At 39.2% G+C, this 144,179-nt stretch overlaps 1 protein-coding gene across 2 annotated transcripts; it reads right to left on the bottom strand.

Moving 5' to 3' along the window:
- Nucleotides 1-23,681: 23,681 nt before the first annotated feature.
- Nucleotides 23,682-132,800, bottom strand: CPNE8 (copine 8). 2 transcript variants are annotated; one of them, XM_059816049.1, is made up of 21 exons: nt 132,661-132,746; nt 118,140-118,180; nt 110,649-110,695; nt 98,953-99,056; nt 94,236-94,275; nt 93,718-93,720; nt 92,571-92,647; nt 82,128-82,191; nt 77,887-77,990; nt 75,786-75,890; nt 69,654-69,695; nt 63,324-63,399; nt 56,543-56,596; nt 53,442-53,503; nt 43,151-43,197; nt 42,203-42,384; nt 40,093-40,220; nt 36,398-36,500; nt 32,871-32,928; nt 30,003-30,076; nt 23,682-23,985 (listed from the first exon to the last, which is right to left on the bottom strand). In XM_059816049.1, exons 1-21 carry the CDS (start codon nt 132,735-132,737, stop codon nt 23,797-23,799), a joined length of 1,677 nt encoding a protein of 558 aa, XP_059672032.1. In that variant the 5' UTR covers nt 132,738-132,746; the 3' UTR covers nt 23,682-23,796. The 2 variants fall into 2 exon arrangements, with proteins under 2 accessions (XP_059672032.1, XP_059672031.1); XM_059816048.1 differs by lacking the exon at nt 93,718-93,720 and having other exon boundaries at nt 132,661-132,800.
- Nucleotides 132,801-144,179: the final 11,379 nt, after the last annotated feature.

The raw sequence follows: 144,179 nt of genomic DNA, 5'->3' as shown, positions 1-144,179 counted from the left end.
GCCTGCAAAAAAAAGTTGAAGGTTAATGGGGTCCTCCCACCAAAAGAGCCCTGTGCTCGGTGTCATCAGGAGTCAATGGGGCCCAAAGGACCATTGCCCGCTCCTTTAATGGGACCATGTACCGTGGTGGGGAGGGGACAAGCAGAGATCACCCTGCCGGGGACAGCAGGGCTCCCAGGCTGCAGGCAAAGTCTCAACAGCACTTTGGGAACGGTGAGCTGCAAAGATATATTACATAGCCTGTAAGGCCTCTTTTCTGTTATCAGTTTTAATTTGCACAGTGGTTACATTGCGCTCTTTCACCGTATCACCCTGTTCTTCGGGGAGAAGGCTCAGAGAAGCACCTGATTTATCTTCCTTCTAGCACTTATTGCTTTGTGCCTACTGCTGCATCCCCTTCTTTGTCTTAGCTAAAGCATAATAGGTCCAACCTTCTTGGTCGCTTCACATGGCAGTCCCAAGATATTGCTAATGAGAACAAATTATATTTTGGCATTAAAGTTTTTGAGTTCCAGGGGGAGGCCTGAGGTACAATAATGTAGGAGACATGTACTATCAATTTGTGCAATGACATTAAAATGTGGCTCTAGTGACTGGAAGCTGATCCTGGATAAATTTAAGTTAGCAGGAAAATAAGGATTTTCAGGAGAGTAATTAATCAGTAAAATGGCTGGGTTGGGATGATGGAATATTCTGTGTCCATTGAAGATCAGGTGTCCCCTTCTGGAGGGGTGAAATACTTGAATTTCTTTTTTGGTCTTTAAATATACAGGAATTCTCCTTTACTGACATTTGTTTTTCAGCTTTGCATACTTTGGAAATTATTTCTTCTAGCTGAAACAGCAATTAGTACAGGGAAGTCCACAGGGAAGTACTATGATGTGGGCCATGCTAAGAGGAAGCTAGAGCTGGTACCTTGGGTTTCAACAACAGCAAGGGCTTTAGGGACTGTGTGATGTCTATAGACACACTTGGATCGGGTACCTGCTGTTGAAGGTCCATCTGCATGGCCAGATGCTAATGGACATGTGACCCTCTGTGCTGCCAGACTTTGGCAGCGCTGGCCCAGGGGCCAGCCTGGGGCAGAGAGGTAGCTAAGAGTCCTCGACTGTGACGGGTTTGTGCCCCACCTGCTCAAAGGATGCATGCTTACCTGCATCCCTGGAGAGCTCGCTTGGTGTTTGATGAGCTCATGCTGGAGAAGCAGGGAGGGACACAGGGAAATGAGCCCACCATGACAGTAGATGGGGACGACACAGCCCCAGCCTTGTGCCCTGCCCTCCCTGCAGTTTGAAGAAGACTACATGGAGCAGACTTGTCACTCTTGACAGGTTAGACAAACCTCTACTGGGAACGGCTGCAGCAAAAGCACAGGGTCACCACCCTGGTGGCCTCCAGTCCATTTTTTTCACAACTTTAAGTGCAATGGGATCTGACTGGCTCTTTCACTACCTCACATGTGTGCCACCAAGAGCCGTGCTGTTTATACAGGGACTGGATTGAGCCCACATTGACAGCATCCCTCCGTCCTGCTCCCCTCCTTCTCTCCAAGTCCCCAGTTTGTGCAGATTTTTACCCTCCTAACTGCAAGTACCCTAATTCAGCCACAAACCAATGCAGCTCAGGACCCGCACGCAAGCTTTGATTTGTTCAGTCAACTCCTGGTCCTGCTGGTCCCGCTCTGGCAGAGGCACGGGCTGCCACCACCGTACGTGTGCAAGCAAAGGCCAGTTGCTGATGGACCCCGTGTCTGCAGGAGGCAGATTCAGAGTGGAGAAGTGGGGTCTGGTATCACACTCTACCACATCCCCTGCATGTGCTCAAGCAGCAGCACTGTCCTTTTCCAGATTGGAGAGAAGACCTACTCCTAAACTCTCTTCTATGCTCTGTTTGCTTGGTAGTGTCTCTGGTGGGGAAGGTGCTTTGAGGAGAAGACACATGAACCTGTACCAGATCTGGCTGATGGACATTTATCATGCACTCCACCAAAGGACTCCTCCTCAAGCCAAAGGACCTGCTTTATGTGAAGCACAGACAGGAAAGCAGAACAGCAAATGGCTCCATTCACTGTCAGAGGGATCTGGACTGATGTTTGGAAAGCTCTGGCCCTGAGTTGAAAACAGGTATAACATCAGGTGTCAGGATTTCAGGAGGCCATGGCTGTACTTGGAAAGAGTGATGGAGCACCTCTTGTTCAAGCAAAGATATGTAATCGGTCTTCTGAAAAATACAGTGTACATCAGCCTTCACCCATTGAGGTTGTCCTAGTCGCCATTAGGAGAAGTTCTCTGACCTATGTAAAAGAGAGATGCAAATGATAAAGTTTCTTTTGCTTTAAAAACTACATTAACATCTCTTACAGCAACTCCTGACAGACAATACTACGGGAAAAGGCACTGTGCTCCAGACGGGTCATTGGCAAACATCTGCCAGGAGCCACTGTTGGTACAGTCATCTCCACAGCCGGGAGCTGGGGAAGGGCTCATGCAGCTGCACAGACATTGCTCCCCGTGGGAGCCAAGCAGGGCAATGCATCCTTTCAGTGTCTGATACCATTGGTGAAGAAAAGATAACTTTCAAGTCCTTCCTAGCTGTCAGCGAGATTAAACTTGGCTGGGCCCATGAGGTTCAGCAAATGAGCCAAGAACCAGCTGTCACCCAAAATATATGGTTATGGCCAAAACCAGCGCAATGAAGTGCGACATCTCACCTGAAACCTTTCCACTCCTGGCCGACTCGTGGCTCTCCAGACAGAGCTGTGAGCTCTTGCACCTCCAGCAAGTCATTGGAAATTCAACGTGGTTTATTACCATCCGTCTATTGTCTATTATGGTATTTAGAACCAAGGGGAAGGCCTATTCTTCTCTGACAGTAAATCTAAGCTACAGAACAGAATAAAAAGCTTGTTTTGACTTGTAATCTGAGTAAACCTGACAAGGAAGGAACAAAAAGGTGAAACAACAAAAGGCCATTTTTATAGCATTTTTTAAAAAAAGAAACAATAAAGCTGAAGTAAGGCAGCTGAAATGTTTGAAGTGCTGCTGCTAGAGCAGTTCCCTCTCTTAGTTTTTTTCCAAAGTCACTTTCTAAATAACTAATGCAACTATTACCTCTGTAACCATGTCAAAAACACTTGGCCCCTTGTTTGCAAGTATTCAGGATTTACAAGAAAAGAGGAGTAGTGTATCTGAAATTCAGTCTCAAAACAGTTAAAAATAATCTAGCTCACTCTAGGGATTTCAGGATTCCCAGTGAAACCCAATGAACAGGGCAGTAAGGTGCAACTGGCCCCAACATATCCACTGCATCTCATCTCCATCGCCTGTGTGTACAAGGACTTACACTTTTCAACATCTATACACCCCAGACTTGCTGTCTTGACACATTTTTCATCCCAATTAAAACTCCAAAACATACATGATACCATATGTGAATTTTGCCATACATGATGGAAAACATAATCCCGAATTTCTAACTGTGGCATTCACTGGATGAAATGCAGTTTTAGTATAGCAGGGAAGATAGGCATGAGATTTGAATCTGGTTTTTGAAGCCAGCAAGCTGGTCCCACTACAGTGCTCAAGTTACCCAGTGCTTAGCATATGCCCTATGACAGGGACTGCAAGAACCCGAGAGTCACCAGAGGTCCACGATCTCCAGGCGTGACATACAGATATAGGGACACACTGAAACCACTTGGCTTTCCCAGCTGCCAGCAAAGAGGCCTTCATCACTGGAGCGTCATGGCTTTCTGGCTCCACAGGCTCCATTGCCTCAAGATCATGTTTTTACAGAGGGCTTTATGTTGGAAGGGTCCCCTGGACAACAACTGGTCCAATCTCTTGCTCAAGTTACATCAGGTTTCTCGCGGTCATAGCCAGTTGAGTTGTGAATGTTTCCAAGAGGTGGGTTGACTGTTCAAAGGAGAAGATCTTCTCTCCTCTAGGCAAACCATGTAGGGTTTGAGTTGGCCTGGAGGATGGATCCTGATTTAGATGTTTGTGGTCAGGGTAGTGCTGATCTAAAGCTGGGCTCTGAGTCATGTCAGCAACACCTGTACTGCTCTGTACTGCCAACTCACTGCCACGCACAGCCTGGGAGCCTCTGAAGCCATCCAGATTGTTTCCTCTAGTTGAAATGCATTTAACCCACCTGACCAGCCCTAGAAAGGGAGATCCCTTCTCAAAACAATGCTTTTTTTACTGTGGATGAACAAGTAAGGGAGAGAGTAATCAAGACATGGCAGAGCTGTGAGCTGAAATAGGCTATGACAGCAAGATGAAACACAAGAGGGACATGTACAAGAAGTGAAGGCAACACGAACAGTGAAGGAAGAGGACACTCAGAGGACATATATTTTCTTTTAACAACTACTTCAGTAGCAACGGAAATTGTATGGACAAGACAGATTTCTTTCATACAGAAACCTCTTGCAGAGTCACCTGAACCATTCTTTGTCCTTGTCCCTCTGAATAGAAAGGGCTCTGCCTCCCCACACCAGGGAGACACGTGCCATGAAGGTGTAGACCCAAGTGGAAATGGCAGCAGTGCTTCCTCCAATGCTTCACAGAGGGTGAAGTGGAAACTCTGAGACACAAAGAGCAGCCACAGACATGTGAGGGATACGGTCACTGTCAGTAACATCTTCACAGCCATGCCCAGTGCCTAAGCTGTGCTCTGCCTTAGCATCGACCTGCTCACAGCGGGGATTGCCCCATTGCCCTTTTCTCCCAAACAGGGAGGTCAGCAGGAGACAGGCAGTGAGGTACGGTGCTCCCCTTGCTGCTCCCATCTCCTCTGAAGAGGAGCCCATGTGGCACGGGGGCCTCACTGAAACCTGGAGGAGACAATTACAAGTCCAAGTTTCAGAGCAGATGCTTCGCAGCCTCTATGAGTGAAAAATCAAACAGAGCAGACTAAAGAGATTACACTAATTAAGAGATGCAATATCCAGAGAAGAACAAGACAGTATTTTCTTTGGGGGACTTTAGCTGTTGCTCAGGTGAAAAATAAAGTTTTCCCAACTGATCTGTCCTGGCTAATGTCCTTGCAGATATGCTTTGGAATAAATTAAGCAAAGTCATTGACTTGGGTTTGTATCTGCTCGGTTATCCCACACCCTCCAAGGCTTTTCTTATTTAAGCTCAGTCATTAAAAGAATGAACAAAAAATACACTTAGTAATTGAAAGGAAAACTAATGCTGTTTCCTAGCGCTTGAAAACACAGGACACTGTCTTGCATTCAGCGAGGCGAGAGCTAAGCCTTGCCATGTAACTGTAGTTGTAGGAGGTTTTGTTCTGCACCCCTCCAGCCAGGAGGCTGCCATGGCTGAATTTGAAGAATTCATCACTGTCCAACGTGATTCATGGCATCACTGGCGCAGACCCTCAGTCCCGAGCCTCTTGGTGCTGCAATTGCTGACAGCTGTATCAGGACGGCGACTGCTGGTGCCAGTAACATCTGCCACCACTTGTGCTTCTTAAAAATGGAACAGCAGGACCCGAAAGCAGGGCAGGGATGGGAACCAGAGCTCAGAAATGAAACAACACTATCAGGAACAGGGCAAAGAGCTTGCTGGTGCATCCAAGCCTATTTAACACTTCTGGGTGAATGGCAATGCAGTGTGCTGCGAGCAGATAAATACTGCAGAGATCTTGGGTACATAAGGTTTAGTGCTTCTCTTCAGCGTGCTGGAAATCCCACTGCACTTGCTACAAACAAATGCTACACTAAGGGACAAATTAGCAGTGGAGGTCTCTTTTCTAACTGAAATCCAAATGAGTTTTAATGCTGCCACCTGAGCTCCTCTAAATATTGCAAAACCAGACTCAGCCCCAGCAAATCATCAGAGCAGAAGGATGTCGCTGCCAGCAGTCCCACCTCAGGGCTGTGAAGATATTGAGCTCTCCTTTCCCCTCTCCCGCTGCCCAAACCACTGGGCTACTGGCATAGGGGAACCCCCAGACCCCTGCCCACATCAGCTGCCCTGGCATTGCGAGGCTCCTCCAGGCTTGCTCCTGGGGGCATGGGGGTGCCTCCACTCCGTGGCACTGGAGACCTGTCCTCAGCCCGAGCCACCTGCCCCCAGCCCCCTCGCCCTCATGCAAACTGCTCTTTACAGAAATGATGTGCTTTCCCCTTTGGTCTCTGTTTTTCCTTCTGCAGACTCTTCCCAATTAGTGATAGTTTTCTGGCTACTTAGTAGATGAGTCCTTTGTTGATATATTAAAATTTTCTTCAGCCTGTTTGTTTGGTGTCCAAGTGTTTAAAAAGTGATTGTGCTTAAGGGTAGTCTGTATTTTTATTATCTACTTAATCAGATGAAAGGAGGCTCTTTTCTCTTTTTTTTATTTATTCTTAATTAAGAAAATGCCTACACTTGTTGCACAAGAGGAGTGCAGCCTTGTACCTCCTAGGCAGTAGCAAGCAATGCTGCCAGGGGAAATGTCTTGTACACAATCTTCCCTTCAGATCTGGTTATAAAAGATAAGTGGCACTGACATGATCAATGTGATAAACGCCAGCTGCTGACTTACTGACTCCTCTGCCAACCTTGGGCAACTGAAAATGCACTTATTAGAATAGCTTATCCCCATTTATTTTTATAGATAAATATATAAACTAATATATGTAATTAATACATGGAGGCTTCTTTTCTTTGAGGCTAGTATTGATTTCAGCAAAGCATAAATACGCTGAGAGAAAAAACCAAAATGTAAAATATATGGTTAATGGAAATTTAAAATCCCCTTGAACAGTTCTCTGCTCTTCCCAAGCCATCTGCTTCTTAGCTGGGTGTCTCCTGCCCTTGCAGCAGGAACACATCCCTGGCCAGACACCAGGCACCAGGAGAAGGACCCAATTTTACAGCAGCTTCCCCGTCACTGGTTTTAGGTCAGCAACAACTCATCAGTTTTCTCCCTTTAATATTCTCTTCACAGCTTTCTGTGGCATTGCTATTCCTTTTGGGAACTGGGGCTGTGCTCAATTCCTTTCCATGTTGCTACAAAGAACTAGATGCTAATACCTCCACAGGTTCCCCTCTCCCCTAAGGGAGCCCCCCTTAGCCACTTGCTCTCCCGCAGGCTGGGGTCACTGGGTGATGGCATCGCCAGTGTTGGCCTCTGCGGGATCCGGTGTCACCAGCGCTGTGGTGCCCACTGGTGACCGTGGTGGCGGGGCTGCACCACTCTCCTGCTGTGCTTGTTCCTCTATCTATCTCCCACATCCCTGCCACAGTGCCCACCGCCACCACCCTCTGACCATGCACCCACCCAGCCACCAGCCCACCACTGCTCCAGCAGCCAGTCCCACCCAATGCCTCTCTGCTGGCTGTGGGGCTGCCTTCTGATCTGGGAAAGAAGTGATGGCAGTATTTGGGTCCCTTTGGAGGTATGACTGTATTTGCAAGTTCCCTTGCCCGCCTCTAAGCCCGAGACAGATGCTCACGCGCACAGAAGTGCTAGCACCGCTGCTCAGTCCTGCTTCTTTCACTAGAGCCCACGACAACAGCTGAAACCCTCCGAGACCACCTTTTCTTACATCCCACCCAACACTTGACTTGAGAAGGGGTTTTTCATCAGCTTCACAGAGCACTATTACAGCGTTACTTCAAGTGCCAAGTGCTTCTATTGAATTTAAACCCTGGAGACTTCCTTGGAGTGGCTCCTCTGTGCAATCACTCCCAGATCCTCCAGTGACAATCAGATGTCAGTTGAGGCTTCAGGCAGAGACTCCTCTCACAGGCAGTGAACAACACTGCTGCAGCTTCTGAAATGCCTCGGAGCACCTCACCTGGGGTGTGCAGCTTTGAGGTCCTGTCACTTGGCATAGGCTACTTTCACTCTTCCCACCCCATATCTTGCTCCAGAATCACAGAAATCACTGTTCTTGCCTTGCGGGAAGAACCACCGCTTTTCTTCACCATGAGGCTCTTGAGCATCCAGCTGCTTGTTGTGAATGCAAGCGGTACTGCTACAGATGGACCTGAGGCTCTCTCGGCTCTGCTGAGGTCCTCTGCAGGAGAAGGACCAGTGGGGGTCCTGCTGCCAGCCCTGCCCAGGCAGGTTCCTCAGCTCGTTGCATCTTCTGGCTCCCTTCTTGGCCAGGGGAGACAGGTGGGGGCTAGTTAAGGGTGGGAGCAGCTTCAGTGGGCATGGGGCTCCTCGTCTCAGTGCTCAAGAGGGTTGAAGGGGGGCCAGCAAACTTTGCTGATGAGGAACACCTGCCCTTACTGTGGTGAGGAGTGGGTGAGGGTGTCCATGTGCTGCATGGCTCCCAGGGAGCATGGGTAGGGAGGGATGGAGGAGTGAAACTGGAAGACTGAAGGAAAAGGGAGGTTTTGCACCATGCTGGTGTGGATTCAAAAGGCCTTTGGGTGGCAGAGACAGTATAAATACAACACCGGTGGCAGCCAGCCATTGGTGTCACTGGAGGTGGCAGTGTGACTCCGTACCTGCACCCCCTTCCAGGTGAACGGGGGCAGTTTGTCTTTCATGTGGAAAAGCCAGTCTACAAGGTACACTGTTGGCTTTCATTTTTCAGGGGACGATGCACAGCAGTGCCTGCTGAGCCTTCTTGAAGATGCTGGTGCAGATGCAGCCTTCAATGGCAGTTTGACATGTCCCATCTGTTCAGTTTTGAGGCAGAGATTTGGGGCACCGTGAATCACCGTCCCTGCACTGTTCAAGCCCAGGGCTGCTCCCAGGTCTGTGAATGACCCAAAGAGCCTGCTGGTCCTCCACACACCACTGCACAGACCAGCCTGGGCATCGGTCTCCCTTCAGCCTGGCACGGCTGTCACGCTTGTGTTTCCAGGCTTGGGAGAAGAACTGAAGAAAATCCCACTGGCCAAGAGTCCTCTCAAGAGGATGGATTTTTCCTGCCCCAGTGCCATCACTGGCCCCAGACCCCGCTCTGGCAGCCCCATAGCTTGCCAGTGTTTCCCATGGCACAGTGCAGGTTCAGAGCACCATAAATCCCATCCGGACAGATGCAAACCAGTTTCTCTTCCTCCCTGTAAATGGCTGTTAGTAAAATTGATATTGTCTGTCTACCCCAGGCATATCCAGGAGCCCTCAGCTTCAGTCTTCCGGGAAGACACAGCCCGTGCTGAGTCCTGCTTGTCCTGGACATCAGACAGGGGGATACACCACCAGGACAAAGCACATTGGTGAGACTTCCAGTCGTGATCCCACCGAAGGTGGCTCAGCACAAGACAGTTTCCCATGGTTATCATTACTATATGAAGCCTCCTAATTGGAAGCACATATTTGGCTAATCCCTTTGTTTTTTGGTGGTTTGGGTTTTTTTCTCAGCTTCTCTGGGAGGGCAAATGACAGCCCTGGTGGTTTCTGACAGCAGGTAAGACTTACCTTGTTGAATCTCACCTATTTCCTATCTTCAATACTTGTGAAATTTGCTTCCCACCCTTTGACCCAGCAGGATGATGGGTTATTCTTGCTTCTCCTTCTGTTGCCTCCCACCAGAAGCTGTGAAAATGGTAATTTCCTTGCAAAAAAAAGTGATTTTCCAAAGACCATTGAGGTTCTGATTCTGCCTTCAGTTTATTCAGGTTTTGCTTGGGTTTAACTGAAGGTTTGTCAGCAGCTATGCAGGTGTAAATCAGAAATCGCTTCATGCCTGAGTCATTCAAGACCCCACCGCATCTCAACCCATCGGCAAGGGCTCCTGTTAGGCTGCTTCAGCACAGACCTTGCTCCTGGGAAGTAGAGCTGGGGTCTGGGGGGGGTGGGAGGTCAGAGACCACTCTCAGAAGGGGCTTTAAAACCAAAATCTGGGACATCACCACTTATGCCCCCTGTCTCCCGGGCTGTCCACACCCACTGAAGGAGCAAGACCTGCCCATCCCCCAGCTGGCGGGGCTCTCCTAGCTGCCCGGCCTGGAGGTCTTCGAATGTCGGCTTTCCTTCCTCTGCCAGATGAAAATAATGGAGGAAACAAATGTTTTCCCAAAAATAGCACGTCCCTTTGTGGCTTTGAACAGCCATGTGTCACTCACGCTCCTGCTGGGTCTGGTTTTAGGTACAGCTGGCTATTCTGGGTAAGGAGGGCTATTACTTCTTCCCAGAACACTGTCCATACGATGGACAGACTTTGTACATAATGACTCAATCTCTATAAAAAAAACAACAAACCCAGGAGAGGAGCTATTGAACCAAGCCATTGGGCTGGGTTGGAGGCAGCATGAGGCTGTGCCAGCCAGATGGGAGCCCAGGAGGGGGTTCCTGCTGGCCCCGCTCCCCTCGCTCGGAGCCTGCTGCGCCCCCGTGGGTTGAGTCGGAGAGCTGCGATGCACCAAGGGGTGGCTGTCACTATGATGTCCCCACACTCCAGCCCTGGGTGTGGGAGAAAGTGCCGGACAAGCTGTGAGGGTGGAGGGATGGAAACCACGGCAGAAGGAGGAAAGGGAGCAGAGGAAGGTGCCACTGCCCTGAGTCTCCACTGAAGCTCTGATTTGAGGTTAAACACAGCACTTCAAACAAGCAGGTGGGAGAGTTTTCAAAGCATGCAGAGACTTTTCCCTCGTCCTCCACTCCTGCAAGACCTGCCCGGGGAGAGCGGGCATGGGCAAGAGTCGGTGGGGAAGGCATAGCAGCGCATCCCCCAACCCCTGTGCTCTGGCTTCTAATGAAATTCATGCAAATTTGAGAAAACGATTGAGATGTCTGGAGCTTCCTCTCCCTGTCACTGGCTTATTTCTAATGGAAGCTGTAATGAGGTGCCTGGAGGACAGGATCATTTAGTTTTCTTTACAGTAATCGCAATTTAGATGCTCCATAATGTAATAAGAGCGAGAAGGGAACGGCAACTGGAACGGCTCGCCGGCTTGTCAGGCCTCATGAACTGCAACACAGTGGTCAGGCAGGCCCTATCCTGCCATGTTGGGAATACAGCTTTGCAGTCCTATCTTGCAATAAAAGCTGCCCGTTGCTGTCCTCGGCGGTAAAGCATGCCGACTGGAGGCACAGCCGCCCTGCAGCCGCTCACCTCTGTGCCACGGCCGCCCTGCGGCATCTCTCGTGGCGCACAGCAGCCCAGCACACAGTGAAAGCCAGCGGCTGCCGGAAGCAAAAGCACATATTTCAGCTCCTACCAACCAAGCCAGGCCTCTCCAAGGGCCCTTGATCACCTCAGTGTGTGCCCAGTGCTGCCTGAGCATCCCACAGGGCTGAAGTCAGAGTGCAGAGGCACATCTGCCCTTGGAAAGTCCTGGCTTGCATCACAGAGCACTGCCTTTGAGCTGGGAAATTTTACCTACAAACCATGAACACAGAGCCTGGTGCACCTGCTTGTATATTTTATACATAGACCTACCTGCAGCTATCTCTGTGAAACAAATAAAATCGCCCCCGTGCTGTGCTGACCAGTGAGCACTCATTCGGCTCCCTTTACATCTGGGCAGGGCTGGTGTTCATCAGCTGGGCAGGAGCTGCAGCTAACGTGCATATAACGTTATAGTGCAGAGCTCAGCCAAGCTGCACCCTTACTTACTCCTGCTCTGAAAAGCAAAAAGTCCCTTTTACTGATTAAAAGGTCAGAAAAGGGCCTGGCCCTTCCTTTCCCTGAGCAGCTGCTGGCACCACTAGCGCGGGACGACTCTGCTGTTTTGCCTTTTCCTCCTGAACCTGCAGGAAAAAGAGCAGCAGAAGAAGCGAGGAGAAACCAGCAACCCGCTGCCGCCTCTCACCAGGTGGTTTCCCATGGGTTTGCAGAGAGGAGCCAGGCTCAAGGAGAGCAGCCGAAGGCCACGTGCAGGTTCTCAGGGGCCACCAGTGCAGGGAGGTTTGGTGCCCACTGCCCCTCTCCCCAGCACAGAGCACTGGCTGCTCCAGGGATGTGCATGAGGGCTGGGCCTTGTTGCCTCCAGCCCCGCAGGAAGTAAATCAGCTCAGGCACCAACTCTGCTGCCAACTGCTCCTGGCAGGGTTTCGCATTCAACTGGTTTCACCTTCCCCTAACCCTCACACGTTTACAGTTTCATCAAAAAAGTGGGTTCAGTACCATTTGCCTCTGCCTTCAATTTCTCCAGCAGTAACTTTTATTTCTGTAGATGATGGAAAACTAAAGGACCATCACCAAGGATATCCTAAACTCATGCCCGTGACCACCTGCTGTCTCCGGGGGCTCCAAGTGTCCTCAGTGTAAATTCAGCAGCATCCCTTGCCACGCACTGGCCGCTCAGGGGCTGTGCAGAGCTGAGGAGCAGCTCTACCTCCTTATCGTTGAAGCCTGTGCCTCTCACAGCATCCCACCCTGCTAGTCTCAGCCATCTCCTAAAGATCCGGTTTATCATTTTGCGGAGTCATCTAGGAACCTCAGCTAGATGTGAAGCACAGCAGGAGCCAGGCTGCTTAGATGTATCAGCCTGTGTGTGTGAAGGAAGAAGCGTGTCCATCGAGGAGGACGTCCCATGCTGCGAGATGTCCTGGGGGGAGGATGGCAGGTGAAGAGGCCCCAGCCCGGGCAGGAGCAGCCATGGCCCTGGTAGCTCTGTGGTGGGTGGCTGTGGGGCTCTTGGCTGGGGTGTCAGCCCTGCCAGCGGCATCGCAAAGGGAGAATCTGCTCTCTGATGATACAAAAATCACAAAGCCTTTTTTTACTGTGTTTTCTTCAGCAGCTTTTTCAATTGCCATTCATATCCCTCTCCCATATCACCCCATCAGCTCGCCACTGTCTCTCAGCTGCCAGACACATTTAAGGTGCCTGCCAGGCTCCTGGCAGCAATCTCTTTCCATCCTTCAGTCCCTCCCGCGCTGCCTGTAGTCCAGCACTGCCGTGGAGGAGAGCCGGACTCATGGCCCGTGGTCCCCATTGCTGTCCCTAGAGCTGGGGCAAATGCTGCCACAGGGCCCCAGCTCTGATGTCCTGGGTGCAATGAAGGTGCACAGGTTTTGCATGTCACTGTGGTGGAGGATTGCAAGTCAACACCTTGTGCTGGGGTCCTTTCCTGTGTCCATGGTGGCTACTAATAATTTTATTTTAAAAAATATATATTACGCTTGTAGTCTTAAAGAAATTAGGCCTGCTGCTATGATTCTTCATTGTAAAACTGGACTTAAAAATGGGGCTGCGCCTCTCGGAGAGGTGGGTGGGGTATGGCACCTCAGCAGCCTTCACTGCCTGCACCACCCCGGCTCAGGGGCAGGGCAGCGGCAGCGCCACCCACCTCTAGCCACTGCCAAGGGCTGGGATTCCAGCCCTCATCTGCCCGCACTCCTGGAGGAATAAACTTTCCATTACCTTTTCCCTCACTCCATTTTCCCCCTTTACAAACCTAGACTACTACCTCATTCTCCGGTAATCACAGCTAGTCACTCTCATTTAGCTTCCACCCACAATACAAAAGCAAGCCCTAAGTGCAGTATTTAGCACCAGGGTGTGCTCCCTGGTGACGGTAGATATTTTCCCCTTGCTTCCCAAAGCTTTCTTGATTCACTGATGTCCCTGCTGCTCCAGGATGGCACTTTTCCATGAGAAAATGGTCCTAAATGGTTGGCTTTTACCTTATTTGCTGTGATGCTCATGTGAGTACCCTCAGAGCTGAGCACTGCCCTGCCCTTCAGAAGCAGAGCTAGGGGTGCGTGTGCTACAGAGGACACCGGCCGCAGAGCCCCGCCAGCGTGGGATGCCCGGGGCACGTGTACTGGGAGGGAAATGCTGTTCTTAAATTGCTTCTGGGCCACAACATGGTGGCTCTGCCAGATGCAGCGTTGTGCTGGCTGGGTGTCGGAGCTCATTTAGCACCTCATTGACTATCCCCGCCTGGGCTGCATCTGGCTCTGCAAACACCACCATCACTGCGGGGAGCCACTGGGCAAGGGTTGGAGAGCGGCTCCTGCGCCGTGCCCTTGATCCCATACAGCACTTCCGTGGCACCAAGGGTTCAACATCCATTTCATGTGGTTTCTTTCTATCAGTCCCAGTCAGCTGGTGCGAGGGGGTGTCTGCATGGATCCGCCCGCCTGGCGTGGGGTGAGGGTAAATGCCCATGCAGAGCTGGGGGGAAGGAGCTTTCCTCTGTGGAATGGGCTTGGGGGTGGAAGACAAGGGAGGAAAGGGAGGGAGTGGAAGGGAGCACCTGCCCACAAAGTACAGCAATACTTTAAATATCCTCTTTTCCCTATTTCAGTCTAACAGGTTTTAAATAAAGCAACATTTCAGCTAGTTTTGCCATTGTTAAAAAGAGTTTTTGGAAGTCTGGTACTACCTTGCAATGACAGGTAATAGACAGATCTATTGATAATGACAGTGCAGGCATGAACGAGCATTTAAAATCTCTCTGTACTGTGAAATACCTAACAGTGCTGGAAAAAACCCTTGCTAATACTGTGGGTGTGTGCTAAAACGTGTATTTCTTTTCTTGCTAATTCTTCCAGGGCAGTGGGAAATGTTGCAGTGCAGCTGACAGCATCTCTCAAGTAATGAAATGCTGCGATTCAATGGTTTTCCACACTCACAATGGCATCCCCTTCTTCCCATTTGTATTCCTCCAAGAGACTTACCAAGATGAGAAAAGCCACTTCAGAAGCAATTGCAGTGTGTCTGCAATTGACTTGTGGGTTTGGGGCTCTTTTTTAAAGGCTTTCTCTGCTGTAACACCTCTTATGCTGGAGGGAATTTAGCAAGGGGTAAATAGCTAATTTCATTAGCAGATGTAATTTCTCCATGGTGTGAATTCTACTGATTCAATCACAGACTAAAATGCTAAAAAGGAGTTTTATTCTAAGCTTTTGAAGAGTTACCAAAGTGGCATTTGCAGAGGAGATTTGTATAGGTCTGAGTTAGAGAAAGGTGACAAGTTTTGACGAGGACTAGATGGGAGAAAACGAGGATGACTCAGGTTTAAAACCAGTGGGGTTTCTTTTATCAAATACTTGTCATGGTTGCAACAAAAGAGTGTCTGCAACTCCAACTGGAGGAGCAAACCATTAGCTCAACGAAGGTCAGTGGGGGAGAGCATTATTAACCGACAGCTTGCATTGTAAAATGATTTCCCCTCCACACCAAGGAGGCATTTATCTCTGAACTTTTACATGATGAACATGCAAAGCACAGATTTAAGAGCATGTGATAATGTTAATCCAATTATAGCTCTAGCCCAATGTCCCTTAAATGCTTCTTCAATTCTTTTATCAAGAGACTTAATTCTCCTTTACGAGTGAGTGAATTAGAGATATGAGAAAAATACCAGTTCCTGTTACTGAAGAAACTGAGTGTTTCAGTATAGCCCGGTGTTATGAATCCCAAGAATCCAACAGCATATTCTGTGTCCCTCCCTGTAAAGGAAAATTTGCCTCCCTGTAGGGAAAATTTCTGGGTTTTTTTCTTTTTTTTTTTTTTTTGTTTACCAGCCCACGTGCTTAAAATGTGAGTTCTAGCTCCCAAGTTATTATGCATCCGTCATGGTAACACGTGTGATGTTCATTTTTTAAATGACAGGTAACGATAGCTGACTGAGTACATGGTATCATGATTGTAGAATTGACTGTACTTAATTATCAATGGGAATTGAGGGCCAGTGACATCAAGAGCTAAAGTATGCAGAGATTTTGGTGCCCAGTTTGCAATGCCGGTGACCTGGCTTTCCGGAGTACCCAGCACCGTGTTGTTGGCCACGCTGGACACAGAGATCCTTCTGGTTCCATTTCTTCAAGCTCATTTCTGAGACTCCTTGAACTCTCTGGTCTTCCCTGAACACATACTTTTGCATCCAGCTGGAAGTACTGATGACGGCAGCGAGCTGCCCATGCAGCTTGCCTTCTCCACTGCCCATGCTTGTGAGCCTCCATAAGCAGTCTGGTAGAGGGGAGATGTCTCATGCTGCAGGTGAATGAGAAAAATCATAGAATCATAGAATCATTTAGGTTGGAAAAAGCCTTTAAGATCATCAAGTCCAACTGTTAACCTAACACTGCCAAGTCCACCACTAAACCATGTCCCTAAGTGCCTCATCCACACCTCTTTTAAATACCTCCAGGGATGGTGACTCCACCATCTCCCCGGGCAGCCTGTTCCAATGCCTGATAACATTTTTTCACATTCAGTGAAGAAATTATTCCTAATATCCAATCTAAACCTCCCCTGGCACAACTTGAGGCCATTTCCTCTTGTCCTATCACTGGTCGCTTGGGAGAAGAGACCAACACTCACCTCTCTACAACCCCCTTTCAGGTAGTTGTAGAGGGTGATAAGGTTTCCCCTCAGCTTCCTCTTCTCCAGACTGAACAACCCCAGTTCCCTCAGCCGCTCCTCATAAGACTTGTGTTCCAGACCCCTCACCAGCTCCGTCGCCCTTCTCTGGACACGCTCCAGCACCTCAATGTCCTTCTTGTAGTGAGGGGCCGAAAACTGAACACAGGATTCGAGGTGTGGCCTCACCAGAGCTGAGTACAGGGGCACGATCACCTCCCTACTCCTGCTGGCCACAGTATTTCTGATACAAGCCAGGATGCCATTGGCCTTCTTGGCCACCTGGGCACACTGCTGGCTGTTGACCAACACCCCCAGGTCCTTTTCTGCAGGGCAGCTTTCCAGCCACTCTTTCCCCAGCCTGTAGTGTTGCATGGGGTTGTTGCGACCAAAGTGCAGGACCCGGCACTTGGCCTTTTTGAACCTCATACAATTGTCCTTGGCCCATCCATCCAGCCTGTCCAGATCCCTCTGCAGAGCCTTCCTACCCTTGAGCAGATCAACACTCCTGCCCAACTTGGTGTCGTCTGCAAACTTGCTGAGGATGCACTCGATTGCCCTGTCCAGATCATTGATAAAGATATTAAACAGAACTGGCCCCAATACTGAGCCCAGGGGAACACCACTTGTGACCAGCTGCCAATGGGATTTAACTCCATTCACCACAACCCTTTGGGCCCGGCCATCCAGCCAGTTTTTTACCCAGCGAAGAGTACACCAGTCCAAGCAATGGAACACTGGGGAATTAAATTCCTGGATTTTGCAAGCAGTAAGGTGATGGCCGCTCTTTCATAAACTCATTTCCTCTGGGAAACAAGCCAGATTTACTGCTGCTCCAACACCTCATCACAGTTATGCCTAGAAACCTCAGATGTGCAGAAAAGGACTGACATCTTGCTGCCCTCTTGTACCAACTCACTTGGCATGTCTTGCTCCTCTCCTGACGTTCACCATCCTGGTGCAACCATTGTGAGACTTTCCCCTCCTCGTACCCTTTGATCAGGGGCAGGTCATCTCACCTGTCCACTGAACAGAAATTTCCTAAGAGCCTCTCTCTTCACCAGCCCATTGAGTACATGACTTTGAAAACGGGTGACTGGAAGCATACACGTATTTCAGACAAAATCTCACCAGAGGCCTCCTCAGCCCTCCCAGTACCTACCCACCCACCCACTCCAGTCCTCCTCTCCCAATGTATTATCCTTGCCTCTGTCTTAATTAGGCTGCCTACATTTGCAGGACTGACAAATGGGGCTTCAGGAGGACATTTAACTATTTAATGTATTATTTCCCTGCCCGGAGGGAGGCCACACAACTAGGCCATCCCTAGCCACTGTCCAGCCTGTTCTGAACAATTTCTAAGACAAAGATGACGTAATTTCCCCTGAGATGCACTAGCAGGGGCCTCCAGTTAGTTAGGGAGGTTTGTCTATCAGCCCATATAAGCCTTCCTTGATGCCAAAGATGATAACATCACCCGTCATCTCTGACCTTTGAGAATAGCTCATTATAGCATCCCTTTGCACAGACACACAGTTAGCACGCTCCCTCTGGTCTTTTGCATACAAAACATACCCAAGTGCTTTAATTTTTTCCTCACAGGTTAAAAATCATCTGCTTTTTTTCTCTCCTGGACTCTTTCAAAATTGTCTGTGTCATCCTTAAAGTGTGGCCCCATGGTCCAGATGCAGTGCCAAGCCAAGGCTTCAGCATGGCTTAGCCTGGAGCAATGATTATCTCCCTCCCCATACGAAAACGACTGCTGTTAACATCTTCCAGGGTGATCTTTGCTTTTTATGCAGCAGTATCACAATTTGATTCATATTCTGTTTGGAGCCCAGCTGTAATCTGCAGATTATTAAGTCCAGAACTGCTGCTTATCCAGGTATTTTTCATTTTCATTTCATTTGTGCTTATTTATTTCCCTCCTGAATGCAGTATTTTCCACTTCTATTTCACAGCAGTTTATCTCACTGATTCCTGACCTTCCCTGCAATTAATCAAAACCATTTTTGAATTCTAATCAGGCCTCCCAGCCTGCAGCCCTGGTGAGCCGATACATTCGTTGGTTTTATAAATGTAGCCTCTAATCCCTTTGTTAATTGCATTAGTGACAATATTTGCCAGAAACAGCCATGAGAGACTCCTGCTGGGCTCCCCTCCTTTCCTCCAGGTTTGACAACCTATTGGTATTTTCCGTTGTTCCTTCCTGCTCACAGAAAGCAATCAATCAAGGCTGGGTGCTCACTCCTGTACTTTCGGGGGCTTTCTGCCAGTGCCAGTGAAGGTTTTTGATGATATTGTCAGGGGATTATTCACTCCCTTCTTCTCCACAGAGAAGTTCCCCAGTCTGCAGTACTCCTGTGCTCACTGAAACTAGCCAGTTCGCTTCCCCCTGAATTCCCGTTGGCTGGTGATTGCGTCCTGATGGCCCACTCAGTTGAAGACACAGTGTTCAGCACTAATCACTTTGCACATGCAGTCAATTGCTTTGATTTCATGATCAGCCTGAAGCAAACCAAACTACGTAACAGCATGTGGTGTGGGGACGCACAGGCCACCCTGTTACTATGACAATCATGTTCCTCTCCAGGCTGGGCAGAATTTTTGCTCCCTGGGGAACAGACCAATGCAGAAGTGATGGAATTTCTCAGTGCACAGCCACAGTCCGTCATGGCTTGAGAAGGCTCTCCCACCACCCGTGGCACACGCGGCAGTAGGAACCACGCTGCATGCTTGCGGGGCAGGTATCTCACAGCAGTCGTACACCTTCTGTAGCATGGAATACCTATAAGAACGCTCAGTCACTTCAATGCCTTTGATTGTTTGCAAAATAAAATAATCAAATAAGAATCCCAATGATGAAATTTATTATTGTCAATTGTTTTGCTGTAGGCACATGCTCAGAAATGTAGTACTCTATACCGTTCGTTTAGATGGCCAACTTGAAAATACCAGTCATCTACAGGCACTCGCACTCCAATGGCAATGAACATAAATGCACAATGCTGGCTTGAAATAAAGCCTGAAATCATACAATATCAATTCAGTGGCAAAGAAGCAATAATGCATCACGGAGTGCTGAAAAACATTGCCATAAAGCATTTTGAAAGAAAGTAAGAGCGCATTTCATACAAAAACCGTGAGCAGTATGAAACAACCACCTAATGATGTGAATGGACATGGTCAGTCCTTCCTGAAAATATTTCTGCCATGATGGCATCAACCTGCTCCCCCACATGCATTCACATCAGTAGGGCTTGTCCTGATTTCACGCAGTGACCCTTGCTGTGGTAGTTCACTGTGGTCATCAAAAAGAGTTAGAAACAACCTGCAGCAGGGAGGCCAACCCCACGGGAACCTCCCCTCATCATTTGCCCAATTTGTTCCAACAGTCCTCGCTGACCCAACAGTCCTCTGTGACTTTTTCCAGTTAACCCACATGGTATTTTAAGTCTCAAAAGTGGACCTGGTACACTAGCTGAGGTCTTATTATTTTGAGAACAATGAAAGGATTGTCTTAGGTGGCCTATATTCAAAACTTCTACTTAGACGCCTTCCTCTCACGTCTATTTTGTGATCCACTATAACCTCAGACACTGTTTTGCAGAACTGCTGCATAGCCAGAATCTACTGCAACTGTATAGTAGGATTTTGTTACTTAAGTACTCTTTACGTATTTGCTTCTCTTTCAGGTATTTTTTCTAACTCATAAAAATAATTTCAAGTTTGAATCCCATCTTTGGAAGTGATTAAACTGTTTCCAGTTGATATAATCCGCTAATTTAATAACCATCTTTTATATATTGCATCATCAATGGAAATGACTGAATAATACCAAAAGCAATTGCTATATTTTGCCAGCTTGATGATGATGATAGCATTTTTCTGAACAATTTAACCAGTTCTGTAGTATTTCATAACACTTCAAATGAGGCCGTTATCTCCTGGTTTGCTTTTAAAATGTCATATTAAAGTAGCTGTTTCTTTCTTTTATCCTGAAGCTCATTATATTGCTTTTCAAGAAAATTGTTTCAGAAGTGTGTACTATTAACAAATTTCTATTGGTAGATGTAAACCTTGGTCTAGATTTATTTTTTTTAATTGACTCTTTAATTCAATGATTATCCCTCTTCTGTGAAGCCTGAAGGAAAAAGACATTGAGCATTTCAATTTTCCCTCGATTTACTATTTGCTCATTCTTTTGCTAAACAATGGACTCAACTTTCCTTCCTTTTCTAGTATGGGTTTTACTAGGCTTTAGCAGTCATAATTTATTTTGTGTTTTTCTGTCCTTTTTCACACATATCTATACTATCTTTTACATTTATCCATAGCAACATAATCTACCTTTCTATTCTTGATTTTTCTGTTTAAAGAACTTCTGATACAGTCATAAGAGCCTCTTACTATGCTCCCTGGTTTCCCACTGCATTGGCATAATTTGTCATTATGTGTCCTTTTATTAGTTCTCGAAGATGATAATAATTTATCATTCTGATTGTTTCAGACATTTTATAAAGTATTCTGGAGTGAGTTTCATCTGTCCCTACTTAAGTGAAAATTTCCAGCTTTTCAAAATGTGTTTCTTCAGAGAATACTTGCTCTCCTGAACTCTGTTCCTCTGCTTCAGATACCTCCCTGGGGGACCACACTTAACAAACCTTTTTGTGTACAGAAGTGAGCTGATTTGAAGTCCACATAAATTCTATTGTCTAGGTTGCCATCTTTGCCTAAAAATTACAAAATTCTATTTTGTAACGAAGATCAAACCAGTTTCTTCTTCCAGATTACCAAACAATTCTTCACTAGTCAGAATCAAACCCAAAACAGTCAGTCTCAAATTACATCCTCCGTGAGACAGTTTCCTTCCTCATTTTTAAGAACATTTGTAGAGTTTGCACCATGCCATAGCATTTTCTGCATGTATTACGAAGAAAACATCTGTTCCAAGATGGATACCAAAGGAAGAGAGGTTTCATCAAGGCCAACAGTTTCCCTTTCGGGGCAACTCATTTGTCACCTAATATGTCACATTTTACCATTCTTAAACATAAATTCTCTCTGTTACTCTTCAGTCATAGAAAATTATCAAGTTTTGGTAGCAGTTAGCATTTCTTGGGAAGGAATAAGAGTTTTGTGTTCCATTATTCTTAAGAATAAATGCAGAAGTGAAAATGGCTGCATATGATATTTTGGAGAAATTCAAGTTCTGACTCTCATCTCTAATACGGGAATGACTGAGGCTACTATGTGAGTCTACATAATGATTCTCATGCATATTACAGAATCAAGATGTCAAGCATAGAGGGAATTTCACAAGTCTGGAGGAAGTCTCCTTTTCCCACTAGAATACTTAGTCCACTGATCACACCTATTTCTTTCCATTAAATATGTTAGATTTAGAATCCAATACCAAACAAAAGGAAAAACAACAGCGCAGAATAGAATAGGCTGGTACTTAGGCTGGATAGAAAAAATAATTTTGATTAAGTAATACCTATCTTCAAAAGTTCCTTCACTTGTTAAATGAATTGTTAAATTAGTTTTGAGACTGATCTTTGGATTATTAAAAGGTGCTGGTTAAATGAGAGCTAATAAATTACTCTAAACTGAATAAAAGATGTTTGTAGTTTTGGCCTTAGAAGGAAAACCTGTTAAATACATTGGCCACTGAGAACCAATACAGATGTCAGCATAAAGATTTGTCTAACCAAATGAAACAACAGAAATATAATAGTAATTCAGTTATTTCTAAAGTGCCAACACTGTAAGTACGAAAAATAAATGGAAGGAGAACACCACCACCATTCAGTAGATTTAAACTTATTCTTTATGATGTACTTTCATCAAAATTTGTAGTTGCCAGGTATCAAATTTCACTCATGCAACATCAATCCACCAAGAAAGACATATTTTGGTGAGAAAATTAAAGTCCATATTTATGTAAAAACTGTTTTGAAATAAAAATAAAACAAGATTTATTTTTACAAAAAAAACTTTTCTTTTTTTTTTTACTAACAGAATAATTACCCGGAAAAAGTTATTTCCCACATGAGATAGTTAAAGGAAGTTAAATATATTTAAAAATGGAAGATTCTGCATTTACATAGTTATATGCCATTAATATTGAAGATATGCTTTCTGGCAAAAAACTTCTCATGCTTAAAAAACGCACCTTAGTTTTATACTGTACATTACAACATACTGTAGTAAGAAACAGAAGTAGTAAACAGGTTATATGCAAAGAAAAAAGTTACATTACAAGACAGTTACAACTGTGACACGAAAAAAATAAAATGTTCAGTTTTAACAGTATTTGAAGGCAATTCACAATCATTTCAGGAGTTTTGTGAAATTTAAGGCCATTAGTTCTAAATAAAATGTATCTGACACAAACTCACAAAACCATGTATTCTGTAAAAACTGTACATGCAAAACCATTTTATAATTATATATGAACAGGCATATAATAAAATTTTTGGGTAGTTCCGTACACAAAATTTTGCACAAAGCAACACGGTTGTGCAATTTTTAAACCAGTTAGTTAACGTTATCATTCATGCACCCTGAATGGAAATGTGATTAAATGACAATATTAAACCCAAATATTAAGAGCCAGCATCCCTTTGAATGGGCAATCTAGACAAAAAAAGTTACATTTTTAAATGAAGTTTAAAATGGTCCATTATAAAACATCTGCTGTAATCACTCCAAAAGACTTTTCTGATGCAGAATTTCCAGTGCTTTAAGGAATGCATGATAAGATTTAATGAGCTCAGTGAGTCAACTATAATAGTCTGATAGTTCTGATTTGAGGTAATTTTCTTTTATTACTTACAGCAAGTAACTCTTCTAATTTGCTTCAGTAACTAGTTTAAAAACTGTAAACTTAGCCAAACTCAGAAATTGGAGAATCTCTGAAAAAATACACATACCTCCCCCTCAAAGTTTGGAGTTAGTCATAAGTCATATGCAATTATGTTATTCACATTTCAGGAGTTTATTCTCAAACTGTGAGATGAATGGAATACTGAGCACTGATTGAAGCAATTCAGGTATTGGAAAACACATAGATTTGTCCTTTTCTTAGCTTTCATTTGTATTTGTCTGGACAAACATTCAAAGAGATATTGCTTCTCTTGTTATCTTGTGACAAACTATTGCAAGCTAGAAGACATGTGAGTCAATATTCCAAACATTTATTCTTAAGAATAGTTATAAAAGTACTGAAATTTAAAAATAGTAACATGTAAACATTGATACAGAGTAATAGCATTCCTATACATTTATATACACACAGTATTCAGAGAGGACAATATCTTCTGAGTTGAAATTCTGACTTGTGCTTTCCCTTCCAATAAATAGATCAAAAAAGTAGGGGTTTTTGTTAAAAAAAAAAACCAAAACCAATAAAGACTCAAAGAGAACATCAACATTTTGCTCCTAGCATTTAAAAGCTTTCCAGTTGCTCATGCAACCATAGGAGAATTTTGGTATGTGAAGAGAATTTTTCTAGCTCCAAAAAGCTGCTGCTGCATCCAGAGACTCTTGACTTGTGATAAATGCTAACTTTTGATCAGTCATATCTGAGTCTGCAACACATGAATTGGGGGTGTATAGGGTGGTGGTGCAGGTGATGGCTTTATTCCTCTGACTCTCATATAGGACAGAAACTGCTCTGGGATCTCAGCTAAAACATCTTTAGCAAGTCTTGCCATGCTTAACACATGGTTTCCACTTCTGTCAATGTAATCTCGGAATGGCACAAACTACAAAACAAGAGAGACATTCACACAGGTCATTATGCAGACACAGAATACATCTTACAACATAAAAATAAGAAAGTTTTATCTAGGGAGTACACGAATATGCTATGCTACACATTTTATATATACATATACATATTTGGTGTTTTATATTATATATTTTATATATACACATTGTATGTCAACTTTTAAAAATCCATCTTCTAATAGAAACAGTGTCATGCTTTCACTTGGGTGAAGATCTTCCCATAACCCATGGCTAGCTCAGATTGCTAATTATGTGTTTCATTGATATATTTGGTTTATCTCTCAACCCTTTTCATACAAGCAGGTAATTCCATCTCAGAAAGCTATGCTTAGCTTACATTTCCTGCTTGTGGGGCTCTCCTACCAGACTGCCTCTGCTCTGGCAGTTTGTGAATAGAATTTTTGCCCTCTGAAGTGAACAAAACAGAAAGGATGACTTCATATTCTTGACCACTTTGCATTATACCTAGTAGAACTATGAACCACCTGAATGTTTTTTATATGATACTAAAAAATGCATAAAGAATCTAAGCAAAAAGGATTGGATTCAAAAAAGAACTTTATGTGATACCCAGATCTGGAACACCTAAAACGTAAGCTACCCAGCTCTGGCTTGGATTTCATAATAATTAATGAGATGCTTGTGCCACTGGTATAGAAAAAAAGAAATAATCTAGGCTCCTTGATTTTTATTCACAACAGACAGCATGCAGAGATGTAGTGGGTTAAGCTACCTAATAGGTTATGCCAAAGGGAAGGCTGATTTGAAATTCTGCTGCTTGCTCTGATTTTGGAGCCTATCTCAGGGCAAAAGCCGAGTGACTTTTCCAAATTGGTATTCAATGACCAAAGCTACTTCTGGTACTGATATGCTATGCTATGCTGGAATTCAAAGACTAATGATGCCTTTCCCCCCCCCTCACAACACAGGGAAGATTTAATTGTACTTCAGGATAAAACTAGAACTGATTGAGAAGTCAGACCCACAGATCTCTCATCTCCCAGCTGAACTCTAAAATCTGAAGACTCTTTTGCCCATTATACAAACGAGACAAATTTTGCTTTCTTGGATGCACAGCAAGCAAGGCTACAGATTAAATACCATTTTTCTAAAAAGCATTGATGTTTTCAAGATTTAGGGGAACACTGAATTACAGTGAGAGTTTAGCCTACATTATATTTCTGAGATCCTGAGAGTTTTCCAGAAAAGACAGAAATAAACAAAAGGAATCTGCTAAATATTTTAAACAAATAAAAAAACTCTTGGGGGAAAGAAATGACAAAAAACCAACCAAAAACAAAGACAACATTTCAGTAATAAAGAATTTGAACTTAATTAAATCACTTTTACAACAACTTTGGAAAGCACTTCTCACCCTGGACTTACAAAACCTATCTAGGCATCAATCTCCTACTAAAAGGTGTTTAGAATTCAAGACAGAGATGACTCTTTGCATAACTCTCCTGAAAAGGATCTCAAATTGCCAGAAAAAAGGCTTCAAGCCCAGGTATTTGAACTATGTTGAATTAGACTGAAACCTGTTATCAAGTTAAGCGTAAACAGCTACTGATTAGGGCACTTCCCCAGGAAGCAGTAGATCTGCAGTTTCTTAGAAGATGATGACTTAGTCACAGAATTGTTGAAGCTAGAAGTGACCTCTAGAGATCCTTTAGTCCAATCTTGCTGCTTAAGCAGAGCTAGCTAATGCAGGTTGCCATAGTCAACAAGACTACAAGAGTAGTCAGCAAGACTATTCAATGAGAGTAGGCTTTATTCCAAATAGGAGCATCCTTTACCTCTTAATTGTGTTGTGTCCAAGAACGTATCAGGTGTAAGGGCAGCAGAACAACAGGCAAAAAGGAACCTGATTTTAGGGTATTAAGCCAGGAAACAAGGTATCTGCAGTTCCATAATTAGCTGTCTTAACTATTTCTGTGTTTATTCATAACTCTTCAATACAAGAGACAAGCATATACTGTGACATTTACTAGTACCGACTCCTTAATTTCATAAAAAAAGCTCTAGCAGTTTTCAGAAGCCAGCCCAGCACTGCCCTGTTTCAAGTGGCTGTTCCTTCTTAATCTCCATCAACTTTTCTGTAAGAATACATCTGACTGTCCCCAGAAGCATGAAGTTAGAAGAGTAACAAAACAAAACAAGCATCTCTGTAGCCTGCTGGTTTACACATTCAGCTGCGAAGGGATAAGCTTGGTGTTCATTTCCCCCTCATGTGGTTATTCATTTTCTAATGGAATGTCAGACTTACGCAAAAAGCACGTGCAGCCTGAGTTAAAGAACAAAATGTGTCCCACCCCAAGAGATCACCTTACCCGTTAGTCTGCAGACATGAAAACTCAGACCATTGTTCTGCGGCAAAGGGAGGCTATTTCAACAGTGTAATTGTTGAAAAGCAATTATACAATATAGATGGCCTGAATTAGTTCTCCCTCCCCCCTCCTTATAGTATATAGATGTCGGAAGAGCTGGAGGAACTATGGACAGATAAGCATACATACAGATATACAAGAACAGCAGTCAATGACAGCAAGGCCTAGAGCTAACATGGCAAAGAAGTAGAGGTGGCAGAGGAACAGAATGAAAGGTGTAAGAGAAACCAAAGGGAAACTGATGGAATGTAAAGTGCTTTTTCTATAGTTTGAGAGTTTAATTTAAAAGGCTAATATACAAAATTTTCAAGAGAAACAATAGGTACATTACTATGAGCAAGTACTTTCCTAAAACTTCTTAAATAGAAAAAGGATGACAAAGGAGCAGAAATTAAATGAACTGAGGAAGAACTGCTACGCATGTAATACAGAGTCCCTACAATATATATGTATACTAGCGAGGAGGGAATCATGAAGGTCATGTCTTTACATGAATTGCAGCCAGTAGTAAATATAATAGATACAGTGACTCATTGTTAGCAGGCAAATTTTTCCTTTACTAATGTAATTAAAATATTTTACAATACTGACTTAAAATTAACAGTTAATTTCACTAGCTAATTCTAACTAACCTAATACACAGAAAAGATAAACTTTTTATATTTGAGTAGTTAATTTTATAAAAGCAAATCAGTTTTATCCTGCCAGATATAAAATAAAGGTCATACCAAACCTAAAGGGTTTGACATTATCCCTTTTTATTTATTTAGCTAGCCTACAATGTATTTGTTAGTATTTAGACAGAAAAAGAGCACAAAATAATACTGCCTTCAGGTAATTCAATATGGCTTGGGGCAAAGTTCTGATTGAAATATGTTAATAGTAAATAAATTTTTTATTACATTTCTGATATGCAATGAATTCTAAAGAAATACAAAAGGGTATTCATTGCATTTTGTTTTTTATTTCTCAACAGAAATTAGAATATTTCTAATGCAAAGCATTTTCACAAATGTTATACACAAGATTTGAAGAACTTGATCCATTTATGCTCTTTGAATGTAAAACCAGCAGCTTTTGGAGCCACTGTTGTTTGGAGAAATTATGTATAATTATGTTGTGTATATTTAAATGCATTTAAACATAACTGCAATGCATGCCAGAGATACCTGAATTAGCTTTAAAAAATCTGACACGGCACAGGGCTTTGCAGAAATACTAGCTTGGGGTCCAGAAACACTTCCAGCTCTGGAGGCAGATCTCCCCATATTGCTCCGTTGAACAGCACTGACATATACAGCATAACAGATTACAGACAGCTCCTCTCTAGCCCAATATGGACTAGCAAGGAACATTATAAAGGCTTTGACAAAATGAGAAACATTATTTCTTGCCTCCTGTTCAGCTGCCGGGCTTCTCCTCATCCCTACTTTTATAACTACCTTTTTGACAACACTGACTAAAGCCGCCAGCATGCCTTTCTCTTCTAAGAGTTTTGATATGTCACTCTCCCATCAGTTGTTTTCTCTGTATGTTGCAGAAATGAAAAAAGTATCTTTTTCAACTATTAGAAAAAGTAATTCAGGAATCTGTGACTTTTCTTTAATGTATATCCATACAGATTATGAGGGTAATTTAACTGCTGTCATCTTATTCTCATTTCTAATCCCCATTTAGGAAAAAAATAGAGAGGGTAGTAGTATTAATGTAGTATTATTGCACTGAGAAGCTTTAAGACTGGAAAAAGAGATCTGATCATCTAAATTTCCATATATTTATGTAGACTTGTTTATTTTGTATTCTAAACAAAAAGAAATCTAAAATCAGATGTCATATGCATGTTTTGAACATGTATTTGTAACATTAATCATTTTGAAAAGTTTCAGTTCCTGCATATATAAATGAAAACAAATATACACATTCCAAAGTTCAGCTGCAATCTGACCTTAATTATTATTAAAACATTATCACCTGCAAGACGAGCTATTCATATAGCTCAGTTTCTCTCTCTCTCTCTCTCTCTCTATATATATATATATATTCTACCAACCAACAATAATATAAAAATCCAACCTGGCTTGGAGAGAAATAAGTGAAAATAAGCAAGAGGAAAAGAAGTGAAGACTATGGATTTTGACAAATAGGAGGAATAAAGGGAGGAGAAGAAGAAATGGCAGATCTAAGGTAAGGTTTGAACCTAAGGAAGCCTGTCAGTGTTTAAGAGGCATTTGGACAATGTCCTTAATAACATGCTTTAACTTTTGGTCAGCCCTGAAGTGCTCAGGCAGTGGGACTAGATGATCATTGTAGGTCCCTTCCAACTGAAATATTCTATTTCATAAATGTATTCAGACACTTCCAGGAAAACATGCCTTCCATAAAAATTTAGTTTTAGACAGATATCATTCTTTCCACAGTCATCAGGTTGATCCAATTTTTCAGTAGTTTGCTGCTTTTCAAATGTCAACTTCTTTAATACTTTACTTTAACAAGCAGGGATTAGTGTGTTGAGCCATCAAATGTCTTTCTCTTTGTTTGGTTCCACTTTAGTATCCCATGAAAATAAAAAATGCATAGCTAGATAATTTTATTTGATCAAGAAAATAATTGTGAAATAAAGTCTGTCCAGGGGGGTAGGTAATCAGGAGGCAAGATGGTGTGCCTGGAGCATGGATGAAGTACATAGTTTGGACAACCTCTGGAGCTATAGAAATATGCAGCTCTGAGGGGAAGAGGGATTATGTTGGGTGTGTACGTGCGTGCAAAACTGCTATACCACCCTGGCAGTGGTTGCATAGGTTTGAATGACAGCTATTGGGCTGACTGAATGACTGTAGAGAGGAGAAACAGAACCAGAGGACTTGGGCAGAGGAATGGAGGTGTCTGTGGAACGCAGATAAGAGGGCTTGGTTCAGTCACATAAACAGACCATAGAATCATAGAATGGTTTGGGTTGGAAGGGACCTTTAAAGGTCACCTAATCCAATCCCCCAGCAATAAGCAGGGACATCTTCCACTAGATCAGGTTGCTCAGAGCCCCGTCCAACCTGACTTTGAATGTCTCCAGGGATGGGGCCTCAACAACCTTTCTGCGCAACCTGTTCCAGCTATCATCTGAGGTTCCTTAAAGCATGAGACATCTGCATGGTCGTATGTGGCAGACGCAACATAGGAACTGGGAGACACTCATGGTCTTCTGGACTGGCAGTTAGAGGCAAGGAAAGATACCCTAAGCATCTTAAATGCACTTGTTAGAAGTCGAAGTTTTGCTGACTTCCATGAAAGCCGCATTTTTTCTTTATGGAATCATAGTGAGATTGCAGTACAGAGACAACTAACTCTTCTGCCATGGCTGTATAACCCTAAGACTTTATATCAGTGTGCTGCCAGTTAGGGGTCATTTCCTAATGAATGCAGATCCACTACTATGTGTTGTATAAAGGCTTATAGGTATCACACAGAGTTTCTGAGCTTGTTATGAACACCCCAAGATAAAATATGCCAGTGCTAAGGTAAAATGAAAGGCAGGAATATAGATAGAAACAAGAATTCAAAACAAACAGGATTAGTAAAATCTAACTATTAGACTAAAACTTCTCTCCCACCTGCACAATGTCTCTTTCTGCAAACTTTCCTCTTGAAGAAATCCTCACTACATCACCATCCAGTTCTTCCATAGCTTAAAAAAAAAAAAAGAAACAAAATTAATTCCTCTAGGAGTTCAGCTACACAACAAAAACAATCTTACTGAGAAAAACTTTAGTCAATTTACATTTTAGGGCAACAGAACCAACAATTGTTATTTAGGTAACTCTTTAAGATCATTTGCGCCATAAAATACATTATGCTTTGTAGGTATTTTGCACTTTTTCATACTGACAATACATACTTTTTGCTTTTATTGTCATCTTTAGAACAAAACAGACCACGATAAGGTCCTTGTCCTTCCAGTTCTCAAACCAGCAAGTATATCTGTTTTGGTAAGACTATATTTATACTTTCACAGGTGGAGAAGAATTCATTTTCAGCAATTATTCTTACAGAAGATATCATAGGGTACAGCACAAAGTGGTAATAACTCACATGCATACTGGAAAAGTAATGACTGTTAATGCATAGGAATGAGGAATTCTTAAAAAAAAATAATTATTAAATTTATTTGATGACTCTTCTTGTATCTTTCTGAGCAGGATCCACGAAAACTCTAAAATTGTCCAGATACCCAGAAGCCATTCTAGTAGAAAGGCATAACTGCTCTCTGGTCAGTGTTGAAATGGATGGATTCAGGATCATGGATTATTGCGCAGCCATTGGATCTGCAATCCTACAATCCTTCTTTCAGTATACACTATGAAAAACAAAGCCCTGCATCACTGAGATTCTCAAGGGTTTACAAACTGGGCTGAGTTCACTGAAACCAGCATTTCAAAACCTAGTTCTTCCAATGCAAGAACTAGAAAGCATAAATGACGCTATCAGGAGCCAAGTTCAAGCCAAACAAAAGAGCAATGTTTGTTCAAAGAAAAAATTAGTAGGTCTGTAAAGCACATTGCCAGATGATGCTGTTGATGCAAAAAATGTACATGTGTTCAAACCAGGAGACTGAACAAGTATTTGAAGGAGAGATCCACTAAAAATTTCCAAAATAGATATAAAGCACATCCTGCTCAGGAAATTCAAATCTAAAAACAGTATTCAGGGAAGTATCATATTTACTTATTCTGTTCTTAACATTCTCTAGATAACCACCCACAGCCATGTCAGATACAGAATACTGGGCAAAATGCCCCCCTGATCTGACCTGTTACCTGTTATAGTCATCCTCACATCCTCAAGTAAAGTTCTGCCAAATGTATGTGCCATGTATCTGAGTGCCAGACTTTTAAAAACTCCTCTGGTAGCCCCCAGGGGCTGGGAGATCTACGGGGCAGTGATATCTGGAGAGGAGTAGCTTAGTCTCTCTACAGCAAAAAAGAGACTTGACTGGCGTTTGAATTGTAAGACAGTGTGCTTGGAACATATACCCTCCTACACACACACGTCTTCAGCATCCACATCAGACATGGAGTCTGTTGTTTCTTCCAGAAGGAATTTCTGCAGATGGAAAAGTTTTTCTCTGCCCTCTTGGGCACTGAGGGACTACAGATTTGGCACGCATCTAATAGGTGAATTTCACTGAGGCAGTATACTCAAGGAGTGTGGGTCCAAAGATGGGAACTGTATCCTGCAGTACAAACTGAATCCTGCCTTAAGAAAAGCGATAGGGATGACACTCCAAGAACTCTGCAAAGACAACCTCCAGAAGTAAAAAGAAGACAGAATCTACATGTCCTGACTGAGTTAAGGGGAGTATGGGCAAACCCAAGGACTGGACAAACAGGGAGAAAGGGAAAAGGAAAAGGAGGGGTGAGTGAACAGTAAGTAACGTACGACTAAAGTTGGAATTCTCAGGGCTAAAAATGAAGTTTGCAAATTTCCCTCATATACATTTATGACGATAAACTGTCTTTTCTCATTGTTTGTGGCATACAATCATCTGAAGTGTAAGCGTCCACCTGGACAATGTCTTCAAGGAATAAGATACTTAAAATTACCACTAATATGCCACTTGCGAAAAAGCATAAGAAAGTCAACCCCCAATTTTTTTGTGTGTTATTTTTTCCTCATTTTCATACTCTTAGAATATTTGCACAAGAATTAACATGTACAGTCATTAGTGACTACTGACTTTATACATCTGTGGTAGTACTAAGTATATTTTATGTACAAAAAAAGACATGCTGTCTAACCAGAAGTACTAGAATTAAAAAGAAAGGATGTAGAACTTTGAGGAATAGACATACAGGGAATGTCTACATTTCATAGCGCAGTAATATCCAAATAAAGGAAGCAGCTTAGTTATTGCAATAGAGAATGGTGTTCTGGAACATCACATGAAAGAATGTAAATAATCCTGATAATTTCCCTCCTGCTGTAATATTCTCTCAATGCTCCTACACAGTAAGGCTCACTCCTGTTATCTAGTGAAACCCAGTTTAACCCAGATCACCTCCTCAAATATATTTATTTTTCTCAGTATTTTAATACTGCAGTAAGAACAGATGGTGTGTATTTCCAGTCAACTGACACTTCATAAGGCAACCAAATATCCATGTTGAAGAAATTCAACATTACTTGAGTATACTTACTTTACTGTGAGGTTTTTTTTTTTTCCACTCATCTTCTGGAGCTCTGTAAATGCTGAGCCCCCATATGGTCTGTGACTTGATCAGAGAGCCTGAGGGGCTACACAGCTCCACATGGTAGCTTGCAATCATACTGAGTTATCAATCAATCCAGCTGGAAATGTCAACAATGCTTACTGCTTGTTCCATATTATGTTCTTTTAAAGAATCATATTTGTTTGAAAAGCCACATATTACTAAAAAGTAAACTAATACAAAAAATTCTAGGAAAAACACTAGAACACTTACCATCAAACTCTGCTGGTCCTACCCCCACTATAATTATTGACATTGGAAGCTTTGAAGCCTTCAAAAGAAGAAGAAAAAGAGGTTTAACGCATTACATAACCTCTGCCAATAATATGTGAGATCTGAGGACAATCTGAATAAAAAACATGCAGAAGTTATGTTTTAAAGAACAATTGTTTTTTTCCACCTAAAAAGTTGAGTGGTGTAAACTGGCTGCTTAAGTGGTACAAAACATCATAGATGAAGATAGAAAGCCAGATGATTATTTTAATTTATTTTTTCCTTCTAAAGTTTTTGAATCATACAGGATCATAATTAAACATAACAAACTATGTTAGGATTTAATACTAACATGACAACTAAGATGACAAATTTATCTTAGAAACTTTTGTAAACTGACAATAATTGCAAATATGTACCTAATGACAGTCTGACATTTATTTAAATGTACTTTGCTGTTTCTTGATACTACATAGCTGCTTGGAACTATGTGGCACTATTTTTTCCATAGATCTTGCGCCAATTTTTCTCAAGATAATAAATCAACTATTTGAGCAATATGTATCTTATATTTCTTCCATGAATTAGATTTTATTCAAGTCAGTCATTCATGCCACAAAGTAAACAAGATATTGAACTGGCTTATGGTAAGGTTTTTAATTTTACTTAATCTTTTTCATTGAATGAAACAAAGCAAAGATGATATCTGGCCTTCCCTGAATAAAATCTCTGGAAACCTTTAAAATTACGAAGACAGTATCATAAATATTGGATTCTCCTGCCCTGATAGTAGCACCAGATATCTGCTAATTTACAGAAATAATCTGAAACTGCCTCTGTTGAGGAGGGTAACAACTAAAAAAAAACCATCTACCAAATGTCAGGGTTGACAACTGTTCCTTATTGAGCTACTCTGATGAACTGTGAAATGTCTACAGTCGTTTTAAACAGGAGTATACACTGGCCAAAAATCATAGATGTACACTTTCTGCTAAATTAAACTCTTCTTCACTGAAGTCTGAAGTCAAGTGGTTTTAGAACATACTGTTGTATTTTTCTTTTGGAATATAAAAAGTGTTTTTCTCTCTCATTTAAAATATATTCTCATTTTAGATACATCATCACCATTTCCCATTCTTCATCTGTCATAATACTACATATAAAACCAACTTTCTTTACAAAGAATATTTGCAGTTAATTACTGTAAACATGCTATTTAAAACAATGAAAATACGCCATTCTAGAAATCACTATTTACTGTTCTACACCACTCTACATTACACACTATATACTATACATTGACTGCAAATTCATCACAAAGTGTTACTACATAGTCAACCTTCCAGGTAAAATTTTGCAGCAGAGTAAAAAAAATTTAATAATCCCTTGTTAGTTAAATACTAATATGCTACTGAAGATAACAGTAAAAGCCGTCTGGCCAGCATCCTGGGCAAACAGCTCTAGGCGGCCCTGCTCGAGCAGTGGGGTTGGACAAGATGACATCCAGAGGTCCCTTCCAACATCAACCAGTCTGTGACTCTGTGATGAAGGGCCATAAATACAGTGTAACTGTAACTGGATTACAGCGCACTGCCTAAGTGAATAATAGTGAGTATAGAATATTTTTGAGACATGAAGGCTTTTCTTAGAACAGAACATCTTCTGTTTTTCAGGTGTTTTCTAGAATCTTATTGCTTGATTGTAAAGGAAACATCCTTTAAAGAGATTCCTACTCACACAGACACAGTATTACATGATACAATGTATATGAAACAGTAAGTGGCAAGGGCAGCATAAAGACAGAGAGTTAAACTTTTGCATATAAGCTTAAGTGTTGGCATTTCCTTAATGACAGCATAACCTTTAAACAGTGTTGTAAAATAGAACGTGTCTGACATATATGCTGTAATGAGAAAGATGCCTAAAAGCACAATTAATGTTAAAAAAGGAAATATATTCTCCCTGAGTTTTATACATATCAAGTTGCATTGAACATCACTGCCCTTTTTATTAGTTTGGATATTATTAAGACTGAAAAAACTGCTATTGAATAGCATTTAATTTGTTCTGTCATGGTATACTGTGCTCACACTTCAGGAAGTATATAGAAAAATGAACGCATCTTCATAAAAAGAAAAGGCAGCAAATATTCCCAAACTTCCACTCATTCCAAGCTAACAACACATCTGCTGTATTTCCAGACAGTTGCAGAGTAACTGCTATTATTCCTGGAAATGAACTATTACTGGAAACAAGTTTTTTCTGTATGTCTTAGTGGCAAATTACTTAATCTTACAAGGTATCAGCCAACTGCATCTGCTGGTCTCTTACTTACAGACTTCAAATTGAGAGGTGAGTTAAATCAAGAGCTGCTCTTTTTTCTCCATGGAGCCTTTTTTGTCACCTAAAAGAAGCTCATCTAAAAGAAGCTATGTTCCAAACTTCTAGGCTAGACTAGAGGATGAACTTCCAAGTTAAAAGCTTGTTTATCTCCTTTAAAAGTGAGAGTCAGTTTATCCTATTTTAATATTGGAAGCCGGAAGAGGAGAGGAAGTAAACTGGTACTTTTAAACACAGTTATAGCTTTGGGTGTAAAAACTTACCAGGTGGGCTGTCAGAGTCCTTATTAACACACAGACTGTCTACATGCTGCTGGCTGGAACTTGAGGGCATCTTGCTCTCCAGTGAAAGACAGAACATCTCAGTAGTATTTTCATGTACACCCTACAAACTGGAACAGTACTGAATCTCCACAGGGGGTAGTGAAAGTGGGCCTTCAAAAATATGCCACCTAATTCTACACTACTCATTTTGACATGATGCTTAATTATTTTTATGTAGGCTTTTCACCCACCACTTCACTATTTACTAGATCCACTGTGGTATGTTCAAAACTATTGGTATAGATCTTTTCAAACCCTGTCTGGAAGTTGTTTCTGTGTGTATTTTCATCTGATGTTTCCCAGGGGCAAAAGCAAAATGGAACCTCTTCATAATACAGAATATTACTTATAGGCATAGCAGTTTTGAAGAGAAAAATATTGAAAATAATGCAGAAACTGGGAAACAATTAAGAATTTTCAAAATTCTAGGGGACTATTTAGAAAGAACTCAGATGACTGGTATGATTGCCATTTGGGATCAGAAAGTTTGCGGCAGTTTTTAAAAAAGGGTGGATCAAAGCTGTCTGCAATTACTAGAAAGACAAAGAACAGTTCACTATGAAAAACTGTGTGGGATATGCATGAGGAAGGAGGCGGCAAGAAGCAGATAAGGAAAATCATATGAACGTACAGTGTTAGAGAAAAGAATATCATTTTCCACAGAACCCAACCTAAATAAGCTGAGATTCAACTTTTGCCTTCTTTTCGTCTTTGTGCATAATAAACTTTTGCTGTTTAGAAAAAATGGTTAATTTATGGAACAAATTTAATGTCTGAAATATTGACTGATTTAGTTTATTGCCTAAACTATTAATTCCTAGAAACATAATTCTTTCAAATTTCACCACCTTCAGCAAAACTTACATTCACTATGGATTCTTTTGTCTGAGCCATATCGGAAATAACTCCATCTGTAATAATGAGAAGAACAAAATACTGGGACCCATCTTTTACTGAAGCAGCATATCTAAGGGAAGAAAAAACAACATTATAACAGTAAAAAAAACCCCTTTATACAAAGGAACTAATATGAAAAGAAGCTGTATTTTAAAAATTTGACTACTAAGGACTAATAAAAATAAAGAAACACAATGCAGTGGATTTCAAAAGTAAAGACATTAATAATTAAGATGGACATTCTACTTTTAAATGAGAACATTAGAAAAACATAACTAATACAATATTGATATTGATAATCTGCATGCATTGAATCAGTGAAAAATGGGAACTGTATCACTACCAAGAGGAGCATGGGCAGAATGTCCTTTACAGAATCACGAGTAATTAGAAAGTCTAAGTTATTTAATAGTTATTACCTCTGGGGAACATAGTTTGGTATGAAGGGCATACATTAATACTGAATGGTTGGTTTTGTAGCACAAATAAAATTTATCAGGAATCAACACATTGCATAAATGTCATTAATTTTTTTTTGGTCTTACAAAAAAAGGTTACTTATTGTTGACCATGCTTGAAGATTTATAGTTCACATTTATGTGCACATTTGTAAAATGGCTGAACATGCACCCTGCAACCCTGGCTTAGATGTTAATCTCTTTGCACCACCCATAGATGTCCTTTCAAGACTCAAGCTTCTCCCTGTGCTGTATACGAATACAAGACAAAACGCATCCAGTGCCATTCCAGTCCCACCTCAGCCAAAGGACCCAAGAAGCAACTGCTCTACAGTGAATCTGTAGCAGCCCCACTGAACTCTATGGCCTGTACACCAGAAACTAAGACTTCAGTTCATTTATCTTCAACTCCCAAGGGCCAAAGTGTCCTGTATAGTTAGTGAAGAACTTTTTCTGTGTGGAGAAGGCTGCTCTACTTGCTGCTTCACTTGACAGCAGCCAGTATAGTTCTTACTTTCATGAAGGCTCTTGGTGCTGTGAAGGGGTCAAATAGTAGAACCTTGTAATAAAAGCACCAATGAGTAGTATGGAGAGCAGTACCAAAAAAAAAAAAAAAATTAGTCTCCATATGAATACTGTGAAATATATGCCCAAATACAGAATATGACTGTCAAAGAACTCACTATCTTATTGGTCACTGAACATGAAAGGCCTGGGTCACTGAACAGGCTATGTTCTAATGACGCTCATGATGACTGCATGTGCTTAGAAAATTCTAACTCTGATGTTACACAGTGCATTTGCAAGTGAGTATTGCCAATAAATCAGATGCTGTAATCACAACATTTACAAGAGTTTGGAGGAATGTGTGTGAAATGGAATCTACAACTCACAGAAAGCCATCACGTTCCTCTCTCTCCCTCCCCAAGATACAGATGGGTAGAAAAGCCACACAGACAATGAACCTGTTGAACATCATATGTTTGCATGTTGGCAGTAGGGTCTGACAGTTAAATATCTAGATTAGCAAGACCTACTGTGGAATACATTTTCACTACCATGTGGAGACTTATCTCATTTTTCCACAATGTTTATAATCTTTTCAATGATGACTGCAGTGACAAGGGATAATGAGAGAGTAAAATAAAAATTCATTATCCTTTCTGAACATTTAATACTGTCTACATACCCACACTGAAGAAATGGAACAGAAATTTGGTTATTTCACATTTTCCACAGAATAAAACGTTCTGAAGTCTTTTGAAGAAAGATCTTATATGAGAAGGGGAGATGACAGAAGACACTAGGTTGAATCTGGTGTAGTTTAGATAACTCCCTAGCTGGGGGAAGGATATTAAACTCATTATCTGCTTAAAGAGCTTCTGAAGAGTTCCGAGATCACAATAAGATAGTAATATCTGACATTGTTTCCAGAGATCTCATGAGAGGCATATTTTTAAGCAGGACGAATGCGGGAAGAAGAAATTTCTTTGAGACTGAAGGTAGGTTCAAAGAGTAACTGCAGGCTACATCATAATTTCTAGTACCATGTCTATAAGAATCAATAGAATAGCCAAGAACCTGAACCATGAAGGAAAATGATGTTATTGAGAGCTGGACTGGTACACAGATTGTATTAAGGATGATCATGCAGTAGAAATCCTCATGAAGATACTTAGCTTTTCCACTATAATGTAGTGTGATTTGCTACCAGAAGGAGTTCCCAAAGTTTGCAACAACTTGATATTTAGACAGAAGTTCAGTGGAAGAACTACAAATGCTGGTGACAGGCTTCTGTAATTCTGCAAAAGTTGACAAATAATCCTGAGAAACAACTGGTGAGAAAAGGAACTCAATTTACGCCAATGCTTTGATGGTACTAGATCAAGAGTTTCAATTTTTGCAATGAACAGGAGGCTTGAGGTTAATTGCCAAATTCTGAACCAGCCAGCTCAGCTGATACGACCAGTTCTAAAGAAGAAGAGACAGAAAAGTCAATGGGTTAGATTTCCAGGTAACGTGGCTAATGCAGACACTGAATGCCACATATATGGAATTCAGCTGTCATATAAGGATTGGCATACTTCCTCACGGTCTGAAAACTGCTCCTGAAGAGATCCTGTCAAAGGAAAGATTAAAAGGAGACAGCTAGTTGCTAAAGACAAGCAATGGAATATACATGTACATAATTTGAATGGTATGATTCAAAGATGGAACAACTAATCCTAATGATAAATAACTGAAATTGGCTATCTAGCCACGCTGGAGTGCACAGAAAATTCTTTGCACCATAGAATTTGCAAATTATTTTTCATTGGGCTGTAGAACTAACAACAGCAAGAATGGACAGTAAATAAATATTTCTTGCTATAATAATTAACTATTTTGCTAGCTCATAAAATAAAACATTAACAGAACAATGATTTACACATCCCTACTGCTTTATTTTATAAATATCAGTTCTTTCTCTGTCTCTATAAATAAAATAAAATCTGTACAGGTAGTTACTCAGCTAAATTATCCAAGCCATATCACTTTTTATATACTAACACATGGAGGAATACTGTAAGTCAAGATCTTGTCTGCCAAAATAAGGCAACATTATCCTTCTTAGGAAACTTCTACAGACACAAGAAGGGTTTTATTTTGACAAGTCAGATAAGGTGTTGCATAACACAGCACCGTGGCTCCCTGATGGTGGCTGCTGTACTATTGTCTTAACAGTACCACTACCAGCTGGGAATTGTTGACACAGAGAGCCCTGGAAAATTTTATTGATGTTTTGGACATTTTGAGATTAGAGGAACTACATATGCCTAAAAAAATTGCATTTTATACATTTTTTGATAGATTTCTGTCTTTTCTGTGAAGCAAAAATTCTGTGCTCCAAAGGACAAAAAAGAAACACGGCAGAGTGATCTCACAAAAACTTTCTTTCATTATGATTTCTCCTAAGATTTTAACACAGGGCAAATCAACTGGATCACTTGTATTTATTTTTAATCAGTGATGAAATTCTGCATAGTACTAGCACATGGTCTTCAAACCTACTCAACGGTACAAGTTAATCATGTTAGATTGAATAAACAAAACAACTGTAAATACCTTTTTCAATGTTTAGCATCATGTAACTGTTAGCCTTTTATATGTGATAGTTGTACCGACAATAAGAGGTTTCTGCAAAGTACCTGTTGTGATGCTTACCTGGCTACATGATTAATTACAGGTGCAAAGTTTGTTGGTCCATAAAGCTGTACAGATTTTAGACTCCTGTAATATGCCTCCATTACACCATCAATTCCATGGCAGTATGGATTTTGAGGGTTTCCATTCTAATGAAAATAAGAGATGTTTAATCACTGAAAGTAATTATGAAGCAAAAATGATGTAGGTTAGTGAACACTACCCAGGGTACATTTTTAAATGGCAAAGACCTAAGCATTCTAGGATCTATTGAGAGAGTTTACTACAAATGCCCAATGTAAGTGCCATGTCTGGTTGTAAGCGTTAACTGCCTAGGGAAGGAGGTTCTAATAGCCTCATGTTATATGCAGTCTGAATCACTGGAACTGGCTCCTAGACATAAATACCATCTTAAGTGGAATTAAAGTCTTTCTTACATGCAACAGTAACAGGCATTTCCCTGTGTGGATTTAAGGTATGAATTACAGGGCAGATGTAAAACTGAAATCATGTTTAGGAGCACAGTTCTGGCTCAATGATTTCTTATTTTAAAAATGTGAAAAAAAGGAATGGTAGTCAGATCCTGATGTTCATACACTATGTGAGTATAAGGTGAACTATAAACTCTTCATTGTTTTGGTACAATGTTTCTGCATTGGAAAACTGATTTTTGACCTGGTATAAACAGATGAAGAAAGGAACCCACTGAAATGGCTGGGAGTGTGAATTCTTTGGGTAGGCATTTTACTACCTATCTCCATAATGACTCTATAATGAGGATACCTATTTACAGATGACAATAAAAACATATAAGCTACATCCCAGATTAATGACCCATGTCCGGCCAGACAAATGATCCATGTAAGGCCTCAAAACCTTCCAAATCACCTCACTCTCCTTCATGTGCCAACACCTCATTGGCTTAATGTGCCAGTATCTCTTTCTGAGGTAGAGTATACCTCCCTGAGAATCTAGAAAAGCAAAGGGGATCTTTTCATGGAATTGATCTAGAACGTTAAAAGAGAGTGCTGAAAACACCACTTAGCATTAAATGGGAGACACCTATATATCTTTATATATGGAGGAAGGAAAAAAAGACTCTTTTTTCCTTTGTAAAAACACCACAATGCTTCATGAATTAGCTGAATTAATTTTAGAAACAACTTTTAAAACTGAAAGTAGCCAGGAATAAGTCTGCTGTTTTAATAGCCTTAAGATTATATGTATCAATATATTTGAACTTGCTACACAAAAGTCCAAAGAAAGTCTGCGATTCAAATGAGTATCTGCAATTGCACCTGTTTTAAATTACTATCCATGGGGAAAACATTTCCTTGAGATAAGACATGTGGCATTGTTTTCTAGCACAGAGTGACAGAAGAAATACACATCTACAATCACCAGTCTTCTGCCACGTCTCTCCTGCTATCTAATTAAAACTCACCTGATATACCTACACTTGCTGTAATTCTGACAACTTTATCTTACTCAGAGAAGAACAAAACACTCAAAATAGGCAAGTAAACATCCACACTAATCACATGCATCAGTTATAACACATCAACCTTTCTAGCAAATCCTATTAGATTTTAGGTTTGTAGTTTAACTGGCACATGGACCAGTCTCAGATTTGTTCTTGTCACCTCAGCTTATAGTCCACTTAGTTATCGCTATGTCTTATCTTATCTTATAGTCCACTTAGTTATCTCTATGTCTTGTCTTATCTTATCTTATCTTACAGCAGCCTGTAAAAGATAAAGAGATCCCAGAAAATGAGAGAGAACAATAACAATAATAATGAAAGATTATCTTGCATCATGATTCACTTGCCTCTTAAGATAGATTAGCTTCAATCTGAAGTCTTTCAAGCATCTGTTTCTCATGCTGCTACAGCTGAGGTTAAAGATGATTACTTTTGTTTATTACTATTTTTGGCCTACAGGGACTTCTTGACTCCGGATTTCTCTCTGTAACTTCACTATGATGAAAAATTTTGAAACAGCCTTTTGGACAGAAGAATTAGCATATTCTATGTTCTTTATTTGTCCAGTAATTGCTTAAGACTGCAACCTTAACTCCCAAAATTTTGTTGTAGTAAAGAAATTAAAACAATATATAAATATTTACTTACCAGTGCAAATTCATGTGACACTCTTCCATCTGGAGGCAGTCTAGCTCCAAAACCTAGAGCTGGGAACATTTTGTCACTATCATAGTCCTGAATTATTTCACCTACTGCTTTCAGTGCCATGCCATAAGCATTCAGCTGATAGGGATTCATGTAGTGCAGCGAAGTAGGCTGTGAAGGGTTACCTGTTGAAGTAAAGATCAGATTTACTTTAAAACTGAATCACCTCAAAATTTTTTCTCTTAAAAATGACAGAAATCTAAGAAAGCAGAAATTGAAAACATCACGAAAAGAAAAGGAACTTATTTCTTATATATATATAACTGTGGTTGTATCAGGTAAAAATGCAATGTTCTGAATACATTTTTAATAGGTTAACAGTAGTAGCTGTAAACTTTTTCAGCATTGAAATGGCAGCAAGCAATTGTGATTAGACTTGTAAATTTGTGTCATTTTATAATATGATACACACTTTTAAGATTAAATTTACAAAAGTATTATGACATTCTGAAAGCAGCTTTGGAGGAGAATCAAAACTTATCTCTGCCTCACCCCACTTCAGCCTCACTCTACCTGAAACTCTTCTTTTGCCCCTCTCAATGGGGTCTTCTAAGCTAGCCAGTTTTCTCCGAGCAGTAATAAAGAAACAAAAAAAAAAAAAAATCAGAAAGTACACAAATATTTGCAAACTGCTCCTACTTATTCAATTATATATGTAGCTTTTTCAATTTTTATCTGCTCTGTTTGCCTTGCTTTTCTGGACAGGAATTGGCCTCTGGTCTGTTGCTCAGCAAAATGGAATCCTGATTCCAGGTGGTGCCAGACATACAGATAATCAATAATACAATGAAGTTAAGCAGAATACTGATGTAGATACATACGCACACAGATACGTACACTTAAAAATGAACACAGCACATACATACACAAGATGTTTATTTTTATTCTTACCATTAGAGGCTGTGAAATCAATAGCTACTGTGAAATTGATTTGGGTTCTGTAGAAAAAGCAAATACAAGTCTCATTAATAGTTTTACTGTTATGTGGAAAAATAAACAGGAGATGATAACATTGTTTGTGGACAAACTGTAGGACACTGACTTTCTAATACAGGAAATAAACACAGAAAATACTCTTTTATAAGGTTCCAGCCAAGAGCTACACAACACTATTTTATTACCACACTGAAAACAGTTACTTTACTCCATCCTTCCTTTTTTCATTGTTTATGAAAAATCCTAAATCATTAATGAGGTTATTAACATCCATAAACATTATTAATTCATTTTCAACAGTAATACTGCTTCTTCCTTGGTCATACATATGGGGGGCAACAAGGCCAAGTGCCGGGTCCTGCACTTGGGTCACAACAACCCCATGCAATGCTACAGGCTTGGGGACGAGTGGCTGGAAAGCTGCCCTGCAGAAAAGGACCTGGGGGTATTGGTCAACAGCCGGCTGAAGATGAGCCAGCAGTGTGCCCAGGTAGCCAAGAAGGCCAATGGCATCCTGGCCTGTATCAGAAATGGTGTGGCCAGCAGGAGCAGGGAGGTGATCGTGCCCCTATACTCAGCACTGGTGAGGCCACACCTCGAATACTGTGTTCACTTTTGGGCCCCTCACTACAAGGTGGTGCTGGAGTGTGTCCAGAGAAGGGCAACAAAGCTGGTGAAGGGTCTAGAGAACAAGTCTTATGAGGAGCGGTTGAGAGAGCTGGGGTTGTTCAGCCTGGAGAAGAGGCTGAGGGGAGACCTTATCGCACTCTGCAACTACGTGAAAGGGGGTTGTAGAGAGGTGGGTGTTGGTCTCTTCTCCCAAGTGACCAGTGATAGGACAAGAGGAAATGGCCTCAAGTTGCCCCAGGGGAGGTTTAGATTGGATATTAGGAAAAATTTCTTCACTAAAAGGGTTGTCAAGCTCTGGAACAGGCTGCCCAGGGAAGTGGTTGAGTCACCATCCCTGGAGGTATTGACAAGATGTTGATGTGGTGCTTAGGGACATGGTTTAGTGGTGGACTTGGCAGTGCCAAGTTAACAGTTGGACTTGATAATCTAAAAGGTATTTTCCAACATAAACAATTCTATGATTCTATATTTTAGCCATAGTCATGGAAGACTTTGACAAGGGAAGTAGGCTTTGACTACTCTGCTCCTTTTCTTAGCACTAAAACTGTGTCTTCAATGAGAATACGTTTGAAACCATGCTATGCATAAAATCTCTGGACAGGATATCATAGTTTTTGGCAGTGGATTTCTTACATGTGAACACAGTCAATACTTGGAGTGAGCATATCAAGGTAATTCTTGGAAGACGAAAGTAAAATATGGAATCAGGAATACAAAGACCTGTATTTGGAGCTGTAGCTAAATAAAGCCATTATCGTGCATGGATCAGTTGTTAGCATAGACTTATTGTCAGAAAAATTAGACATTAATAGACTTTTACAGGATGACAATCCACTTAAACACAGTTCTGTTCTGCAACTTCCTTCAGATCAAAATACTGTAGTTCTGGAGATAATCTCTTAGCTAGTAAGACTCTACGAGGAAAAAGAGTTTGTATCAATTTGAAAATTGACTTTTTGCTCAGGCTGAGTCTTTTACATCTCTGAAAGTTACTGAACAGATTTAACTCATGCACATTTAGATTAAACATCAACAATCTGACACCTGGCCTTGCAGTAGAGGTTCTACTGCTCAAATAATTTGAGGTGCCAAAGAAAATACTATTTATTTCATAAAAAGCTGGATATGAAAAAAAAATTCACATGGAATCATTTTATCACACTGATCAAGGCTAACACAAACTAAGCCAGGTAATGGGTGGACTCTGTCTCCAAAAATTGGTAAAAGCCTACCAATGCCCACAGTATCAAGAAGAGTCTTTGGAACATGATCAGTGCGGAATATTTCTAAAAACGCTGTGGCCTCAATATGGACTTCAACAAAAACAAAACAGTGAAAGCTGCTGCAATTTCTGAAAAGTTCAGAAACCTAAGCTTTATGAGACAAGTTTTCTGCCAATACTTCCGCATTCTGCTTTATGCGGTTTCACAAAAAAAAAATTAATGGCATGACAAGTCAGATTTTGTTTAATGTGTACCCAAATGTCAGGCCCTGTGACTTCTTAATCACAATGTCCTTCTGCACTGTCAGTTAGTGGTAAGAATAAAGATCTTAAGAAGTGCATGTCAACTAGTTTTCTACCACCATCACTATAGTGTGCAGAAAAGTTGTCTTCCTCAGATAAGAATAGGTTAGGAAAAACAACAACAAAGTCTAATACAATACCATTTCTAGATTTATGCTTACAGTCCTTACTGGCACTGTCAAGCAAAACTGCTTTTGGGCTATAATCTCCCTGTACTTAAATTTTAAGGGTGTTGGTGTATCAAGTACAGAAATCCGTCAGCGTGCTGAAGAATGTGTCACTGAGAAAAAAACTCAAACAGCTTTTCCTCTGCATAAGAACTGCAAAACTTATTTGTAAACTCATGTCCTGGATCAGCTATTCTGATCTATTTAGTAAGAAGAAATAGAGTTTCACGGATTCTGAATTCAAGACAGAAACAAGAGAAAGCACAGTAAAAGAAAATTAAAAAGGAAAATGGCTAACGGAAGTAAAAGAAAAATATTAAAACCACATCTAATGGCAAAAAGAACAAAGACAATTTTAATGTGACTACAGGTAATGACTGACAGCATCAGTTTTTGGAGTATTCCTCAAAGCGGTATATCTGTATTAAATGTATACTGCTCCAGATAACAGAAACCCATTCGGTAAACTAGAAAAACTCCCTCTCCCATTTATGATGCACTGTAATCTGGACTATGATTTTCGTCCAAGCAGAAGAGTATGCATATTACAGTATCTGCCAATTTGACAACTATAAAAATCATGATATAAAATAAGATCAAAACAGATGTCTACATCTGTAGAGTTTGTTTCCATCTGTATGTACATTTCAATGATACCGCTATAGAAAAACATGCAAGAACTTAAACCAATTACTTGATTTCAACAATTTATAGATGAGTGTACATAGATTAGATTTCAGTTTCCTACATACAGGTTTCTAACGTGATTTCAGAGCCCACAGGGTACTTACTACACCACAGAATTTTTGGGGAGTCTAAAATGGCATTAAATGACTATATAGTTCAAGAAACTGGATCCCACTCTTAATACAACTGTCACTTTGTATTATGGACTCATGACCGCAGAGGACATCATTCATGTCTTACAGAGACCAGGAAAGCTAGAACAAACTCTGTTAGGGCAAACCTGCACTGTGATTGCTCTATGTTTTCAATTACCATTTTGTTTCATATATCATACAACATATGTATTGAGAAAAGGAGGCTCAGGGGAGACTTTATAGCTCTCTACAACTACCTGAAAAGGAGGATGTAGAGAGGTAGGTGTTGGTCTCTTTTACCAAGAAACAAGTGATAGGAGAAGAGGAAACGGCCTCAAGTTGTGCCAGGGGAGGTTTAGATTGGATATTAGGAAAAATATCTTCGCTGAAGGGGTTGTCAAGCACTGGAACAGGCTGCCCAGGGAAGTGGTTGAGTCACCATCCCTGGAGGTTTTTAAAGGACATGTAGATGTGGTGCTTAGGGACATGGTTTAGTGGTGGACTTGGCAGTGTTAGGTTTACGGTTGGACTTCATGATCTTAAAGGTCTTTTCCAACCTAAATGATTCTATGATTTTATATCAGAAACATCTCTCTGAATTTGATCTCATGGAAAAGAGACATAGAAGCCTAAGTTACACAAGGCACCAGTGTCCTCTGAGGAAAGGAATAATAAATTGCAAAAAGGTACAAAATAAAGGTCAGACCTTGTAGTCAAAATTATCAAAATGTAATTAAACCTTTTTTGAACACAAAACCGGGTCTTTCAAACAAACAATTCAACTTCAAACTAGTACCAGTGGAGAAAATATTTTCAAAAGCAGCTGTAATATTGTTAACATGGGTATTTTGTATGAAAGATTATTAAGAAAAGTTATTAATTTCTCTACTTTTTCACCAGGACTGAAAAAATTAACCAGCCATAACTAAAAAATTAATCCAGGAAGGATAACTTAAAAGCTGTGTGTCATGAAAACATCAGATACAACTACTTTGGAAGCCAAATGGTACGACTGAGAAATTAATCTGGATGACATTTTAAGAAGTGTTTTCATGGTAGCACCTGTTATTCTAGAACTAAATTAAGTGTAATGAATATATCTGAAAATCCACTGTCCTGTTTTTATTTCTACTACGTGTTTTAACAGACTTATTCTTAGGTTGTATCAAGTACATGTTATTAGGTTCCTGTTATATTATTACCATATTAACGTTCATCAACAATAATGTACTTTTTAATAAGATTATTGATTACTGTATTTTGTGTAAGGGACATTAATCATTAATTCAGAAGAAGGACGCTCAAAATTTATAAAAGCACATAAAATTGAAGTCTTTGAGACAAATTCAGGTGTCTGATTAAACGATGCAATTTGTAAAACACATCAAGACAACAAAACTTATTGTTTCTGACAAGGAAATTCTTTGGCTAAGGCTATGTCCCTGCTTTTCCAGCTGTATAGTTCTCCAAAGAGCTACATTAAAAGCTCATGACACCTGCTACATTAGTGATGTTGCGAGGTCATAAGGCTTTGCACAAAAGCCGCTAAAACATTGACACCTGGCTAGGCAGGCTGAGCTGCTGAATGTCTTGTCCCAAGGGAGAACTCAGGTAGAATACCCAAGCACAAAAACGTGCCTTATGGATTCAGAGCTGGATAGATCACTACTACTCTGCCAGGATTTAGCTGGTATAGAAAGACATGATCTATTTGATACCTGGACAGGTGATTTTACCCTATAATACCATGAGAAATGAAGAAAGTATCTTAAAAGGAACAGTAATCTTCACCTCACAACCACAGAGCAGTCATTTTGTTTGTTTCTTCGGGAGAGCAAGGTGAAACCTATCGTCTTTTAATAAGAGCTCTATCAGCACTGATATACATAAGGGAACAAACTAAGCCTGGATGCAGCTTTTGACTAGGCCTGATAACATTTGTAATGATTAGATTTTTTTAAACAGTACATTGGAAGGAAACATGAATTTCTTCCTGTGGCTTCGGGGTGACAACCAGCTGGTCTGTTAGTGGGGGCAGAGGGAGCTGTTGAAGGTTGAGGACCACTTATTGCGCAGAACTCTACAATGAAGCTAGTGGAGTAGCTAACACTACCAAGAGGCTGTATCCTCTCCATGGCATTTAAGTCCCCAGTGACAGTTATTTTACAATTTCCCCTTTGCAGATGCTTGTTTGGACAAATGCTGTATCTACATAGAGAAGATTTTTCTGATAAAGTCTCTACAAGATCTTCCTCTTGTATAGTCTTATTACTCCTTATTATTCTCCAAGGATACAAGAAATATATGGTAAAGACTCCAAAATATGTAGCTATGGCAGCCCTTGCTGCATAACTATCTCACACCAGGTCTCCTCTGAACATCAAATATGCATGCCATTACATTATATGGTGTACTGATTGGATGAAAATAGCTGTCATGAAAGGAGTTCTAAATTTACATTGACCATCAACGATTCAATACAGTTCAGTTAAAAATGTATGTCCAAAGCCCTTAGAATCCAAACAATGTGTGGGTGTTCATTTCCAAAAACCTGGATGAAGGTAAGGCGTCTAACATGATGGGAGGAAAATATTTCCTCTTACCTTCCACTAATCTAGGACAGAAGAGATGGCTTAATATTTTTGAGCTGCAAAAAGATACAGCTTCTGAATTTTATTGATTTACAAATGTCTAGAGTAACTTGTTAGCTCACTCCCTGTTCTAATAAGTCAAACAGGCTAGAAACTTCTGCACAGAAATATCCTTTCTGTCCACTAAGTCTTGCAGCTTTTTGGCTCCTGGTCTCTCTTCCAGACACAAAAAGAGCAGATTATAAACTGTTTGACAGTCATTCCTGTAAATCAGTATAATTTAAATTGCATTTCTCTTCAAGGCCATACGCTTTGCATTCCTGAGCTTATTCATCTATTTGGAGGTGTTTTGATAGGAATATGTTATTAATTGGTAAGTGGCAGAAGAAATCAGATTTTGAAATATACATTAATTTTTAGCACAATGTACCTATTTTAAATGTGGGAAGGTCAGTGTGGCAAAACATGTGATTAAGTATCAACATGTAAGGAAAAGCCAGCTACTAAGATGGCACCACGTGATGTAATATTCAGATGCAAAAGAGACATCCACCTCTTTCCTGCCATACTGCTATAAAATCCAGTGTTATGTAGTAAAACAAAATTAGAATTTACAGACAAACTTCTATTTCATTCTTCAAAGCTCTTTAAAAAACAACAGTCATATTGATGATACTTATAATGGAATATCCCAACTAAACAGATGCAGACTCAAAACATAAATTAAATCAATAATGTAATCCCAATTTGTTGCAGTTAAAGCTGTCAAGATTTCCATTAAATCATTATTAGTTCTAGACACCTCAAATCAATTATAATGAAAGTTCTGAACATGAAGTATTTCATAAGCATCCATTTATGGAAGAGTCAGTATTGTGCCTATTGCAGAATCAGTGTTTTCTTCCCCTTGTCTAACTAAATGGAAAAATCAGAGAACTAAAAAAACAATTTTAGAAGACATACTTGATGGGAAAACAGACTGGTTAATGACAAAAATCTTCTCTTTCCCCCTTCCTTCAAAATCTGTCAGCTGAACTGCAACTGATATGTAGTAGTATTAAATGAGACGTACGAAGGAAGAGAGAAGCCAAGATAATGACTGAGTCTCAGCCTCCTGGTCATGTTTACAAAACTGTATAGGTTGTGCAAAGAAAGGTAACATTTTATACAAGTACTTCTACAGTTTTCACTGGCATGTACATAGAAATAACTGTATGAATCACTAACCAAGATTCTATATAAAATAATTAAATGATAAGTATTACTGCTCATACTTTTAAGCACAGAGCATTCTACTGAATTATACTCTTTATATAACAGAGAGGAAACAAGCATAAGTGGTAATTATTAATACCACAAGTCTTCTTTGGCTTGCAGTTACAGAGATATATACAAAATATCAGTAAGAACAATGAAGTATTATTTGTATTCAAAATTTTTATTATTTGTCTATAGAATGTAGGTAATTAGGTTTATTAACTTGTATTGTAACATCTCCTTGAGAAATGTGATAAACCACCCTGAAAAGATTACATATGCAACCACTATATCCCTTTCTTTCCAAATTTAGATATAAAACTTAATTCCTCAGTTCCTTATACACAATCTTCTTGTAGAGATGAATTTTGAATGAATGGGGAATAAGATGGTTGTGGCATATACACGTACAACACACTTCAAAGAACAAACAGCTACACTAGAGGTAAAACTGTTTCGTCATGCATTTGTGTATATGTACACTTCATTCAATACAAACTTTTGGGAAACATGGATGGATGATCATTTTCTACTTCTGTTGAAGTCCACAACAGGAACGTTCCTGAGAAAGGCAACAGTAGTCCTAACAGAAGTAACCTTTTTCTCTCAAACTTTAGGATTCTCTACTAAAAACAGAACACTTGCACAAATCAGAAGGGCTCCACAACACATTGACTCTGACTGTTCATACGGAAATCATATCCAGAACCTTGATGCTCCAAGTACTCTTCTGTTATCTCAAGTAGCTGTCTAACTGTTACAGCAAATCAAAGCAGACACAACAAGCCATACTGATCATTGGAATTGGACTCAGAAACATAGAAATAACTGGTTTCCTAACCATGGCAACCCAGGTGCCTCAGGAACAGCTTGTTAAGCAAATGTGCTGAGAGAATTCGTTATAGCATATAAAGTCAACGTATTCTTCAGATGTTAAAGATGCAGTAGTACCTTGGCAGCATACCTGAACTGTATTAGGAAGTTTTACCTTTGCTAAACTGTAACAGATTCTAATGCAATCAACAACTTAATTAAATCCTCTCCAACGAGAAACTGTAGGATCCAAAGAGTGCAAACATAGACAAGAAGTATTAACTGAACTGAACTGGAGGTAAGGACAGCAATTCTAGAAGAGCTTGATAGTTTGCAGTCCAGAAGCATCCTGGAACAAAGTGTAGGGGTCCTGAGTGTACTAAAAAGCCTTTTAATGGCCCTAAGCAGACTCATCTCAGCCCTCCACACCCCGCCCCCCACCCCCATTGGCTCAGGAACCCCATTTCAGCTCAGCCTTCAGTCCCTGCCTGAGCTACATCAGAGGAATATGGGTCTCCAGCTCAGCCCAGCCCATGCCAGCCCATTAATCCAGATCCTGACCCATGGACTGACTTCCTGGCTTGACCTCCCTGCCTTGTCCACCATAGGTCTGCCTGGCAATCGCTGGACCTGATCCTGACCCAGACCTCTGGTTTGCCTTCCCAGCCTGACCTCAGTCTGCCTCATCACCGCAAACTTCCCTGATGATCTGGACTCTTAATGGAGCCTGGCCACCTGGCCTGCCCTGCTTGCCTTGTGCATGTACTGTACAACTGGGCCCTGGCTGGTGAGACCCTTCCCTGTCAGCCACGTTACCCAGCTCCACTCCCAGCTCTCCAGCCATTCCGGGGAGGGATGGCTGCGCCCTGACACAGCCCCTTCCCTCCACTAACATGTCCCACTACTTACACGCCTCAATGATGGGCCTATGCAACTCCTTCTGAAGGTCACCCATAACCTGTTGTGTAAACCATACAACATTGTAATAACAAACAATCAAATCTGAAATGATGGATTTTGTTCAGCCACCAAAGAGTGAGCAAATGAGCAGGTCAAATCACAAATTTCTCCAAAGATATTGAATAAGAATTTTAAAGAGAATATGTCTACATCCATGTTAAAAAACCTAATTAAGCATTCCCATTTTTAAGTACTATGCATAAAATATTCTTGTCAGGTTTAATCTTAATGAGCCAAAAGGCACAGTATTTTGAGATACATAACAGACTGAATTCACCCTTGGTGAAAATATTTATTTTCTTGGGTGGAGATAGAACAGCAGTGAATTTGGATTTTCTAACTTTAAAATTTAACTGTTTGGGAGAACTGAAACATCAAAGAAGCTGTTAGTCCTTGAGAGAGAAAAAACTTAGACTCTGCAGCAGCCCATGGATTAGGGTCAACAGTTTGGAGTACATCTTAACAACGATCCATTCCCTCTACAAGTTACCAGTTCACTATGGAGTACAACCTCAGGTTGCAGTTTTTCAAAACCTTGAATGCAATGGCAGTCGAGATAGCTACAGAGAAACTGTCAGCAAGCTAACAATTATGACTGGGGGCGTCACTTTAACTTAATGAACTTCAGTGACGAATGTGTTAGGAATAAACCTTAAGCACATTCTCAACTGTAGGATTGCCACTGCTGGGAACAAAGGCAAAGCCCTATATCGCTACCGCCAAAACACAACACAGACTTCTTTTTTATTTCAGCTGAAGCCTGGTTGAAGATTGGCACAAAAAAAGTAACTTGTTTCTTCACAGGTAATCAATGCTCTAAAATAAATGTGGAATGTATATTCAGACTATATGTCTCAAAAATCCATATTAAGTGCATAGGAATGTATAACAAATTACTTCTATTTATCTTAGAGAAGAATTGTGGATGGTTAAGAGCCAGGAATTTCTGAGATTCGATCCCATTTCCAGGCATGTTCTAGGGTAAGCCATTCGATGCTTCTGTCTCTACTTCCCTTTTGGGAAAATGACAATAAATGAAAAATTGAACGTGTTATAAATTTTACATAATTAGTATTGAAAAAATGCCTTTGAAGGGGAAAGGCTCTAAATAATGCCAATATTAAATACACCAAAGGTCAGTGAAATCAGAAGAAATAAAACAGCATTTCACTAATTTAATAGTATATAGATAATTCCCTTTTGTTTAATCCAATTTTCACTGGCTGATCAGAGGTCATTACTCAATTCCAGTGTTTTAGTACCAACACCAATTCCAACATTATAAGTGAAGTTCCATAACTTAACTTACGTCAATAACTATCTGCAGGTTTCATGTAAGAAAGTACAGCCTCTAAAATGAGGAAACAATACAGCTCTTTACAGACACTACTTAGAGTCATCATATGCAAAGTACATATACAAATTATTAGTGAATTACAATGACATTGTGAAAACAAGAAAGGTTTGTTGCCAATCACATACCCGCCTTTAATATAGTCAAGGAATGAAACTTCTGTTTCAATTAGGAAGGAAAGCAATGTTACCTGAAAGCAAATAAAAGAGAGTCAGACATGAACTGTCATTTCCCAGTTGAACAAGTAGAGACATAAGCACAATGTTTTTGGAGCTCTATCCTTAAGACGTAGTTTCCTACAGTATTAGGGAAAAAAAAAAGATTAAAAAAAATATGAAACCATTTCAAATAGGTAGTTCTTGAAAGGGAAGAGACAAATTTGGAAGTCTACTACAATTGCCTTTTTTTTTTTTTTTAAGGAAAAGGTAAGGGATGGAAGATTGTATTCCACGACAGGTTCCCACATGCATGCCTTCTGATCACTGTGCACTACATCTACACACGAATATTAGAGGCTAGATGAGAATGCATCTATTCTATGAGTATTTCAACTGTGTTTAAGGAACTCAATTACAATTATTTATGTCATTTCTCATCTCACATTAAAAGTGGTATTAAGTATTGATGCAAACCAAGAATGCAAAAATCTAGTAGATTATACATACATATGAAATATATATAAAAAAATAAAGTGGAATGCAAAGAAAAGAAATTTCTTCAGTCCCAGCTTTTATCATTCAGAAATGATAAAGGTCCAAAACATAGACAGTGGTCTAAAAGTGTTACTGTCATTTCAAGCACTCAAGTCACAGAAGTATAAACTCAAGTGGAAAAGATCCAGCACTTAAGATCTTCATATACTGCACAACATTTATGAAGCAAAGAATTCAATCCAAATTATTTTTGTTTTATTTACAAAGTGAGACAAAACTCTCTCACAACATAAATGCATCAGGCAGTCAGTGAAAACTGCTTAAGTAACTACTCAAAGCAAATTCACTGATAATGATACAAGGAATAAAAAGGGGATGGAAGTTTATCACAAAATTTGATTTGCCTCCAACTGCAGCAAAATATAAAAATCAAAAATATTCCTATGTTGTAAACTTGGACTCAGAATGAGATTACAGGTAGTAATTCTGTCTTCTATCCTACTTCCTTTTGTCACAGGTTCTCTGTGACTCTTAGTGACTTGCGAAGTTTAAAAATATCAAATTACCCTTCTAGTTGAGAACAGAAGGCCATAACAAAGTTCTACCAGACTATCAGTAGCATAGTTAGTCTTGCATATAAGACTGAAATTTCTATGCATTCTCCCACTGGACACAGTCATTTTAATGGTTCATCTGTTATTACAGCTGGTCTTCTTATTCCTAATTACTTTAAGCAAATGTTTTCAGTTTATCTGATTTAAAAAGGCAAAAAACAGAAACAGACAACACCCTTCTGAAGTGGCCAAAGTGTTTACTTCAATGTAGACAATGACTACCAATGTTCCAAGTTTTATACAGTGAATTTTAAATGTCACTGCTTTGCTTTGTTCAAAACTAATCATGTATTCTGAAACATTTCTGCTTAGTGTGTCGTTTGTCTGAATTTAAAATGGTCCCTCAAGTAATAATGAATTGAGATGGCTACTTTATATACATAGTCCTTAAAAGCAGCAGTGAGATAGCAGTCAGTGATCTATATCCACTTCAAGTTTTCCAGAAGTGAGAATGATGGTCTTGGTGCCTTGTTTGAAAATTTAGAAATCTGAGGGATAAAGAATATCTTGGGTCAATGACAGGGAGAAGAAAAACAAAACTGCAGGCAAACATATAGGAAAGTGACCGTTTGGAGAAGCATAAGGGAAGCCTGAAGGACTAGTAGAAGTAAGGGCAAATGGGACCAAAGAGGACTTGATAAAGAAAAGAAATTACAAAACCAACAGCAGAGAACACTGGTAGGGAAGGAAAGAGGAAAGAAAATTGCTAACAACTGTTTATCGGAACTTTCCATGTAATTTGAGACAAAGGATAACAAGACACAGTTGATTTTGTCTATGCAAACATGAGTAAAATACGTTCTTTCAAATGCAGACAGATACATGTGAAGGTGTTAAAACATTTAAAACTAAAATCAACAGGGAAATTGAACATGTAAATGCATTTTTTGCTCTTGTGTACTCTAAGCCAAATTTCACACCTACAATTTTGAGTACACTTACTTTTAGTATTGATTTAAAATAATCACTTTTCATAAGTTTCTGACTCACTAATTTAGCTTAACAAACTTTATTTTAACATGCTGAATTGTAGTAAAAGGAGTATGTTAGCAAAAAATAATTATCTAATTAATCAGATCTTGTATGGTAAATTTTCATGGACAAGCTGCTTCTGTCTATTTTTTACAATTTAAAGCAGAGGTACAAAATAAGCGTTTATTTTCCTATTGATGAACAGACTTACACAAGAATGTGAGAATGAGAAAACATTCATTCAAGGCTACAGTTCAGAGTGAAAGTAGCCCTACTGACTTCAGTGGAACTGTTCATGTGGAAAAATCCCCACATGCTGGATGTGTTTTCAAAAAACGTATCTTACATCTGATTAGGTTTTCCAACATACAATTCTTCAACATTTATCTTCACTTTTATGTAAATGATGTTTTGAACATCATGGATGCCAGAACACGGAAGCTGAGAAAGTGCTGAAGGGAATTATTTGCATTGCTAGCAAATGGTTCATAAAACAGAAGATGGAATATGAACAAAAGGACATTAAACTCTCATCCCTAACTATACTAACAGATCTTTCAACAGAAATTTACAAAAACCTGTTGGTAATAAAAAATGTTGACTCTTTTTGGTCTAGCCATGATAAGCATACTAGCTTTTACTGATGCTAGCTCAGCAGTTAAATTTAAAAAGAAAATATACTTCTAAAAGTTCAGATATGTTTCAGATAAAAATTAATAGTGTTCAGTCCAATAATTTCAAGAATTTGACTGAAATTTTGGTATAACTTATTTTGGAAATCACTGGGAACTTAACAGCACACTTGGACACAGCTTTCATCAGACTCTTCAAATTAAAAAAATCTGAAAATAAATGCTGTATAACAGCAGATAATTTATTGTTGTGGTCTTCACAGAAGGTTCTATTCTAATCCTGTTAAATTACAAGTCAACTACACTCTGTTTCAAGAGAAAACAAAAGCATCCAGTAACATAAAATATATTTACTTACTGTTCCAGAATTAACATACTTTTTCTTTTTTCCTTTTTTCTTTGGATTTATTACCTAGAAATACAGATACAAATATTAAAGCAGTATGATTTATGATTTAACATAAAGATTAAGTGTTAAGATATTTTCAATGCAGAAAGTAGTCCATTTTCAGTGGATTTTAAATTTATTCAGCATGCTGTTTACTTACACACCTCAATGCTGGGATATATGCATGTTTGAAAACTGGTGAATTTATCTTCATGGTACCTGCTAGGTAAGCCAGTGCTGTTATCCATACTTGACAAATAGGGGACTGGGGCAACAGAGGTGAGAATGTTCATTAAATCTGAGTGCTCAGTGAAACACTTCTTTGAATTTTCACAAGATTCAGCATTTTTCTGCATTCCTTATTCCAGTGTTTCAGTGTACTGTGTCACCACTTCTTCATCTCACAATGCATCTCTTCACATTCCAATTAATCTATTTTCATCTTCTCCTCAGCATTATCTGAGAAACATGAGAGTTGTTCTACTCCTAGTTTCTGTATTTGGTGCAATGACAGGATCTGGCTGACAGGAAGAGCAACTGGGAGGACAGATCATAGTGTGCCAGAATAGAAACTAGTCAGTAATTGCATGAAAATGGCACAGACCACCACGTGACCGGTGTACAGGAGTTGTGGGGGCTCAATGCACTCCCCATACACAAGAATCTTCACGGAACTACAAAGCATTAAACAGTTTTCTTGAATGTCTTGAACCCACACCTATAAGATTTCTCACTGTAGCCACCAATAAAAATTCTTTCCCTTCTGTCATTCAAAGGCAAGTCTCAGTCAGTTTCATTACATACACATTAAAATGTACTCCTGCTTTTTTCCAAAATTACACATGGAATCAGAAGCAAAACATTATTTTGTTAATTAGGTCGATCAACTATCTCCTATATAACTAAGAAACTCAAATCTTTGTGGCTTACTGCCAAGTTCTACTGTAAACTACTCACAGATGTTCTGTGAATGACAAGGAATGACAACATTCCCAATTGAAATCTTAGTCACTTCAACTGCTATAAAATATTTAAACAATTTTGCCTGGAAATGGGAAAAATAGTAATACATGTCTTCCAAAAATTCTCTCCTCGCAACCAAAATGAAATTACATTTAAAGATCATATTCCTTGCACAACACAGAACAGCTGTGAAACGTAAGGCAGAAAGAGATAACTATCATTTGCGGTTTTCCCAAACAAGCTAAATAAGAGTGACTCTTTCTTTCCCTCCAGTATGCCACACAGTTATCTGGTAAGTATTCTTCAAAGCTTTTACTGCCTTACACACACATAAGCCCTTTAACACTTAAGAAACCCAAATAACCCCTGTCCCTCCTATTAACACTGTCTTGACTGGTGAGTAATGGATTAAATCTGTGTAATGGTGGTTTATAAACAATGCAGTAGTTCTTGTTGAACCAGAATCTTAGCCAGAAAGTGACTCCTACTGATAATTGCCCATAAGGTGAAGGTAACAGACTGCCTGCCTGCCCTGTGGCCCTTCATTCACAACTTGCCAGAATCCAGTGGTCAGGCCTGAGTTAGTAGCATGTTTTTGGCATTTAATGACTGCTGGCAAGAAAGGAGATTCATCTGAACCTTCTGCTTCAGGTAACTTGACAATTGGCTTCTTAGGAATTGCTAGGAAATGCACTAGAGCTTGGAATGAAATATCATGGGAAACAAGGCATCTACTTGGGATCAAAGATGAATTCAATCACAGCTTGTCTCTCTCCTATAATTCCAGGTACTATATTTATTAAAATATTTATGTGGGTTTTTTTTCTCAAATTTCAGACAACTTTATAAACAAACCAACATTTTTTTAGCCTCTGAAATTCTTACACCCCTGCAGTAACCTAGGAAGCTACATGAACTCTTACCTATTAAAAAAAAGTAAATTAAAAAGAGCTTGGTATAGCAATGCTTCTAATCTGAAAATATGGGCATCCACTCAAACACAAATTTCTCTACCTACCTTGGGTCAGTTTGTAAACGCAAAACAATTAAAATAGAATTGTCCAGTCTCTTTTGCTCTGATATTGACAGACTGATCAAGTAGAAGTAGTATCAAAGTATGGAGGATTGCAACGTGGGGAGGCAAACATGAGATGCTCAGGAAATGTATGCTATTGCTGGGAGTAAGATATTGATACTATATTTAAGAAACTGCAAAATGACTTAAGATGTTATGACAGAATATTCCTTGTAGGGTAGGAGTCATGTCAGTGATACAACAGGAGAGGACATTTTCACTGCACACGGTAATCTGTGCTATGACACTATCCATAGGAAACTGCTGTAAATTAAACTAACTCTGGGGTTGATCTCGGATCTAAATAAGAAAAAAACCCCATGGCTTTCAGTTATCTTTCTCCTGCTTTGCACAGCAGTACCTTTGCTCATCTTCAAAATAAAAGTGCAGCACATAATTGGGTCACCCTCCTCCCTACGTTGCATTAGTGCTTGACTAAACCATCATACCTGATCACCTATATTAGAAATATGAAATTTTACAACATACTGAAGTTTCATGGCAGTAGTCCAAGACCAATTAAATGATAGCTTAAGGAATAACAAAGATCAGCACACCAAACAAAAAAACCCCAGGCTATAGCCACTTAGGCTTGTCTTCTCATTATCAGAAAGAATCTCTTTCCATGAGGAAGAAAAAACACATTCCAGTTCCGAGAGACACCGTGCATGCAAACCACATGATGCTGGAACTCATGGTGCAAATACAGAAGCTGACCTAAATTCTTCAAAAAGCATACCTAAAACCTAGAAGAAGGTCTTAAGTATTTATTCTGAGGGACATAAGAGGTCTTGAAATTGAACTGTCTACCAGGATAATGATGACTAATTACCTGGATTTGTCTTACATCTGAATCACCCTTGGGAGAAGCAGAACTGAAAGAAGTTCCGATCGTGGGATTAAGATTGCATCAATGAAGATCTTGCAGACAGTCTGGTCAGGAGTTTCACCAATCTGGACACATATGCGAGTCTAAATTCAGGAATAGGCTCTCCTACCAGAATGGACAAAGAGGGAATAGAACTGCAGTCCTCAAGACAGCTAGTCACGGAACCATCCTAAAAGCAACTACAGCCCATATAAATTCACAAGTCACCAGGTGACATCACATAGCAAAAGTGCCTGTATTACCTGCAGTATAATTTGAAGGCAAATTAGCTGTTAATTTGAAAGAGGAGATGCTCATACTAACAAGACTACGTTAAAGGGAGATTTGGTGGAAAAAGCTATTCCTGTTTTTTTGGATGGTACATATGACCATTGTTGATGTTGGGGAGCCTTAGATACTACTTTCCCCTGGGGAAGTTGGGGAGGAAGGGATAAGATCAAAATCTTGGCTTCTGGTAACACTGGAGATCACGGACAGAGTCACTAAAGAAATACCAAGAAAAATATCACACACAGAATGTCCCAGGTAAAAGCTGGGAAGGCGCGCCAGAATACAAGAAAGAAAAAATAATTCTAGGGACTTCCAAAACAACAGGAAAAAAAAATGCTAAGTGCTTTATTTTTTCTTCAGTTCCTGTACTTGGTCTGCATTATATAAGACAAGGGTTGAAACTGCTGATGTAGTAAGACGACCCATTTTATGCTACCAGAACTTCTAGAGAGCGGGAGGGCTTTGTGTTTGATGGCATTTTCCAAGAGAGGGCTGCTTTTAACTAGAATAGTCCTGCTGGTAATCAGACCTAGGAACAGGCATTTGTACTGTTGTGTGATGACAGCAAACTATTGCATGAAGGTAAGAGTCAAGTTCTAACCCAAAAGAGCAAGGCTCCAAAGAAACAAGGCAAAATAAAGGCAATTTCTAGTAGGATGCGCTGTCACCTTTCCTGTTTTTCCCTTAGGCACTTTGGCAGATGCTGTGTTCTCCTGGGTTATGTTCATTACTCAACTGATACAAACATCTTCTAAGTTCATTAGAGAGAAGACTATAGCTTCTTCAATGTGGAAGAAAGGAAAACACAACTAAACTCAAAACTGGACAATTCCTGTGTTTAATAATATTTATAAACTCTGAAAGGGACAAAAGATCTCATATTTTATAATCAGTTTATTTTTATAAAGGATCTGTCAATGAGTTATCAGACAGATACATTGTCTGGAAATCGTAAAAAAATGCACACCAAAAAAGCCTACCTATAACACACAGTTCTTTGGGTTCATGACTCTGTGATCTGAAGCACTGAATATGAACTTCATACTCGGACTTCTTCTAAGGTTCCTCTAGTCCCAGTATATGAACACCTTAGGACAATAAATACAGCACAGACTGTACCTTGCCTAAACAGTAGTTTTCTTGTGTTGTATGGATGCTCGTATCCCGAAATGAAAGGCACCAAAAATGAAAACAGAATTGACTGAGAAAGACAACAAAATAGTGAAGTTAAAAATAAAACAAAGGCTGCTCTTTGCAAATCTCAGTAAGTCAGGTTATCAAAGACCTACAGAGCAAAACCTACAGATTCAGCACTTCACCTTAGAGAAACTGAAAGTATCTGGCACAATCCATACACTTTCTCTATGAGCATGTGTGAGATGGAGGGTGCTGAAAAGCTTTAACAAAAATGGCTGGACATACGCATATGTATGTGAAAATGCAATAGCATGTATTTTCACACAGGGGAATATACAGGTGCTTGGAATACATGCGTTATTTCCATGTGAAAATTGCTGCTCTTGAGCCCTTTCAGGGAGTATCTCTTTATGGTAACGCTGCTGTAATTAAGAAGACTACCTGTTCCCAAACACGACCACCACATTAGTATCATGAGACAACTGTGGGGTTTTGTGCAGATACATCAAGAATGCCTATTATCAGAATAGTGAATTAGATGCTTGGGTACTGTTGTGTGAGAAAGGAATGGTAAAAGGAAACACAGGGCAATCATTAGTTGCCTATTACACATATCACCTAAATTAGGGGTAATACTTCCTGGCTTTTGTATACACGGACACAAAAAAAAAAAAGGAGGTGGAAGTTGAAACACTCCACATCTCCACATTGTTTTACCATGGGGAAGAAAACAATTCCTTTTACAGGAATGCTGGAAGACAACTAACTCCATGTACACAATGCACTACAGTGCAGACACTTGACACAGACAAGCCAGTATTGTGTACACAGCATAGCGTAGGTAGACTTCTTACCTCTGGTCCTAAGAGGAGGAAAACCATGTTATATCAGCACCAGAACTGATCACTAGACTATGACAATCTAGGCAGAACTTACTAGCTCAGATGCAGCATAACTCCTAACTCACCTCTATGCTTCTAGCTGGGGAGCACATTCACAGTATTTGAAGCTACAGTACTACACCCTGTTACCTACTGAAGATAAAACTGAAGTGATCTAAGTTATGCATAAAAATAATGGAGATTCAAAACTGAAAATGAAATTTCTTGGATCTCTAAAAACATAAGCTGGATTTTAACACTGCAGAATGTAATGTATTTCCTTAGGAAGAGTCTGTAAGTTGACACTTCCTCTCAGTGACAAAATAAATGGTAAATCTTTCCCTCCTATTGCTTCTCCTTATTTAACACATTTTGAAATTTCATGATACATTTCTCATTTCAGACTGAAATTCTTCTGGGATACTAATTTAAAAATGAAGTTTTAATGCAGGAGTCTTAATACTTAGACTTTTATTTTTTTCAGTCAATTTTTTGTGCCCAAATCTAGGACAATTTTTAAAGGGACCTTTCCAAAAAAGAAAAAAATGCCAAAAATGAGTCCTTTTATGACACTTCAAGTTTGTGTATCTCAATTTTTGTTTGCACAAACTCATTGATTGCTTCTGAGAATAAATTACAGCATATTTTGAAGATTCAGTGAAGTTTGATGTTGGGGAAAAAAGTTTACTTTTTTGCAAATCCCAATAATCTCAGACTAAATTAAGAAAGAAGTCTTAAACTAGGGATTTATTAGATCTGAAATAAACAAGCCTGCACAATTTTGGCCACAGGGTGTTGAGGAGAAAAGAGAAGAGAAAGAAGACTAAGAGGGAATGGGGATATAGACTGCACCTACAATACACAATAAGGTCTTACCAGAGTTAGAAGTCATCTAACAATATAAAACTCTATTATTGAATTGACAACTGCCTGTCAATCCCAGTAGCTGGCAGATATGTGAATCCTAAACCAGAAATGAGATGCAAGTTTTTAAGCAAAGATGGTAACTGACCACATGAAAACCCCTACCAATAAGTAAGCTAAATTCTCTGTCACTTGTAAGCCCTGCATTGAAACTCTAAAGATTCTAAAGTCTGCACTTAAGATCAAAGGCATGTGACTCTGCATCTGATGTAGGAATCACCACATAGTCTTTGGATAGGAGAAAATAGCATACAACACATGTAGCAGTTGGCAAAAGGAGAAATAAATGACAAATGGTTCATACACAAATGGAGGTAACCCAGTATTTGCTCCAGGTTATACCTGGTCATACCAACCCAGATGCATAAAGTGCTCTTCTTGCCCTATCACAGACCAGTGTGCATACACATGCACACATACCTACTTGTCTTTAAATCTTTTTATGAAGCAACACTTTTAGATTCTCTGTTCTTCTTTATAAAAGGAGAAATGTGAAATAATTCTGAAGTTTCATTTTGACAAGCACTGTGCAGATTTGACCAGTTTGCCATGAAAACATTGGAAGTGTTCTCATTTATTTCCTGAAAGTGAATAAATACTCACAATACTTACCTCATACACGTTGAACTGAGATTGCCCTCTTGACAACTCTCTGTAACTTGTTGTGAATTCTCCGATGAAATCATGGCTGTATAAAAAAAGTTTTCAAATCAAATGCACAGCATTTAGTAATTTAAACATGTATTATATCTATTTATACAAAAGAGAAGCACAGCCAGTATGAACTGACATCCAAGAAAGGAGCAGTGGCAAAAGATATAATTTGTTTAAAAATCTTTACTTCTCCCTTTGCTGTGTGTTCACTCTATTAGTAATAAAAATCTAGAGATGAAAAGTATTAGCTTAAATCTTTCTGATGGCTTCTGCTTAACTTAGCTACACAATGATGACTAGGTTGTAAATTAGTGATCTGACCCCAGTGTAAGCTTACAGAATCTGAAAAACCAGAGTGGGCTATCAAAGACTATCACCATTTTCTCACTGGATGACCACTGGCACCACAGACCCTGAAATGTGTGTGAGACTATGTGAGAGAAAGGGAGGTATTAAGAGTGTGAAAGGAGTAACTTAAACCAGGAAAGACCAGCCCTACCAATTTGTGTAATGTGATGTTGAATGGTACTTTTAAGGGGAAGACCCAAAGCTTATTTCAGCTGCTATGTCTTCCCCTCTGGGAGGAGAAAAGCAATCCACTCGGCTTACGGTATTAGTCACCATTGGAAAGTAGATCTTAACCTAACACTAAAGCAGTGGTTATCAAGCTTCTCCTTTCTAAATTCTATTCCTGCTTCAAGAATACATTTGACACTCCTGTGCTGTCACCCATGTTTTGAAAACTGCTTTGTCAACTCTTAACCAAGGGATGGCATGCCGCCAAGGAGCCTCTGTGAGAAGGGTGGCCTCAGGGACTGTAGTGGATGAAGCACCGCTGAAAAAGGCAGCTGGGGTCAGGGAGTAGGGGCACAGAAACCACAGGGCTGCCAGAAGTGACTAGACTGCAGGTTCATATCTCAGACAGGTACCTGGAATGGAAGCGACCGCAGGGGTGAGTGCCTAACAGCTGGCTACACAACTCCCAGCAGTTACAAGACCTGTTCCCATTCTCCACTCTTCCCAGCTGTCACAAGACCTGTTCCCATTCTCCACTCTTCCCAGCTGAACTTCCCTCACTGCTGCTCTAACTCTCATTCCCCCCTGCCCCGTCTCCCTCCATTTTCACAGTTGTTCCCTAACAAGGTGTTGTATCTCCTCTACACTCTGCCTACACAGCTGGTGAGCTATGAAACTAACTTTTTTACCTTCCCTCCAATGGTAAACTAGAAAAGAAAATAAAAGTTTTATGATTTTGTTACTTGTAAAATTTGTTGTTATGAAATACAGCATACTTCTAACTAAGCTATAAATATTAAAAGCAAATTTAAATAAATCTGAATGTTGCATGAAGAGGAAAAATGGAAACAAACCATAGTGACATGAAATTTCTGTCTTGATTTATTCATAATGAAATGAAAAAACCACCCAAATAAAAATCTCACTTTCTAAAACCAGCATGAATTCACAAAGTATGTAAAACTAACAATTAAAAGGTCCAGTCATCATACTAATGCACATGAAATAAGCAATGCATCCTGTAAGAAAGCTTGAGAAATACTATATGGTGACGATATTCCTGATTACTCAGATTCAGAAGGGACCACCTCTCATAAAACACTGCCCTTCCAGTTTGGACATCAGGAAATTGCTTCTGAGACAGACAGACAAAGACTTTTCTTAAGAAACACATTTTGGCAATATCATCTCCTTTGATTAAATGCTCTCTAGATTGCAATGACTATTTAACCAGGGAACAGAGGAAGCCATCCATACAGGCTATGGAACTTAAGCTCTATAGGGGCTGTAGCATGTAAGGTGTATTTAACCTTGGGTAACCATGGCACTGGAGAAGAATGCACCTTGGTGAAGAGGAATCTTTCCCTTTCATAACAGTTCTTACCTTAAATTTTCAAGTCAGCTTGTATATTTGAAAGGCAGAAATTCAAACAATAGCTCAATGACTATCTACAAACATGCTGTAGCGAACAGAGGAAATGTAAGCAATTCCATACAGAGTTGTCTTTGGGGGAAAGAAAAAATCTTTACTGCCCAAAAGTAATGGTTTCCTTAATTCTGAGAGACATTGTAAAGCCTCCCTTCCTTGTGGCAATATACACAGACTGATAAGAACTGAGCTAGAAAGATGTAATTCCTCCGACTAATCATGTTAAAAAGGTATGGGCACATATAATCAGTCTCAGAGTTCTCTGCACTTAAAAGGTCATCAACCTGGATCTTAATGCTCAGTATTCAGATGGATGTATGCCCCTCCACTAGATCGGCTCTGAAAGATGAGTGCCTGTTGGACAACATTTGCCTCTGCCAGAAGTATAACTCGTTAAGAAAAACAAGGCACTGATCCCTCCTGATATTCATGATCACACTTTACCAAATGGATCTCCTTACTAGTCTCTGGATTGAGAACCCAAAGAAGTTGTTCTCTTTGCCTTCCTAACACCATTCCTAGACTTAAAGACTTTTGTCCATGAGTGGCATATCAGAACCCTGAATCAGAGACGCTTAGCACATAAAATAATCACTTGAATCACATCTCCCTAAATCTGCCACTTTTGGTACTATGCTTTGAAGTGCTGAAAATCACTTTCAGAGTTGTATTAACTTTGATTTTTTTTAATAATCTAATGGAAAAAAATCACTGGAGGAAAGGACGATCATCACCAGAAATATGCCAATGAGTAAGGGCAAAGTGTATAATCTAAAAAACAACTATTTAGCTGGAGAAGGAGGATGAAGATGGAGGACAAGAAATAAGGTGAGAAAACCTAGAATCTGAGATTTATAATCTCTCCTGCAGTGTTTAGATTCTCAGACGAATGTTTCAGTGGCCCTAGGTTAGCATATTTACAGTTTTAAAATTCAAGAAAAATACATTTCTTCTGCATAACAGATCATAAACGTAAAGGCTTTTACACCATGTATGCTAAGTAACAATTTCTCTGAAATTAGTGAAAAAGCCTTCAGAGAGAAATAAAAAAAATCAGAGTATTGCTGATGTGCAATTGCATATCATCTTATTTTTTCCTTCTGTAAGATCTGTCTGCAAGTACTTCATTGACAAGGACACTCAACAAAAAGAAAGTCACTTTGTTTCACACAAGTGGCCTTGTCCAAACTAACAAAAACAGCTTTTGTGACTTATAGCACCAAATATTTCGGAGTTTGTCACAGCTCTTAGAAGCAATAAAAGGTATCAATTAGAACAAGAGGTTCACATTTTGACAATTTTTGTGCAAAAACTGTTTTGAGACAAAGAAATGTTTAATAATTAATACTGTTAATGTTACAAAGGTTCTGTGTTACCTTTTAGCCAAGAAATTTTAAGTGATGTTTGAAAGTAAGTGAGAGCTAAGAATATACAATTACTTTTAATGTAATTCATGAAAGTGACAGTAAGAAGCTCAACCTAAAGCACCCTGGCACTATTTTACCAAAGCAGGTAACACAGAGTGGGGAAAAAGAAAAAAATACTTTGTCAAGAGTCAGGAACTCAGAGTCAAGTCAAGATTCAGAGATCAAGTATATGCACAGTAATATTGCCTTACTGGTTGCAGAATAACCTGCAATATTCAGTATAACTTGCTTTACTATCACAGAATCATTAAGGTTGGAAAAGACCTGTAAGATCACCAAGTCCAACCATCAACCAACACCACCATGCCCACTAAACCATGTCCCACAATGCCACGTCCACAGGTTTTTTTTGAACACCTCCAGTGATGGTGACTCCACCACTTCCCTGGGCAGCCTGTTCCAGTGCGTCACCACTCTCTCAGTAAAGAAATTTTTCCTAATATCCAGCCTGAACTTCCCCTGGGGCAACTTGAGGCCATTTCCTCTTGTCCTGTCGCTAGTCACTTGGGAGAAGAGACCAACACCCACCTCTCTGCAACCTCCTTTCAGGTAATTTTAGAGCGATAAGGTCTCGCCTCAGCCTCCTCATCTCCAGACTGAACAACCCCAGTTCCCTCAGTCGCTCCTCATAAGTTATCTAGTGGGTTCTCTGATGATCTTTCAAAGGTTGTTCCTGCCCAGACTGCACATCTCTGGAGCAAACAGATTCAGCCTAATGAGGTCCATCAGCTAGTGTAAAGCTGCTTATAAACAAAGAGTCTATCAAAAATGGAAATTAATATAAACTGAGTAATAGCAGCATTGTACAAAAAATTTATAGACTAATTCTTGAATAGAATTCACTTCAGATAAATTTGGCAACATCAAAGTTAAATTAGCCACTGAAGTTCTTGCTACCATCACTAGTAAGTCATAGGCACCACTAAATGGCAATCTATTCCAGTTAGGATTCAATCAGACCATTTTCCCCTGTAAGCTACTGAAGTAGCTTAAATGATTAGTTCAGTCTAGTTGTCTGATTTTTACATTGTCTGAAGTTACACGAGATGAGTGCTGTCACATCTTTCTGAGGAATTTAACATGTAAGATGTCAGTGTTCTGCCTGCTTCTAAATTCAAAAAAGGTAGAAAGCAACAGGCAAAAAAATCATACAATTAGAATAAAAAGGCATATATGTAAATAGTATCCTTCACTTTTTGTTTTTTAGATATTAATTTTATAGGTATTCAGAGTGGGATGTGAGCAAAAGCAGATAATCTTTCAAACTGTTTGGAAGACTGCAGAGGCTAATGATTGCCTGAATTCCACAGCATTCCACAGAAGATTTCACTCAGAATTGTAGCTACACAGTATTATTTGTCAGATTTCTTCCTTTTCTTTCTAATCATACCTGTTTCAGATTTTGGATGAAATGGGACAGCACAAGGGGTTTGATACCTTAATTAAAGATAATATTTATTTTTTATTAACTTGGCAATATAATTTAATTTTTCATTGTTAGATTGTTTTCAAAAAATATTGTAGTTTACACACAAAAGTGTAAATATATCATATTTTTAAGGATTTGGCAAATCTAAGTGAGGAGCAGAGGATGTTAACAGAAATTCATCGTCACAGTGATGCAATGATTTTTTGCTAATATGGCTTTGTTAATTTAAATCCTTGTATTTTTAATTGCCAGAATATGTTATTTTGTCACTCCAGGGAATATCTAATCAAAAAGGATGAATTTGCACTAGCAGGTATTTATAGAGGGTAAACATGTGATAAGAATGCTTATAAATCAACAGGCCTCATAATGGAACCAAAAAGACAAAAGTATAAGCTGAGAAAGCCAGAACTGGTTTTGGACTTTGTCAGCAAGAAAATGAATGGCAGCACAGGATAAATTTGCCTACTATGATTACAAGATCTATTGGGCCACAGAAACACAATATCATTAGATATAATACTAGAAGCAAATTGCATTAGGAATATTAAAGACATTAATGTATAATAAATAATATACTCTTAAAAATTCAAATTAAGATTAATAGGCAATAATTAAGACAGACCAACTTAAAGATAAATAGAAATCAACATATTCTTGTATTACATACAAGTTCTAGTACCATGATTTAGGAGTACAGTTTCTAACCGAAGTATTAAGATACAAGCTCAAACATTTTTAAAAGAACAAGAGGTATCAATCTAGTCTGACAAAAAAATAATTCTATCTTGTTTGCCACAATAAAGGCAATTTGAAAGGCTAATTTCTTCAGGAAAAAGGTACACTCAGTACAGACAGCAAGCTTGAATAACAACAGATTGCCCATCTTGAATTTAGCAACAGAAATTCCACATATATTCCACCATTGTCTTTCTAGCAGTGGAGTTATTTAAAACCCAGCTCTTCCAACTCTAGAGTTTACCACAATGTTTTGATGAAGACAGGCATAGAAATGAACATTCAAACCCAATCTGAAATTATGATAATTAATAGGTAATTTCTTTGTTGCAATATCTAGGCAACCATGAAGTAGCAATTGCAGGCTCAGGCATTTTATCATACTTGAAAAGCAACAGTTTATGAAGCAGTGTTTTAAGCAAAAGAAAGTAGATTACAAAATGGATTATCCCTCTCTTCATACATGTACATTAACTGATAACTTAATGAGATTCACAAAACTGATTTTACAGATTACAAAGCATTCCATCTTGCTTGTTCCATGTTTGAAATGGACTAATACAGCAGCATTTACCACAATTGCAAAGCAAAACAGAACTGTAGCACAGCAAAACTTTTTTTCCAGTCCTTGTAGCTCTGAATATTGATAAATACCATTCTCTAGTCCTGTTCTGGCCATTATACATTTTAAAACATGTATAAATATGCATGGATAACCCTAAAGTTTAACAACAGAATTAATGTCTTACCTTCCATCTCTATCCCAATCATACACTTCTACTTTAATTGTCCTAAAAAAAAAACACCACAAACCTATTAAAACCTGTATTAAAATGTACCAGGATTGCCTTTAATACTTGTATTTTAATAGCATATGGGTGCACCAGTCATTTCTCATGGGGCAGAAAAGAGCAAGTCACTCAGCTTACCCAATATATCTTCCTAAATTAATAGTAAAATACAGCGGAAGCTAAGGAAACAATTAAACACACTGGAAATTTAACTGAGATATTTTTACTTGCTGATGCTCTGAATTTTCTGTGTTTTTTTATAAATATTTCTTTGAACCTTAAAGTATTATCGAAGTTCTTAAGAACATTAACAAACTGGAACTTACTGTGAAGGTTTCTTCAGTATATGCTATTATCTGGAAAAGGGATATCTACTGTGGGGTAATAACGTCTTACAGAAAAAAGTAATATTTCCATATCTGAGAAGAATCGTGCAGAGACTGAGAGGGCCCTTATAAAACAAAATTATTAAACAGCAAAGTACAGATGAAAAGTAATGTTCACAATACAAAGTAAAGCACATTTAAAACAGTAAGGAATTCTAGTCCATACATTTTCGTTCTTAAATGAAAACAACTACTCCAGAATACAATAAAACTTCAATCTGGTAGACAGTATTAACCTCTTCTAAACATTGTGCAGTGGTGAAAAAAAGAAAACTATGAGATCCACCCAAGATTTTGTGAAGGCCCTGTCTGTGGCTACAGATGAAAGAAATTTGTAGCTCTTTAAAGACTGCACTTTTCCCCTCTTAAACTTCCCCCTGCCTCTCAACAGAGGAGAAGGCTGCTTGGCTATCTGACCAAAGAGGACAGAAAAGTACAGCATAAATTTTTTTAATTCCTGTAAAGCCAACAAGAGAGTTGTTTAGTTCTTTCATCAGACTACACTAGATAACTATCAGATTATACAACATAACCATGACTCTGGCTTCCTAGAATGAAATGGGACAAGCAGATTGTGGGGTATGGGCGGGGGGGGGAACATGACAGAGGCAGACTCTGGGTACCAGTTTTTCCGCAAGTGACAGATTACCCTGGACCCTGTGGGGATACTCACCTTAGTAAGTCAGGAGCTGGTGGGCAAGTTGGGTAATAAAATGTTAAAGTCTGCCAACATACAGGTACTCAGTGCAAACACTTTTTCAATAGGAGGACTGATTAGAATTTAGTTTATTTAAATCAGAATCGAAAGCCAAACTAGTAGATTATTATACACACAAAATAATAAATGGATCGAAAGTATTTTTTCACTGTATAAAACAATATCTAATTGGCAAATTTTCAGAGAAGCGCCTCATGAAAAATGTTAAGTAGATAATGGTTTTATACAGTTTCTTGAGCATCCCCCTGATGAATCTGCAACTGACTACTGTGTGAATCAGGATACTGAGACAGGATACCAAAACAGTTTTACTAAAAGTATGATCCAATAAGCAAGCTCACGTACCTCCTATGCATTACTTCATGTTTATGAGATTATACCTCTCTTATGAAGAAAGGCTGAGAGTTGGGGTTGTTCAGCCTGGAGAAGAGAGGGCTCCAGGGAGATCTTATTGTGGCCTTTCAATATATATAGGGGGCTTATAAGAAAGACAGAGACACATGGAAGATGTCCCTGCCCACAGCAGCGGGGCTGGACTAGATGATCTTTAGAGGTCCCTTCCAACCCAAACCATTCTATGACTCTACACACATGTAAAAGCTGTAAATGGAAGACTAATGTGGAGATGAACTCTTTCCTTACGAGTAAAGCAAACCTCTGAGGACAGCTCTAACTATTCTTGTTTCAGGGATCACTGGGAAACAGACAAAATGTAGAAACCAAAAATTTCCCGTGTAAAGGATGAATCTTATTTTATATACTTACTTGAAGAGTGGATTTCTTAAAAATGCAAATACTATAGAGCATATTATCATCAACATAATTAATGAAACAGGAAACATATCAGGATGGAGATGGTATACAGTTTTATTTATCTCCTTCTACTACAGAAAGAGTGTATATATAAGTAAATTCAGCTATCAGTAATAATGAATCCTATCCAGCCTAAAATGAACTGAACATGGGATAGAAAAATAACACCTCCAGACTTCCTATATTTTAAGCAACGATGTGCTTAATTTTATTCTTCAGAACAGTTTCACATGAAGTGAAGTCATCAGGTCTGTGTTATCAATAGAGGGAACAGGAATCCAAGCAATTAGTTTATAATTTGCTTCCATGGAAGCTGCTCCCCATTATTCCTGTAAGATACAGTTGAATACATGTTGAATAATTTTCTTTACTAGGAAGGGACTCTTTGGGGATAAGGTTAATCAACGGCTGATATTATGTACACCAACAAATTCATGCCTAGATGTTTTTCACATTTTTTATGATATTCCAAAGTAGGCAAAGAAGGAGTTGCTTTGTCTGGATGTTTCTCTTTTCAACTCATATTTAATGGCTCTGACCACATCATTTGTTACATTTCATCCGTCTTGTGGAATTTCAGTTTGGGGTTAAGTTACCTTAGAATGAAAACTGATTAAAGTGAAAGTTCTTCTGTGGAATGAAATCAAGAAGAGCTCCAAACCTACTTTATCCCACCAAGTATTCGGCCCTTGAAAGGAAACCGTATTTAATTTAGTAAGAAAGGCAGTATCACAGAGGTTTTTTTCCCTAGAAACCATTATTTCACTTCCAGGTTTCAAAACCTGTTACTATCAAGATAGACAGGAGACGCTAGTAAGTTAAGATATACATAAGGTTTAGTGGAACTTAAGTTTTGAATCGCCTTACAAATCTGTGTTCAAATAGCCAAATCATCTCAGAGAGAAAACTTGAATCATTAAGATAAATTCTTAAGATTATGAAGATAAATTCTTGAGAAGAATCTTCAGACATGCAACTTAAATAAAACCAAAATTCTTCCTTGAATAAATCTCCTCTCTCCTGAAATTTAATAATTTAATTTCATATTAAAAGGATTGATCACAGATCTTGAGTTTCACCTACTTTGCATGACATGCAAGATATTAAAAGGCCTTTCAAATCTTCACATACTGGTATTTTGTCCTCTCTACACTGCTATTTTATCTTAAAAGGCACAGTTTAGAGGATGGGTTCTCCATTTGAATTTAAAAAGATCTTTAATTTAAAAAAAAAATCAAGGTTCGAGAATGTTGGTGTTTAGAATATCTCTGTCTTAAAACTTTTATGCAGAAAATAACTGTGTTAAGTGCTATTTGAGAGCTCATATTAAGAGAACAAAAATATTAGAGATACTAAGTACCACTGTAGTACTGAAATCCCACCTCTGTGACAGTTGAAAAAATGCTGTATGATTACATAGTTTGCGGAAAATTAAGCAAATCCTGGCCTTTTCACAATGAAAAAGTGGACAGAGCTCACCCAGAAGCATACACTAACGGAAGATTTACTCTCCCCAAAACTAGAATGAATGTTTACTGTGATGTATTCTTACTAATGACATTATTCCCACCTTTCACATCTATCACAGAACCCAGAGCACCAAAATTTGATCTGTGAAACTATCACTATCTGAAAGAGACTTTTGGGGTTTGTGTTTTTATGTATTACCATGCTAAGCTTAGGAATCTAATCCTTACCTTTAGAAAGAAAAGTTTTCAAATAAAAAACTTTGGATGTTTTTTCTGGACTATCAGCAGATACTAGTTTGAGTTAATCTGACAGCTAACGAGTATTTCTTGATTTGAAACATGATTGTTGTAGGCAGGATTATGAAGTTCCATGGAGCCTTTTATTAATAACGCATTCACTGAGCACATTATGTTGAAAGCATTCAAAGTAGAATCAACATGAGAAAACAGTAGTTACACAATAATTTGAGGCATGCTATTATACTTTTTAATTCTCTTTTGGAATGCTGGAGTTATTTCAATATGCCTCTACCACAATATCTTTTTTAATTATTATGAAAACCTGTCTTCTTTAATATGATAAATAGTGCAGCGTCCAGAGACTAGCTTCATGTGCACTATTTTGCTTATGCATTATGCACATGAACCCATATACAAGTTAAAAATTCTATTTGATTAGAATGTGCTCATTATGAAATTGCTGCGTTTTTATTGTATCTAATTGAAAGAGTAACCAACATGGCTAACGATGACTGTATCAAATACTTCACAAGGAGAGTGTAAGCAATGTAGGAGAACCCTTTTTCCTTCAGTTTGAAGGAACATGACATCAAGTACTGGAAGAGTATCACAGATCAAACAAAGCAGCTAAGACCCACTAGGAAAGACTAAAAATGGCCATTGCCCCCCAGAAAAATGGTAAAAAAATACCTCTTTCCTAGGGGGGGGGGGGGGGGGGAATTACAAGTCAATTAACTTTTGACTTTTTAATAAGCAGCTTATAAAGACAGAGCTTTACGTTTATTGCTGTGAAAGCATTCTGGTTAGCCTAGTGAATATAAGCACTTCTTACTCTCCTGCTTCTTCATATTGACTATTGAGATTCAGTCAGTTGATTCAAGAGTTGGTTTGTTTATCCCCTGGCATTAGCTAGTAAACTACAAGTTCAAGGAATGCCTCCCCCAAGAGTAGGCTTTCATGGTAACTGATTAAAATAATTTTAGTGTACACATTTCACTGAATAATTAGCTTGATAAAGTAATGCAATAGAGTTATGACATGGCAAAATCATGTACTACAGTAACATAAAATGTACATGAATGGATGGAAATCATATAGATGGAAACTAAAAATAAAAATTACTTAAATTCCAAATTAAAGACTGTTTCAAAGACACACTCATAGGAAAATTATCAATTTGAGCAAAGTCTTACTTAATTTCTCTACATGCAACAATATGTTTCAACAAAGGATTTGGCTTCTGCTGATGGAAACACTAGTTCATGATTAGAAGAATGCAATACTAAACCTCTTTTTATTTTAAACAATAAGATAAAATACCTTAACTTACGTAAGATAATAAGATATGATCATACCAATCGCAATAAAATAAAGCAGATGTTTAGGGGTTACAAGGCATTCAAACCAGATTTTTGACCTTTTGCCTTTGAAATACCCAGACAAATACATTTTGCATCTCTCATACTTTTCACACAGTATATGTAGAGCTGAATTGAACCTTACCACATCTATCCATCTATCTACTACATTCAGCTTACGTATTATGCATATTTTTATTCTAGTCTTTGTATATTTCCTTCATGATTTTAAACTAAATATTACACTATACACTGTTAAAACTATTATGATTAATCGATAAGTCTGTACTTCCCCGAAGCCTTACCAAAATAATTCCAGTACTCCAGATTTCAGGTAGCAGAGACAGATAAAATACCAGACATTTAACTGAGTACTTATTAATAACACTAATAGCTAAATGCATTTCAAAAATATGAATGGTGACAACAAAACAAGAAATCATCAACAGGGAATTAAGTATTTTTCTTCTTGATATTGTTAGAAGTTAACATGCCCATTTTTTAAGGAGTCTAAAAATATACATCATTCCCCAACTTAACTAATTTGCTTGTTATTATTGGTAAAATATTTGTTAAAAGCATAGTATTATTACCATGTTTTTCAAAGATGGATCCTTTTGCATGGGATCACTGAAAACTTCAAATCTCAACAAGATGATGATTACCTTCTGCGTTTCTCATCTACTTACCTATATATTTTAAAGGCTTTCATTTATCAGCATCCTCTGACATTACAATGTCACCCAAGGAAGACAGATCATAATTGTTTTTCATTGAAACAATATTAAAAAATACTTGGGCACACTAGTAACAGTGGCCATTCTTCATACTAGTCTTTTCTTTCTAATTGCTTCTTAATGATACCATAGAGAGTGAAGAATTTTTTTCCAGAAATCACCACTAATATTTCCTACAGATTTAGCATATTTGCTTTATTTTTCTAAATTCTTTAATGTGATGAAAGGTTTTGAACACATATTATCCTTTCGAAATGCTGATTAAACAACATCAGGAACTGAATTGCATAGAAAAAATTACATATAAAAGAATATATGACTTAGGGGGGAAAAATCATACATGCTAAGGAAGCTTAACCTATAGCTTACCGGTCATAGTCTCCATTACACAGTGCTCTGACAGAAATCTTGAATGCCTGCCATACTGGATTTAATGTATTTTTTACGACTTCTGTTTTGTGGCAGATTGTAAAACTGTAATAAAAAAAGATATATTTTGTATTTATTTACTTTTTCTTTTGTGTCATCAAACATGGAATCAAAAGAGCTGTAATCTGTATTCACTCATACAGTATCCATATAAAATTTAAGATAAGAAAGAAAGAAACACAGTGAAATCAGAGAGAAGGGAGGACTGAAGAGGACAGACCTGCTTGAGAGAGATTACAGACTAGGGTGCTAAACAACTCTAAACCTAAAATGTTTTTACCCAAAACTTCGACAAGAATTACAACCATCCAGTGAGTTATTTCAGGCAAAAGCAGTCTCCATCCCACTTGTTTAAAGAGGCCTTGTACAGCCAGGAATCAGTCACAGATCCAGAAAGAAAGCAGTCTGGTAAGGATTTGACTCTTGATTAATGATTAAGAAACTCAGCCAAGGGAGTCATGGCTTTCTGATGATTCTTCCCTGTTTTATGTCTATGATTTTTTAACAAGGGCTGTCTCAGGTAAAACATATAAGCCTCTGTGAGATCCCATGATCACCTTCTCTCAGATGAAACACAATGAATTGTTTTAATGCATTCTGCTTTCTCTAAATGATGCAAAATTAAAATACTTCTTTTGAATCCTCATGTTGGGGACTGAATTGTTCAAAAGAAAACAGGAGGCCAGGTCACTGGCGAAATCGCTACTGAAATTCTACATACAGATGTAACTGAAGTTGTCCATTGAGGGAATATCTTCCTTACATTCCAATGGCCTATGTTTTTATCCTGGCTATGATTCAGAAGGCATGCCTGAAGCTAAGAGACAGAAAAGAGAGCATCCTTCTGCCCATGGGTGCAGAAGTACTGTCCCAACCTCCTGTTGGATTCAGGAGACCAATAAAGAATCAGAGGCTCACCACTGACCTCTTGGAAGGAAGTAACTAGTTCACGACTGTAGAAAATAAAGTTTATAGTACTCTTTCAATGCACATCATTTGTACTTATAATAGTGTTTAAAAGACCTGATTATAATCGCTGTACCTCTGTCACCATTCCCTGTGATGGAAGCTGCAGATTGATGTGTAGTGGGTTCTGTACTGGAAAACTGGAAGCATGGCACTGAAGGCCAAGAGAAACTGCATATACCAGCACTCCCAGTAATGCCCAGAGAGATTTCACTAATGACCCTAATGCCACTCACAAAGGAGCCATAACTCCTCCAGGCTTGCAATTTAAGATATTCAGTGTTTATTCAGCAACCTGTTCCTATAATCTGCCTCCGAGAGGAAAAGAGCAGGGAACAGACACACATATACCCATACATAGGTTTATGTTAACAACTGTTCCAGTTAAGCTACTGAAACAAGTAATATACATGTCTACCCTTTGGTTTGACACAATGTTGTATGTGAGGACTATTGGTTTCCAAGAAAACTTAACCTGCCAGCAGATCCCCACATAAGCAGTATGTTGACCAGAAGTTAGCATCTCAAGTCTTAGCAGCAGAACCGGAGAAATTACACTACTTTAACAAATTAAAGCATGAATGTAGCAGACAGACACTTGTAAAAAAAAACCTATTTATTTTTAAGTTATTTTTGAATTTTATTTCCTAGAACTCTGTCAAAAAGATAAAAGATATTTCCAAATTTGCAGTATAAAATTTTTTTACCTAAAACAATTTCTAAGCATTAGCATAATGTGCAGCTACAATTTTCTTTGACAACTCTATTTAATTTAAAGGCTTACTATATCTTAGAAAAAGTAACACTATTTAACTATTTTTATTACAATTAATCTTCATAGTGCTCTATATTTGTCATACATTCAACTCTTAAAACCCCCAGTTTCAATATTTCATCTATTTGTTACAACAGTTTTATTCCTATACTGCATAACATGATATACTTAAATCCCACAAACATTATAAAAGAAACACAGCTTAATCTGACAAATATAAAAAAATGAAAACTGTATTACTATCTGCAAATAAATAAGTTGCCTACTATTTAGCAGCAGAAATACTTAACAGCCATCTACCTGCCATCTTCATTGCTTCGATGAAATACAAGGAAAGGATCAGATTTCCCAAAGAAGTCCTTCTTGTCTAGTTTGTTCGCACAAAATTGCATTAAAACTGAATCCTGAAATGGGTAATATAGAAAAATTACATACAACATGCAGTTTACTATGCCAAAATAAAAAAAAAAAGTCATTGACTAATAACCATACAAATAGAAAACAAAATAAATGAGGGTATCTGCCTTCTAGATGCCCTCTACATATTCACATTCGTGCAATGCCCTTATAGTGCAGTTTGAACTGCTGGAAGCAAGAATTCCTTTGTCGGGGGGTGGAGGGGGTGTGGGGAGAAAAGGGAGGGGGGCAGGCAGAGGAATGGTAAATTTCTATGCTAAATGCCTCAGGATTTTTCCAGTATTTTCTGACACCCAAAGTTGCATTCTGAGGGAAATAGATGCACAGGCAAGGAACATATATTAGAATTAATTTTAAAAACTCCAGTGAGACACGGCTAAGCTTCATTCCTTCAGTGACTTAAACCTGCAGTTCTCTGCTCCTGCTGTCTGTAAAGCAAATAGCTTAGCAGCTTGTTATTAAGAGTGTAGAAGCTTCCAGAAAATGAGCCTGGAAGATAAAAAATATACCTATTCTGATGACAAACAAGGAGAAAAGTTTCTTTGCTGTGGTCAGGCAAACTGATAGTCACACACGGTCACCTCTTTGGGCAGAGTCAGGAATTTGAGAAGGATTATAAATGCAAAGACAAACCTGCAGACTCACCAGCTAACTGGGGCAGAGCTTGCTGGAAGGCTCTGTTCCATAAACAGGTCTACGGGTGTAACAGCACCAAGAAGACGACTAAGGAAAATGTGGGCTCACCACCGAGTGAGGCAGGGGACCCAATGACAAAGGACATGGAAAAATCTGTGTTTCTCATAGCCTTCTATGCCTTGGTCTTTACTGGTAAGATTTGCCTTCAAGAATCTTGGGCACCTGAGACCCAGACCTGAGAAAGTCTGGAACAAGGATGACTTGCTCTTGGTAGAGGAGGACGAGGTAAGGGAACATTTAAACAGACTAGACATACAGAAGTCCATGGGACCTGGTAGGAGTTGGCCAATGTCAATGTGAGGCCACTTTTGATTATCTTTGGAAAGTCATGACGTTCAGGAGAAGTTCCTGAGGACTGGGAGAAAGCAAATGTCAGTCCTATCTTCAAGAAAGGGCAATTTGCAAACAATACAAATCTAGAAGTAGTGGCTTATACGCCAGACGGTTGTGCTGCCATTCAGAGTCACCTGTACAAGCTGGAAAAAGAAACCAACATGAACCTCATGGAGCTCAAGAAGGAAATGCCAAGTACTGCACTTGGAGGGGAATAACCCCATGCACCAGTACAGGCTGCAGGCCAAACAGCTGGAAAGCAGCTTTGCAGAAAAGGACTGGGGGGTCTTGGTGGACACCAAGTTGACCAATGTGCCTTTGGCAGCAAAGAAGGCCAATAGCCTCCTGGGCCACATTAGGAAAAGTGCTGACAGGAAGGTGAAGGAAGTAACTCAGCACTGGTGAGGCCACTGCTGGAGTACTGTGTTCAGTCCTGGGCTCCCCAATACAAGACAGACATGGACATGCTGGAGCGATTCCAGTAAAAGGATCACTAAAATGATTAAGGGATTGGACCGTCTCTCATATGAGGAGAGGTTGAGAGAGCTGGAATTATTTAGCCTGGAGAAGAGAAGGCTTAGGGGGTTTTATCAATTTGTATAAATACCTGATGGGAGGGAGTAAACAGACTCTGTTTAGTGGCATCCAGTGGAAGAACAAGTTGTAATAGTTACAAGTTGAAATACAGGAAATTCTATTTAAATACAAGAAAAAACCTTTTTACTGTGAGTGTGGCAAAACACTGAAACAGAGACACTGTGGAGTCTCCTTGGACGTACTTAAAACCTGACTGCACAGAGCCCCAGGTAACCTGCTCTAAGAAGAGCAGGAGGGTCGGACTAGATGATCTCCCAAGGTCTCTTCCGACCTCAGCAATTCAGTGATTCTAAAATTTTTTCTCATTCTGAATATGAGCTATATCAGAAGATCAGATAAGAATTAATCCAAATACTGAATAACCTTAGGTAGGAAAATATAACAGAGAAAGTGTGTGACAGATGGTGAGACAGCACAAGAGATTGTGTGAAAGAGTGTGCACATGAAAAAGCGTAACAGAGAATGCAAAAGAGAGTGCAAGAGAGAGAGATTGAGTCCCAAATTCTTTGCAAGCTCCCTTCAGTGATTCTGAACTAGTCATCATATATGTAAAATTTGAGTGGGGTGAATCTCAAAGACCATGAAGGCCTTGGAAGGCACCTCATATTTGCCTTCATCAAAAGGGAAAGAAAAAAAAAAATTCTGTTCTGATTATGGATTTAATGACATATTTGTGACTTTTAAATAGTTTGTTACAACTGGGATACCAATACTGGTCTTGGAGGATAAACCCAGAATATCAGAAAAAAATTGCCTTTAGTCTCTTTTAAGGTTACCAATAAACACTTGGGGTGATGGCACATGTCTCTTAAGAACGGTCAGAGCTTAACTTCTTAAGAAACGTAGAAACACAATTTCTGCAGGAGAGCAATAAATGATGTACCCATTTTGTCATCTGATAGAAGTGTGAACATTTTGATAACATACTACGTACAAAAGTTTGAGCCGATGTAAAACAGAGGGGAAAGACAGGCATTTTCCATGACCATACTTATTCATTTGTACTAGTAACACGGGAGTTTCCTACTGCTACATGGGAGTTAAATGAAACTGAGTTGGTGCACCCTATTAACATAACTGTGCAGGACCGGCAGGTTGCCTGGAAAACACAAATAAGATTTGAGCCCTTGTGCTATTCAAATATGCCACTTCTGCAGAGAAATAATAGAAACTTGACTAAGCTGGAAATCAGGCACAAAATCAAGGATTTCTTTTTACTTTAAACACATAATGAAATTAAGAAAATAGGGCCTAAGCAGATTAGCTATGGGATATATTAGTAAAAAGAGAAACATGACTATTGCATAAATGGAAAAAAATTAACCACTTATGACATGGTATAAAAGTTAGAACTTATACAAAAAGGTGAAGCATGACCCCCTCAATACCACCAAAGTACAAAAACTAAGCCCCGGAAACAAATCTCTTCAAGCCTCAAGGTATTTTTGTAGGTTTACGTATCTAATCTTGTACTCTCCAGATCCTCTGTATATTCTCATCAGATGTCTGATGCTCTTGCTTTCTTCATTTAAGATTTGCTATCTTGTCATTGCAAACTCTTCAAAGATACACCCTACAGCCCCATCCAATATCTACCATGCTTTGACAAACTGCCTCCCTCCTCATATTCCAACCAGTCTTTATCATCCCGTATCTACAATCCTTCCCTAGTCTTCCTTCCAGTCCCTGTTTCTCTATGATTTATGGATTGCTGCCAGCTCATTCAGTGCTGGGAAGCAACTGAGCTGGTCTGGCTGCCAGGTGCTTTCACCAGTAAGCCCCCTCCTCTGTCCAAACCACTTCTCCATAAACACAAGGAGGGGGAGGAGCAGTGACACTCTTGGGGAAGGTCATGACCACACCATGTCTCTCCTCTTAACAAGCCAAATTCCCCACTGCCCCCACCCCGCCCCAGTATTCTTCTGTTTTCTATTAAATAAGTAGGCATCTGCCATTAATAGGCTACGGAAGTCTTCACCTTCTTTAAAGAAAACTGTTTAAACTCTTCTTTTATGGCAATTCTTTGAAATACCTTACTAGTTTTTTCCATTAAACATTAATTTCATATTTTTTAAATAATATGACTTGCTATTAGCATAAAACCTTTTAATTATAAGGTTAAAAATCCCAAATTTTACTTGGGATGCTCATGTAATGTCAATATTCCATAATGGAAATATAATTCCATGGCTGAAACAAATGGATATTTTTTAAAAATTGGACACTAAGATATTAAAATGTGATTAATTACTTCAGGAAACAAAGACTAGATTTAAAACGTAGATAAGAATCAAAAACTTTATGCTTCTTACTGTTTTCTGCTTCCTTCTGCTTATTCTATCTAAAACTAAGAGTAACTGATAAGAAAAAAGTATCCTAACTTCTTACATATATAACAAAATGCAAATTTATACATTATAACTTTGACAATCTGGTGCAGTGTAAATCACAAAACCATTTTCATTTTGTTTTTCAAAAAGCAATGAACACACACTTACTCGGCAACAGCCCAGTTCCTCTGCTGTTACTATGACTGTTCCACATTTCTTCCCAGGAATTCCTCTGCAAGAAAATACAGCTACATCACCTCAATTCCTTAATGTCATGTATGAGTGTTACAACTGACACAGATAAGCACAAGGTAAGCTTTCAAGTCACAAAACTGATGACATGCTATACAGTTTCCCTTTTCTGCCACTTGTCCTGTGTAAAAAAGTTGGTTTATCCTAAGTGAATTGGTAAATGAGTTGCATATTTAATCTAACTAGCAAGAAATAAATCAGCTTCAGTTTTAAAGGAAACAGCATAAAAAGTTTAAACGGGATGAAATGACAATATCAGAATTTGTTTTCCACCCTCCCACTGACATTTTATTTAGAGATGTTGCTACAACTTACTGATTTGTGAAAAGCATCCTTTTGCAAATTTTCCTTAAACGAAATACATAAAATATATTTAAAACTATACACCAGCCTTATTTTACAACATCTATTCTGAAATGCTTATGAAGACACATAATAATCTCACCATCATATCAGATACAGTAGCTGCAAAATAAACTATAACTCACCCAGACAGCAATTACAAACATGTTGTTGCAACATCAGAAAGCACAAAACAGATTCTTAGCATAAAGAACAATATAGGAACAGAAAAGCCACACATAATCTGATAGTATTAAGTGCCAGCAGCCTTTTGGGAGTGGGGGGCAGGGAGGGGGAAAGTACAAATATTGAGGTGCAACTTTTTGCATGATGCTATACTATAATTGAGAAGTTCTACAATATCGTAACGTCTATTTGTGTGTCCATTAGCACACACCTTGGCAATTACTTCTAGGGTTTTTTTCAAAACCAATGCTATTGCTTATGCTCATTTTATTGCTAGTTGTTTATTTCTTTAAATCTTTCTTGAAAATAATTAATTATTTAAATAAAATTACTTTCCAAGAACACATTAAGGTAAAATTGTATTTTCAAATTGACTGTATTTTTTAGGTTTTTCTAAGAGAACTAGAGGGCACTCCTGTTCTTCTGTTATGACAAAACATTAATGTAAACTTCTACTGTTGTTCTTATTTCAATTATTAGTTTCCTTAATCCTTTTGAAATTTTTTACAATGCTCTACAGCTTTAAATAAGTTTAGCAAGACTGTGATATAATAAAGAACTGGTGTGAAAACAGTTCTTAGAAGCAGATAAAAGTTTAGAAAATATGAATAGAGGAGCAAATACTGATGGAAATTTATGCAAGCTCACTGAAACTCTTGTTTAGTCGTTGATGTTTAAGTCTATCAGGAATACATCAGTGAATGCTGCTCCTATACCGCTGCAGTCATTTAGCAGTAATCAGAGATATACATGACTGCTCTCCTGGACCTCCTCAGTGCTAAATGGTAAGTCTGAATTTTACAAGGAAAACAGTGGATAGGGAAAATATTCAAGTTTTTGTTGTGAAAATTAAATTATGATTTAAATACATACAAAACTTATGGCACTCTTCCATTTAATGCAGTATGACTTATAAAGTGCAATACTCTAAGACCAAACAGAAGAATTTTCTTGAAATAACAGAAAAAAAGAATCTGGTCATTCCAAATGTTACACAGTACAATTCACAGTTTTATCACCTTCTTCAAATCATGTGGTTTTAAATCTGTCACCCTTCAACAGCTCAAGATCAAAAATTACCCATTTTAGCCTCTGTAGCAATGGGATATTGAAATTGAAATCTCAGATTTTCAAAAGATGTGTTTTTTCTTTTGAACAGTACTTCTTGAAGCTTCAAAAACTTCTGAAATTTGGTAGTAACAGCAGTAGTAGAAATGACCTAGTTATCAGAGTGAAAGTGACCTTACCTGGTAAAATGTTTCAAGGAACAAATGACCGTGACCCTGACTTCCCTGACAGGGAAGGAAGAAATACAAATCTCAGAAGTATAACTAAAAAATCAGAAGTTCCCAGCACCACAATTCTGTAGGTTATGCCAACTCAAATAGAAAGCACCGGTATCAGAATTACCGTTACCTGAATCAAAATTCTTCCTACTGAAGTATTTAAGCCCAGTTAACTGTGCCATTAGGGACATATTTGAGACATAGTCTGGGCAGTGACAGTACTTTGAAGAAAAGTCATCAAACATTTCCTTTGGTATGAAAAGTCAAATACAGTTATCTCACTTCCAAAAGATCATTGTGTCAGATGCTAGATTGTGAAAAATACAACTCTGATCACCTCCTGAAGAGCTGGAGGCCTGTAGTAAACTGTTGATAAACAAGCCCCATTTCTGACAAACTGGTCACCAAACACTTGTCATTTGATAGAGAACCTTGTGCCACCCTGCCTGCAGTTATAACACATGGCAGTCAACACCTGTCTGTCTCAAACTGAGTTTTGCACATGAAGTCATTTTTGCGAAGACATGCTTCATTTCATCTTACAAACACGAAGGCTAAGGGATGCCCAACCCTAAGAGATACATGTGTCTGGAATTATCACTCTGAAGGCTGGGGGAAAGTGGAAAGGCAAACCCCTGAAGATATCTGGATGGGTACATCAGAAAAAAAAGGAATTCTTGATTGTTGTGTAGACATGAAAAGTACACACAGTATAGTCATATCTGAAAACACTTGGGGTAAGGCTTCGCTTGATGTTATCACCAAGGTTCTCAAGGACACATGCCTCATAAAAGAAGGATAATATCACCATGATGGCTGGCGAAGAGGTGAAATGCTTAATTTAGATTAGCACAGAATTTCTTTACAGAACAAAAAGTTCTCATTATTCAGGAACTGAAAACTCTACCAAATGACCTCTACAGTTTGTGATGCTATTAAGTACGAACTTTGTATGCTTGTCTTGAGACTACAAGCATGAAAAAAGTACTGGACCATTTGCAGACACTAAAGAGTTTTGTTCTCTTACAAATCCCCTTACAAATCATTTATCAAGAAAAAAATCCTTAAATGTAAAGTCAGCACCCCGACAAAACCTTCAGTGGTCACAGATCAGCTAAATGGAAAGATCTTTAACTAGCAATAATGCCTTGTGAGAAAATAACAAAATAATTTCAAGCTGGTCTTATCACTGAATGAAAACATATTACTTTGAGATTCAGCATTACAGACCAGTTCTTCCAATTGCCAGGGAAATACTAATACTACCTTGAGGATAAGCATGTAGGAGTTCCATCTGTTTAAATCCAGAATGCAGTGCCACTGCCCAACTTCTTTAGCTTCAAGGAATAGCTGGTATTGAGCTGCCCTGGAATTGGTTCTATAGCACTGAAGTAACAATACAGAATTTATGTTCGGGCAACCAATTTCACAAGGTAAGTTTCTCTGGAAAGGGTTACAGATCAGGGTTTGTGGGGTAATAACGAGGCAGTCTATACTGCATAACCATTGTCAACTCCAACACTCAGTGCTAGTTATGTGACACTCAGATATAGAAAATGTACCAGTCTAAGTCTGAATAGGGTGCAAACTGAATAAAAGAAGGTAAAATGTGAGGAAGATCTACATTTCAGTGCATTCTACTGGTTTGACAGCTCAGAACCTGTAGGTGTTCTACACTGATCACCTCTTTTTGACCAGTATTTGAGGGAGCAATAATTGGACAGTATTTGAGGGAGCAAATAATTCTACTGTTAGAGGAACCGAACAGAAAACCATCATCAAATGAAAGGTCCTCAACAATACCTGCATGTCTCTAAACAAGATAGAGTTTTGAGGAGTAATTATTGTCTCCTTAGAACAAATGATTCCATGATTGAGACACCACATCTGCAGCACCTAGAGAAGTTTGAAAGGACACTCTGAAGACCACATGGGCTTTAACAAGGACTGAAAGGAGGACCTTTCCAGAGTCAGTGAAAAAGTCAGAGAAAGATGACAATTTATCTGGGAATTCAAACCTGAGAGGTTAAACAGAGCCTCGACTTTATCAAGCTGAAACTGTAATGAGGCAGAGGATGGAACATTTTTCAGATCACTCCAAAATTTACAGTCTTATCCCTGAATTTACAGAACCTAGCCCTCTGGCAGTCACAACCACAGGTAAGAGGATAGGACAAATTTATAGGAAGTCCCAGTTCCAGGGTTCAGATATTTTTCTATCAGTTATGTTCACAGCAAGATGACAGGAGAAAAAACTTCCCAAAATAGGCCAGCTGGCTCCAGTACAGCCTCATTAGCAGGCAATGGCACTGAGATGTGAATAACTAGCGTAGAATGCTCATTAAGCTTTGCAATGGCTCTGCCTCCTCATTAAAGGGAATCCCTACAGGAATGCACTTAGTAGATCCTGAAAGAAGCATTGCTCAGAGTTACAAATGTGGCTAACATCTTCTCTCTAGGAAGACAGAACATGCAAATATCTAATTCTGAATAATGTCTGGGAAGGTGACGCTCTCTTGAGAGAAAAATAAAGCTGTGTCATTTCTGGAAGTAGATACATCTGCTCCTCATCTTTTCATGCTAATACAACTAGGGCATGCAAGGCCAGTCTGAGCAAATCTTACACATGGAGCTTGTCTTGAGAAGGCATTTAATGAATCTAGTAACCCAACAGGTAAATAGAGTAAACGTTACTGTTAAAATGTCAGATCCTCCATTTCACCTACTTTGTATAACTAGATTTATTTTCCAAGAGAAATTATCAAGAGCAAATGTTCACCTCTGTATACCCGGCCAGTCTGTAAAATGAAGTGCAACACTGAAGTGTGTTCTTGAAGAAATATGTTTATAGTCACCGGGATAACAGGCTAGCACTCTACCATACTGGGAGCAAGAGTCTTCTCCAACAGACTGCATCGAATTCAAAGCCCTTAATGGTCTCAGAAACAGAAAGGGAGGTTCAGGAGGCATCCTCGTACCTGCCAAGACCAAATACCATTAGGTTCATGCCTCAGAGGCGTAATCTGCTGGTGCTTGTAAGACCAATGAAACTGCAAGTCATGCCTGTCTTGAAGGCGAAGAAGAAAAAGGTGCGTGTGTATCTTCACTTTTGCACTCACTGTGAAGGTTAGTAACAAGGTATGTTTCAGCCTGCCTGACAGACCACTGCAATGGTGACCCTCTAGGCTTGAGATGTTTTACCTTCATTTTGATGAAGGACAAGAGTATCCTTTCATGGTAGACTTTCTAAGGGAACTTTCCCTGGTGATACACAATCTGACTTGGAGTTGGCCAGCTCACAGCAGCCATGGAGTCCTGAATCTCATGAGGCTTTTGTAAATGTCCAAAGTAGACAGATCTGAAGCTTAAGCTTCAAGTCTAATTTTCATTTTGAAAGAATTGTCAGAGCTTACTTGAATGCCAGTCAGAGAATGGAATTCAGGCTTCTCAAACTGCTTAAGTACAAAAAGTGCTACATCAGTAGGGTAGCTGATTGGGACTAAAACAGCACTGGGCATTCTCTTCTTTGTACATCCATTGGCAGAGAACAGAAAAGGCAAAATGTTAATGAACTTCAGAAATACTGTGAAGAGAAAAAGCTCTCTGATCTCAAGTGACAGATCATAAAGAACATTCAAGTTATGTGAATGTGGACTTGACTTTGTAAAGAGAATGGTAAATTTAAAGCAGTAAATACCCTTAAGAATGGAAAACATGCGATATTGTCAATTGAATTATTGTTATTTGAATATTAAGAGACATTAAACACATGTCTATAAGTGAACAATCCTGAAATGCAATCCAATGGTTTAATGAATAAAACAAGAAACAAATGTCTCCCAGACACCAAGGTATCTAGACTTCAGAGAGTCCAGAGTGAACAATCAGCCAGGCAAAGTTATCTAGCCACAGCACTGTCAAAAGCACCAATGACAAAATAAAACCTGAACACTGGGAATAGCTTATAAAAAGTCATGAACACTTTCTCATTATCCTTAACAAATATCTACCCACACCACATATACAAAAAGGAAAGTATATTTCAAAATCTTTCAGGGGGACAACGGATTTGGGTCCATTTAGTAACTGCCATACAACAGAATATCAGAAGCCAGACCTGAACTATGCTTGTTTACCTGAGAGAAAAATGTATTACACAGGCCCACACAACTGTGAAAAAATCGAGACCTTTTTTCCACAGAATCGTCACTGATATCTTTTCCTTTCTCATAGCTAATTTCAGAGTTTAAACTTCATCTGTTACTCACTTCAGACTTCACTTAACCTGTACCAAGTGATAACAAACTGCTGAATGGATGATTTTTAATCTACATGTTTAAAATAAATTTCAGGAATTTTCTCAGGAAAAAAATGTGCTGTGTGCTGAATAATTTACCACTTTGAAGACAGAAAGAACTATAAAGACCTTCAGGAATTCAGCAAGATTTGTCTTACTAAATATGGGTATCTTAAAAGTCGCACCTTCTCTCACCAAGTCACCACAGGCTTCCAGTAGAGCCATCTGACAACTAGTCAAAACAGTCAATGGAGTTGCAACAGTGCAATTCACTGTGGAAGTTAGCATAAGTTAGTCCTAGATAGTGAAAAGTTAGTGAACTTTTGTTTTAGCAGAAGTAAACAAAATAGGGCCAACCTCTTGTCCCCATCGACAGGCTAGCATTTCTATGCTCAAGTAGAAAGTCAAACTACGCAACCAGCCTGCTCACCATCAAGAACTAAAAACATGTCCAGAACAAGTAGAGAGTGTGTGTCCCCATCCCATGGTGCTCAGGCTCTCCTGGAACAGCCCTGGTAGGAGCTGGGCAGGAGCTGTTTCTCTAACTGGGTTACTGGAATTCCCCCACCTGCTTTGTACCTCTGTGCTCCTTTGTGGGTGTGGAGATGGGACTTCAATGGGCTGATGGCTATCCTGGGATGGGTCTGGAAGTAGCCACTGGCAAGGTATTATTTGGGCTCCCCTACCTGCCATTGTGCCTCTCTTCTTCGTTTGCAGACAAGCTTTTTAATCATGTAACCTAACACACTTCTATTGTACCACTTATTATACTTTTCCTCAAGGCTATTTCCTGGACAGGTTTTTAAAAGTTTAATGTCCGGAATGGGATTAAGGGGAGAATCACAAAACACTGTTGTCTAATAATCACAATATTTGCTGAAGATAACCATTTTGTATGAACGTATTAGAAATCTGATAATCTGATCAGCTGATTCTTCATCGTTTGTTTGTGTGGGGTTTTGTTGCAGAAGCTAGATTACAATTAGCACGTTCTCTACTGATCCACAGTAGCCATAATCTGTTAAACAGTTTAACACTCATAATAATGATGCAGTCAATTTTAGGGGGTTTGGGCGTTGCTTTTTGGTTTGGGGGTTTTTTGGGGGGTTTTGGTTATTTGGGTTTTTTACTTTTTTAGTGTTAAGTTTTATGCAATACTTATTTTATTGCAAACAACTTGTGATTAGCTACTGAAATTGAAGGACTTCTTAAAAGTTAAGGTTCCTCTGCAAACCTTGATGACAACAGAAAGTGACGCAGTTTTAAAGTACCTTTTTCTGGGTAGTTTTTCAAGTTATCTAAGGAACTGATACAGTGAAGTAATATTACTTCTAACACATACTACGTTACTGTGTGCATAGGGTGTGTTTTCAAGTTTAAATAGTGTGTTTGTAAGAGTTTTCCTGAATTATGCTGCAGATACTGAAACCTTCCTCACCTGCAGATTTGAAGACTTTATTTACCCTTAAAATGAAGTAGCTCCCAGTGTGCACAGTCCCACCAATACAGAGAAGGGAAATAATAAAGAACATGTAGTTATATTAATAGAACTGTTTATGTATAGAACAATTAAGCCCTTGATTTCAAAACAAATACTGTAAAAAGTGCTGGTGTAGTCCTTGGGGAGGGAGGGTGAGGGGGACAGGAGAGATTGCAGGGAGGCAGGGAGGATTACTAGGGACTTGTCATAAAGACTGAGTCTGTAAATACAGTGATCAGGTGACTGAACTATATTTGGAACCTCTCAAAATTCAGTAAAAATACATTTATTACCAACCTCAATTCTGATTATTAAAGAGAATATGAATAATATTGTTAAAGGATGTTGCAGCAGTAATGATCACAGCACTCATGGAATTCAGCAAGAGAACTAACGGCTTACATTCATTACAAATCAATTTGAATCATTTGCAGTTGGCTGGAAATTAGGGAAACTAAATCAAAGGCTTATTTTGATAAAACACTAAGTGAAAATGTTTTGCAAAGGCTTTTCAAGTTTTTTCATGTTACTCAATTTTTTCAGCATGAACTGTATGATAAACAAGTCCTGCTGAATAGCTGAAATTTGCCTTTGTACAAAACCCAAATGATTGGAAGTAAGACATTTACAGACAGAATTTAGTCAAGGCTAATGGACTGGAAGGGCATAATTACAGGAATGCCTCCCCACAAAGCAGTGCTAGCCAAACCCTGATATTCATGATTCAAAAGGATTTGTTTCCGGTATGCATAAATCTCAGAAATTCAAGTAGATTAAATCCCATTAAAATATTTTCTAAACTTAAAATATAATTAAAGAAAGTTTACCATAGTTTTTGTAATGGAAATATTTCTTTTACTTTATTTTAAAGTTTTTATGATTTCATAAGGACCCTTACATTAAATTAAAGGAAAGCTATGTAAATTGTCTTTTGGTTTATCAATTTAAATGGTCTATTCTGAACTGTTATTTCATCCAGAAACAGTTCTAGGGACAACCTGAAATTATTTTGGCATGGAAATAGGAAACTTCAGATGCTTTTCCAAGCTTATGCTTGCATTGGAATTGTAAAAATTTAAGAATTTAATTGGATTCAAGTATTGAGAAGAATTTTTAGCCTGACAGCTCAACACTTCAAAGTTCTTGAAAGAGAAAATGATAGCTATTGTATGTGGGTCTCCTTGAAGCTGGCCAGTGTTTTCACCAAAATGAGCCATCTCCACAGAACATCACCATGCTATTTGATACAAACTAGAGAAATGCTTTTTGTAAATTATTTTATCAATGAAATCAAGTTCTTTATATAAACAAGAAAAAACTCTCTAATAAAATCTAGGGGAAAATGCTACCATGGGTATATTTTGGACACTGATAACAAAATACTGACTTCTGAGATTTTTCACAGGACTTCAAAGCTACTACTTAAACTAATGTTCAAGTTTGATGTTGACAGGTACAGAATACAAGATACATGAAAAGGTAAGTAGTGTATAAACCATATAAACCACTAAAGATAGATATAAAAGGGTCACCTGAGTAACAGAAATGGTTAATTACATCAAATATATACATAGAAGAAAATGTACAACTAGGAACATATTTCTTAAGAATTTTACATCAGATTAATAATGCATCATTAATGTAACTCAATTAGGGAGTTTTCTTGTATTTGCAATTATACTAAAATAATACCTAAGTACCTTCTGAATTTTGCAAATTGTTGTAGTTCATCCATATCCTGGTTCTTGTTATTTGAATATAAAGTCAGAATATGTGCCCTGTGTGGTGTTTTCACCAAAGTTTGGCCCAGAATAATATAAGGCTTGCTAAGCCTGAAAACTTCATCTGCCCTTATAAGGAAATCAGTGATGAAGAAAGTAAATGAAGTAACCCTAGTATATTACTCATAATGAACCCAGTAAAATGGGACAAGAAGAATGCTCTGTCAGACAGAGTAACCAAATTCATGATCATTCACTACAGTGCAATTACTATTAAAAGAAAAAAAAACAAAAAACCCACAAAAATTCCGAATCAAAAGATACACCATCCCATGAAATGTCCAGCTATACTTTTAAATGTTTGCTTTTAATGTCATATGTGAATTTGTAGCATACATTTAGATAAAAAAATGTAAAATATTTTCAATTACTCAAACATTATTTAGGAGTAGAAAATGAAGATTGTTCAAATAATTCATATTTTAAATATCTGTACATCCCTATGAACAATGGTTTGCAAACATCAAAATCCTCTCAGTGGGAGAAAAATCCATTGATCACAAGAAAGATTTTGATAAATTTAGTAGGATAAACAGAAAATATTTTATATTCCGGATTGCCTTATTGTTTGGGAATTGTATTAGTGGGAACAATAGAAATACAAGTAGGATGCTTGGATTTGAAACAGTGAGGGTTTTCTTCCTTGATGCTTGAACAAAAGGCAATAAAGATTTATGATGTGTTAATTTGCAAACTAGAAAGAAAAACATTCTTAAGATTAGTATACTCAAACTACGTCTAATGCAAGATGTAATGAAGTTGACAAAAATTTTGGATGAGTCAATTCCTTTGCTAATTGTCCAAACTGAAACTTAAATTATCATAGTCTATAAAGAAAGACTTCTATTGTACCTAACAATTTATTCTTTCTTAAAAGCCATGTCTGTCAATTGTGTATATCAAGATACCTCACAGCAAAAAAACCCCACAACTGTCACCTCATGAAGCAGTATGTATTCACCCAACATTCAAAAATGACATACTTACACAATTGATTTTTCCAGTCTGCTCCCCTGTGATCCAACTATCTCTCCCAGTGTACAAAACATTTGTCCCAAAAAATCCTGAAAAGCAGTTAACATAAAACCTGAGAATTGGTATTTCACATTGGAACAAATTTGGTTTCCCATTTATCTGGGCTATTCACTATTGTACCACACACTCTGCTGAACATCACATCTTAAAAATAAACCAGACTCACTATTACATATTTTACATAACACTGGATTACATTTACAGAAGTAATTCTAATACACTCCACTTACTGTTTTTATATTGCCTTTTTCATCAACAAAAATGAAACTGAGATAGAAAAAATCTAAATGCATTGGAAACATGACTGTTTCTTTACCTTCTTTAACTGGAGCATTTTAATAAATGTCTCTTTTATGAAGAGATTCTACAGTGATTCTATGAATTTCTTGGAAGTTAATTATGTTTGCAGAAATTCAAGCCTGTGCAGGCTTGAATGAGTATCCTGGATTGACAATTATACACAAGCATTGCTTTAATTACAGACTTTATTTTCGTGTTTCATAATTTAACTGTATCCCTAAAAATAGGCTAATTTTCATATTATAGCTCCCTGTAACATCAGTAGTATAAAAATATGAATGGATTTTCAAACTGTTGTATGTATATTGAAAAAAAATTTATGCTGCAGTCCAACTTTTTATCTCGCAAGTGAAAAGAGCTTCCTAGCTCTGTTCTTCCCAGCATCACTGGCAGTAGTGGTAACAGTAACTTGTGAGATTTGTTCATAAACAGTAATGAGAATTGAGACACTATAATTCCTATACAGCAAACCATAACTTTATGATACTGTGTATAGTAGTGAATATTTGTACAAGTAGTTCTGACTCTTCTCTCAGCCCAGGCCACTCATTCCCATCTCTGAGCTGTGTTAGTTATGGGTCCATACAGTGAACTGGATCTGAGAACTAATGCCACTGAAGAGGAAAATAACCCTGCAAAAAAAAATATTTTTGAACTATGTCTTTTAATTGATCTGACACTGCAACACTGTTTCCATAAAGAGTAAGTCTTTTAAAATGGCTAAAATTCATCTGAAAATGCTCAGCTCCTCATTAATTTTTAAAAATACCAGACGTGACATATTCTAAAATAACACCACTTTCTACGCTGAAACCATGTATTCCACAATTTTCTTCTTTTTTTTTTTTTTTTAGTGGAGTTTCTATTATTAATTCCTATTAGTTCCACAGTCTGTTATTAATGACAATTGTTCATTACTCTGTTGTTTTTTTCTTAAATCAGGAAGTTACCATGAATATAAAAGTCTAATAGCCAGTTTTATAAAAATTATTACAGACAGCTACAATGGCAGCACTGTCTAGTCTGGTTACTTCATACATCCATTATAAAACTTGCTTCATTTGCTTCTCATTTTGCCAAAACTGAGTCACTGAAATTGAAATTCTACAGGTTGACTCTTTTTTCATCCCCTAAACTGTTCAACTATTAAATGACACCACCCAGTATTTCCAAAGAAATGGGTCAACAGCTATTTTTAGGAACAGGGAAGATCTGACATCTGGTGTCTTCTTTGTCTTACAGTCAAAAGAAAATAAACATATTTAGGAAGGCATAAGCATTTCAGCAAAGAAAGTATAATAGCAAGGAAAAACTTACATGTTTTGATAGGTTAGGACTCTTTGAGTCAACATCGTAGCTTAAAAAAAAAAAAAAAAGAAGGAAAGTTTTATCAGAGTTGCCAGATGACAGATCTGAGGACAATTTAAAGAAACAAAAATGAAACAACTCTTTCACCTTTCAATGTGTAAAATTTACACAAACAGATACATGAATGGAAGTCTCACCAGTAAGGAAGGCAAATTGAATCATCACAGATTATAGGATTACGGTTCACTAGCTATTTGAAATAAAATAGTTTTCATCAAAGTACAGGCCACTAAGAGAAATTATTCTGATATTCCTGATTGAACAACGGAAGCTGCCAAAAACCAAAACAAAATATAAAAATTAATCTTAGAAAACAAACTAATTTGTGAATTATTTTCTTAGGTAATTTTTCAGTCATTTGACTAATTAGATAGAAATAACTGACAATAAATAAAATTGCTTTTAGCAAGAGTTTGACTTGTTCTTTTCAGCTTATCATAATCTTGTTCTTCCTCCAGCTAGAAAATGCCATTGTTTCCTTTCTACTCTCAAGTCAGATTTCAAAAAATAATTACTCCGTGAATTCAAGATAGAATAAAAAAAATTAATGTAAGAAATTCTTGGGGGATTACTAATCTCTATAGTTTCATAGTCTTCCATCTTTATCAGATAATTCACAGTAATATTTTTATCAAATCCTACATTCAGATTCAATACCAGTAACTAAACTGAAAAAGTATCCCCCATGCCCATCTCAGCCTCCCCTGCATGTTTCCATTCCCACAGTGTGGTATGCTATCCCTGTGGTTGTGCTGCCACAACTGGCTGTTGGGATGCATTAGGGACCAGATCACAAGTCAGGAGAACAGGAATCCCAATGTAGCTGGATGTGGTGCAGCACAGAAAACATATTGTAAACAAAGGAATTACTATAAAAATCACTAACATGAGTTTTTTAAAAAAAAAAAGTAATTGCATACTGTCTGGTGAAATCCAACAGAAAAATACAACTGGTAGTTTGACCTGAGGGCTAGCTACACAACTAAAACAAAGAACTAAAACAAAGAATCAGTAACAAATCCTCAAATATGAACAGAAAGGGGCCTGAGACATTGGTGGCTATACAGTTTAGGAGGGGGCTCATGCTCATTTATCAGAACACCAAAAATCAGAGATATACTGGCTGCTTTCTTTTTGTTGCAAAAAATATGAATCATATGAGGAGTTTCTTTCTTTGAAAAATAACACTTTGGCCAACAGTAGTACTCAATTTTGCTGAGGAATTTAAAAAAGGAACCTTTCTAAAGATGCTAAAACTTTCTAAAATTTTAATCCATGAGCAGCTATATGAGATTCACATTTTTAACTCTGAGTTCTGCAATATTTCATTTCTCATCTGTCATTGTTATAGGGCTCTAAAGTAAATTCAGACTATGGCTACACGGTCACTTGCAGGCAAACATTAAAAACAGTTATTCAGCTTTGAGTTCAAAACAGACTTGTGTCCAGGTAATCCAGAACAGCATCAGAAAGCAGTCAAGTCTTTCTGATAAGTACAGAGTATGTTTGATATTTACAGCTTTTCATAAATAAACAGGAGTCCATTTCTCTGAGCACATGAAGAATCAAACAGGAGACTATATTTTCCCTTCCAGGTCCAAGTCCTTTTCAGATAGCACTTATCCAGAAGTTCTTTGCAGAATTTCCTTTCTTTGCCTAGACTGACCCTAGCTTTCTCTTTCTTGTTTCATTTCTTTTGCTGTTCTCTTCTATTGCACTGCCTCCTCCCCATAACATACATGCATCCTAGGAGCAAGAGGCAACCAAATCAGGATTCCTACACAGCCCCAACTGTGTCTATTTCAGCAATCCTTCACCTACACCTGGAGGAGAATCCTTTATTTCACAAAGTGACTAGCTCTTACTTAGTTATTTTAAATAGCAGGCAACAGTTATACTCAGCAGATTTAATGACATTAAACCCAACTTCTAAAATAAAAAATAAAGTCTGCACCAGGCCTCTATGGTGAAGATGAAAGAATTTGTACCTAGCCATCCAGAAGCACCCTGTAATTTATCTTGGCATTGAGTATTTCCTTTCACTCCTTGAAATAGTTGAAGTCTAGATGGAAACAGCTAGCTGCTATTTGCGTATTGAACACAATGGAACTTTTCTCCTCACTCATCCCTCCAACACTTCTTGTTAACTTAGGAAGCATTCTGACATGCTATCAAAAGACATTTACAGTTAAAGAAAAATTAGATGTGGGGTTTTTTTTGTTTCCACGATATAGGAAATGCTGCCATTCAAGAGCATTTCAGTACACCCTGCTGGCAACTTAAAATCAGCAAAACTACAGGTAACTTTATTAACGTTGCTAACATACATCTATCAGGCACCATACTTTTTCTTCCACTGCCATGGGAAAACTCATCACTAATGTGATCACTGCCCTATTTATTTTATGCCCTGCTTAATGTACAGATTGATTTGCATCCCAGAAACTCGGGGCGGGGGGAGGCAGAGAAAACAAAATAAAATCAAGAGACCGTCAGAGTCACTTCAAAGCAACTACTTGGAAAAGTAAATGGCACATTGAGACTAAAGCCTAGAAGATTTAAAAATGGCTTTACCATGAACTTGCTAGGAGATTTTAGGCAAATGATGAAGTCTTTCCTCATCTGTTTTGCTGTCTACAAGACAGAAATGCAATAATTCTATATCAAGGCAAACTTGCAACGTAACTTTAAATTGGGAAGCGATAATACTACAACTTACCACTACTATAACCGAAACATGAGTAGGATTTCTCGCAATGCCATAAAACATTTGAGCGGGAGTGTTGATCTGCTCGAGGGTAGGAAGGCTCTGCAGAGGGATCTGGACAGGCTGGATCGATGGGCCCAGGCCAACTGGATTAAGTTCAACAAGGCCAAGTGCCGGGTTCTGCACTTTGCCCACAACACCACCAGGCAACGCCACAGGCTTGGGGACGAGTGGCTGGAAAGCTGCCCCGCAGAAAAGGACCTGGGGGTGTTGATCGACACCCGGCTGAATATGAGCCAGCAGTGTGCCCAGGTGGCCAAGAAGGCCAACGGCATCCTGGCCTGTATCAGAAACAGTGTGGCCAGCAGGAGCAGGGAGGTGATCGTGCCCCTGTACTCGGCCCTGGTGAGGCCGCACCTCGAATACTGTGTTCACTTTTGGGCCCCTCACTCCAAGAAGGACATTGAGGTGCTGGAGCGTGTCCAGAGAAGGGCGAGGAAGCTGGTGAGGGGTCTGAAGCACAAGTCTTATGAGGAGCGGCTGAGGGAACTGGGGTTGTTCAGCCTGGAGAAAAGGAGGCTGAGGGGAGACCTCATCGCTCTCTACAACTGCCTGAAAGGAGGTTGCAGAGAGGTGGGTGTTGGTCTCTTCTCCCAGGTGACTGCAACAGAACAAGAGGAAATGGCCTCAAGTTGCCCCAGGGGAGATTCAGACTGGATATTAGGAAAATTTTCTTTACTGAGAGAGTGATGACACACTGGAATAAACTGCCCAGGGAAGTGGTGGAGTCACCCTCCCTGGAGGTATTCAAGGAACGTGTGGACGTGGCATTGTGGGACATGGCTTAATGGGCATGGTGGTGGTTTTTTTGGCTGATGGTTGGACTTGATCTTACAGGTCTTTTCCAACCTTAGTGATTCTGTGATTCTGTGATATCAGGAGACCTCAATCTTTAGGATTAGAAAGTAACACAGTGTCTTTCTTGATATATTTATTTGCTAAGTAACTTAACAGATGATTCTCCTAAATCTTTCTCAAGAACGAATAAACTAAAAGAAATACACATGAAGGCAGAAATCTTAGGAACACACAGTAAGAATTAAGGAAACTCAAGCTAAAGTACATCTTGCAAAGGAAACGAAAAGAAATAGGAAAAGGGTTCTTCAACTAAAAAGGACATGTAAAGAAAAATTGTGGCCACTATGCATACTATACTGCAAAACTGACTGAATGGCTTTCCCTTAATTATCTATGAGGGTTATTCAAGTGCTGTCTCATAGGGCAAGGCTAGGAAGAATTGCTAATTAAAAAAAAAGGAGAATTAAAAAAAAACAAGACAAGCTTGATTATCACAAAGACTGAAATAATAAGATTGGGGTGAAATATAACAGATGACATGCAAGGTGACCTGGTGACTGACTCTCAATTCTACTTTCCAAAGAATAAAGTGAAAATCGAACCAATTCCACCAGTGGAATTAAATGAGTACATCTGGAATAATGTCAAAAGCCACCTGCTTCTAGAACAAATTCTTTCATTTTAAAATCTTAAAATTTAGTACACTTAGATGCATACTGGCATTTATTTTAGTAAAGAAAATTTTGGCACTGTACTACTTTTACAATATTTTATTTCTGGACAATATGTCCATACCTGTTTTATTAGCTATGCTGCAAGAACGTTGTAACATTTTGACATCCTTAGCCTTCTAACTATTTTCTAAAAGTAATGATTGTGAGTATGATTGCACTTTGACTAGTTAACAACTGCCAATTTCTTAAAACTCAGTCATTAATTATGTTACACATTTTTTTCTGAGGAAGCAATGCTAAATCAATCATGTTTATTAATGTATTCCATGTCAACAGATACTATCACTTTTCAAGTTAATTTTATGCTGGACAAAACTTAGTATGTTTACAGAGGCTGCAATATTATAGTCAAAGATTGTTAACTTACAAATCAAATCGCAGATTCTCTCTTTCTTCAAAGAAGTAGTCCATTATAAATTTTCTTACAAAATCTGGATTTAAAGTATTATCAATTACTTCTGTTCTTCCAAACTGTAAAAGAAAAGTACAAGTTTAAGCCACCTGCTATAATGAAGTATAATTAAGGAGACTGCCAATACCAGCAATATGTGAGATATGAGAGCCTGTAAAAAATTCTCTTAAACAGATGCCATGAAAGAAGATGTCTGTGTTCACATGAATAGATCAGTTATCTGTGGCAGAAGATAGACTGGCAGAAGACCTCATATTTCAACATAAAGAGTGGTGCACACCCTGTATCGTATGACCTAAACTTTATAAACATCAGCTCCCAAAGCCGATCAGAATCCACAAAAAATTGGGGAAGAAATTCAGTAACATAAAAATCCACTGTTTCCTCAAAAAAAAAAAATGACAACAGCAAACAAAAGCTTGCATATATTGTTTATTTCAGATAGCTTTAAATATTAGGGAACATAGTCCTTCCTCAAAGTGTATAATTTTTTGATTATCCAGCTCCTATTTCACCTCAGTTCAGCTCCCTGTTCATCTCTCTTGTCTCTGAGCTTTCTGCAAAATGTCTTTTCTTTCTTAGTGTTTACAGGAAGAGCCTTGGCTCTCGTCAAGCTGAAAATATTTTAATTTTTAAAAAAATAAATAACTTTTGATTGACTTCAGTTCATATACATCACAGATATAAATGACTGATCATAAAATATCAATGAGATAATTGTGTTCTTGTTTTAGCCATTCTTTCAAGATACTCAGAAAACAAAACAAAAAAGAATGAGTTATTATTGAAATGAGCATTTCATTTTGTCCTACACACTGAACATACCAAGACATATTTGAATATAGCCTACTGAAAAGCTTTTTGACAGTCTGCTGAAGATCATCGTTAAGGAGTCCTCAAAACCACAATTTGGGACTAGAGACTTTTGAATGACTCAAAGACTGCCAACCTCTTCATTGACAGGACTTAATAAACATGGATAAAGAAAGAATAAACTGAAGGTTTTTGAGATGTATTTCCTTAAAATGTTTTCATGTCACGGATGTGAATCTAAGCACTATAACCTGCACAGAGCCCCTCAGCCTCCAACAGGAGCTTCCCTGTCCTGGCCCCTGCATACTTAACATATATGTGGTATGAAAGGACAGAGCATACTCCACTGTCTCTTCTTCTCAAAACTAAGCAATTTCCTTTCATTGCTTGATTCTTATTAAAATAAAATGGTAAAGAACTCCAGCCACATCATTTCTGTGCTTTAAAGAACTCCATTGCTGTCAGCAACCCTTTTTTCTCCTTTGAATGATGTGCATGCATGCATTCAAACTTCAGGGGACTGATTCCAAGCACCATTGATTCACACAGGTCGTCTGGAGAAGTGGGCCTGCATCTAAGAGGATGACTGCTTTTAAAAACCTACTACCCACACAAAGGACTCAGGTACAATAAAATGTTCAACAAAAGTTAACACATCTTCAAGATACAGCTCTATAAAGTGTCAGAAAAGGGACAATCCTCAGAAGTGACACAGTGGTAATTTGCATCTTTACAGAGTGTGCTTGAATCCTGTTAGGTACCTTCACTTTTCCTATGCTGTGAGATGCTCAATTGGGACAGTCTTATTCAAAGATCTCCATGTTCCAGCACTTCCTGTAAAAGACAGAGAAGCAAAACTATCTTCCCAATGAATGATACCATCTCCAAATAAAAAGGCAAAGAATATTTATCATATAGTACCAATTAGCATACTCCTTTGCCAAGACTTTACATAATTTCTTAAAACCTAGGTGGAATGATTCCCTGGTCTCATCAGAACCTTGATATCCCCTGCAGGAAGGCTTCTGAATATGTCCATATGGCACAAATTGTTTAGAAAGCAAGTTTACTCATTAGCAATCACTGTATTTCTTCAGCTCTCCTAAGCTAAAGCAATAGCTATGAAGGGGGTAAGCATTATACAGATGTGGGCAGGAGAAATCTCCAGAAGCTTTCTAGAGTGATGAAGATACTGGATATTCAAAAGAAAATCCCTGAGTCTCTTAAGAGACTGGAAACAAATCAGAACACGAACAAATAGTTTCATCCTTACTGTTTGTTGTGGATGAAAAATGTCAGTCTCTTGAGAAATGATTCAAGGTATTCTCTGAAAAGTTGGGATAAAGTTGACAGGCAGAGTGCTGTAAAAAACAGTCTCTTGAAACAACACTGGTGACTACTATGGCCAAGTATTAATCAGTGAGAAACAACAGCAGTGGTAGGAAGTTGGCATTTCTATGGGAATAAGTATGGCTGGAATACTTGCCTGGGCTGAAGGGCCTTTCTTTCCCCTTTGAATTCAAATTTTATGTACATTCAAAGTCTCCAATCAGTTTCCAGGTCAAATAAGTCTCAATGTTTATAAATAAAATCTTCCCCTGTCAGCTGCATGCTTTATAACATTCAACAATATTGGAGCCAGGAAAAATTGACAGCTGGAATGGCTGATGAAATATGCAGCAATATCTAAGCATTTAGTACTGTTTGAAGGTATGCACTAAAAATGAGAAGCCACTCTGACACAAGCCAGCAAACAGCAGTTCATCAGACCAGGGATGAGAAATGAGAACAATGGGGCCATAAGGACCATCCGGTTTGCAGTTCTGAACAGCAATATATCTCATCTGTGTATTTTTTTTCCCCTCAAGTGTCCTATTTCTTCCATTCGCACTCTTACAGCAAACTGTCCAAATTCGCTAAGACTGGAATCAGCTGCATAAAGAGGAGATTTACCCTTAGTACTGAAATCTGATAAACGGTGACCTACTCTAGAAGCAAAGGATTCTGGGCCTTCAAAAGAAGATTCAAGGATGACTGCATTGTAACTGGCAAAGCTGCCACAGGCACAGCAAATAAGCACAAAAACATGTATTAAGTTCTGGTAGTCTCTCATGCTATGTCCAACAGAATCAGACACACATGTACAAAGATATCCATGAAAGTATCTCCAAGCCTGTGCAGATTCAAGTAGCAAATTGTCCTGAGAGACAACTCCTTGATCACCAGGCAGGAAAAGAAAGGTTACTGAAGTTCTTTAAATCCTCAGATTAGGACAAGCTTGAAGGAGAGTAAGAGGATCTTCAATCATGTGGGACCTACACTCCTATACACATGGAAAACACAGAGAAACAAGGAACATAGGCAGCTGTAGCCTAAGAAAGTTTACTTTCTGCTGCCAAAGTCATCATCTAAACTAAAAGGCACAAACCCAAAATAACTAAGTGAGCTCAGAGGATAACCTGTCAAAATAGTCCATTTAGGGGCACGAATACCTCTCTTGACAAACCTGTGGCTTGACACCTTTATAAACAGATCATTTTCAAAGAGTATGATCCTTCTTGAAATAGTAAAGGCAGTTTGCACAACAGAAGGATACACTTGACTTTGGAAAAGCTATTCAGAGGAAAAGAAAACTAATGTCTAAGGAAAACAGACAAGAATCATAGAATACATGAGGTTGGAAGGGACCTCGGGAGATTGTCCAGTTCCACCTTCCTGCTCAAAGCAGAATCAGCTAGAGTAGGTTGTCCAGTCAGGTTTTGAGTATGTCCAAGGATAGAGACTCCGCAACCTCTCTGGGGAACATGTTTCAGTATAAGATCACCTTCACAGTAAAAATACTTTTTTTCTTATGTTTAAATAGAATTTCCTGTATTTCAATTTGTACCCATTGACTCTTGGCCTTCCACTGGGTACAGCTGAAAATAGTCTGTCTCTGCCTTCTTTACTGCCTCACATCATGTATTTATAAAAATGGATAAAACGTAAGCCTTCTCTTCTCCGGGCTGAACAAACCCAGCTCTGTCAGCCTCTCCTCATATGAGAGATGCTCCAGTCCCTTTAACATCTTAGCAGCCCTTTGCCGGACCCACTCTAGCATGTCCGTATCTTTCTCATACAGGGGAGCTCAGCACTGGACACAGCACTCCAGCTATGGTCTCACTGGTGCTGAGGGCAAGGATCACCCGCCCTTGATCTGTTGGCAATGCTGTCCCTAATGCAGCATAGGATGTCGGGCTTGCACATTCAAAAAAACTCTCCATTTCACTCAGATGTAAAGCACTAAGGGACCGGGGACAAATGATTCCTTTACATAAAACTAATATAACTAATTATTTAACTGACAAAATACTATTAAAATTTATCTTACAGATGACACTAAACTGCTGACCTCTAAAAATCACCAGTCTACACTTTTCAAGCTAAACAAAGCATCATCTTTTTAAATCTGTTTTCCCAATTACATATAGCCTTTTTTAAGCAGAACAGGTTATTTCTATAACCCAGTCACTTACGACTAATAACAGCTGCTAATTAATTAGTTCTCCACATGGCCTAGTTTCCCCACTAACAGTTGTGTAGAGCCAAAATCTTAACATGGCCAACAAGCAAATACCTTTAGAGATGTCATTCAGGAGAGTAACAGAACCAATTTAACTAGTTAAAGCAAAATAAATGTTCAACAAAGAAAATCAAGAACAGGATTTCTGGATTTCCCGAGAAGGAGAGTCTTTGTCACCTCATAATGCAAGCTCTCCTGGTAGAAAGGGATTTTAAAAATTTATTTAGGCACTTGAATTTTTATAGCATCTCAATCTAGTGATCCAGCCTAAGGGACTATGAGGGTAATGGAAGATCATAACCTTTATTTTAACATCAGAGTTATAAAAGACTAGCGAGTTGGGTAAGTCCAATATCAAAGATACAAAGCAACTATTGTAACTATGAGGGTCTAACCCAATCCTCTGCTAACCACTTTCTGTATGAATTCTCTGAATTAATTCTTGGTTCACGATTATGGCCATGAATGAACTTGAGAATAATATCTAGTAAGCCCTCTTTTCTTGTTTTTAAAATTGGCAGTGTTTTACCACAATTGCAGTGAAGTTGTTACAATAATTAATCACCCCCATTCTGACAAATAAGTTCTTGTTTCTTGCCTGACTTTTATTTCACTTCCTTTTCCATCTTTTGGATCTTTCTATACCATTGTTAGACAGAAATGTTTTCCATTACAAAATTTATGTTCTTAGTGTTGGTATTTATAGCTGATTACAATTATCCTTAATTCACTTTTTCATTAGGAAAATAATTTGAGCTTAAGTTTTTTAGGGTAGCATATTTTATTTAATCTTTTAATAATTCATTAGTTTTACCTCTAGCCTTTTGTCTTTTAATGATCTTTCTTGAAATGTGAACAGTCAGAACCTAGTATTCTGTTACAATTCTAGGAAACTAAACAACTAAAAAATGGTTTAAACTATCACTAGGCTCTTGGCTCTGATCTAAATGACTTTTGAAAATTCTTTAGGAAGCTCCAGGTAACACTCTCCATTGGAAGCTCACTACAACAAATGGTATATGAACACACAATAAAAGATAATCCTTGTCTCAGAGTTTGCAATCTAGCCTCACTACATGTAAACAGAACAAATGAGAAACTTGAGTCGTGGAGAAAGAAATGCAGTACCAATAAAATGAGCCTGTTACAATACTGATTAATAGTCTCAAATAATCAGAATTACAGAGACTACAAGGAAACAAACACAAAATTCACAACTGCCAACCCCACTCTAGAAAAAGCATAGTTATAAAATGTTCCGCAGTGTGTTTTTCCCAAAGGAAGAATGATGTTTTTAATATATAAACTCACACTAATTGTCAGAAAAACCACAACATTCCTCCAACATGCATGCAGGCGCTCATATGAAATCTGTATACTACATGTACACATGATGGTGATTTCTATGTAACCCTTTTTAACTAACTGATGGTCATACAATCATAAGTATATAAAAACCAGAAAGGATTCTTCATTTTTCTGTGCTTTGGCTTTTTTCCAATAACTGTTTCCTTTGAAAGGAAACATTACTTCCTTGAAAAGATGGTGTTCTTTTTTCTTAATTCCCTCAAACAGTTGATTCTTTTGAGAAATCTGCCAGAGAAAGCTTTCCAGTGAACTGAATATCATGCAAGAGCAAAATTTATTCTTTCTTCATAACTGGGACAGTATAGGCTTCTTCCATACGCTCCATCCTTTGCTTCCTTTTGCTGAAACTTTTTCTGCTAATCTGCTACAAACTACATTCCTATTGATGCCATGTCCCTCTGCTAAAGAAGATACAAGCCACTGTTCCAAAGAAACTTCACCAGTACTCTAAAACACCCAAAATCTAAATCCCAATAAATGTTGATTATAAAACGTATAGTCTTCGTCATTTTCATTAAGACAGTCTTCAAAATCTACAAAGATGACTCAAAAGCATGTCTTATTATGGTTCAAACAGTAATCAAATTGGTAGATGCTGCAGTGCAATGATTAAGTACTAGACACATGAGTAAGTGTCCACTTTGAACAAAATCAGTCAGATTATCATGGAATCATAGAATCATTTAGGCTGTAAAAGACCTTTAAGATCATCAAGTCCAACCGTTAGCCTAACACCGCCAAGTCCACCAATAAACCATGTCCCTAAGCGCCTCATCCACACCTCTTTTAAATACCTCCAGGGATGGTGACTGCGGCACTTCAGCCTGTTCCAATGCTTGACAACCCTCTCAGTGAAGAAATTTTGCCTAATATCCAATGTAAACCTCCACTGATGCAACTTGAGGCTGTTTCCTCTTGTCCTATTGCTAATTACGTGGGAGAAGAGACTGACACCCACCTCTCTACAAGCTCCTTTCAGGTAGCTGTAGAGAGCGATAAGGTCTCCCCTCAGCCTCCTCTTCTCCAGGCTAAACAACCCCAGCTCCCTCAGCTGCTCCTCATAAGACTTGTGCTCCAGACCCTTCACCAGCTTCATTGCTCTTCTTTGGACACGCTCCAGCACTCAATGTCTTGCTTGTAGTGAGGGGCCCAAAACTGAACACAGGATTCGAGGTGCGGCCTCACCAGGGCTGAGTACAGGGGCACGATCACCTCCCTACTCCTGCTGGCCACACTGTTTCTGATACAGGCCAGGATGCCATTGGCCTTCTTGGCCACCTGGGCACACTGCTGGCTCATCTTCAGCCGGCTGTCAACCAGCACCGCCAGGTCTTTTCTGCAGGGCAACTTTCCAGCCACTCGTCCCCAAGCCTGTAGCGTTGCATGGGGTTGTTGTGACCCAAGTGCAGGACTTGGCACTTGGCCTTGTTGAACCTCATACAGTTGTCCTAGGCCCATCGATCCAGCCTGTCCAGATCCCTCTGCAGAGCCTTCCTACCCTCGAGCAGACCAACACTCCCATCCAACTTGGTGTCATCTGCAAACTTACAGAGGGTGCACTCGATCCTTTTGTCCAGATCATTAACAAAGATATTAAACAGAACTGGCCCCAATACTGGGTGCTGGGGGACACCATTATCTAATATCTTATGATAGAAGTAGAAGGGGACGATATTTGCCTCTTGGAGATTAATGTCATATGTATAATTATCATTAATTATAATTTACAGATTAATTATTTTTATTATTACAATAATGTATTGATTTACATCAAGGAAAGAAAACATAAGAATAAGCAGTGAATTTCCTGGATGAAAACTCCCTGCAAGTTCTCAACAAGTTCCTATGGACTTGGATGTCCATGAACTGACCCATGCAGTACCATACATGCCTAAACGATCTGGAGCAGGGACTGAAAAAATAAAGTTACAAAACAAATACATTTTTACAGAATTAAAACAGGATAGATATATAAAAGGCAACTATGAAGACTCGGCAGAATAACATTATTCATACTGAGTGATTGGACAATAAAATAGCAGAAATTCCATATGGATGAATGAAACACTACATGCACATGAGGAAAAAAAGTAACAGCTAACTTAATACAGAAGTTAGGATGGCTGAATAAGCAATGTGTGCACATAGAGGAGAAGTCTTTCTGTTGATAGTCTCTACAGTATAGGGACTAGGTACAGCTCATGACAGTATTTTTTAATTTCCTTACAAACTGGTCACCTTTGCTATCTTGGGATTCCACTACAGCCTTGCCTAACTGCCTTCTCTCTCAATTTGATGACTCAGTCAAAAAAGATGCTTTTTCTTGTCTCCAGCGTATTTATTCCAGATTAAAAAAAAAAAGATGAACAGAATTAATGAACAGGAAGGCCTGAAGAATGGGAAGCCACGAACAATTTTAGAAGACACAATGGAAATTTACTGAGGATATAAAATAACATCTGGCAGATCATGAAGCTGGAAATCAGCATGATGAGGACCAGTGAGAGAACAGACTTCCAGACAGGTATAGAAATTTAATTTGCATCCAATGCATTCTTACAGTAGATGGACCAGAGGCTCAGAGCCTCGCTCCATAGGCAGTTCCTTAACACTTACCATTGGTGGCTATTGCCAGTAAAACTGCAGTTGGTTGAGTATTTTACAATGTCTATTATTTATTTAACAAACACTCTTGAAGTGCTCCCTCTTGTTTTCAGAATTAACACCCTCTTTGAAATGAAGAAATTCATATTTTTTCAATATATTATTTAAGGCTTCTGTAGATAACGGTAAGTTATACTTAGCCATATTTCAAATGTGTCCTCACAAAGTAAGGGGAAGTAAATACTTTAAAGCCAAAGCTCAAGATTCTGATGACGCATTTGTTGCCAATTATATTAATTGAAATACCTGATGATCACACTGTAAGTGAAAACAGGGAAACTGTTTTGAAAAACAACACTCTATTAAACTGAGAACGAAACATTTTCATTCTTTGCTGAGGATTTGGTGTGCAAGAATAACACTGGGAAAAACACTGGAATCTGTACCACAGGCAAAGAGGAGCCAGTGCCCAGAAAACATCTACCCTTCATTAAATGAAGGGTTTGATTTAACTATTGTATTGAATCCATCTGAATAGCTTAGATGAAGGGGAAAAAAAGTACACTGCTAGAATAGAGTGCTAGGGAAATTATGGAGATTATGAAATGACTTACTGTGTGTATGATCCCCAAGCATTTTCTGCAGTGTTCAAAAGAAAGTAATTAGGCAAAAGAAGGAAGAGAACTATGCATAAAAGCATATGGAACAGAAACAAGGTAAAGCACGTTGCCATGACTGAACACTATTCTTTAATGTCTAAACATATCATCAGGAACTTATTTTTTGTCTCAGTTTTGTCTTCTCCAAACAGTTCCAGGTGACTTCCAAATCTACAAGCTAGTAAAATATTAAGTAAGTGTTTAAATGCAATAAAATGGACACATATACAGAATTTTATTAAAAAACACAATATTAGTGCATTCAGCACTGCAGGAAGAAAAAGCACAAAAATAAAGATATGAGATTACCCATCTAATGTATATATCAACTAATCTTGTACCTACCACCTTATTTTTTACCACTACTATAAATATAATACATCACAACATATAAAATGCAATCCTGACTCATCCCCTCTATCATGCCAACCTCTGAATTTTGACTGTCATAAAAGCTACTAGGAATGGGATTCTACTCACTGATCTTCACATCTGACATAGTCAAAAGTGTAGGCTTTTGATCATCCCTTGGAGGCACTTCTAAAGAATGATTCATCTGATTGAATGCAGACATCTCAATTAGGTCTGATGAACTGCCCTCAGGATGTTATCTTTTTTCATTAACTATAAATAGTTTAAACAGTCAACTGAGTTGTAAATACCCATACCTAGACCTTCTCCTGATAGACAAGATAATTATGTCTTAAAAGAAAAAAAAAAAAACCACCATAAGATTTTCTAGCAACTGGCATGTTAAAAGTCTGGTTTAATCCCTGAAGTTCCTTAACTGGCATATGATACTATAACCACAAGCCAAAGTGCATCACCTAGCCAAGATACCCTCTAATCAGTGTGGAGATGCAATAACGTTGCACACTGTCCTGTTCAGGTGTTTTTGCTTTGGTCAAGGAGATAAAATGGCAGAAGACAATACAAAGCTATCAGGTGGTGACACACTTCAACCATTACAAACTTGGATCTGTTAAAATCGAGAGCAGATGGAATCTTTCCATCTACAATCTCCTAAATCACATCAAAATGAGCACATGGAACATTTTCTAAGTAAGGTGATAATATTATAATTTTACCATCAGGACAATTGTGATATTAAAAATGGTTAATACTTATTTTAACAGTTACACAAGAGAAGTAAGAAAATTCCACAAAATTACATATGAACCTTAGACAACAATAAAAGCCAGAATTTCTGACAAAATCCTCTTAACCCTAGACCAGAAAAGGACCCAAATGCTTTAGTGATGAACTAGGCTTGACTACCAAACTGCAACAAGCCACCTAGACAACTGAATGCCTGAAGACTCCTCTGTTTTCAGAGTTAGCTATCCAGACATTTAGAACTCTGTGTATGTCCACTACTTCTGCCAATTTGATTAAGATTAGTGAATTCCCATTAGGGTCCTCAAACTGACATTTCTTCACACAAATCATGAGAGGAATGTGATCCAGTAGGTATACTGAGAGGATGTCTAGTACACAGTTCAGAACAACAGAGAGCAGCAATTCAACTAAAAACTACAAATGAAATAGGTACAACATTTCATGTATTGCCCAGTTATACGAGCTTTTCTCTAAGCAGGAGACAAATTCAATTCTCTTATCTCAACATGACAGAAAACACACATCCACCATATTTCAGCAAAGCAGAAAATATGTTTCTCCAGCCAACTGGCAAGGACACCAAACATAAGGGAAGAGGTCTGGTTCTGTGCCCCTGGTTCCTCCACTGGAATTTTTACACAGTAGTAATCACACAAATTATCAGTTCTGAAAACAAGAGTATGAGACCTCCTCTCTTTTACAAGGAAAAATAGTAAGTTCATTCCTCTCTTGGCTCTATTCTTAGAACACATGGCCACACAGGGGACCACCTACAGTGAAGAACAGTTCGATCAATTCTCTCTGTAAGGCAGCTAAATAGCGCATTTTGTCAGTAGAAAGATGACCACCCTTTGCCCAACACTGTCAACTCCTTCAAAGAATAACATTAAAGGAGAAAAATTAGATGAATAAGTACAGGGAGACAGTTCCAGGGTATAAAAGTTGATCTGCTGTAAATACCCAATTTAGAGGTATTTTAGTTTCTTAAGACATAGCTCTCCAGTGTTTACACTGATAGGTTAAGAAGACATAGTCCAACCTATGCATAATACCCTCCCTCCCTTCTTGCCTGATGTATACTCTATTCAGCAGCACCTAACTTCTCCCAAACACTACATAGGAAAAGTAGATCTCTACCACAACTGCAGGCTAGTTTTGCTGACACTGACCATCAGCACAGTTGAATCCTTCCACAGACCTTGTACTGTTTGAGTGTCTTCCTCTCTTGATATCCACAAACCTTGTCCAGATTGATAGCTAAGTTTGATGTCATTTATCTCAGGGAGACTGTAAAACAGGAAACTCATGTATTTTCTTTAATTTTATTCTCCCTTTTGATGGAAATATGCAATACTGATATGGAAATTGAGATTAATGTGACTAGGTTTTACATGTTTACTGGTACATAGGACTCCCGTTGTTTAGCACGGCATTCAAGAAGCTATGACATGCCCTTTTCTGCTACGGCAAATGACCAGCCTTAAGTATAGTCAAAAAGTTTATACATCTATAAATATGTATCTTACCTCTCTCCATTCTTTGTTTCCAATGGCTTGTATGTACAAAACACAGACTGTGAAAAGAAAAAAATGTTTGGTCATTTTCAGAATTTAACATATTCTTAAATTAAGTGAACCAATTTTGTAGTCTGTTGTGCTATTGAAATTAGTAACCAGGACAATCAAATAGTAGTATGTTTTCCCTCAGTTTTCAGTATGCCTAACCAGATTGGCAACAATATAGTCTAGTTGTTGCAGCAACGAGCTAATAAATAGGGTGGTTCTAAACCGGAAGGCAACAGTTACGCTTGACCTCCAGCAAATCACTTGACAATCCTTAGCAGTAGAATTGGATAAAAGCAGGTCTTCATTAACAGTGGATGGCCTGGCTATCCTAGTTAATCTAATGCATAATTACCCTAAATTATGCTTCCTTCAAGAGATGACAGAAGTAAAATAAAAACAAATGAGGACCCTACTGGAAAAAGAGACAGAGCAGATAAAAGTGGAAAAAGGAAAAAGTAACTTCTCAGATTTTCTTCCTTAATCCTGCTTCAGATTATTTTTATATATTTATCTTGCATATGCATCCTTTTTTAAAAAACCTAAAGTCTAATAAAATATGGAATCAATAAAGTTTATCGACCTAAGCTGTTTTTGAAAGACCAAGCAGCATAATCCCATAGGCATCACTCTCCTTACAGATCTGTTTTTCCAGTACAGAACCCACTACACATCAGTCTGCAGCTTCCATCACAGGGAATGGTGACAGAGGTACAGCGATTATAATCAGGTCTTTTAAACACTATTATAAGTACAAATGATGTGCATTGAAGGAGTACTATAAACTTTATTTTCTACAGTCGTGAACTAGTTACAGCTAACAACCATAAAACAATTTCTACCTGAAACTCCACTACAACCCTTTTCTAAACAATGGAAATATAGATATTTGAACACGTTTTTCCTGACAAGTTCTTCTCCTGTGTCGATCAATATTTTTTCAGCAGAAGGTTAAAAATAATACTGTTTTGGGTTGCAACCTTGAACAATAAAGGTAGAAGCCTGGTTTTGTTCTCAATGAAGTCAGAATCATCAACAGAACAAAGCAGAAATGAAGTCAAGCTTCAAATTACATTTTCTTCTTACTTGAAAGGTATTTGTTCCACAGAAAACCAAAATCCCATTAGGCAGTAGCAAATAAGAGGAAGACTAGAAAAAAGCAAGTTCAATATTTTAGCTCACATAGAAGTTAGAAGTTAACACAATTCAACTTTTTTTTTTTTTTCAAATAAGATGTCTTGTAGAAGAAAAAAAAGCTTTTACAAAAAATTTCAAAATTATTCTCTGGAGATGTCTGTTTTCTCCATTTACTCTAAATGAAAGTTTGGGCAATCATGCTCCTAGCTTTGGTTCCTGCATATAGTAGGATGAATCCAAACCAACAAGCCTATTTTTACAGCACACTCTGGAGTAGGTTGCTGAACTATATTACATGAAGAATGAAATTAAATGGGAAAATGTGAGAAAACAGAGTGAAATGGAAGCTATGAAATCAGCTACAGAAGTGTCTGAAGGTTACTGAACTTCTGACTAACCTTTGCATCTAGTAAGTTCTGTGCCAAGGTAACCCTGGGAGAAGAAGGAAATGTTGTCAAAGGAAGTTTCCATAGATAAAAACAAGCAAAAAATATTCTCTGGAAATACCCCTACTGCTACCATAGAATCAGGTAGGCTCTCACAAACATTCCTTTCACTTTCCCCGTTGGAAACTCTTTTTTAAACTAATGTTACCAGTTCTGCAATAATGAATATTTTCCAGTTTTCAGTAGTGGTTTCCAAGAATGCAAAACTCTTACTAATTTCAAAAGCAGATATAATTGTGGATTTTGTCCATTTTGCCAAGAGCTTACACCTAAGTTTTCAATTAGAAATTTCTCATACGTATAACCCCAGTTGAAAATAGAACTGAAATTCATTTAGAGGAAAAGCCACTCCTTACAGATAATGCGCACTTTTGCTATTCAGGTATTTGTATTGTCCAGATTTTTCTTAAGCATAACCATTTTTCACTATCAATTTGCTGCTTAATTTTTTTGTACTACATCCTGCCCTGTGTATTAGTGTTAATACAGTAAATCAAGTAACAATTGTGCATTGCAGCTGTGGAACAAAAAGAATATTAAAAAATGAGAGATTTAATACTGAGGAGAAGAAAGCAACAATACAACTGTAAAATATCCACTACCATCAATTTTTCAGAAAAGAAACATTCTGGCACTCCCTTATTTCCCCAAATAAAAGAACAGCTATAAACAAAAAGACTAGAAAAGATTAGCATAGGATAATTTTAGTCTCCTACCGTGGTTATGAGATGGGAGTCACACAATATAAAAGGGTTAAAAAACAGGTGTAAAGCTCCACCTTAAAACTAATTCAGTCTCTTACTCTATTCCTACTTTTTGGAAGGCTGCTCACACCTGTCTGTCTGTCAGAATTCTAGTTTCCAAATTCCATTTCTTTATAGTCAGTTTACTATCATTTGTTTTTTTTATCCTTGAAGGACTTTCAGCAAGCAATGCTATCATTCTCACCTTTTCATTGTTGAGGCATTAGGGCATTAGTAGACTTCCATTTCACTTCACTACCAGTGGCTCCCCAGTGCTTCTAAAGGTATATCCCAGGAGTGGGACCACCTCTCTAGTTTAAGAATCATTTATATAAAACCTTAAATGAAGAGAAAAAAGCTAAGAATTTGTAGTATGACTAGCAATTTTCTGATATTTATCTAGGCTGCAGATGTGTCAGGTGCTTTAAATATAATGAAGATATATAATAATAATAAAATAAATATACATGAGATGATAAGTATGAGGTGCAAGTTTGGCAGTGATACATACATGTGCATCTCAAACTGACGTTAAAAAAAAAGTCAGTCCTAATGAAAGCTATAAAAAAGACACACATTTCAGACTTGCTGATAAACTTTGCAAATTTAGAATAATTTAAAAACTTCTATCTTTCCTCTAAAACTCACCCCAGAAATTTTCAGGAAACCATCCATGAGACTCGTCTCCATCAATGGTAAGATTCACTATCCTGAAAGGCTCTCGGAGAGATGGTTTTATAGAGACCCTGATATTATACTAATTACAATAATCCCTCAAAAACTTCTTCAAAGTCATATCCAACTGGAAAAATGCACATAAATAAGTTGAAGTTGATCTAAAGCTCTTGAACTGCTCAAACCAAAGATGTAAGGCTTCATGAAACAACCAATTTTTGTTTGTTTTGAGCAGAAAACAGTTAATAGCATTGTCATGGGGGAGGGGAAGGAATGAAGTGGGATAAGCAGGAAATTCTTAAGTTTCAAAAGCCAACATATCATGCAATCACATCCTAAGACAGAGCTGAACAACCAGTTCTCTTGTAATCTGGAAAACTGAGGGAGCAATGAGGAAGTTCAGAGCAGTGCATTGATGAAGAGTAACATACCCTCACAAGGAGGATGGCTGAGAAACCCTTTTGGAAGGCTTTACCATATGAGCTCTTCCAAGGGAAGATAAATCCATACCTATAGTCAGAAATATTAACATTTAGTAATTTCTAACTCTGGACACTGATACCACAGTGTCAAATTCAAGGTAAATTTAATGAAATCTTTCAATGAAGAAGAGGGTGAAAGTGCCAAAAGTTATCACTCAGTTCCAGATTCAGTTACTGAAATACTATAGTCTGCACCTTCTTATTTTGGGCCTCCCTTACCTACTCTGGTCCTTTCCCATTCAATGCATATATGCTTATCCTTTAGCCTGGCAAGTACTGTTACATCCAAACTGCCCACCTCAGCTTTCCCAAACATAACAACACATCTGTTCCCTTTCAAGGAGGTCTTAGCCACAATAAAGTCAGCCTTTTCCCCATGGCACCTAAATCTTTCCATGATCCTGCACCCAGTTCTAGCAGGGGCTCCCTATTACTCTTCACTGACCAGCTTCTGTATCTTCTAGGCAGAGCTTCCTAAAGGTCCCAATTATCATGAGATTCTTCTTATTGTTGCTATCTTCCATGGGGAGATCCTCCAGGGGAAGAGTTTTTACTTCTCCGGTCTTTCATATCAGACTCCTCCTATCATCATACTCAGGAGTCACAGGGCCCCAAGAGAGGACGTTCCACTCTGACCATGGTACTGCCACCACAGCTACACAGTGGCTCAGTTTGGCTAGCCAGTGTATGGGAAGAAAATGATTCTGCCTAACTGTCATTAGATGAAGAAACATGCCAAATTCATTAATCTGTATCTCCTTTGCAGGTCTTATTCTTGTCTCATCAGGGAAGCACTGCTTTAACTCATTCTCTCCAAGAAAATTAAAAAAAGGGTTTTCTCAAAAATATTCCTAGAAAAAATGGTCTCCAAACCAGAAGAACAGAATGGTCCAAATGCTACAGTAAATAAATATATATGCTATATATGACTCCACTGAGGAGAAAACACTGTCAGTAAGAGCCTTCAGTATTGTTTAAAATACTTCATGAACAAGGGCTATCCAAGTCTGTCCCATCTATATCTAATATCTCTACATTATTTCTGTAACTTTTCTCTAGGAAGGCAAAGTGTCCACTTCCTCTTGGCATGAATATACCAGATGACAGGGAAGTGGTTGCAATTGGAGTAAATAACTAAGTAGCAATTACAATATCAAAAAAAGGCTAAGCAAACCTCCTAAAAGAACTGGAGAAATCACAAGTTCCTTTTTAATTTCAGGAGAAGGCTGTTTATGTTGACATGAGAGTCAACTATATTCATGTGTGTCCCTCTCTGAGAAAAAGACCAAGAGGATAAAATTGGATTTTCACTATCAGTATGACCCCTAGATAACTGCATTGGAGTTTGAAAAGCATATTAGAATTGACCTAGTCAAATCCAATGAGACCTCAACATACTGAGTGACTCTACACGGTTCTATCTTGTATGAGATCCAACGGTTGCAAATTCAGTGGGTCTAAAAGTGGATCTTGTGAAAGTGGTATGATGCTGGTCTTGACACCTTTTTTAGCGAACAGGATAAAGTTACTGTATACAGACCAGCCTAAGAATGGCCTTTGTCCAAGCAAACAGACACTGAGGAAAGTTATCCTGCTGTACTTCCAACTACAGAAAACAGCAGCCCTTTCTATACTACACCCTTACCCCTTTCACTTTTAGAGTAGGGCCGTATCTCTGTGCTCAACTCAAGGACACCAGGAGCAAACAAACTAAATTGGCTAATAAAGAAACCTGCAGAATACTAAAATTAAATGTACACTGTTTGGAGAGTACCCAGAATCAAAGCTGCTTTGCCAAGTAATTTCTTGAATGCAAATACAGTATAAGCACTTCCAGAGCCAAGAGTTTCCCCCTCCTCTCTTTACCGAGGACAGTATTACTGTATTCCATGTTTTTGTACTGCTAACCTGTGACAGATAGGCCTGATTGGCAGTGTAACTGGGTACTCACAACTTGAGACCAGATCTCTAAAGCACACGTCCAATTTGAGTGCTTTAAATAAGCTATTTACCAGAAACAAGAAAGCAGTATGTTTTGAATTGATAGGCAAGGTTATGACACTTTAAAAAATATTTCCATATACTTTTCATCCATAAAAAATACCACTAGTTTACTTCTCAGAAATATTTTAAAGATAGATATTAAGATTTCTTTAGGTTTTCCTGCCACTCTTTTTCCTTGTGTCCCTTCCCCAGCATGGGTCACCCACCAGCCACAATCGCGTGGGCTGCCCACAGGCCACAGACCCTTCAGAGGTGTACTGCCTTCTGCATGGAGTGTCTCCTTTCAAGAAGGCATCTCCAGCAGCATATCTTCAAAAGTGTGGCTCCAGCAGTATCTTCGGCAGCTGTGTCTCTAGCTCCTAGCTGCTGCTGCTTTTTTTCTAAAATATGTTTGGGCAGGGGCACTGTGTGCTCCCCTGGCTGGCAGAAGTTCTGGCAGGCAATGGTTACATGGCTTTCAGAGCTGACTGGAACCAGCTGTGACAGCCACAGCGTGGTTCATGGCCTCCTCCCACACAGGTCCCACTGCAGTCCTCTGCTACTCAAACCCTGCAATTTACGCCTAATACAGTCCCCTGTCTGATAAAAACTTGAAGAACTTGTCCCTAATAATATTTGAGCTTAAAAACTAGACACCTCATCAATTCTGTTGAAAAGTGCCTTGATTCAATAAAGAGGTCTCTGAATTCAATCTATCAGGGGCAATCGGTCACTGACCACTCTCCAGAATTGCTTAATCTAGACAACTGGGTTTTTATTAGCTAACTAAAAAACAGTTAGTAATATTCAAGACACTCAATTCTGCTTCTGCATGAACTCCCAACACCAGAGGCACAGTACTGCAAGCAACACAAATATGTCTCCTTTTTAAAAAAAATGCTTTAAAGGTTAGGAACGTCAAAGGTACTCCTAACTTCATGCAGCTTTTCCCCAGGAAGTATAAGCTTTTCCCATCAAAAGTCTATCGTGGAATCTCCCTCAAGAAACTTTTCGTTAAAAACAGACAAACATACTCTCACAAAAGTACTCAAATGTTTCATACTGTCACATGACTCAGTAATCAAGTATATCTCATCAGGACATGGTTACATGTCCAGACACTTGATAGAAGTATATGTGTCTCAGGTTATTTCCACTGTCAATAAGCACAATACATGGTATTCTAAGGAAGAAAAGCCCAGGCTTAAAAAAGGAAAATGAACTTACAGATAAAAAGATATGGAGAGTTGTAGGGGAGACAACATGACCCAAGACACCATAATCTAAGGACTAGTCAATTAACAGTATGGAAGTACTTCGATTAAACACTGTCAGAAAAAAAAAAAGGAAATCTTTTATGATAAAAGTTTCATAAAGTGTCCGATACAGAAAGATAGTAATGGATTTTAAATCAAAAGTCCCATCATATATAAATCCATGGGCAAGAGAGTTTTTTGGGATCCGGTTATACATTAATAAAACTTATGGAGAAAATGTGTGTCACTATCTTACATATCTGAAAACAGTAATTCATAAACCATCATACTATTTTTGACCAGGAAATGTGTTTCCCAGAGACGAATTAACTTAATTTTGTTTTTCAGTGTTTGACTCTAAGCTTAGTGGACACTATGTACTGGCAGCAACAGTGTTTCTAGTTTATTTAGAAGTTTGCTTACTAGCTTTGAAGGAGGTCTAGAACAACAGATGCTAAAAAACAAACAAACAAAAGAAATAATTTTCTGCATTTATTAATTTTAGGAAAATGTAGGTTGACTGCTAAATAAGGGACCATGTAGCTCAGGAAAGCAGTATTTAATATAGAGTCTTTAAAATTCCAGTTCATATAACAGAAACTATAAGTGTAACTTACTTAAGACAATGTAAACCTAACTGACACTGAAGAAAATCACCCACCTAATTTTTAATCCAGTGTTTACACATTTGGAATATAAGATGAGAAGAAACAATAAAATGCTATATACTTACTCGGATCAGATTTAGAAAATGTATCTCTGTCCAAAAGATTTCTGTTAAAAAAAAAAAAAAGAGATAAAAATAATCTTATTTATAAAAAATGGTGAAAGATACCAATCAGATACCAATGCATAAATGTTTTAACAATTTTGATCGAGAGTCAGCTTAGTTTTCTGCCCTCCTAACATGTAAGATTTACTCCAAGTCAGTCAGCACTAACACTTGAGTTATCTCACATTTAATTTTCTTATACATTTCAGATTTCAGCAAGCTGTGGCTCATATACTCCAATACCATAAAGTGAAAAGCAACACACGACAAGCACATTAAATATATATAATGGACATCAGGAACAGAAATACCTTTAAATCACAAACGTCTACCAGAGATTAACTTGCTAGTTGAACCCAAAAACTTTAGACTTAAAAGAATGGCTATGAGATCTCAGAGACATCAGGAAATATCTGTAAGAATCTCATGGATGAGTAAGGTAAAGAGAACTAAAGCATACACAGGACATACACAAAATCAGGAATTTTCTACACAGCTACAAAATATCTACGAATAAGTAGTAAGAAATAATTTCTTTGTTATACAATGCAGTCCCTATATCACAGCCACACTTCAGCCTACTGAGAATCATACACAGATGAGGAGACTCAAATTAGCAGTAAGTCTAGAGAATCCAGACTGACCAGAAAACCATTCTCAGAATAGTTACCGATATTTCATCATTCAAAAATAAAAATTTCAAATAAAAAAAAAAAAATTATCTTGACAAACTAGAAAAATGGTCTGAAAACAGGATGCCATTGAACAGGGACAAGAAAGAGCTATTAAACTTAGGCAGGTAGTTTAAGATAGGTATTAAACTTAATCAACAGCAAAAATGCAGCATAGATGCATATAGCTGGACATAGAGCAGTTATGTCAAAAATAGTTCTAGACATCACAGTAGACCACAAATTGAATGCAAGTCAGGAAGGTTGTGCCTTTGGGAAAAAGGCATCTTGGAATACATAAACAAAAATGCCACTTTAGAGTAATTGTCTGGTCTTCATAATACTGGTCAACACTCAAGTCAAGCAATAACGTTTTGGGCACTCCAATTTCTTGCAATCTAAGACAGACATGGAGACATCAGAGTCCAGCAGAAGCAGAAATAATCAGAAGTCTATAGAACATATCTATGAGGAAAACACTGCTGCAAATTGAAGCTGATCTCCATGTAGACAGAGCAAGTAGAAACAGGTTTAACCCTAAATTGAATCTTCTGTACTGCAGGAGCAAAAGGTGAACTTTAGTCCATTGTTTTACCATCTTTCATTGTTAAAGGTGGCCAGACATGATGTGAAATCTCCACCACTGAAGGTCTTTAAGAACATGTTAGGTAGCTACAAGTCTTAATAAGTTCTTTGATCTTACCCTGGAGCAAGAGGAAGGATTAAATAAGCAGTTTACATCCCTTACAGCTTATTATTTTTAATAATTAGTACAGCCTCTTCAAAGGTCACCATTTATTACTCTCATTCAGATCTAAACCACATTATTCTTGTGCTACTGAACAGCGCTGAAAAGTGTATTAATATGTTGTTCAACACAGGTGTTCTAAGCAGCCCACTCGAACTTCAACAAGGAGAAGATACTGTATTCCCAATTTAGGTACCACCAAGCCCACATTTCACAACAAGCGATATGAACAAAAGATAACTTTAAAAGAATGTTGGGCACATCTGTTTTATTTACTTTAGCCAAAGTAGGCACAAGGATTAAAATTAGTATTTGTGAATGAACCTGAAGTTTGCACATGCTACTTCTTCAGAACTTCTCTAATCCACTCAGAAGTGGAATTTTTATATATGCATTTAATTATACTCAGAGACACTGTATTCCATCTTAAACAAAAATGTGCAAATATAAATTGAAATATCAACAAACCCAGGAAAATCAGCGATTCCAAGTCTGTATTTGACAATGACCACTACAAACTGCTTTAAAAGACAGCACAGTAAATTCTGCCATATTAGAATTGCCAGTCCAAAATTAAAATTTCCTCCTATTCCTCTTTAATTATACATACCTAGATATGCCATTAATTCATGGTAACTAGAATTGGTTTTATAATCCCAAAATTAATTGCTATAAAAACCTAGAATTAGGGTTATATGAAAGAAATAGTACATTAGATTTTGGGATAGGCCTTCCATGCTTACCATTAGGATTCCAAGCAATTTTAATTCCTCTGCATAAATACTACACAATGACCTTATAATTGGTATGTTAGTGTTTGTGACTGCAGATTAAGATTAAACCATTTTAATGACTCTTATACTGAGCTAAGGTGCTTTGAGTTTTTTAAAATATTTCCTACTCTGATTTTGTTCCTTTTTAAGTTTTCTTTCTCTATTTTCCCATAAATAAGAACATAAAGACTGGCCATACCAGGTACTGTAAAGCTCAGTCTATCCCAATACTCTTATTCCGCAGTTGCAAAAAGTAGCCACATGGGAACGGCCTAAGAACAAGGTAAGCATCTGTAATACTTCCTGAGAACGTTCCTGGTCACCAACCTTTAGCTGCTCAGGGACTTCTTGACTTAAGAACATTTCTGCATAGACAGTATCCCTGAAAGGATTGGAAGGGTTGAGATACCAAAATTTAACATTGTAATTCAGGTCAGTAAGTGTCATTAATTCACAGCTTGGAACTAATACAGCTTGTAATATCCTCAATTCAACCCTTCACACATTTTACCATAAATAAACAATGTCTTCAGCAAAGTTTGCAGACATGCCTGATCTTCCAAATCATTAATAACCAAACAAAATAGTAACATAAGAACTTAACAAGCTGTTCAAGCAATGCTGCCAATTTCAGAAGGAACTTAAAGACTACTGCCAACAGGAAAAAAAAAAAAGTCTGATTTGTCCATCAAATCACCTAACAGTTCAAGAGGCTGCTCAATTTCATTTGTGCGTTTTCATTTTAGGGGGAAACAATCAAAAGTGCTCCTTTCAATATTGAAAACTGCATGGCACATAAGCATAGGACAATCTACAACCAAAAGAAATGCTAAAAGCAAAAGGAGAAAGACAACTGGATGTATTTCTGGAACTTTATGTAGTCTTTATCCCCTTAATAGTCAGTGGCACTTTCTGCAGAGGCTGAGCAATACAGGGTGTATTTCTTTCCCTTTTCCTGAGAAAAACATTCTTTTTGGTAGTACACTATTTTGTCTCAGGAAACAGTCCTATGAAAGCTCACAAACTCAAAAACCAGAAATATCTGAAACTTCTGTTTCTTCCTCCTAATCAAAGTATCAAGAAAAACAGACTTCTATTTTGACTGAACATGGTGAGTATATTTTTTCTACGCCCATTAAGCCTTCCAGATAAGGAATGCAAAAAGAAAAGAGAAGGAATTGCTATCAATTATGAGGAAGAAAAAAAAAAAAGGAGACATGCTTTTACCTGGAGAAATACACACATCAAATACCTACAGCAAAGAAGTCTAGGAACATCTGTGCAAAAAGCGTTATTCTACCATCACAGATCTTGAAGGAATTCATTCTGCACCTGTCCATTCTGGAGTGGACCTTCCAAAATGGTTGCAATAGCATAGATGACTAAGGGAAAAAAACAAATAGGAGCCATGGCAATAACACCTAGTTAGTCTACACTGGAAAGCACAAGACACATTAGAAATACTGGGATAAAGATTTATTTTTCTGTATAATGAGAGCAATTTCCCCAGGAAAAAAAAAAATAATCAGTAAATAAGAAAAGTTAAGACATATTTAGCTATGCCTTTCAGAATCACTTTGTTCACACCGTTTCATGAACTCCGTAAAGATTTGTCAAAATAACAGTTTCTGCCCAGTGTTTTGCTTCAAAAACTGTTTTAGAATAGAATATTTCAGTTGGAAGGAACCTATAACAAACATCTAATCCAACTGCCTGACCAGTTCAGGGCTGACCAAAATTTAAAGCATGCTGTTAAGGGCATTGTCCAAATGCCTCTTAAACACTGACAGGCATGGGGCATCGACCACCTCTCTAGGAAGCCTGTTCCAGTGTTTGACCACCCTCTCAGTAAAGAAATGCTTCCTAATGTCAAGTCTTTTGTACTATGTTCAATGTAAAAACATCTCATATGTATAAATCAGATACTTCAAGAGTCACTGATCTAGTTAGCAGTGGTAGCTAAACAGAAATCATTACAGCCTATGTTGCTTTGTTTGATCTCACATACTCTATGCATTATATGCATGTTGACAAAGACTGACCTACATTAAAAAGTAACATTTACTCACTTTATTCACATACGCTTTGCTTCAAATTTGACTTTATTTTAATTATATACCTGAACTTCCTGCTCTGTAATCTTTTCCTTTTAAATTTAACCCTTTGTTAAACCCAACTGCTAAGCAGAAGTAAATCCAATTCCCCCTTCAGAAATGACAGAATTCTGGCACTGAAGAACTGACCACAGCAACTATAGAACCGAATAGTTTAAAATCTATTTCCCTAGCTTCAAAAGAAAAAAAATGTTCATATGACTGGAAAAATACTTATTTATACATTGCTTTCAACAGATCTGAAATTTTTAATGATAAAAATGTGGTTTACTTCAGATTAATTTGTCAGAATCTCAACGGGTGTTAAGGTCTTATGTTTATCTTCATCTTTAGATTACATTTAAGTGCATGCAAAGATTCCTTGGTTGTGAAATAACACACTCAGCAGTTTACAAACACAAAAGTTAGTTACCCGTGCAAAATTATTTTTAATTTTTAGAAAATACACATTTTCAATATATTATATTCTCATATTAGCATACACTACTTTCCTCACAGTACACTTGTATCACTCCATGGGAAGAGGAATTGTCCCTAGTTCATTAAACAGCTCATTAAACAAACGCATTTCTGTTTCCCTCACTTAATGCTGGGCCCACGTGCCTTCTTCAAGGAAGATCCTGAAAAAAAAGAAGCATCTCCACACTTTTTACTGTGAAGAATAGTATCCATTCTACTACTAATTGTAACAAAGCTATTACATCCTAGTAGTCACCGTCCCTCAGCCTTAACTGATATTACTGGACTTGCAATGGTCAGTCGTAGGCAAGACGACGTATGATCCAAAGAGCCTACTTGAGTGAAGAGTCCACTTGACTTCTTGCAGAGTAATTTCACAAACAATTTTTCAGTTGTAGTGCTAGCTTAAGTAGTCACCCTTCCCTAGCTATTTACTCTCTCCCTCTGTATTTTGTCAGAACACAATAAAAAGCAAGCTATTAGCCTCCAGATCTCTAGATTCAAAATGCCCTAGACCTAAAAGCAGATTAGACAATTTCTCAGAATTTTATCTTCTTGTCAAAATAACTGGTTCTTTTAGGAAAGGCTCACAGGTGAGAAATCAGTGGATCTCCTGACTAAGAGGCAATTAGGATGACCTCTTCCTTTCTGTTCAGACTGTCTCTACTCTTTGGTGCACTAGAAGGACTGGGAAGAAAGCAAACATATGCAAACTTAAGAAAACATCCACCATACCTCTTCATAACCTTTGGAGAAGTAATTGACTCTTCTTGTTCACAAGAAGACGAAGAAATAATTTTCACCCTCCCAATAACTTTGTCAGTTTAAATGTATATTGGTTCAGAAGCTATTCTCTTAAGGGAAAAAGAAAGGGAGAAGCAATGAGAAGGGTTAGACCAGCAATGCTTCCATGAGTTTAATGACAACCCACAGAAAGTCTTCTCTGGCTAGATGTATGCAAACAGTTTTAGGATGAAACCTCTATTAAAACTTCTGGCTACTCCAGGGGGTTAAAAAAACCCAAAGGAATTGCCAAGCTTATTTACTTAAACATAGCAATAGTTTTGCAGGAATTCTGTGGAAACAGACAGGAAGTACTGGATTATGAAGATACTTTTGCAGATGAAGCAGACCTGAACACAATGTTGGACTGTTCCAGTTTAAATAAAAAAGTCCATTCAGGAATATCACAGACTGGTTGAACTCTGCTTCAATACCAACCCAATTATTATTTGAAACCAATAGAATGAACCATCTACATTAATGTTTCTAAGGCTGGGCAGGTAAACAGTTTCTGGCTCTGAGGTATTAGTGATGTATCCTGGGGGATGGCACTAAGGACTGCTGGTGGTCGAAAGACCTATTCAATCTAGTGTCAACTCACCAGTCCTTTCCAGCTACTTTCGCCCAGCCCACCCAAATCCATTGATATGCTGTGCTGTTTTAGATATGATTTCTTTAGTAATGTATAGTTAATACAATGTTTCATTAGTGTATAACAATATAAAAAACATACAGAACGGTTTTGCATGTTTTTTCTGAAACAACTCTTAAAAAGGTATACATCAAAAAAGTAATTTAGAAAGCAAACGTATACCATCAACGTAATACTCCTCATCCTTTCTCAGCCATTACAGGGGTGTTGGTGAGTGAGGCACTGCTTAGATGGCAGTGAAAGAAAGAAAATGAGGAAAATAATACTACTACAGAAAGTCTTCATAATAATACATTTAAAGTTGTTACACACTTCCTAGTAACTAGCCCTTTTCCTGCTGTCAGTCTTCCCTTTATACCACCCTTCTGAGGCCTAAGGTTGCTGGCTTCAGCTGTGGGAGGGTGTTACAGAGAGCCATCTGTCAGGGTCCCACGTCCTGTCTGGGGAGAAGCATGAAGTTTACAGGGGTGGCAGTGAAGCAGGTGGTCTCAGGAGGAGTATGATATTGATGGCTTCTTCCTCCCCACTCAGAGGATCCCTACCTGGGCTATTTTTCCAACACGCTCTTACGTCTTGCTCTTGCTTCATTGGTCTGCACCTCCATTTTAAATCCACATTTACGGTATATAGTATGTATTACATCTGCGTGAGATTTGCTCTTTCAGCTCTTTTGGTTTTGCCCAGCTCCCAACCTGCATTTCTTTACCAACCACTGGTGATCCCTTTACAGCAGTGGTGTCCCCAGTGGCATCCCGAGCCCCCTCTTTTCAGCCTCTGCTCCAGCTCCTCCACTCTGCATCCTGGCATTGTGGGATGTAGCTTGATGGGCATGGTGCTGTGTGGTGTTGGGTGGGTTGGTTTTTGGTGTGTTGTGGTTTTTTTGGGTTTTTTTTAAGGTTGGACTTGATGATCTTACAGGTCTTTTCCAACCTTAGTGATTCTGTGATTCTGTGTCCCCACCTGCAAGGCCTCTGCTATCACACCACACTGATGCTCCTCTGCACTACGCTGTTCTGTGAGGGTCACAAACACATCATTCTACACAGAATAACTACTTGCTGCTACTATCTGTAGAAAGAAATATGGTTATACCACACAATTACACAGAGACAAGCCAAAGTGAAACTAAATAAGCAGTAGCCAGCTGGTCATTTGAAAAAACGCTGGGTTTGGAGCTAAGCAATCCCAAACAAAGCTCCATGTAGCCAAAGACAAGTTTAGACAAAACCTGTCAAGTCCTGAGACTTGCACAGTTAGTATGAAACCTGAGGCCTGTTCCTAGCAGTCGCAAGACTGAATTTACAGGGCAACAGATCTGCCTTAAATTCTAGAAGTCACATGGCTGCATGCTTAAAGTTCAAACAATATAGGCACATAGGTGAAAATCAAACCGTATAGGCTATCAGGAATGCATCCCCATAACTATTTTGATGGACACTGTCACTCATTTATATTTTTTCTCCCAATACACTCATTTTTCTCAGCTGAAGCCAGCTGGTTGTCTAGGCAGTTTCATTGCCCGATGAACTTCTGGAGGGCAGACTTTGGCCTGTTCAGGACACTGGTCGAGAGGGTCCCTTGGGAGTCGGTCCTGAAGGGCAAAGGGGTCCAGGAAGGCTGGACCTTCTTCAACAAGGAAATCTTAAAGGCACAGGAGCAGGCAGTCCCCATGTGCCATAAGAAGAGCCGGCGGGCAAGATGATCGGCCTGGCTGAACAGGGAGCTTTTGCTGGAACTCAGGAAAAAAAGGAGAGTTTATGACCTTTGGAAGAAGGGGCAAGCAACTGAAAAAGAGTTCAAGGACCTCGTTAGGTCATGCAGAGAGGGAATTAGAAAGGCAAAAGCCCAGCTAGAGCTCAATCTGGCCACGGTCGTAAGGGATAACAAAAAATGTTTTTACAAGTACATTACCAACAAAAAGAGAGCCAAGGAGAATCTCCATCCTTTACTGGATGCGGCAGGGAACACTGTCACCAAGGATGAGGAAAAGGCTGAGGTACTTAATGCCTTCTTTGCCTCAGTCTTTAATAGCCACACCAGGTATCCTCAGGGTATTCAGCTCCCTGAGCTGGAAGAAAAGGATGGGGGGCAAAATAAACTCCCCATGATTCAAGAGGAAGCAGTTGACGACCTGCTATGCCACCTGGACACTCACAAGTCTATGGGGCCTGATGGCATCCACCCAAGGGTGCTGAGGGAGCTGGCGGAGGAGCTTGCCAAGCCCCTCTCCATCATTTATCAGCAGTCCTGGTTAACAGGGGAGGTCCTGGATGACTGGAGGCTTGCCAACATGACGCCCATCTACAAGAAGGGCCGGAAGGAGGATCCAGGGAACTACAGGCCTCTCAGCCTGACCTTGGTGCCGGGGAAGATTATGGAGAGGTTCATCTTGAGGGCACTCACAGTGCATGTGCCGGACAACCAAGGGATCAGGCCCAGCCAGCACGGGTTCATGAAAGGCAGGTCCTGCTTGACCAACCTGATCTCCTTCTATGACCAGGTGACCCGCCGAATGGATGAGGGAAAGGCTGTGGATGTTGTCGAATTGGACTTCAGTAAAGCCTTCAACACTGTCTCCCACAGTATTCTCCTGGAGAAGCTGGCGAATCATGGCTCAGACAGGTGCACTATTCACTGGGTAAAAAACTGGCTGGACAGCCGAGCCCCGAGAGCTGTGGTGAATGGGGCGAAATCCAGTTGGCGGCCGGTCACAAGCAGAGTCCCCCAGGGCTCAGTTTTGGGGCCGGTCTTGTTTAACATCTTTAATGATGATCTGGATGAGGGGATTGAGTGCTCCCTCAGCAAGTTTTCAGATGACACCAAGTTGAGCAGGAGTGTTGATCTGCTCGAGGGTAGGAAGACTCTGCAGAGGGATCTGGACAGGCTGGATCGATGGGCCCAGGCCAAGTGTATGAGGTTCAACAAGGCCAAATGCCGGGTCCTGCACTTTGGCCACAACAACCCCATGCAACGCTACAGGCTTGGGGAAGAGTGGCTGGAAAGCGCCCCCGCAGAAAAGGACCTGGGGGTGTTGGTCGACAGCCGGCTGAAGATGAGCCAGCAGTGTGCCCAGGTGGCCAAGAAGGCCAACAGCATCCTGGCCTGTATCAGAAATAGTGTGGCCAGCAGGAGTAGGGAGGTGATCGTGTCCCTGTACTCGATGCTGGTGAGGCTGCACCTCGAATACTGTGTTCAGTTTTGGGCCCCTCACTCCAAGAAGGACATTGAGGTGCTGGAGCATGTCCAGAGAAGGGCAACGAAGCTGGTGAGGGGTCTGGAACACAAGTCTTATGAGGAGCGGCTGAGGGAGCTGGGGTTGTTCAGCCTGGAGAAGAGGAGGCTGAGGGGAGACCTTATCGCTCTCTACAACTACCTGAAAGGAGGTTGTATAGAGCTGGGGGGTGTTGGTCTCTTCTCCCAAGTGACTAGCGACAGGACAAGAGGAAATGGCCTCAAGTTGCCCCAGGGGAGGTTTAGACTGGATATTAGGAAAAATTTCTGTACTGAGAGAGTGGTGAGACACTGGAATAAGCTGCCCAGGGAAGTGGTGGAGTCACCATCACTGGAGGTGTTCAAGGAACATGTGGACGAGGCATTGTGGGACATGGTTTAATGAGCATGGTGGTGTTAGCTGGTGGCTGGACTTGATGATCTTACAGGTCTTTTCCAACCTTAGTGATTCTGTTATTCTGTGATTTCAAAGAAAAAACATGCAAGATCAGCTTTCTGTCCTCAGCCACACGTAACCACTCCACAGACTTTTGATCCAACCTGGACACACATGCACAAAGAAAGCAGGAAAATTAAAATCAGACTTACAATCAGGATTAATTTTATATTCTGTATTTTGTACTATACAGAGTTACAAATTCAAATAATTTGTTATGGATATCTCTTTTATCGTTGCACCCTTCTGCGACAGGGATTTCTAACAAATGATCAATATTTCCAAAAAAACAGGAGGTAAGTACACTGGCTGGAGCGAAGCAATCTTGTCAGAAATCAATGCCTAGGACAATCAGAGATGTAATTAGACATACTTTTGGGTACCACAACCACTAGGGAGTGGCTGGTTAAGACTTTCAGACTGCCAAACAAAAGAAAAGACGTTTTGCTCCTCTGTGCAAGAAACTTGAAATTAAATTATCTTCATTACTGAGAATAGGAGTTGCTTAATTGTATTCAAATTCAACCCATTCATTAATATTAGATTTCTGTACAAATTGTGAAGCCGCATAGAACTCATCCAAACCAGGCATGGGCAACCAATTTTATTTCTGTTGAATTAACCAAGATAAGGAGTTTACGCTGCCTTCATGCACATTATGCCTGGTGTGGGAATATAGCCACTGTAGAGCCTATCCAGCATAAACTCAGAACGACGAGGACAGACTGCCTGATTGAGCGTAAAGCCTAGCAGTGCAATACAATCATAACAAACTTTCTAATTAGCAAAGCAACCCTGGACTATGTCAATATTTTACAACACTTTTACTATCTTTCAGATAACCATGTCATCTTTGATACATTACTAGAAGTCATAAAGTGATCAAACTACAGCTTCACTTTCCTATAGGTATTAAAAAATTCCTGTCAAGAAGATAATTCTGATTGATAACTCCTCATTCAGTAAGTAAATAAACATTAACATGAGGCATAATGAAGCTCTTGGCCTTTCATGTAAGATAAGGTTTCATAAAGGCTGTGGCTCAATCAGGAGACTGCAGGAAAAAAACTCGGCTGGTCCACACAGTAACCACGAGGAGCATAAATCACCATTATACAGATCACAACAAAAAGTGAAAAACTTGAGAGCCCATTGAACTTTGTATGTTCACACACAGCACAAACTTCAAGATATGTGATAACCATCATCTACTTGTGTTCTCAGCATTAAATATGCTAGTTCAGTCAACAACATAGTAACTGCACTGATAGTAGGGAAGATGGGAACAGAATACGAAGTTTATCCAAGATTTAACTATATTGGAACCAGTGAAGAACACCACCAGAGGGGGGGATACAGGATGACAGACACATGGTCTGAAGTTTACCTCAAGCTCACATGGGACCACAAGTTTACACACACAGCCGGTAAGTGAAGATTCAAGTCTAGGCACAGGCCTACAATCAGTATGCAGTGCAAATACCCCTTTAGAGGAAGAGGAACCTTTGGGCTGGAAAACAGTAGTGGCGTGAAAGACAAAGAGCAACCTATATTCTCTCTTCCACACCAACCAGAGGGCCAAGGTCCTGATCCTTCACCACATGACAATCGTGCAAAATTATGCCAGGCTGCAACAAATAAAGATTGCATAGCAGGTGACAGTGAAATTTTCATTAGACCATGGATGCCCTTCAGGGCTTGCGATGAAGGGAGCTACAGGGCGCAGAGGGAGATGGCTGCTAGAACAATTGGTCCAGACAACAGTGGACTATTACCAACACCAGAGTATCCTCTGAGATGACACATATAAGTTGTTCTGCCACATCAGGTCTGGCTCTTGAGCCAAAGAATACAGATTCCTGAAAAAAAACCCCAGAGGTTTGGAAATCTACATCTTACAAGAGTCAGAAAAGAATAGTGAACTTTTTGTTTGATAGGCACTGAGTAGTATAACTAGAAAGAATTAAATTAATTACTTGCTTTTCTAGCATTTGTAAAACTACAGCCAGTGCTGGCATTCAATGAGCCGTGGGAATCATATGAAAAGTTTTTAGTCATAAAGAAACCCCAGAAAAAGCATCCCCTGATATCTAAAACATTTCTGGATTTTATATTTTCATAGACAATTTCTCATCCTATAAGATGCACTTCTCCTTAAGGCTACCTGATGTGCCCCTGAAGCTAAAACAGGCTGGCTTGCAGAATAAGTAGTGCAATGCCATCTGCATAGTACTGGAACCTGGCTAATTTGGTAACATTGACAGTATAGGCATGCAGCGCAAATTAACTTGGGGAGTGCTGACAGATTAACCATACAGAATTAAAAGCTAAGTGAATAGAAGCTGTATCCTTACTGAATGAGAAGACAGACAGAAAAAGAAATGAAAGACTACTGTCTAGAGACACAAATTTATTTTGTGGCACAAACAGCTTGCACTGCTTCACTGACCACCAAGTTACAACACCTGTACAAACTGAAAGAAGTTCCCATATTTCCTATAATGAAAACATGCAAAAAAAGAAAAAAAAAATCTAGGAAGAACAGTTAACAGCTGATAATTGTTGATGTAAACTAGTGACCAAATTGGTTCTACAACTCTTCAGATATCAAGGGAAAACTAATGGCATGACCCAAACTATTTTAAAAGCAATTCTCTCCAGGTGTTAAGGAATACACAACTGCTAATTATTAAAGAATTTTCAGCATTCTCTGAACTTTGTAGTTTGCTCTTGCTGTATTTCACAATTTCATTTAACGCTACTTTTCGAGAGCTTGAGCCAATGAATGTGTTTACAGATGAATCACAAACGTGTTAATGATTAATCTCTGCCCCAACGTCATTCATTTTACACTCAATTTTGAAGCATTACTTTGTAATCAAAAGCTGTCATTCCAGCATATCAAGACGAAAGGAATCACCATGGAAATTCCCCTCCTTCTGCACTCGACATCGAGACATATCAGGAAGGAAGACCATTTTTTTTAAACAAGGAAAAAGAGCAGTTTTAACAAAACAGACATGGCTGTTCAGAGAAATTAACATTCTAAACTATGTACTGAAATTAGTTACAAGTAAAGTAACTAAGGTCAGAATTGATTTACTATATCATATACCTACCTTTCTTCATAACGATCTGATGGATTCTCAAATCACTATAAAACTAAGGTTTGAAGAAAACATTGCAGGTATATACAAACAACACCCGGAATGAAAGAAACTCCCATTGTAAGTGAACTGGGTCAAATCCAGCATAAATGTTCTCACATCTGTAATTGTGACACGTTATTTGAAGAATCTAAAAGTAATACTAAAGGTCCTGGAGTGCTTTTACTCATAGTCACACGCTCTTTATGGGACCAGGGTTTTCTGTGGTTGTTGCCAGTGAACTTTGCAGAGACAGGCAGCAAGTGTGTTTACATGTCAGCCTAGTGACTGTTTCAGTATACCAAATTCAATCTTACTATATTTCTCGTCACCTCAGCCTTCTTTTGAAATGCATCCTTAATAAAACATCAAATCATACTTTATTTACTAAGGGAAAAGAGGGAGTGGTCTGACAATTTAAGTTAAGAGCCATTCTGTCCTTGGAGAAGTAGTGTTAATAGCAGCAACTCCCGGGCAGCTACGTTAGAAAATGGAGCAACGGACTGTAGCACAAACTTTGTCTCATTTCCCAACAGGAAACACCACTAACAGTTCAAATTATCCGCTAGAAGCTGCCAACTCTGCTGGTGAAAGGAACCACTGCTCTGCAACTACTAGGGAATACTTAAGGAAGCTGCGAAACGTAAATGAAGACAGGAATATAGAAGTCCACAAGCAAAAATATTTTTAGATGTCTAATGGGAAATTCTCTGTGCTTCAAGGGAGAAGGCAGGATTTCTGAAATACTGATAAACAAACCATGGCCAAACAAATGTCGAGCAACGAAACTGCTTAGACTAGGTTTTGCGTTACGGGTTGGCATTTTTTTAATTTATCGGCAGCAGCACCAGGGTAAAACGTGACGAGGTAACACGCCCGGTTTCGTAACAGTTTTGCAAGAAAGCCTCAAACAATCTACGAAAGGATTATTCCGGATGGGAGTTTCCTCCGTCCCCACCCGCGGCACTTGGGACAGCTCCAGAAGTTAAATACCTGCTGGAGAAAACGCTCTGCGCGCACAGCGACGCGACTCCCGCTGCCCCCGTGCCCCGAGAGGCACGGGAAGCACTCGGGACGGCGGCGGCAGCTGCCCGTTTGGGGAAAGCCGACAGCTGCCCGCAGCCGCTGCGAGAGCCGGCGCCTCTCCCGCGGGGTCCGCCGGCAGCACACCGCCGCGGGCACGCCCAGTGCGCGGCAAGCGGGCCGGCAGCCGACCGCGGGCTGCTCCCGGGCTCTGCCCGAGGCCGGGGACGTACAACTTCCCCGCGCTCGGCACGCTCTCCGAGGACAGGAGGGAAAGCGCCTCGCACAGCGCCGGGCATGTGTAGGGCAACCCCGCGCCCGGCCGCTGCCCCTTCTCCTCCCCGCTCCGCTGGCAAGCCCGGGGCGCGGGGCCCCCTGCCCCGGCACACCGCGGGGACCAGCCCGCTCGCCTGTCTCCGACGCCCCGGGTCGAGCCGCCGCCGTACCTGCAGGACACGGAGAGCTCCACCTTGGTGGCCGGGATGCTGGAGCTGAGCACGTTAAAATCCCCCACGGACGCCATGTTCGGAAACCCACCACTTCTGCCCGGCTTCGGCTGCCCCGCCGGCTTCTCCAGCCCGAACATGGGGCAGCGCGGGGAGGGACGGAGGCCGGCGGAGAGGGAGGGGAAGAGGCGGTGCCAAGCGGCCCTCCGGAGCGCGACGCCGCCGCCCGCGGCGCGGAGCACCGGCCGCACCGCCGCCCGCGGGCTGCCACCGCCGACTGAGGCGGCGAGGCGGGAGCGGGGCGGTGACGTCACCGCGAGCGGGCGCCGCGCGCGACTGCCCCAGCCCGGGGCGCGCGGGGTGCCCGACGGCCGGTGCGAGGGGCGGGCGGGCGGCCCACGGCGGAGCGGCCGCGGCCGCGGGCGGGCCCGTCGCCGCCCGAAGGGACGCAGCGCGCCGGCCGCCCCGCCGCCGACCTGCCCCGCTCGCCCGCCGCAGTCCCCGGGTGGGGGGACGTCGCCGGGGCCGGCGCGGCCCCGAAGGGTGTGCGGCGGGGAAGGGCCGCGGTGGAAGCGCGCCCGGGGGGCGGCCCCGAGAGTTTTCGCTCCCGCGCCTCGCCTGTGTCTTCCCCCTCGGCCCCTGCGCGGGAACTCCCGTCCCGTCCCGCGGGCTAGCCGGGGAAACCCCTCCTTCCCCCTTGGTGGGTGAGCGGGCCCCGAGCAACTCCCGGCCTCCACGGGAGCCGGCTGCTGGGGAGGGAGAGCGCGGGCGGGCCGCGCCCCGGCCGGTAACGTCCCAAACGTCAAGGCTCTGCGCGCGGGCCCGCGGTGAAGGAGACTTATTCTCCCGGGCCACAAAGGAAAACGCACCCCGGCAGCAACCGCCAGGGACGTTTCGGGGAGCGCCGGCTGCCGCCCGCTGCGGCCGGGGAGGGACGGAGCGCGGCGGGTGCGCTGCCGGGCGGGCGGACTGCGCGCCACCAGGGGGCGCGCCAGAGGGGCGCGCGGTGCCGCTGCCGGCGCCGCGCCCCTCTGCGCGGGGCTGGGCGCTCTGCCGGGCCGGGCGGCTGCTCTCCCGAAGAGTCATCGTGAACGCGGGAAGGAAAAAACAAACCTAGAAAACGGGACAGTAATGTTAATTGCCCTCGTAAAGAGAACGATAGTTGTTATTACAAGAGACTTGAGGGGAAGGCCTGGTTTTACCTTGGTTATTATATGCGTTAAGTAACACATTGAAAAATGTGGATGTCACCCTCTCGTGTACTCGTGCAGGCCCTTATCTTTTTTAAAGACCCCTAATTCAGTCGCACTGAATCTGTTCGTAATAATTCACAGTAATCGTAACAGTTCCATCATCTTATTTCTCATGTATTTAATTTGTATCCATTATCATGGCACCTAGGGAGCCCCCAGTATTCATTTCACATCTTAGCAGTTTGATGAGATATGGAAGTGCTACCATCCCCATGTCACAGACGGGAAGGCAAGGTACGGGCAAATTAAACGCCGTGTCTGTAGTCGCACAATATGCAGGGCAGGTCAAAGAGCATGGGATATCACCCCAAACCCTGTACAAAAATCCTCTACTACTCCGTTTACGGTTCTACGCATAGAAACAACAGTGTTTAATGTGTTTATTTATAATAAACAAATGTAACTCTAAAGCGAAACACCTTGTCAGAATACATTAATTTTTTAATTTCATTTCTAAATTCTTGTTGGTGTAGTTTAAGTTTAATGCACGATCTCAGGCAGTACATCAAAATAGTGATGCACAGACAACTTGAAGGTAGACACCTGGTAAGCTCCTAGCCAACTGATTAAGCAGTGGGAATACAAAAGACAGTAACGTGGTCTTATTTATAGGACATATGCTCCCTGAGCGCAGCACACGTCTGAAACATAACTTCAGTGGCAGAAACTCAAGGAAGATATCACTGATATTTGTATTCACAACCTTCTAACTGCACACCCTACTTCTAATCTTCTGCCTCTGTTTTTAGGAAGATATCACATGAATTTTCTTTTCTTTCTTTTCCTTCTCTTGTCCGGTTGTTGAACACAAAGTAAATTCTCATCAGGTATCACCAAAGTATTTCCTCTTAAACCAGCCTGTTTGAAGTTTTCGGTACAGCCAAGAAACCACATACCTTCACAAGTATTCTAGGTGTGTCTGCAGGCAGCCAAACCAGTAAGCCTACAGCTGAAATTGAAAAAAAAAAACAAAGGCAAGTTTAGCTCACTATTATCTTTGTCAGTACAGTAGTGTGAAGGGATGGGTGAAGGACCACTGGTGTCTTGAGAAGCTATTGCCGAGTACAAATAGAGTAGTAGATGACTAAAAACTAAAGAACAGTTTTTAAGAAAAAATGAAAACTCTTTTTCAGCATTCTAATACTGTTCCTCTCTCTTTTATAATCTACTGCAAAAATCTAAACATAATCAGTGGGTCCCACAGGGCATGTCATAAATAACTTAAAAGGCATGAATAGTTATTATAATAACTCTAATATATTACCATATATAACTATTATAATAGCTATAGGCATGGGTAACTTAAAAGTATATCATGTAATTGTGATATGATCTTATATTCTTCCCTACTAATCCACTTTAGATGACTGGTTTGGGTTAGGTGGGAGTTTGGTTTGATAATTTTTGTATTATCTGATCTTAGTGCTTTATTTTGCTTAGAAAAATGGAGATGGTTATTGGTGATTCCATAAATAGAGCATCCTATGAAAATAATGGAGGAGTTAAGGAAATTGAAGTCTTCAGTGTTGCTGGGGAGATATCCATCTTCTCCATCATGTTTATAAAGGCACAGCTATTTTGTCTTCTCATGTTTCATCTTAGAGTAAGTATATAGTTGTCAAGCATTGGGAGTGATTTATACGGGAAAGAGAGAAACTAAAAACTAAAACGAGGGATAGTTAAAAGATATGCACCAATGGGGCTAAATATACATTATTACAATTCCAGAGAGGCACCTTGTATTTTGCTCAGTCTTGAATGGCACTGAGGTGTGGGGACTGGAACAATGCCTAAGTATTAGGACAGTATCTGGAATTTACGTACAAAATAGGTATCAGATTACAGTGCGAAAGAAACATCAGGACTGTGTGGTGTATATGCTATGCTGACATTTGAATAAGATCATTGACTCTGAAAATTTTGCAGTGGAAAGCAGGACATATTTTCCTCCCTTTCTTTTCTGATTGTTACTTTATTATTGTCAGCTGTTGCTAATTATCAGATAGCTACATAACTTGTTTCAATATGTGCAACCTAATTTAAGGAATGAGGGGTATATGTGCAGTAATTACAGCATAAACGATGAACAAACTACAGATTCCAGAATAGCTGTAATGTGTAACACTGAATGATTGCGTTAAAACATCACTGCTTCCAGGTTTCAGCAGTATAATTGAACCTGAATGCCACAGGATGCAAACATGATTACTTCCCTCCACCCCCTCAGCTTTCTGTCTTGTAGATCATTAATTAGACATCTTAAGAAAAGAAGTTTTATGATTCAATCTTTGCGCTCCTAAAAAAAACCCCACACACAAAACCAACACAAACTATTCTGTAAAAAGTTAAGGAACTGGAAATGGCATCTATTCTTCTGTAGGTATGAAAGAATATGTGGATGAGTATAGGAGTGAGCTTCAGCGTTACTGGAACAAAACAACTGTGACTATAACACAATAACATTTTCATGACAAACAAAATACTGCTTACTAAGTCTGAATTTGTGATGAACATACCAAATTCCCTGGTTCTTCCTCAAGTATTTGTTCAGTAATTCCCTTAATTAACATCCAACAAACACCATCTTTTTATCCTGGCTGCTGTCAAACTGTTTCTTTCAAGAGCCTGAAGAATGTAGGCAACTTAGCCATAACTTGGTCCTTTCTGATAGCTGAACATAGCACTGAAACAATGCCAATATCATAATACACACTGCAGTTTGAGAATTGTTACATCTTTCTTTCCTGTCTTTGATTACTATACTTAGCTTCCTCTGCATTTAGCATTTGCTAGGCCAAGTGGACTGATCAGCGCCACCATCATTACTGGAACTATCAGCAAGCACCATGCCTGAATCCAGACCACAGGCTTTAAAAACCATCCGTGATACAACATGCTGATGGATATGTTTAGTGCCTTTATTCTTCTAGTGAGAATTATGCCCTGTAACTCCATGATTTTGTAATCCACTTTCAAAACACACAAATACTGATGAAGCTCGGGTTTTGTGATAGTGAAGTCTAAAGGAGGTATCTGACTCAGAGGTTAGACATAAAGAAAAAATCTCCACTCCTTCAAGTTTTTCAGTTTAAATACTAGTTTTTCAAGTGCTTATGTCTGCAGTCTCACAAGTGTCAAGGAGAATACATTCTTCAGTAAAAAGTATCTAGGCTTATGTTTCAAAGCCTTTGAAACCTTTCCTTGCTGTCTGCAGGAGAAAAGAACACCTTGTCACCATGGCATAAGCATGAGGAAGTTAGTGAGTCATCAGTGCAGAGACAGCTAATAATTTCACCATTACTCTACCAGGACAAAGTTAGTAATGTGTTTGTTTGTATATCTCTCTACTAATTCCATGCAGAATAAAATCACAAAGTATAAATACCACTTCCCCTCTCCAAAGACACAAAGGATAGCTATCCAACAGATATTCACATCTCCCTGTGTTATCTACACCAGAACTGGCTATGTTATCTATCAAAGCACCTGAAGCACTAGATAAAGTTTCCTGGATTATTTCAAGCTTTCTTCCAGTTTGATCCAGGCCAGAAGAGACAGATCATCATTAGCACAACCAAAAGGCTCCTTCCTTCCACATCCAAAGGAAAGCATTATTCCGTAGGATCAGCACAGCCATTCCAGGCTAAGTAGTGGTAGCATCAGTTTTCAGTTTGATCAAGAGCTCTTCAAAATGTCAAAGACCCCTGAAGCACTCTCAGAGCGGTCTAGGAGGTGTCGTGGAATCCATTTAATGTCTTACACTTAGTACTGCATGGTAAGGTCTCTACATCTATGGACAGAGGAATTTTAGATCTACTGAGTACTTTTTCTGGCTCTCGTCTCAGAGGCAAGCATGTAGTATGGATCTCGAGTTCTAAGCATGTGATTTGGGAGTATTTTTAGTACTAGTTTTTAGGAGTCAATGAAGTCAGATTACAGTTCAGATTTCATTTTAAAGGACAAGGAATCAAACCAATTAAGTCTTTTTGAATGAAGAAATATTATCCATACACCCGCAACTGTGCCAGAGGCCAGACTGATTTCATTTCTGGACAGGTTGCCAGAAAAATGTAAGGATGCGTTTAAAGCCATTTTTCTAGAAAGACAACTCATGACTAGCTCATGGCAGCAGACAATTTCAGGTGCTGCTAAAGTAAGAGTGTTTAGTATGGCAGCAAGGTTGGTGACAAAAAGATTGTCTGCACACAATTTATCTCAAAAAGTCTAAATAACAATGTTCTTTTCCATGAACGTAAGATCAGACAGCCCCAAAATGAAACCTCAACATGTTCATCACAAGATCAGCTAAGCACTTAAGGAAAGTATTTTAATTTCAGAAGAAGAAATCTACTTCTTCCTCTCCAGTCACTTCCCATGTTCTTGGACTACTCTTGATGGTTGGAATTTTTTTTTCTATCCTTCCTTGCCATGTCTGCTCACTTCTAGGGATTTCATATTTCTAAGAAATATCAGCTGGTTTGCAGAAAATATGTGAGTGTTTCAAATCTTTTAGGAATAATATACTTCACAGTTTCTTTCTCTGCCTAACCTTTACCCACATCTTTTCCCTCAGCCTGCTACCAGAGTGTTCATAAAATGACTGCCACCATTAGCAACACATATTTGGAGGCAAAGTCTTCATATGTAAAACTTGCTTTGTGAATTGTCTAATGCAGAAAAAATTAGTGCACTCAGCCTCTACAGCTAGTGGGTATGTTCTCCAGTTATTTTCTTCATTGCAACTGAAGTCAAACTCAATTATTTTGGGAAAAAAATAGTTACAGCAATTCTGAACCAAATAGCAGCAATACCCTAACTGCTACATTTGAGCCATCCTTCTCCATCAGTCAGATTGTGCCTTTCATTACTCACGCACATGACTTCATGTATTTCCTAATAACATAGAGGAGGCATCAGCTCACACTGTTTTGGGCATGGAAGAAATCACTATCTCTGCCAAAATAGGCACAGATTTAATCTTTGACAGTAGATTCCACCAGAAATTTCATCAGGGAGCACCAACTGATGATCTATTACCCACCCGTAAATATTCAGACAAATGTGTACATGGTGAGGGTGATAACCTGGGTAAGTGTTGGATCCACTGCCTGTCAACAGTCACACACTCGAACTCACAGAAGTATATAATCTGGATGATATATCAGGTTCATGTATCATTTCAGCTTCCCAGAAGGATCCCAGTGGAGTCAGGGTAACACTATATATTCTAAATAGCCAGCAGGAAGCAAAACCAAACTTTGCTGTCAATTGCTTTTTAACAGTTTCTTTCATGAATTTCTCAGTGTAAGCCAAAATAGTGGAATTTTAAAAAAACCTGTCACCATATGTGCCCATACCATGTCTATTGCTTCATAATTTTGAAAAAAAGTGGTGGGTGTTTGTGTATTCCTCCAAAGATAAATGAAATCCCAGCGTGTTGCCAGATCCCCACCATGTGCTATTTTTCATGCAGTCAGGCTTACAGTGAAGCTTGGTCCCAAATTCATTTTGAAAGCTGTGTTTGATTTTTATGTTAATTACTTTATTCACTTCTTGATTCTTTTTTCCCAAGATTACACCTGTTCTGTGGAAAAAAACAACAAATGCCCTTTGGGCATAAAGCGAACATGGCTGTACTTTCATAGAGGAAAAACTTCACAGCTCCTTAAGGCTCTCTGTCATATTTGATAACCTACTGTTAGACGTGGAACCAGAAAATGCAAGCGTCCCCCACACGATGGGGTCCTATTGTCTGGATTCTGGGAAGAGAAGGAATTGTGTCTGGAAAGATTTGTGAACTCGTAAGAGGATATAAAACATTCTCAGTTTTCCAGCTGAAAGACTTTCTGAGTGAATAACAGACCCTATCAGTACCATCTGTGATGTTGACTTGGCTTCTGCAATTGATTTTATGTCTCAACCTAGAAGGACTCAAGCAACAGTAACTGAGATACTAGGAACACTATTAAAAAGCTGCACTCCCACAATTATCAATTATTATTCTTTGATAGGAGCTTTAAGTTCAGATGCTCAGTCTGGCAAAGCAGACTTTAATCCGTTAAATCACCTTGGCTTTCACCTCCAGAAAAGGCCTCCAGCAGTAAGGGCTTTTTGTTCAGATACTCAAAGAAACTTTATCATTTGAGAATAAATGTAATTTTCTGAGCTACTCAGTATGGTTGGGTTCTACAGAGCCATGGGTTTCTCTCAGCGTGCAGACACCAGGTTTCTGGGCAGGGAAGGGGCTGTGCAGGGGTCTGGGTTGCTCTGCCCCTCGGTGTGGGGTGGAAGCCTGGCTATTGCGTACACAGCTGGGAGGCCTCTGCAGCAGAAGTGAGGTCCTTGTACACAAGATGTTTTGCATAATTACGGTTACTGTGGGGCAGTCTTCTTTTTCTGCCCATTTACCAGAAGTAAGCTCCAAAGTGAATACACTAACTCTCTGAGAAGCTGATTTTAATCACTCGTGACTCATTTATAGCTATGAACTAAATTTTCCTACTTTACAGCATTTAATTTGATTGCATTTTATAATGACAGTTATAGTCCCCGTTACCAAACATTAATTTATTATATAGGATGATTTTGCATTAATAATGAACTATCAAAAAGGCAGTATGACTTAGAGTAATGACATTTAGCAACTCACTAAAATATCTAGAGAAGAAATGAGAACTTCAGAGAGTTGTTTCTCTTTCTTTCACGGAAACAGAAAAGGACCTCAGATAGGAAACTGAATTTTCAAAAATATTTCTTCTTTTTCATCCTCATTTATTCATGAATTTTAACTTCATCTTATTTTCCATGACATTAAAATACCTTAAACAAACAGTTGACAGTATGTGGATTGTGTTTCGGGAACACTGTACATATGATTTTCCTCATTTCATGGCAACATTCAAGCAATTAGGTTTTTAATGAGGCTGAAAATTTGTAGCCCAAATAATGTAATAAATTTGACTATCTTCCAGAACAACTGTGGCACTAATGCAGGAATGCATTTAACCATATTCTTGAATTCATAACTGTGTTGTTGGGTAGCAGCAGCCTGCCTGACTTAAGTGAGGTGTAAGCCCACATTTACATTTGCTGAATTTGGAGGGTTTATTTTACTATTTCTTTGCCTGTGTGAAAAGTACAAGTACGATATTTCTGTTTTCTCACATGTCACATTCTGCTGTCTCAATGTACTTATTCATATCCACAAATTATTCAAATGAGACCTGATCCATTACTTATTTTCAGTTTTAAAATACCACTTAGAATTGCACAATATTTCTCAAATGGGAGGTAAATTAGATTCTGTTACTTAACAGAATATGAAAGATTAAACTGTATCAGTACCATAGACTGAACTGTGCTGATGGCTGTCAGGACTTCTAATTCTGTATCTGCGATAAATGAGAACCTTTTGTTTCCTCTTCTTTTCAGAAAGGTCTTGCATCCTGATGAAAATATTTTTTTTTTCCTAAAGTGACTTCATACACATTATTTATCCAACTGTGGAATAAACATTCATCCTCAAAAATAAATAACTAATTACTTCAGGGCAATTGCCAGATACCAGCAGCATACATTCCAGAGTCACAGTAGCAAGAATTCTATGAAAATTATCCTACTGTTTAGGTAACCATAGCACAGTTGTGTTAAAGTTATTCTGCAAAAAGATGCTGGCTAGGTGCCAGCGCAACCAGCATTTGTCAAAGCTGAGAAAGTAACTTCATGAACGCTTCATTTTTTTTGTGAGGAAAAAAGAAACAAACCACCAAAAAATGCTAAAACAAATGTAAAGCAAAAGTAAATGGCAGGCTCTAAAATAGTCACATGGATTGCGTCCTGAATTTTCCTCAGAGGTAAACAGAAAGCTCCCTGAAATTAAAAAAAAAAAATCATTTATTTGACTAGTGGTTCCCCATTTCATATTTACGTATCTGATTTAGAATTTAACTATAAACACCAAAAAATTAAATTTGCTAATTCAATAGCTTTAAAAATGGTAAATTAATCTTACTTTGCATGACTAAGAGAAAAATTAGAAAAATATTATTCTTAAACATATTGGATATCTAAAATCACTGCAGAAAATTAAACAACCTAGGCCAAATTCATCCTTGTAGGAGTTCAACTGAACAGAAGTGAACAATGAACTAATTAATCCTCTTGAGTTTAACAGATAATTCAGTACAAATTAATATTACACTTTAAATATTAACTTCAGGTCCTCAGTCATTTACAGTTTTGGTGTATCTTTTCATAGTGATATAATTAGCATAGCTATGTAGAGTTATATAGCAAATTTAGAAGAAGTTTCATTACAAAATACATTTTTAGTCCAGTTTACATGTTTCCCAAGAAACATAAATAACCCTTTAAAAGGGCAAGGCACTTGAAAAGTTTGTACTTTTAAAAAGTTTCTGCTTTTTAAAAGCCTTTTGGAAGAATATTATATGTGCTTCAGTATTAATCTTTACGAAGAACAAGCTTGGGCTCCTAACACCAAGGATAAACTGCTTACACATAATTGCTGAAGATGTAGTAATCCTAACCCTCAGTCCAGTTTTAGCCTTGCAGCATACCTGATTCCAAGAACCAGTCCATGAATTCAATACGGAGTTAAATTCCTCTGCTACCTGGCATCTTGTAGAAGCAGACTCCTAACACAACCGTTCTCCTCAGTGCCACCTGGATCCCAAGAACTGGATCATGAACTGTGCATCAGAACGGCTCACTCTCAACTTTTGTTGAACTGTAACTCAGCATTGTTTTCTTAGCTCCATCACTGATCTTGAATTTACCTTTTACAAGACTAACCCTTACCTTGGCATAGCATTGGCTGAGAAGCCACTCGCATGGCAGAAACTCAGTATAGCAAGGAAATTTCAGGAGTCATGCTTCAAAACTTACTTTATTACCGCTTTTCAAATTAAAAACGTGTTTTACCTAATTATTCTATGATTCTAACATTCTAACATCTATATTTAGCCTTGTCTTAATAGTCCTTCCAGGCAGAGAATCTTAATTATGCAAATTAGTTATTCTTCATTATTATCTAAAGCTTAGTTTAATCCAACTTTTTAAACTCAGTAACTTTTATTTTACTTATTGCTGTACATGTCTGTCCAACTGTAAATCTAACATGAACCTTAAATACAGCTTTGCATCATGAGGCCATCGCAGCATGGTAGCTAACTTAGTAGGGAAAGCACGCTGTCCAAAACATGGAAACCTGCTGTTTTCATCAAAGAATGGTAGGATCACTGAGGTTGGAAGTGACCTCCATATTTCATCTAGTCCTCCTGCTCTGAGCATGGCCAACTTCAAAGTTAGGTCAAGTAGCTCAGGGCTTTGTTCAGCTGGGTTTTGAAACACGCCAAGGCAGGGATTGTGCAGCTTCACCGGGTGACCCTTTCCAGTGTCTAACCACTTGTAAAATTTTTGCCCTGTATCCAGTTAAGATTTCCCTTGCTGCAGCTTGTGACTGTTGCCTCTCATCCTTTTTGTTGTGCACCTAAGAGGCAACTCTCACGCTATCAGATACCTCCACTCAGGTAATGGAAGACAGCAGTTAGACTCCTCCTTGGGCTTCTCATCTCCAGGCTACACAAGGAGAGGTCCCTCTGCTCTTGTTGCTTATTATGTTCTAATCATCAGCTCCCTAATCATCTTCATGATCTTGCACTGACATCTCTGCAGCTTGACAGTCTTATAGCAGGGGTCCCAATGCTGTACCCAGATGTGACCCAGGGAAAAAAAAATCATTGCTATTGCCTGCTGGCTATGCCACTCAGACCCCATCCTGTACCCATGCCTGGGCTTAGCCATCCCAAGTGCAGAGCTTTGCATTTGTCTGCGTTGAAACCCACGAAGCTCCTGGTGGTCTGGTTCTCCAGGCTGCAGAGCAGATCAGCACCATAGACGCTGAAGCCGTAACCCTAACCCTAGCTGTGGCACAGCAAATCAATGTGATAAAAGTCTTTATCGGTTATTGTCTCTAACCTGATTGTATTTTTTTGTTTCCGACAGTAGCTTTTCATAGTACAAGATAGTATGGTGAAGAAATAAACATTAGTCGCGGTATAAAAATTAGGTCAAATTGTTCTTTTTAATGAAACCATTAATTTTTATCTCATTCAGAAGAAGTCCAAACCATAGGCAGAATGTAGCGTTGGTCTTAATATCAGCCTTGGTGCTTCCCAACCAGTCTGTGAACTTAATATACTGAAAGAGTCTCTCAGGTTGTAGAAGCCAAGCCATAATCACCTACTG

This window comes from Gavia stellata, chromosome 4 (assembly GCF_030936135.1).
Source record: "Gavia stellata isolate bGavSte3 chromosome 4, bGavSte3.hap2, whole genome shotgun sequence".
Classification (NCBI taxonomy): domain Eukaryota; kingdom Metazoa; phylum Chordata; class Aves; order Gaviiformes; family Gaviidae; genus Gavia; species Gavia stellata.
Note: the sequence above shows the minus strand (reverse complement) of the source record. Positions and strands in the feature narration are given on the sequence as shown.

Coding starts and splice junctions, on each gene's coding strand:
- CPNE8 (XM_059816048.1), bottom strand. CDS start 132,800: ATGTTCGGGCTGGAGAAGCCGGCGGGGCAGCCGAAGCCGGGCAGAAGT. Junction 56,597..63,323: donor CTCAGTTCAACGTGTATGAG/GTAAGTATTGTG, acceptor CTGTATTTCTAG/GTAATAAATCCAAAGAAAAA. Junction 40,221..42,202: donor TGTCACATGAATTTGCACTG/GTAAGTAAATAT, acceptor TATTTTCATTAG/AATGGAAACCCTCAAAATCC.